We start from the raw sequence: 141,594 nt of genomic DNA on the forward strand, positions 1-141,594 counted from the left end.
CCCCTTCCTCCCCCCCCCCCCCCACACACACACACACACATAGATGGGCGCCAGATGCAGGCTCAAGGCTAATGAGGCTGCTGGGGTGGCGCAAGCTTCTTTCTATAGGGACTGACTGTGGCAGGTGTAGTGGGGCCAGAATGAGCAGGAGCTGCAGGTAGGAGTGGCAGGCAGCGTTGGACTGTCAGTTTTGCCCCAATCTCTGCAGGCCACGCTGAGAGACCCCACCCGTGCATGAATTCATGCACTGGGCCTCTAGTACGAAATAAAATTGAAAGAAAAGAATACTCAGAAATAAAAACAAACTTCTAGCTTGTTTCTTTTGAGCATAGTTGGGACAGGTAGAGTGCTTTAAAATAGCAGAAATTTTAACAACATACAAATACACACAGAGAGCAGCTGGAATTTCTGTCCTTCTGGGTCTTTGTCGGACAGAAGTTGGTTTCAGTCTTTGTTTTAGTGAGGTTCTCTGTCTTAGGAGACTCTGCAAGGAAGGGGTAGAGGAAAGTAGACACATATCAAAGACAAAGGCCCAGACGGTCTCTATGTGAAGTGCTCACAGTCTCTGGAGTGTTAAGCACAGCTGGCTCCTGGGAGGCATGACTTAGCACCACAAAGGAGGTGGGGATGTAATCTACAGGACCCTCAGGGGTGGGAGCTCTGTGTCAGAGTGGTCCCTCAGAAAATAGGCCATAGTCTTCCAGGAGCCTCTTAGAACCCTTCTCACATGCAGCAGTGTTTACTTCCATATCCTTTTGGGAGAAGAGTGAGGGTTTGAGGATAAAGGCAGTGGCTCTCCTCCCCACTCCCTCCCTCCAAAACATCTATCACTGGAATATAAAGGCTGCATTGGACCATGGACAGAGCTGGACTAGCAGAGACAGGAAAGAGGTGACAGGTGTGGTGAGTGGGAGATGATGGGGGCACCTCAATTACCACTGGCATTCAGTTCTAGTCTTAGGCATCAGCTTCCTGCCTGCTCCCTATTTCTTTATTGCCCCTACGTTGGCTCTTCAATTGAAGAAGCATTAAGTCTTGACAGTCCAACCCAAATGCTATGAATACATACTCCAGACACTCCCTCCACTATAGATTTTTGCCTTCTTTCTATGCCAAATACTGTGGTCAACTCCAAGCAGTTTTAGCTGATTATACCAGCTTGGATCATGTCACTTCTTACCTATCATTTCCTCCTCCCATCCCACCAGTATCCCTGTTCCAATTAGGAAGCTACTGCATTAGTCAGGAGAGAGAAAATGAAGTCTGAACTAGGAAGATGCAGGGAGAGGTAGAAATACATTTCCTAATGGTTCTTCCGCAAACCACATCCTTTATTTTTTAATTTTTATTTTTTATTTTTACAGAGAGGAAGAGAGAGGGATAGAGAGTTAGAAACATCGATGAGAGAGAGAGTCATCGATCAGCTGCCTCTTGCACACCCCCTACTGGGGATGTGCTTGCAACCAAGGTACATGCCCTTGACCGGAATCGAATCTGGGACCTTTCAGTCTGCAGGCCAACGCTCTATCCACTGAGCCAAACCAGTTTCGGCACAAACCACATCCTTGAAGGACCTTAGGTGGTGACTATTTTCCCATCTCTGGATCATACTCATCCAGATTATCTTTCTGATAACCCTCTTATGATAGAAGTGTAGACTACAAGATAGATGCCAGTGTTGAGTACTCCTGTCCATGAGACCCATTTAAGCACTTTGGGGAAAAGCAAAGAAATAGAAAAGTCCTCTGATCTTATATGGACATTTTGACTTCAGAAACATAGAACAGGCTGGATAAAACATTCACTGCAAAGCAGGTTCCTATGTTTTGGATGTTTGGTAAGAAAGAAGGCTCCATATACACCCCTTTTCTGAGATCCTTATTCTAGGAGAAATATATATATATATATATATATATATATATATATATATATATATATATATAATATTATAATTATATAAATATATTTATATAATTTTATTTATACTTTTGATTAATCCTCATCTGAGGATATTTTTCCATTGAACTTTAGAGAGAGTGGAAGGGAGGGAGAGAGACAGAGAGAGAGAGAGAAACATTGATATGAGAGAGACACATTAATTGGTTGCCTCCCACACACACCCCAACCAGGGCCAAGGATCGAGCTTGCAATAGAGGCATGTGCCCTTGACTAGAAACTAATCCAGGACCCTTCAGTCCGTGGGTCAACACTCTATCTACTGAGCCAAACCAGCTAAGGCTGGTAGGGGTATATTTTTAATGAGCTTCAACAGAAGTAAGGGTCATGTGCTTTTGGATATCCTGTGTTTGGGGGAAGAAATTGATAGAACAGATAACTTTTTGTTTGTGTGAGGAAGGATGGATTGGTCACAGGGAGGTTACTCATGTTTAGTATGTAAAGAGAACAAGTTAGGGAGATGTAGAGACCAGAAGTAAAATAAAATATGTTCAGTTTTGTTGGGAAAAAAAAAAGCATATTTCTGAGAGTGAATGTGAAACAGTCATTTATAGACTATCTGCTATGTACCCGGCACTGAAGATATAACTGAAAAAAAAAAAAAGTTTCTGCTGCATTTCCTGCAAAGCCAAAGTGCTTTGTTCCTGGCAAAGATGTTCAAGACAGGGAAAAATACTTTTAACTGAGATTTGATTCTGATGCATGTCACCAAGGTTGGTTGGGTTTCTTAGAATGTATCTCCTGGTTGAATGTTAAATGGGAAGATAGCCTATTATTGGATCAGCTAGGGATATCTGAGCATAGTGAGAGGACACTTTCAAGTCTGGTTGTTCATTCTTCATTTGGTGAAATATTCAACAAAGGTGTATACTAGAAGCTGCATTTATAGAAGTGAATAAGGCAGACCCTTTATTTTACAATAGGCTGATGTTTGTGGAAGGATAGCAATTGGAGCTCAAAGACAGAGATCTGCACACATTTTAAAACTCTTGTTTCTGTAGTAAATGGGACATGTTGGTGTCTTGAATAAGTGTTGCTGTGATTGAAGTGGAGTAGGCAATTTTGAGATTTTTTGTGGAGGCTGACCCAATTGGACCTGCTGATGGATTGAATATGGTGCAGGAAGTAAGGGATAGATAATAATTCTGGGTTGAACAACTAGTAGGAGAGGATTTTATGTACTGACATATGGAATGCACATAAAGGGATGAAGTTAAGATGCCTGTCTCAAGCATGATAGGCTGAGATAGCTGTGAAACTTATGTGGGAATAGTAAATTGAAAGTTGGATATACTAGCTTGTGGCTAAGAGGGAAGATATGATATGGAAACATATTTTCATAATGTTGGGAGCTGATAACAAAATTCATGGTAAAGAAGTAGAACACTAGAAAGAGGATGATTTAAGAACATTTCTGAAGCAATATTCTTCTTTCTCTTGTATATTTTGTTTTCACTTGTTACTGGGTAAATTTTCTTCAGTTTAATAACATGTCTTTTTCTCTTCCTTTTTAAAAACAATTGAACACACACACACACACACACACACACACACACACACATCTTCACTTCCCTTTGCAGCTGCCCCTTTACTGTTTGCCTTTGCAGAAACCTGAGCCAAGTTAACAAATTTCAATTTCTCATTTTTCTCACTGAATTCCATCAAATCTGGCTTTGCTGTCCTCTACTTTAGCAAAAATTTTCTTACCAAGGTATCCAACCCATTGCACTTCTATATACAAACCCATTTTTTGTTTTATTTTGGAATTATTTGATTTATTGGTAGCATTTAGCACGGTAATAATTTCCTCCTCTTTATTCCATTACCTTCAATAACTTATCAGGACAACACATTATCTTGGAAACTTTTCTGATGTTTCCCACTCTCAGTCTCTTTTGCTGACTCTTCTTCCATCCAGCTCCACTCTCATTTAAAAAAATATTATTATTTTAAATATTTTTATTGATTTCAGAGAGGAATGAAGAGGGAGAGTTAGAAACATCAAGGATGAGAGAGAATTATTGATTAACTGCCTCCTTCATGCCCCACACAGGGAACTGGGCCAAAACCAGGTATATGCCCTGATTGGGAATCAAACCATGACCTCCTGGTTCATAGGTTGATGCTCAACCACTGAGCCATGCTGGCCGAGCCACTTTTGATTTTTTAATATAACTTGATATTGCTTTCCACAGTGGCTATCTCAATCTGTATTAAATACATAATCTTATATAATGCTCATAAAAACCACAATAACTGAATTCTATAAGAGAAAAATGGCTGTGTAAAAACTGGGCAACTCCAATGTTTAAGGATTTGACAGGAGAAAAATCAACAAGAGAAGAGGGAAAGATGAAAGATTAACAAAGGGCACTAGTATGGAAGTCAGAGATCAGCTTTGCTAAACATGAGTTCAGTGATGAAAATAAGGGAGCTAGAAGACTGGAGGGAGAGCCACATGAATAGGGAGCTTAACATGAATTTAGATGGAAGAGAACCAGAAGAAGAGGATCCTTATTTTCTTAGGAAGTTGGAGGTAGGGCTGTATTTACAGAAATTTGTGGATGGGGAAAGGACCTGGAAGACATATCTGAGAATCGCTCTCTCTAGTAAAACTTCCTACAATGATGAAAATGTTCTGTATGTGAAAAATCCAGTATGGTCCCACTAGTCACGTGACTTTGGGCACTTATAAAATGTTAGGCATAACTGAGGTATTGAATTTATATAAATTGCTGCATGTGGCTAGTAGCAGTCCTATCCAATAGTGTAGTACTAGAGAAAATATACAAACTGTGCAATTAATAGGGACATTAGAAATTGCAGGCTTTATTCAACTTATACAAGCACCCAAACCTGAGATTTCAGGACAAGAAATTGGCTTTTGTGGTTGTGAGCTTAGCTTGATTATCATGTATTTTGGTACCAATGTATGTTCTAAAGAAATGCATTTGTTTAAACATATTTCTACTTCTTTTAACAGGGCATTCCTGACATCATCCCAAACACAGAAAACACTACCTTCTCTCCATTCCTTTATGAGAGCTGTTTTGTGATATCAGTTCTAATCATTTTTAACATTCTATCTACTCAATGAAAGTTAAAGTTCCTTGAGGTAATGGAACATGGGTTATGCTTTTCCATTTCTATGAGGCCTAATAACTGATTATGTTTAAGGTCTAGCAATGAAAACAAGAGCTAATTCTCCTAAGAAGGTATATATAGAAGGTGAAAGGGCCCATAAAAACTGACAAGGGGAATTTCCAGAAGTCATGTCAGCTTCCAATGTTACCTCAACCCATCCAGCTGTCTTCTTGTTGGTAGGAATTCCAGGTTTGGAGCACCTGCATGTGTGGATCTCTATTCCTTTCTGCTTTGCCTATATTCTGGCCCTGCTAGGAAACAGCACCCTCCTCTTCATTATCCAGGTTGATACAGCTCTCCATGAGCCTATGTACCTCTTTCTGGCCATGTTGGCAACCATTGATCTAGTCCTTTCTTCTACAACACTTCCTAAAATGCTGGCTATATTTTGGTTTAAAGATCGAGAGATCAACTTCTACGCCTGCCTGGTCCAGATGTTCTTTCTCCACTCCTTTTCCATCATGGAGTCAGCGGTGCTGCTGGCCATGGCCTTTGACCGTTATGTGGCCATCTGCAAGCCACTGCACTACACCACAGAGCTGACCAGGCCCCTTATCACCAAGATTGGTATGGCTGCTATGACTCGGGCTGTGACACTAATGACTCCACTCCCCTTTCTGCTCAGACGCTTCCACTACTGCCGAGGACCCATGATCGCCCATTGCTACTGTGAGCACATGGCTGTGGTAAGGCTGGCCTGTGGGGACACTCGCTTCAACAATATCTATGGCATTGCAGTGGCCATGTTTATAGTGGTGTTGGATCTGCTCTTTGTTATTTTGTCTTACATCTTCATCCTTCGGGCAGTTCTACAGCTTGCCTCCCAGGAAGCCCGCTACAAGGCCTTTGGGACATGCGTGTCTCACATAGGTGCCATCTTGTCTACCTACACACCTGTTGTAATCTCCTCAGTCATGCATCGTGTGGCTCGCCGAGCTGCCCCTCATGTACACATACTCTTGGCTATCTTCTATCTGCTCTTCCCACCCATGGTCAACCCCATCATCTATGGGGTCAAGACCAAACAGATTCGTGATCATGTGTTCAGTCTATTCCGGAGAAAGGCTAAGTAGATGCGTTCTTTTTTCCTTACTCACCAATCTGAGTGGGTGGTGGATTAAAGCATAGAGGAAATATTTCAAGTAGGAAAATTGCAGAGTCTCCATGTTTGTTAATTCTCAATAATGACAAAGAAAATAAAGTGCTAATCTCACAGATCTACCAGTAAAAACAAAACAGGTGTGTCCTATAGTCTGATAGCAGAGGTTTGACCTTCCTATTTTCATAGACACATCACATGGTTAAAGAAAACAAAGAGCCTTCCAAAGTGCTATTGTCATATCAGTGAAAGATAGAAGGAATATTGGCTGAGACTGGGTGAACTCTTTATCCAGACTGTGAGTGAGGAATTGAACCCAAATTTTGTTACCAAAAGGCTAAAACCACTCATAGTACTGGAAATAATTCCTTATCTCTTTTGATAAGTGGTTTTCAGCCTCTGAAAATCTTTAGCTACTACTGTTGTAGTGGCTTTACAGTTGGACAGCTCCTTTTTAAAGGATACTTATTCCTTCCATTAAGTCAGTTCTTTTCTGACCCATAGTAATGGTCAATTCCTTATTGCACAATTAACAAAGGAGTCTTGGGATATCACTTTATAAAAATTTATATTATGGTAACTTACTTTTTACATGCATATGCCTTTTGTCTCCAAAATTTTTACTAATATTTATTATATGAATGCATAGAAGAGCTGAATAGACTGTGGCAATATACTCCCCTCTTCAAGATGAGACTACTGAAGCTCAAGAAGAAAATAGTTACAATATGTAGTTGTGATAGGTTATTCTTGTTCACAGATATTTACTATCCTGTTCCTTTCTCCCTGAAGGGGAATTTCCTTACTCTAGAGATGTTAATTCTTCCTATGGCTTCCTTTGGTCAATGGAATTTGAATGGCTTTGAAATGTGTCACAATAATCAGAAACTTTAAAATGTGTTTGTGGGTATATCCCCAGTAGGGGGTGTGCAAGAGGCAGCTGATCAATGACTCTCTCTCATTGATGTTTCTAATTCTCTATCTCTCTCCCTTCCTCTCTATATATAAAATCAATAAAATATATATTTAAAAAAATAAAATAAAAAATAAAATGTGTTTGTGTAGTTTGACTCAGTGTCTCTTGCTTTTCACCTCTGCTACAAAAATCAGTATGTTTCCCACGAGTTTTTCCCCCCTCCAACCTAGACTCATGATGAAGAGAAGATACACAGAGCACTTATGAGTCTAAATCACTGCCTGGAACACAGCCACAACTGGCCCAGTGTTCATGTAACAGGAGCAAAGAAGGTTTTTTTTTTGTTTTTTTTTTCTCTTTTCTGTAAACTACTGAGATTTTGGAATCGTTTTCTGGGATGGTGAGTTCTTTCTTGCACTCCAATGTCAGCTCATGCATGACAGTTCAAGATTCCAAGTACTTAAAAAAAAAAAAAAAAAAGAAAAAAAGAAAAGAAAATCCACTATTTCTTCATCTAGCATATCCTAAAAAAGAATTTCACTTATCTGTCTGCTTTTGTCTCCTTATAAAAACTCTCACAATTGAACATTAAAGAGTAAGAGTGATCATTCTGGTCAGTTAGCATAGGGTCCTATAGCTGGAATGAAGGTATGAGCATTAGAAAGATTCAGAGTGGACACTGCCACAGACTTGTGGGGATGTGACAGCAATCTCATTCAATCAACAGTATCTGAGAATCTAGTAGAAGGAGGTCATTTCCCACAGGTAACAATGTGAAGAAGCACCAAATTACAGCACAAGATGTGTCTGGGGTCAGAGCCCAGATAAGATACAAGGTAGCAGGGACAGTCCTTTCCCATGTGACTGCCATGATGGTAATTTATAAAAACCCATTCATCCCCAACTGCAGTTTTAAATTTAACATAAGGAAGAGGGTGACAGGAAAACTCCTGGGGGAATTTTTGAACCTGTGTCAGACTAAATTATATATTGAAATGGATGATGAAATAATTAAAGTGGACTGGATTTGGTCAGAAGTGCTATCTTCTATAACACTTTGATTTTATTTTTACTCTAAATCCTATTGTGAAAACAAAAACATAACCCTGAATCAATGACATATTTTCACAACTAAATCTGTACTATAAATTTTCTGTTTGCTATACAAGGAACTGTTTAGAGGTACTTAGCCTTTTACTGTCACAAGACTAGTTATGTGAGTATCACTAATTGGGAAGCCAGAGGTATACATGAGTGGGTGCTGGGTAGCCAAGGAGAACAGAAGAAAGCGGGCTCTGTTATGGCTTTCTACAGAGAAGCCAAGAACAGAGTTTTCCAGAGTGGAAGCTGGTGTATTTCTAACTGAGGCACAAGTACAGACATTATCTGTTTTTTCCAAAAATTAGTTCCAGCTACTCTTCTGTCTTATCATTCTTCTTTGGGCCTTTTATTGCACAATAAAATACTATTATTTTTAAGAGGCAAGTTGTTTTTTCTTTATGCCAGGCACTGGCATTTTAGATTCACTATCTTATTACATCACTAGAGGCCCACTGCACAAATTTGTGCACGGATGGGGTCCAGCCAGCCAGCCCCAATCAAGGTGAATTCGGGCTGGGCCTGGTGGGAGGAGGAGATGGGTTCCTATTAGGACCAATCAGGGCTGAGAAGGCTGGAGGGAGGAGCCATGAGCAATCAGCCAGCAGGCCCTGCCCCTGATTGGGGTTGTGGATCAGGGCAGGCCGTAGGGAGGGGCTGTGGGAAGTGGGCTAGCTGGCCCCACCAAGGAAAAGTGTGGGGATGCCAATCAGGGCCAGTGGCCTGGGGGAGGGGCCATGGATGGTTGGCTGGCCAGTCCTGCCCCTGTTTGGGGTGGGGGAGGACAATCAGGGGTAGGGCCAGCTGGGGGGAGGGGCTGGCTCCACCTCTTGATCAAACCGGTTTGCTGGCCACAGTGGAAGTAGTAATGATGAGCCACTGGCTTTTTATATACGTAGATTATAACAAACCCATAAGGAGTTAGTATCATTTTCAAGGAGAGGAAACTGAGGCTTAGATTGTGCAACACATCCAAAGTCTGACAGTTATTGATTCAGATCCATCTCTGTCATTTACTGTAATTCCAGAGCCCAAGTCCTTAACCACTGTGCCATATGACCCTTTACAAATAATTATAAAAATGACTCCTCCCTCAACTGCTCCCCAATTTCACTTTTCTATGAAGTCTTGCAGACTCAAAAAAGACTGATGAGAGTGTCCTTTACTCCCACTCTGGGGCGGGTGATAAAAAGGGAACAGAGATATTTGTGTGAAGAAGTAAGATGTTGGCTTTGAATAAGAGAGCGATTCAATTATTGGACTTCTGTCAGCTCCCTATACTGCATTCACCATATGTATTCCCTCCCATCTTGTTCTGAGATAACCCCTTCACCGTGAAAGAGCCCAGCAGTGAGTATAGTTGACAATGGAATTAAATGCTCTACTATAACCAAGTTCACACCTTGAGTCTTATAGGAATGGATGTTGTCACAGGTGCTTATCCCTGTATCCAGGACCATACAGACAGATGGCATTTTCTCTTCTTTACCCCAATCATTCAATGGCATCCATATAAAGAAGTTAGAGTTGATTGATATTTGGTCTTGATCTAAGGTAGACCCAGCAGATTTCCAAAGAGAAACATTTTACTGTGAGGTTTCTGAGAGGATTTGGTCAGAAATTTAATTACATTTAGAAGGATTAATACTAAGTCCAGATTAAAAGCTCCAGATCTCCATATATATTCTCTATATGTAAAAGTGAACTTTAAGCATTATGTCAAAGAGCCATTCCATGATAAAATTTTCTTGTCATTTCCCTCAGCATCAGTTCTAGTGATACTCCCCCCCCCCCCCCAAAGCCTAGGATCATGATCAGGAGATATTTTGTAAAATAAGCTTCTATCTCTGAGATTTTTATAGTAACTCTTTATCGATTCCTACTAAAAACATTTGGCACTAAAATTATGTTCATAGAACACAGCCTTTTGTAAGTGGGCTTGGTTTTGGCACTGGACTTCCAGGGTCCTTGATAAGGAGATGGAGGAAGGATCAACCCTCATTCCAAAACAATGGAAAAAAAAATATATGAACCAACTAACCTTAGGTTTAGGAATAGGATTATAAGGAAATAGAAATTTGAAATTAGCTAAATTTTAGAAAAGAGTTTGAGTTATCCTAAGGTCCAAATTTTTCCTTTTTTGGGGTGTGTGTGTGTGTGTGGGGAATGATAGGCAAAACAAGGAGGTAAGATGTGCATTTTAAAGTCTAGAACTGAAATAGACATGTAATTCTGAATAACTACAATTAATAGTGATTGCTTCATTTCATTTTTTTATGCATTAACATCATTTCTTAGATTTCTAGCCTGGAATAGTAATTTAATTATGAAATTTCTATGATCAAGAAAAAGAAAAGGGTTAAAATCATATAAAAATAAATAAGTATGAAGCAAGAATTCACCAAAGCTGAAACTGGTTTGGCTCAGTGGATAGAGCGTCGGTCTGCAGAGTGAAAGGTCCCAGGTTCGATTCCAGTCAAGGGCATGTACCTTGGTTGTGAGCACATCCCTGGTAGGGGGTGTGTAGGAGGCAGCTGGTCGATGTTTCTCTTTCATTGATATTTCTAGCTCTCTATCCCTCTCCCTTCCTCTCTATAAAAAAAAAAAAATGTCTGAAGTTATTTCAAGGTTTATATCTACCAATGTGTCTCTATTCTCATCACCTTTACTCTATTCTCTACCTAACCTCTTTTAAGTCAATCCCACTGTGACCTTCTCTTGTCCTTTTATTATTTCAGTATAGTTGCTGTCCTTCATGTATGCTGTTTCAAGGGCTCCAAAACAAAATCCCAAATTGTCCTTTTGTCTCCTCCCACCTGCTTCCAATGAACTCTATCATTAGTAGAAGATGTGGGATATTACATTTCCATATATCTATTAAATGGGGGAAATTATCTGGCTTGAGGACTTTAACTCCTATGAGCAGTAAGGTCCTATTAGGTTAAGATTTCTAACATTCATATTGCCTCCATTCTCAACAAAAGGTCTTTTCTGGGGCAAGCCAAAAGGATTGGGAGAGCTTGCCAACACAGTTGGAATTTTCCCAGGCCTTTGTTGACCGAATTTGTACATAGTCTTCAAGAATGTATTAGGGTAGCCTGGCCAGTGTTACCTAGGAGTTGTGTGTTGATTGACTTTTGAACCAAGAGTTCACTGGTTTGATCCCGGTCAGGGCACATACCCAGGTCGCAGGCTAGATCCCAAACAGGAGGTGTGCAGGAGGTGTGCATTCCAGTCAATGATATTTCTCTCTCATCAATGTTTCTCTCTTTCTATTTCTCTCCCTTCCTCTAAAAACCAATAAAAACATATTTAAAAAGGTGTTGGATAATTTTACCTTCTAGAAATTGTTCAAAACATTCTCCAAAGAGAAACTAGAAATCCTTTAACCAAAAAACATCAAAAATAAAAATGATCCTAGTTCTGTGGTTGTGCATAATTTGATGAAGTCAAATAGGAAAAGGGATATTGTAGTATAAAAACTTATTTCTTGATTTCTCTCCACTGTCATATGTTTTGGATGTTACCCTCTTCAGAAAATCCATGGTCAAACAGAATATATTCTAGCATTCGTCATAGACCTTTATCTCCACAACTCCAGTAAGACCCAGTTGCATGGGTCTTATTGCATTGGCTGCCTCAGTCAGAGCCTTTTCCTTCCATCACAAAATATCTACATGCCTTATAGGTGCAGAATCGTCACTTGGGATGAGCCCCTGCTTTGAGAATGTAGAGAAGTCTCTCTCGAATCTGTCTGGTACGGACAGCATAGACAACTGGATTGAGGACGGGTGGGATTAGGAGGTAAAAGTTGGCCAAAAGGATATGGATATGGGGAGGCACATGATGTCCAAAGCGGTGAGTGAGAGAGGAAACAGCAATGGGGATGTAGAAGACAAGGATGGCACAAATGTGAGAACTGCATGTCCCTAGGGTTTTAAGCTTAGCCTCAGGGGTGGCCAGTCCCATTACAGCTCTGAAAATCATCACATAGGAGGCAGTGATGGCTAATGAATCCAGGATCAATACTAGGAACCCGATACCCATCCCATAAAAGTCGTTGACTGTTGTGTCACCACATGCAACAGTGACCACGGCCATGTGCTCACAGTAGGAGTGGGCAATGACTTGGGTCCGGTAAAGGGACAGCCTCAGGCGAATCATCAGGGGCAGGGGTCCAATGTAGAGTACTCCACGGAGGAGGGCAGCCAGACCCAAGCGACTCACCACTGTGTGGGTGAGCACCAAAGTATGGTGTAGTGGGTCACAGATGGCCACATAGCGATCAAAAGCCATGGCAAGGAAGATGCCTGACTCAACTGTGGCAAAGCAGTGGATGAAGAACATTTGTGCCAAGCAAGCATCTAAGTCAATGCGGTGGGCACCAAACCAGAAGATGGCTAGCAGTTTGGGCATAGTAGAAGTTGACAGGACCAAATCAATGACAGCCAGCATGCACAGGAAGAAGAACATGGGCTGGTGCAGGCTTCGCTCCACCTTTACCACAGCCAGGATGATGGCATTCCCCACCACGGCCACCAAGTACATGGAGCTGAAGGGGATGGAGAGCCAGATGTGCATAGACTCCAGCCCGGGGATGCCAGTGAGCCAGAAAGAAGTAGGCACCAAGCAGGCATTGTTAGACACAAACATATTTGAGGGTGTGAAGTAGCCAGAGGACAAGAGCTCTTATTTTTAGATTTTTACTTCTATGAGAAATATTGACTCTGGAAACCATAGGCTACTAGTTCTTTTTTTCCATCCTGGGGAACTGATGGAACCTATAATAAAGCAGAATTTTAAGTGCGTTTTTGAAAATTGGCATATGACATATTTATAAGAGACTATGCATAAAAACACCCACTACTGGTAAATGTAGAAACAGGCATGCTCATGATTTCTACTGCTAAATTACCCTACCCCACTGTAGAAGTCCCCAAAATGTTCATCCCCTTCAATGAATTTTGCTTTTGGAAACATTTTTTTTTTTAAAGGAAATGGAAAAATACAGAAAAGTTCTATGAGCCATGATTAAATGTAAGTCTATGTAATGTGTTTAGCTCAGTGTCTGCATATACTTCTCTTATCACTGTATATACAGTATAGTAACATGGTAACATTAACAGCAAACAATGATTAGCTATTTGTAATTATTGATTTTATAATAATAAAAAGTTGGGAGAAATATATATTCAAAAATAAAGCACTGTTTAAATTCTAGTACATGCATTCAATGAGCTAGAATTATGTTTATAACCTTTTTAGAGCTATAATTTACATAGTAAGATGTTAACATATTTCAGTAAGGGAGGGCATGGCAGGAGGTATATGCTGATATAATTATTTAAAAAGATATGTGTGGCATTTAAAAACACATTTTAATGTAAAAATACACCCTTTTTTGACTTTTCCTTTTGTATGTATATTGTGGTGTGTGTTTTTTTTTAATGGTCAAGAGCTTTAAAAATAATCTTAAAAATTATTAGAACTCAATAAAAAAAAGTTTTCCTTAGTAAATTGTGCCCTTATATTAGTCAAGTGCAATTCCCTTTTCTCTAAAGGTTTAACACTGATTTGGTTATATTTTCAAATCAAATTGATTTCTTCAATGATACTTGACATGAAACCTAATATCTCAAAGAAAAAGGTCTCTCATTTATGGCTGCCTAGATTTCTTGTTTAAAAAGATGATGAACAGATATAGTTCCTTAAGAAATGTTTAGTGTAAGGACAGACCCTATTAAACTTTCTGGGCATTGTATATAATTTGAGGCAGATAAAAAGAAGAGGTGTATCTTTTTATGAGCAAATCTCACTGGACGTTTAGACCCATTATCTGATGATAGTGATAAAGAAGAATAGACTGACAGAGATCAAGAAGTGTGTGATCAATGAAAAGGATCCTGTTGACTGTTTTCTATTCTTTGAAGAGACAAAGAGGTCGGCATGAAAGCACTGGCCACCACCTGTCCAACTCCTTGCTCTTCTGCCCTTCAGGTACCTCTTGCTAAGCATCTAGCAATGGCTCCTATTGCTTCACATCCTTGGGGTGCAGAATCGGAGTTTCTAATTTGCATCCTACTCTGCCTTGAGCTTGACATCCTCATGTTTTCCACCAGATATTCAGAGGAGTCAAGTCTCAGACTTCCCAGGATTACACTCACCTTGGTGCCTTCAAATAGCCATGTTTTTGCTGACAGGTTTCGCCACCTTCTTGACTTTTATCCAGGCAAATTTCCTCCATTATTCAAGGCCTGTCACAGATCACCTCTCCTCTACAAAGCCTTCTTTGTAGCTCTAGCCTATACCAGCATAAGTGGCCAATAGTCAATGCATTCTCCCCAATTGTCTCAAATAAGCCATGCACATTTCAAATATTCTTGTCTAAAACATAAATAGCAATTATATTTTCATAGCAAAGAAGCATAAGAAATGCCCCCATGTAACCTCATGAATTCTTAATTCACGTACCAACACAATTTTAAGTTTTTTTTGTTTTGTTTGTTTTTTACATGTTTTCTTACTTCTGGTTCAGGCTTTGGGTGCTAAAAAAAAAAATGAAAGTTTTGTAAATTTTAAAATGGTTCATAAATGTTCTCTTAATTAACTACGACTTTACAATTCTGTGAATTGGGTACTTAATATGCTAATGAGGGAATACATGTATGAAATAATTTCCTTGGGATCAAATAGATGTTTCTGTGAATCTGCTGAGACCGGTTTGGCTCAGTGGATAGAGCGTCAGCCTGCGGACTGAAGGGTCCTGGGTTTGATTCTGGTCAAGGGCATGTGCCTTGGTTGCGGGCACATCCCCAGTATGGGGTGTGCAAGAGGCAGCTGATCGATGATTCTCTCTCATCGATGTTTCTAACTCTCTATCCCTCTCTCTTCCTCTCTGTAAAAAAATCAATAAAATATATTTTTTTTAAAAAAGAAGTTTCTGTGAATCTACAGGATAAGATAGGAAAGGGAAAGAGGTCTTGGGAGGCAGCAACAGGTCAGGGCACCAGCTTCACCATCTTCTAAACAAGTGTTCCCAGGCCAGAGCTTCATCTTACTCAGTATTTGGGAAGTGTCTAGCCTCTTAAGGCCAAGTCATTTTATTATGAAAAATGAGAATACCAACTGTAAAGAATAAGTATAAAGAAAAAACAACATAGGTGTGAAACTCTTGGTACATAGCAACAGGTTCTTTTCCCTGGATTCTACTGTTCATGGAGGGGAGTAGGGCAGAAATGTACATTCTGCAAGTTGGAATAGTTTCCTGTGTTTCTCTGTTTCATGGAACGTGCTAAAGGATGCCTTAAAAGTCCAAGAATTGTATAGATGGAACAGAGATTTAAGCAGAACAATAGCTAATAAACAATTTTGTCTTATAACAGGGAGGATATATGAAGTGGTCTCTGAAAATATTGTGATGAACCACCACCCTAAAGCAGAAAGGGGCCTAGTTACTCAACGTAGTGGCTACTCATCACAAAACAATCAATGTTCATAGGATTGAGTTAAACCCTGTCTTATAACTTAGATTTGTGGTAGACCCAGTTTAATCAGTGAAACTGTCTTAGGCTGGGACAAAGAGAATGTGAACATATGTATAAAAATAAAACCCACCAAGTTTATAATTGGCACCTTGATTGGTGGTTTGATCTAGATTGTGGCACCTAAGTTGTGTTACTTCACCTAGAATATTTCAGAGAAATGTTTTCTGTGTCAGCCTACATAAGGGCACTAGTGACGTTCCTGGACACGAGTAATGTTCTTTCAAGTTCTGGTAGAAGCATTCTGATGGTGGGTCTGAGGTTCCTGAGAGATGTTTTGTTATGGTGAAATAAACATGGATTAGAAGTAATAGCCACTTATGTTCACATACTAACTTCACTGTTCCTGGCTGCATGACTTAGGGAATGCAATCTCTCTACCTTGACTTTCTATTCTATTTCCCTGCTTGAAATGAAGGGAGTGATAGCTATGTTAAAGATGCTTGAACTGTGTGTGTGTGTGTGTGTGTGTGTGTGTGTGGTCAGATGTTAAGTACACTCCCTTCCTAACCGATCCCTCCCCTCAGTTCTTTGTCCTCTTCTGCAGAAAACAGACACAGTGCCATCCTTCTTCCCCAGCTCTATGGATAGACCTTTAGACACGGATATAATCAATTGAAGAGACTTGTTTATCGTGTAAGGATCAGCTCGGGAGATCTTGCCTGACTTGAGCAGAAGGTGAGAGGTCACATCGGGCTGGAATAGTCCAGTCTTTCCCCTTGTGCTATGGCGAGCCCTAGGCAACAAAGCATTGAGAAAACCTTGGGATATTTCCTCTTCCTTGATTCATAATCCAGGTCAAAATTTGCCAAGTTATTTCCTCAACTTTTGACTAGAACTGTGAAGAAGGTAAGCCCTGGATGGACCAAAAGACATATGTGGTTTCTGAAAATTGGAGTGTTTCCAATGACTTTGGTTCCATCTCTGGGATATACTTACCCATTGGGGTGCCGTCCACAGAGCTGTAGGCTTTGTTTCTTACAGTGGTCACCTTGTCAGGATGCTTGGACGCATTTAGTTCACAGGCAAGGGGTAAGGCATGGCTCCCATCTCTTTACTATTTTCTCTCTGCTGTCCCTCCCTCTTTATCCAGATGCTGAAAATAGACAGTTATTTCTCAAGGGCTGCAGAGAGAAACCTGTGCCCTTCCCTCGGGACCTTCAGTTATTCTCCTTGGGAGCAATTTTCATTCCTTATCCCATTCCACCTCCCAGGACTAGATGATAAATCTACATTTCTATTCTCCTGATAGGGTTCTTGGCTGGCCCCAGGCCACTCTTCTCTCCCTAGGCCTGAGGTTTTTAAAGACTTCAAGAGGGAAGTCTTGAAGTTGGAAGAGCTCATAAGAGAAGGGGGAGGGGTTTGGGTAGGGGCATCAGATACTAGTATAACTAATAGGAAAACTTAATTTTTTTTGTCAGTCATTGTTTTTACCATTTTAAAACTGTTAATATCAACCATAAGCTACGTAAATAAAGAAGAAATTTACTCAAATACAAACTTCATCAACATTGTAATTTTTCATTCTGCTTCTAGTTTTAATTTGTGTTTACTTAAACTATTTATAATCACATTACAATAGTTTGTGTGTCCATATCTGTGGTTACTTTAACTTACACTTCCCAGAATTAGTACGAGTATAGTTTCAGTTGTCCCACTATAGCAAGTGGCTCAGACATATTGGTCAATAGCCTTTTTCTGCTCAACCTTAGGTTAGAATCCAGGGAAAATTAACTCCCATTGTGCAGGCCTCATGAATTCTACTGTCAAATTGCTTTCCAAAAGTATTTGCCCATCTGTGTTTAATTCAGCATTCAGTGAGTCATTTGCTAAATTGCCCTGCAGTAATTTTATTTATTTATTTTTATTTATTTTTAAAAATATATTTTATTGATTTTTTACAGAGAGGAAAGGAGAGGAATAGAGAGCTAGAAACATCAATGAGAGAGAAATATCAGCTGCTTCCTGCACAATCCCCACCAGGGATGTGCCCACAACCAACGTACATGCCCTTGACCTGAATCGAACCCGGGACCCCTCAGTCTCCAGACTGATGCTCGATCCACTGAACCAAACAGTTAGAGCTCAATAAAATATTTTAATGACATGAAGCTTGAGATTTTCCTCACTTTTGGGCTAGGACGCCCTCTCCTGGACAGTGTTAGAATGAGCCCGGACCATGTTTCTGGTTCATCTTTCAAGGGTGAATATGCACTGATTTCTTTATTATAGATTTAAGATATTATTTTATGGGGAAAACTAATTTAATGGTCTTCTGCATATTTCATATGCATAACTCTATAAGTTTTAAAAGGTTATCCTTTTTTTTCTGGGATACTGATTTATTTTTGTTTTTGTTTTATTTTCAACCACAATTTACATTCAATACCATTCCACACCAGTTCCAGATGTACAATAAAGGGGTTAGAACACCATGCAGACTAAAGAGTGGCCCCCCTGCTGACACAAGCACCCACCTGGGCCAGACCCAGTTGTTTTATTCCAGCTTCTTTCTTCCTCTTCCTTCTCATCTTCCTCCTATTCTTCCTCCTCTTCTTCTTCCTCCTCCTCCTTCTTCAAAATAAGTATTTATTGTTGAAAGTATTACATATGTCTCCTTCCCCCCCTCAATAACCCCCTCCAGACTGCCTCCACCCCCACCCCGGGCCTTCAGCACCCTATTATCTGTGCCCATGGGTTATGCATATATGCATACAAGGTCTTTGGTTGATTACCTTCCACCCACCCTGCCCTGCCTTCTCTCCGGGATTTCACACACTGTTCCATGCTTCCGTGTCTCTGGATTCACTCTGTTCATCAGTTTACTTTGTTGCTTAGATTCCATATATAAGTGATATCATGTGATATTTGTCTTTCTCTGACTGACTTATTTCACTTAGCATTTCAAAGGGTAAGAGATTCTTTCTTTTTTACTGCTGCATAGTATTCCATGGTATAAATGTACCAAGCTTTTTTTATCCACTCATCTCCTGGAGGGCACTTGGGCTGTTTCCAGATCTTAGCTATTGTAAATTGTGCTGCTAAGAACATAGGGGTGCTTATATTCTTTCTGATTGGGGTTTTAGGTTTCTTAATACATATTCCTAGAAGGGGATCACTCAGACCCAGTTATCTTGACATTATTGGCTATATTCCCTACACTGCAGACCACATCTCTGTGGCTCTTCTGCAACTACCAAATTGTACTGCCTAATCCCTTCACCTTTTTCACCCAGTACCCCAAGCCCCATACCCTCTGGGAACCATCAGTTTTTTCCTTTGTATCTATGAGTCCATTTCTATTTTGTTTATTTTGTTCATTAGTTTTCACATATAAGAGAAATCATATGATATTTGTTTTTCTCTGACTGGCTTGTTTCATGGTTGTCTTGAGAGTTGGCACATAAAGTCAAATTATTAAAGGAAGAAGCCTTACTACATGAACCTTTAACAATATAATTCAAGTCTAATTGATTTGATTTATTGAATACTTATCATTTTTAATATTATACAAGACATCCAGGTACTAAACATCCTAGCTTACCTACAATTACATTTTCAATTTGAAGGCAGAGTTCAGTTGGTGGTGATTACTGAACCATGTTTCAAAAGCTAGATATGAATCTGTATGGAATGGCATTCCTATGTTACTTGACTGAGGGTATAACATGTGCACAGGCATAAAAAGAATAAACAACCATGTATATTGCAGCAACTGAAAGCAGTTTTACATAGGATGTAAAATTTAAGGTTGGGGAGCAGGTAGAAAGCTTCTAGAAATTCCTAGCTTTTCCTGAGGTTCCAGAGAAGTCAGATCCTCTGAAAGGGATATAGGAATTTAAAATTAGATCCTTTCTGTACTGATTCTATTGAATTAGCCCCTGCCCTGACCATATGAGCTCCTTATCTGAAAAAAGACAATTAGGATGTCTCTTCTAGGCTTATGAGAGCTAATGTCTCTCAAAGACACAAAAACAACAGCAGTCATGTTGACAACAAGGATGCTGTTTATTAAGCACCTAATACGTTTGTCTTCTTTCTAGCTTCTTTCCATCCAGTATCTCAATGAATAAAAACTTAATTATAAGAACTACTCAGAGACTGGCATTATTCTCACTTTATCCTTAAAGCAATGGAGCTCAAAGTTACATAGTGGGTACGCGTGTAGAGAAGGCCTTTGGTAGTAGCTGTGTTGGCTTGCAAACTTAAACCTTTGGTGCGTCAAAGGCCATGTCTTGACATGCGTCCTAAAGCGTAATGCCCCAGCAAACCATGAGGATCCTATTAAGATACAAGAGAAACTGCTCTCTCCATTTGGCTTCTCTTCTTTCTATCGAATGGAATGTTAGGTTGGGAAGGTTAGGTTAAGATGTAAGGGAGATGTGCTGCTCAACCCACAAGACCACAAGGTCCTTCTCTCACAATGTAAACCAAACTGGGGATAAGTCTGCTGTATCTAGGTTTTAGGGAATAGCCATGGATTTGTCTTAACGTTAGTTCAAGACTCTACCATCATCTTCAAATGCTGTAAGGATATCAAACTTCGTTAGAGATTTGCTTCCAGGCTGAGATCTAGTCTCAAGGATATTCTTCATCCCTCCTTTAGAAAGGCCTTTCTGATTTCTACTTGGTGTCCTTAGAATAGCTTCAGACTCCAGGGAGGCCAGCAACGAACAAGAGCAGGAGATGGACCCAAGGGATCAGATTCAATTAGGTCTGTCTCCTTAGACTTCTTTGGACCAACTCTGACATAGCAGGGATAGCTGTGCCTAAATTTAGGTTCTGTGTCCATCCTTCTGGGACAAAGCCTGCTATTTCCTTCTCCACTGAGGGAAGTGAGAAGGTTATGAGTCCAGGTGGAATTCTCTGAAGCCCTGAATAGAATGCTTATAATGTGCCAGGCCTCAGAGGTATTTGCAGAGCCACAGGCTCTTGTTCTCTGACACTACCCAGCCCAGGTAAGAGCATCTTATAAAGGGGATTTTAGGAAAGAAACAGGGGTCATCAGGAAGAGTTCCCAGTCTATAAGGATGAACAGTTGGGACACTTAGCTTGTGCTCTTGTATAAGTCTCCAAGATAAGATTCAGAAGGAAGGAATTCTCTCAGAGTGGGACTTAAAAGGGGTGGAGTCCACAGAGTCAAACGCAAGGAGGCTGAAAAGGCCTCTAATCCACTAACACCAATTCAAGTCCTTCCGAAAACATCTCTGGGTGCTTTAAGTAGGTACAATATTTTATTCTCACTCAACATAGGTAGACATTGTGTTAGCAAAGGGATTACACTAGAGAAAAAGAGAAGGCATGCTTTCTGTTCTTATGGAACACATTCTGTTTGGGGAAACATGCATATAATCAGGCAATTCAGAGCATTATGTGTGCAGTACAAAGACAGGTACCAAGCAGAGAGTAAGTGTTGGAGCAGACTATTTAAAGGTGACATCTAAGTTGTGGCAAGGTGCATATGTAAGGATTAGCCAGGTGGAGGAGATGAGAATATTTCAACATCAGGAAAGGGCATAGGTAATTCTCAGAGGCAGAAGACCATGATGCCGTTAGGAAATGGACAAAATTCAGCCTTGTTGGAGGGTAGGAGGCAGGATGAGGAATGGTAAAAGCTGTGGTTGATGTTGGCAAATGTATCTGGGTAGAATTCAGGTGGGAGGATATTCTTCCGTGATTCCTTACACCCTCACAGGAACCTTGAAAAGGAGGTACAGTAGCCTCCTTCTGCTGTGTTTAAGGTGTGAGGGCTGCTCTGACTAGGGGAACATAGATAAGGAGTATTGGGATCATAGGGAAGAATGGGTGGTCACCAATGCTCAGCCTACCCCCATCTTAGCAGCTGAAGGACATCTCTCTAGTTGTGAGATGAGGCCTGATTGCTTTCAGGAGAACTCATATGCCCCTAATTCGTTATGCGTACAAATTTAGCCTCATATTTAATTTGGGCTGTGAGATGACATGACTTTTAGGTCCAAATCTAGAAGGGAATAACTGCCCCAGGGTGTGATTCAGTAGTGATGCGACACAAATGGCATCAAAAGGGAAGACAAACTGCTAACACAGTTTCCTCACTAACAGGAGAGTAATTTCTGCAAGCATCGGAACAGTAGGCATAGTCACGTGGCAAGTCCTGCCTATTTTTCCACTTCAAGGACTCTTGTTTTCCTGGAGTAAAACAACATTCTCCACATTATTACACCTTTGCTTAGTATAACATAAAGTTATAAAAGTCAGTTAATAACTGGTAAAAGTAAAATAGACAAGTCCCCTTTTATTGTTCTTAACTTTTTCTGTCTGAGTTATTTCGCTTAGCATGATATTCACAAATGGCAGTATTTCATCTTTTCTAATGGCTGAGTAGTATTCCACTTTACTGCTACTGCCATCACTGTCTCTATTTCCATTTGTAGTGATCTATGAGAACCTTGAGATGGAGAAAACACAGTTTATGGAGAGGAATTCTGTGGGATAAAGACACCACAACAGATTTACATAGGTTACTATCCTCCCAGAATCATGGCTCCCTTCAGCGACAGGCATTCCAGAGTTCTTTGGAGTTGATTGAATGTATTTTGGGTTTTGCACATTATTCTGAAAAGATATAATGCTTGGTGTTATAGTGTCAGATTAAATGAGAAAGCATTTAATGACTTCTCTAGGTCACAATGGCTTAAGTCTGTTGTGGAATGAAGTTAGTTGTATTTATCTAATGAGTTAAAGTAACTTGTCTAAACTCCTATTACCAGGATCTGACACCATATCTGGGAAATTCTAAAGCCCAGACTACTTACTGACTACTCTGCTCATTCAACCCAACTGGTTCAAAATATAGAAGACAAAGCTTCTTCCCTTCCTTGACATTCCTGTAATATAGTACATAGGAACACATTCTGGTATCTCTTAGACCCTGAAAAAAAAATACACTGTAAGAATGACATGACATGCCGGGACCGGTTTGGCTCAATGGATAGAGCGTCGGCTTGGGGACTGAAGGGCCCCGGGTTCGATTCTGGTCAAGGGCATGTACCTTGGTTGTGGGCACATCCCCAGTGGGGGGTGTGCAAGAGGCAGCTGGTCGATGACTCTCTCTCATTGATGTTTCGAACTCTCTATCTCTCTCCCTTCCACTCTGTACAAAAATCAATAAAATATATTTTTTTTTTTAAAAAAAGAATGACATGACATAAAAAGTGCTGAATAAAATTAATTGCTATTTGTATTTCTCAACATTAATGTGTCTCTTCTTTCAAGGAATCCTCACTTTGAAATCAAATATGATCCTGGGAGATACTACACAGTTCTGAAGAGTTAAATGACTAATTAGATACTTGTCTGCCTTAGGTCATTTCATTCATTGATGCAAGAACATTACTCCTTGAGAACCATATTACAAAAAGATGCTCAGACATTTCATCAAATATGTATTTTGGCCTGTGCTTGGTAAATTTGTAAGTACTATAATAACAATAATATGACACCTAAACTGTGACATTTTATAATTTCATCTGAGAAAGAAGTTTATGGCATCTTATCAATGATCTTATTCTTTATTATAGGACTTAAGAATAAAATCCTCTTGTCTTTTATTTCTAGAAAAAAAGTTCTACTGCATTTTGGGGTCTAAGTGAGAAGGTTCATTTATGAGTAGCTATGCTCACTTTTCATAATGTCTGCTCGGTACCCAGCTCCTTCCAGCTCACTGGCATCCCAGGGCTGGAGTCCCTGCACATCTGGCTCTCCATCCCCTTTGGCTCCATGTACCTGGTGGCTGTGGTGGGGAATATCACCATTCTGGCTGTGGTAAGAGTAGAGCGCAGCCTGCACCAGCCCATGTACTTCTTCCTGTGCATGCTGGCTGTCATTGACCTGGTTCTCTCCACTTCCACCATGCCCAAACTGCTGGGAATCTTCTGGTTTGGTGCTGGTGACATTGGCCTGGATGCCTGCTTGACCCAAATGTTTCTTATTCACTGCTTTGCCACGGTCGAGTCAGGCATTTTTGTTGCTATGGCTTTTGACCGCTACGTAGCCATCTGTGACCCACTGCATCATACCACAGTGCTCACTCATATTATGGTGGGACGTTTGGGACTGGCTGCCCTCCTCCGGGGTATACTCTACATTGGACCTCTGCCTATGATGATTCGCTTGCAGCTGCCCCTGTACAAAGCCCGCGTCATCGTGCACTCCTACTGTGAGCACATGGCTGTGGTCACCTTGCCGTGTGGTGACAGCAGGATCAATAATGTCTATGGGCTGAGCATTGGCTTTCTGGTGCTGATCCTGGACTCAGTGGCCATTGCTACCTCCTATGTGATGATTTTCAGAGCTGTGATGGGGCTGGCCACACCTGAGGCCAGGCTTAAAACCCTGGGGACATGTGGTTTCCACATCTGTGCAATTCTGATCTTTTATGTTCCCATTGCCGTTTCCTCCCTCATTCATCGATTTGGTCACCAGGTGCCTCCTCCAGTCCACACTCTGTTGGCCAACTTCTACCTCCTCATTCCTCCAATCCTCAATCCCATTGTCTATGCTGTCCGCCCTAAGCAGATCCGAGAGCGGCTTCTTCAAATCCTGAAGATACAAACTATGATCAGATGACTACTCCTTCTCCCTCTCTCAAATAAGTGCATGTGTTTAAATATGGCAGCCTTCCAAATGGGAACTTCAAGAAGTCTGAGATGCTAGGCCCAGTGGTCTCCAGCTTTAATAATTTTAAAAGAATGTGAAGAAAGAATGTACAGCTCTGAATTCTAAGAGGAAAAGATATTTGTTTAATAACTATAGGATATTTGAGATGTGAAAGGTAAAACAAGGACAGTATCAGTAATAGAAATATCAACTAATGTTTACTCAGCAATTACATGTCGTGTAATTCTTACAAATGTCCTGACATCTTATGAGGTAAGTAGTATTCACATTTGACACATGAGGAAATAGGACAGGATACTCTTACTTTATAAACTGCACATAAAGTTTAAGCTGCATGGACCAAATGGTTTGATTGGAGATTATCTGGTCTAGTAATAATTAATGTCGTTTTTAACATTCGTTTAAAATCTTGCTTGGCGTTGACTTGTATTGACATAACCTTCAAACACGTGGTATCTACAGAACGTGTGAAGTGCAATTAACAAGTTTTGCTTGAAAAAGTTTGTGTTTGGTTTGTTTTTTGTTGCAAAACTAGGGCTAAGAAGATGGCGGATGAAGAGCATACTTTACGAGTTCCAATTAGGAAGAAAAGCAAGTGAGGCTGCAAAAAACATCTGTAGTGCTCTTGGTCAAGATGCAGTTAGCGCCAGAAAATGCCAGCGTTGGTTTGAGAAATTTCGTGAAGGAAATTTTTCGTTAGATGACAAGAGTAGTCGAGGCCGTGTGTCCAATTTTGATCAAGAAGCTCTTCAAGCTCTTTTGGTGCAAAATCCTCAAATTACCCAACAAGAGCTTGTGACAACTTTAAATTGTTCACAAAAAACAATTTCCAATCAATTGTGTGCACTTGGCAAAGTCCAAAAGTTTGGAAAATGGGTTCCTCATGAGTTGACCGACAACAACCGTAATCAAAGAGTCACAATTTGCAGTTCGCTCCTCTCTCGTCAAAACCGTTTGCCGTTTTTAGAGCAAATTGTTACCGGAGATGAAGAATGGGTGCTGTATGTTAATTTGAAAAGGCGGCCTCAATGGTTGGACAAAAATGAGGCTCCGCAGCCCACGCCAAAACCTGACTTGCATGTGAAAAAAGTGATGTTGTGTGTTTGGTGGAATTTTAAAGGAATTCTTCATTATGAACTTTTACCATCTAACCAAACCATTACAAGTGCAGTGTATAGTGCCCAATTGGAAAGGTTAGCCCAAGCTTTAAGAGAAAAAGAACCCGCGCTGATTAATCGGAAGGGCGTAATTCTTCACCACGATAACGCACGACCGCATACTGCAAGAATCACTGCTGAAAAACTGCGCCAGTTGGAATGGGAAGTTCTCCCTCAACCTGCATATTCTCCTGATATTGCCCCTTCCGATTACCATTTGTTTCGTTCTTTGCAAAACTTTCTTCTTGGAAAAAAATTTAATAATGAAGAATGCCTCAAAAATGCATTGACCGAATTTTTTGCATCAAAATCACAAGAATTTTACAACCGAGGGATTAAAATGCTTCCTGAGCGTTGGGCACAAGTAGTAGAAAACAACGGCAACTATATTGTTGATTAAATTTTGTTGTATTGTTTAAATAAATTTGATTTAAAAAAAAGTATTAGAAAACGACATTAATTATTACTAGACCTAATATAATATATTGTGGTGTTATATAATACTCTCTACTCTGTTGTCTGTGTATATTTTAATATAAGTCCTAAAAATTTGAGGTCAGCCTAGCCAGTGTGGCTCAGTGGTTGAAGATTGACCTATTAGCCAGGAGGTCACTGTTAGATTCCCAGTCAGGGCATATGCCTGGGTTGCAGGCTCGATCTCAGTGGGGAGTGTGCAGGAGGCAGTTGATCAATGATTCTCTCTCATCATTGATGTTTCCTTTTCTTTCTCCCTCCTTTTTCCTCTGAAATAAATAAAAAATCTATTTTTAAAAGTAAATAAATATAAATCTGAGGTCATTTTATTAAAATGGTCTGAGCTACAAGATGTAAGCTTTTCATAATCAAGAATCTGCTAAAGATGCATGTACTAATAAAGCATTAAGTATTCTAGAAAAAAACAACACTAATCTATATGCCTGACTGGTATGGGGAATTCCACTCATGCAAGAATGTGGCCTGGAAAAAAATATCAGCTCAATGAAGGAAATGAGGCAAAATGACCATGTCTCAACATTGCTCTCAATTTTCTCTGCAGGCCTGATCCCATCAAGTGGCCTGAATCTTGTGAGGGCTCCATGGAAAGAAACACCTTCTCCTTCTCACAGAAACACTCCTTAATCCCTGGGTCTGTCCACCTGTAGGATTCTGGATCATAATGTGTTTTGTGAATGGGTCACACAGTAAGATAAAGTTATGAGTTCTAGCATTTATAGGAACATACTTCCAGGTAGAAAACGGATAATATATATAAAACACTAAGCTATTTAAATTCTATGAATTTAAAATTACTAATGTGATTCTTATAGCTACACTGAAAGGGCAGAAATTACTCTCCCCAAATTTCAGATGAAACTGACATTCCCAAAAGTGGTAAAACAATTAATTGTCCAACGTAAACTCAGTTTATAAGAGGTAATAATTAAGCCTTAAAACAACAACAACAAAAAAAAAAAACAACCCTCTAGAGCTTCTACTTTTTCTTTGATCCTCATTTTCCTTATCTGTGAAAGAACTGAAAGGCCTTTTCCTCAAGGTCTGAATGGTTGTGCATTTAACATTTCCAACACAGCAGACATTAACTGTACCCTATTCCCCAAACTGGGAGTGCACAGATCAACAAAGCAGTCTCCTCTCAGTGTTCCCTTCCCAGAGGGATGACAAAGGGTAGAGCTGGATTCATTACAAGTATGATTACAAACTCCATAACATATTAAACAAAATAGGCAAGAAGACGTTGCAATTATTGGGCTTTGGGTATGCAAAACACTATCATTGGGCATGACACAAAAGGAGGTAATCAAGTGCAAAGGAAAGACCACTACATAACAACCACAAAAGTGACTTCTGATTTTTCTTTGGGTATTCCAGTTACTTGCCTCACGACTGGGATATCCAAAATGTATGATCACTTAGGGTTCCAATTATATTCACACTAGCGGCCTGGTGCACAAAATTTGTGCACAGGGGTGGGGAGTTCAGTGTGTGTGTGTGTGTGTGTGTGTGTGTGTGTGTGTATGTGTGTGTGTGTATGTCCCTCAGCCTGGGGATGTTTTCCAATCTGGAACTTCTCTTATAATCCAGGACTACTAGCTCCCAACCTCTCGCCTGCCTGCCTTCCTGATTGCTCCTAACCACTTCTGCCTGCCAGCCTGATAACCCCCTAACCACTCCCCTGCAGCCTGATCGAAGCCTAACTGCTCCCCTGCTGGCCTGATAGCCCCTAACTGCTCTCCCCAACTGGCCTGGTCACCCATAACTGCTCTCCCCTGCCAGCCTGGTTGCCCCTAACTGTCCTCCCTTGCAGGTCTTGTCCCTCCCAACTATCCTCCCCTGCAGGCCTGGTTGCTCCTAATTGCCCTCCCCTATAAGCCTGGTAGCCCCCACCTGCCCTCCCCTGCTGGCCTGATTGCCTACAACTGCCCTCCCCTGCTAGTCATCTTGTGTCCACATGGGGGTGGCCATCTTGTGTGTTGGAGTGATGGTCAATTTGCATATTACCTCTTAATTATATTGGGTTTTTTCTAATACCTCTAATTTTCATTTCATCATTTCATCATGATATTTAGCTTTCCTGAACCTGATGTCTGAAATCAATAAAAAAAAGAAAAAGAGTCAAGACCGGTTTGGCTCAATGGATAGAGCATTGGCTTGGGGACTGAAGGGACCCGGGTTTGATTCCGGTCAGGGGCATGTACCTTGGTTGCGGGCATATCCCCAGTGGGGGGTGTGCAAGAGGCAGTTGATCGATGACTCTCTCTCATCGATGTTTCTGACTCTCTGTCTCTCTCCCTTCTTCTCTGTACAAAATCAATAAAATATATTAAAAAAAAAAAAAAAAAAGAAAAAGAAAGGAACCATGAGACAGATGTAACAAAAGTCATAATTTTAAAATATAATCAACATTAAGACTAAAATATAAGTAAAATTTAATGAGATGCAATGTGAACAGATATTATAACAAAAAAAACATTCACTTTTTCATTTTTTTAGTACTGCTTTTCATTCAAATATTAAATAAATATGAGAAACAGATACATTTGGAAAGACAAATTAAATGCTCACTTAAGTGTTGTTTGTATTTATTGATTAGCTTTCTAGCAATGGATACCTTAAGGAAGGATGCATGTAGGGAGTTGGAAGTAAAGAGTCTCATGACAGAAAGCCAAAGATCATAAGAAATTGATGTGACCCTATCTAAATCCCGACCTCAAGAGACTTGTTACACTGAACCAACTGTAAGGAGAATTATTCTGCTGAATGAAAAACTTGGCTGTATTTTATAATAAAGAGACACTTTTTCTGAAGAAGCAACTGAAATCTTATAGACTGTTTTCATTGGGTGGCATTGTGGCTGGATTCTCTGGCACAAAGTGAAATTCTTCCCTTCGGTCCTAATGAAAAGCAGCTCAAGTGAAAAGGGCTGTGTGATTGAAAGTGGTTGTGTGTCAACACTTACTTGCATTTACGCTTATATAGAAATGCAAACACACCTACATACAAGCCTGACACTGGCCCTTATGCCTAGGTGTCATGTTCAAATAAAACTTTGGCCTACTGAGTTGTAGATTTAATCTTTCTTATTATATTCCAAAGGGTGGGAAATCAAAGATGTTGAAAGCTCTTGCTTCTATTATTATATATATGGAATACCTTTTCTCTGTATCATTATTCTGTTGAGTTGTCATCCTTTGGGAATGCTTCTTCTTCTTTTTGAAACCCTTCTGCCATGATACTGGGTGTGGTGAGTTTAAGGCCACACCCTGTTTATGAGGATCCACTCCTGCCATTGATATCTTAATAGGAAGCAGGTTGAATCTCAGAAGGAAGTGGTCCATCTGTCCCATTGGCCCTGTCACAGGTTAGCCTCATATCATGCTGGGGCTATTTGGGTGGCACCTCCTTTGTATTCTTCATCTGATTGCTCACCTTTCCTATCAATATCCCACATTGTTGTTATTTATGCTTATGCTCTGGCCTGTTCTCTGACTTATCCTATAGGCAACAGAAACTCATAGGCTAAAGAATTTAAACATTTAAGTACAGCAGTTTTGGGACTAGTTCTTGCACAGGTTTGAAGACTGGACCTTCTAACAGATGATAAGGCTAATAAATTGGACTTCAATCACCCACCTCTATTTTTAGGATTGTGATGAGTCAGGTTGAGGAAGGTATGAAGCACTCTCCTGCCCCCCCAAAGGAAACAAAGGCCTCTCACCAATCACTATCACTAGTAACTGTATCTCCACTGAGGACCTGGGGCACTGGGAGCAGGTAGCATCAACTCCAGATTTTTCATATTTCCATATGGCTCTATTTCCTTTGCCATTAAAAAATTAATCTTATATCTTGTGCTTGTTGGCTTCTTTCCCTTCACTTTATTATATTTCTGCTCTGTGATGATGCCCAGGTAGAAGTCATAACTTTTAAGATATGAACCATGCACCTCATTTATTTTCTGGCCTCATTTATTTTCATTCTTTTTCAAGTACTTACCCTACACTTTACCTTCTCTGGTTTATTCTCTGTTTGGAGAATATTTTGTCTTTTCATATCTTTGCCCTTCCTTTAGTTTGAAAAGCTTATCTTCTTTGATTCCCTTACACTCTATTTTTATTTTCTCAAATAGGACTTTATAATAGAGACACATGAGAAATATTGAAACAGCGAAGCCCACCTCAAGCCCCCAGGCAGAACTGAGGAACTGAACAATGGAGTGGTCTTTGAGAGATTATGTATATTATCAGTGTGAAGAGTTCTGTACCAATGAAATGAATTATGATTGCTAGAATGTGAATCCTGACTCTGGCTTGCTAGCTTTGTGACCTCTGTTCCTCAATTTCATCTACAAAATGAAGATGTAATAATGGCAGCTACTTTAGAAGGTTATGGCAATTGAATGAGATCATCTTTGGGAAAAGCCTTCAGCAAGGTGCTTGGCACATATCAGGCTTTCACAAATCTAATTTAGGTGTTTTCTTTTCAGAATGCACTCTACATTCTTCTCACTCTTAGGTACCCTCTGAGGACTTGAACAAAGATTCTTGATCCACTAAGCATCTGCTTCCTCCTGCAATCTGGAAAACCTCAGGGGACAGAGCACAGAGAAAATCCAGTCTCTGGAGGAGTTACAGTGTTTGGCTAATAGGCAAAGGCCAAGGGAAGCTGGGATGTCCAGAAAAAAAGCAGGATGATAGAGAACCTAAAGAGGAAAGAAGACCCGCAGTGGGACATCTTTGAAAGTGGCAATGACTCTCTGTTGTTCATATTTGATCGTAAGCTGCTCTTGAAGGATCCTGTATAAGTCTCCATTCTTTAGAGTAAAAGACATGAGGACACATCAGAGGATGTTGAATAGAGAAAACTCCAGGAATGTAGGTAACTGACCTGGGACTGGGTGTTGGGCTGATAAGTCTGAAAGCCAGGGTCATTCTAGAAAGGAGAGATAAGCCTTCCATTGCATTTAAAGGTCTGGGCAAGTCAGGTGGGTACTTCTGATGTCAAGATCACCTTCTGGAAATGATGAGAGGATGGAGAGAGGGAGAGAGCAGGGGGCACATGACTACTTTGGTAGAAAAAGGGGTAAGTTCCACCATGGTACAATGGAGAGAAGTTTTCGGAGACCACAGGAGTTATAAGAGAGCAGTAGGCCTGATTGAAAGCATCTTTATTTGGAGAGGGGAGGCATAGGGTTATTATAAACACAAAGGCTCCATAATATACATTACTGCCTTTACTTTTAAATAATTTTAATTTGGATTGTGTATTTCCCATCCTTTAAATAAGAATGAAAAATCCTCACATCTCTTACGGTCCATTTCTTGGAGTTAAGTAACTTATCTAAACTTTTCTTCAGCGATTGGCCCTCCAGGTTTTTATGTGAATGTCATAGCAGGACTGAAGGCAGAGGCTGGTTCTGTGTTGGAAGTGTCTTAAGAGAGCTCTTGATCAGAGTTTTCTGAAGACCATCTTAACAACCAGGGAGCAACTGTGTCGGTATCTTGCTCTAAGTAGTGGTCATGTGGTGTGCTTGTATGTTCTCTTTATAAAACATTATAAAGCTGCATACCTGAGATTTGTGCATTTTACAGTATGTAAAATAAAAAAAAGGAGTAGGCAGTAATAGGAAATGTTTTGGATAGGTCAGGTAAAATTTAAAGAATGAGAAGAAATCATTAAATTGGGCATTATGGAGATCATTGTTGATCTTAGGAGAAACTTTTCAGTAATAGATTGAAGAGAGAAAAAAAAATATGATCAACAATCCAAATGTCCTGTCATTTAAAAGGAATAAAATATATGAACCTCTTAGCAGAATTAATTCAGAAGGAAAAAATAAGAAAAATAAAAGCCTCAAAGAAATGAAAAATATGACCAGCTAGAAGTTGCCAGAGTGCAGAGAGGAGGGATGAGCAGTGCACAGAAAAAAGGTAGATTTGTACAGGATATGTAAAACAAAGCTTTCCATTGTCTTCTCATGATCTGTCACTGAAGATGTCTCATTCAGTGACTATAAACATCAAGATGTCTGCAGGCCGATGCTCTATCCACTGAGCCAAACCGGTTTCGGCTCAAGGTTCTTTTAATATGACCAGGAAGCAGAGCTTATTACTTTATTCAGTCTATTCCATTACAAGGCATTTCTTACAATTAGGCTTTGTTGTTGTTAGTGGCAGTTTATCTGGTTCAATAAAGACCATGGTTTGCAATCATATCCTCAAAATTCTAAATAATAAAGTTTTATTGTACTTTGCAATGTCTTTACAGCTTATCAGAGTTATTTATATAGAAGAATCATAAAAACCTATTGAGGGTCATCTATAAAGGAGTCTAAAGTTTTATTTGCAGCTGTTTAATATATTAAATGAACCTAGCTCAACGAGGAAATCCAGGTTGAAGTAAAGAAAAGGTAAGGATTATAAATATTTCCAGTTTATTATCTCCTATGAAAAATTATGTATTTCTTTAATGACTTTATTTTCATGAATTCACCAATTCATTTTGTTAATCAGAAGGATGCTGCATTCATCTTTTGCCTAGCACTATACTGGGGATACAAAATATGATATGTATAGATGTTCATTATCAGGAAGTTCATTGTTCCATTAAAAATATTAAATATTAGGAACTGAACATATAAAGATAAAAGAAAAACTCTTTCTTCTGATTTCTCATTCATTCATCTGTTTGCTATAATGAGCACACATATCTTCTTTTAATGGACTTGCACACCACAGCATGTGTCACAAACTTGGTATAAGTCCAAGACCAAGATACATATGATTGAATGTAATAAAGTCAAGGGTAGAGCATTGGAATTGTTAATTTAGGTCCCTCAGAGGTCAGTATGTGAGATTCATTGAAAACTCAGAAGGTATATAATTTAGCTTTGACATGGAATGGTGGATGAAGTACAGAAGAGACTTCCAAAGGAGGTAACCCATAAGCCGATCTTTGAATAATGAATAATGAGGCAAAGAATAATGAGGTGGATGGGAGGTGTGGCAGGATAACTTTGTCAGATGTAAGTCTTCTAGTTCTGAACTGACAATACCACCAGGCTTTCCTAACACCACAGCTAGGAATAAATCTCACAGGATTGCATTCTTTTCTTACATCATTTTATGCAATTAACAGGAAAACAGACTCATCTGTGATGATGGGGTCACCTTACAACCACACAATGGAAACCCCTGCCACCTTCTTCCTTGTGGGTATCCCAGGTTTGCAGTCTTCACATCTTTGGCTGGCTATCTCAATGAGTGCCATGTATATCATAACCCTGTTAGGAAACACCCTCATCTTGACCATAATCTTGATGGATTCCACTCTACATGAGCCCATGTTCTGCTTCCTCTGTGTTCTGGCTGCTGTGGACATTGTTATGGCATCCTCTGTAGTGCCCAAGATGGTGAGCATCTTCTCCTCAGGAGGCAGCTCCATCAGCTTTAATGCTTGTTTCACTCAGATGTATTTTGTCCATGCAACTACAGCTATGGAGACAGGGCTGCTACTGGTCATGGCTTTTGACCGCTATGTGGCCATTTGTAAGCCTCTACACTACAAGAGCATTCTCACGCCTCAAGTGATGCTGGGAATGAGTATGACCATCACCATCAGAGCTGTCATATTCATGACTCCATTAAGTTATATGGTGAGTCACCTACTTTTCTGTGGCTCCAATATTGTTCTCCATTCCTACTGTGAGCACATGGCTGTGGCCAAGTTAGCATGTACAGACCCCATGTCCAGTAGTCTTTATAGTCTAATTGGTTCTTCCATTATTGTGGGCTCTGATGTGGCTTTCATTGCTGCTTCTTATACCCTGATTCTCCAGGCAGTCTTCAATCTCTCCTCAAAGAATGCTCAGTTGAAAGCATTAAGCACCTGTGGCTCCCACGTGCTGGTTATGGCTCTGTACTACCTACCTGGGATGGCATCCATCTATGTGGCCTGGCTAGGGCAGGACATAGTGCCTTTGCACACCCAAGTGCTGCTAGCTGACTTATATGTGGTCATTCCACCTGCTTTAAACCCCATTATCTATGGCCTGAGGACCAAACAAATACGGAAGCAAATATGGAGTTTGCTGATGCACTGACTCTTTGACCACTTCAACCTGGGTTCATGAACACAGTCTATTCAGGTCTTGAGCATTCAAGCCTACTTCAAATAATATGTCTTAGAGATACGAGGAGATGGTTTGTTAAAAAGGAGTTCTAAGATGAAACTGTGAAGAATATCCTTGTGTAACTTTTCAATTTCTAGCAAGAATGTGAATGGTTAATTTTTTGACATGTTCAATGGTTTCAATCAACTAGTATCTGAATTAGGGACAAATTTGGGCAGAAAAATAGATTTGGGGTTTTTCTTTCTTCAGCTTCTGACCTACATTTCCAACTTAATATCCCTCTGCAAAAGAAACCAACTGTTTGGCCTCCTCACACTTGGCTGATTTGATCAGAATTGTCCATTTCCTCGTGTGATTATATGGAAGCAGCTATTAATAATATGACTCTGTCTTCTGGCCCATTGATGAATCCATTCAACTTGGGGCATGTGCTCACCTCTGGTCTAGAGTCCTTCTCCAATAAAAACAGATTTCAGTTTATCTCAGGAGATGTAAACTTGGGATCACTGATGGTGGCCATTTTTCTAAAACATGAACTTGGAAAGAGAAATCTATTCCATAGCAGAAGCACATTTATAAGACGGGATGAAGAAACCGAGTCTCTGGTTCTCTGGTTTCAATTCATTTTGGATACTTGAATATACCTTTATTATTATGTCCTATAAGATCCTGCTATATCATTTTACTATATCCCCATTGTTAAGCTAGTTGGAGTCGCTGTGTTAATCACAAGCTTTTTATTTTTAAGCAACAGAGGCCAAGGCAATGTGAGTTCAGTTTTGGACATCTTTCACTTTTCTTCCTAGTCCTGCTTGTGTAACTTAACTGTAGACACAGAGGAGAGAAATCAAATATAAAAGGTCTTTCTTCTTTTGAACACCTCTCAGGAGGTGTGCTCAGGGATGAAAAGGTTAATAGAAAACAATAGCAATATCAATAATGAAGCTGAAATGTCACTACTCTTCTCCAGCTCACCAGATACTTGTTTTTATATTTTACCTTTTCAAAAAGTCTTAAAGAGAATAATCAGTATAAGCTTTTTTTTAAAAAAAGGTTTCATATGTAGGAGTACATATATTTAACTCTGATAGAATTGAAAATCTTAATAAAAGAATTTCCTAATAGAGCTGATAACAATTATATCTGAATATTAATATCTCCTTTCTATTGATGGAAGAACCAATGATAATTTATAGAGGGTATTAAAATAAAGGATAGCACTTAAGATTAACATGTTGTACATACTTAAAATATATGCCCAATATATCTCTTTTAAAAAATTATTTGAATTTAGAGACAGAGGGAGGGAGGAATATTGTTTTGTTGTTCCATTTGTTTATGCATTCCTTGTTTTTTTCTTGTATCTTTTATCTTTTATGTATCCTAACTAGGGATGGAACCTACAATCTTGGTGTATTGGATGATGCTCTTACAGTGGCCGGCAAACTGCGGCTTGCGAGCCACATGGGGCTCTTTGGGCTCTTTGACCCCTTGAATGTGGCTCTTCCACAAAATATCATAGGTGGGCACACACATATGGTGCAATTGAATCTTCGTGGCTCATGGGCAGAAGTCGGTTTTTGGCTCTCAAAAGAAATTTCAACCACTGTACTGTTGATATTTGGCTCTGTTGACTAATGAGTTTGCTGACCACTGCTCTAACCAACTGACCCAGTGGCCAGGCCTACACAATAGATTTATAATTCAATAATTTGAGGTACTATTAAAACTGCAGTCTTCTAATTATCATTCATGTAATAATTCTTCCAAACAGACATGCTATATTCATACCTTTTGCTAACATCAGACTCGTCTGTCTACTAGGATATATTCTGTTTCTGAATACCAGTGGAGCAGAAATCAGCCGCTAGAAATCTGATAATGCATTGAGCTCCCAGAGTAGTAAAAAGAAATCTTCCTCCTCTTGCAAACCCATTTGTAAAAACAAATCAAGATGAGGTGGTTCAGTATATTTGATTTCTATTTTGAAAAGTCACACTATTCTTTCTTCATAAGCAAACCAAATAATTGACTAGTATCTGATGAAAAGCAACAAAGGCACAGTCTAGCTTGCCCCAAAACCAGAAATGTCTTCACAGCATTTCCATTAGAAACCTACCCTGCAGCTGTTTCATTCACATTAGTATTCCCTAAAATTGGGATCCACTATTGGGCCTCAAATCTTTACTGAACTGAATCCTTTACAAAGTGGACTGGTTCCCTCCCTTGGCTATTCCCCAAACAGAAAATCCTGTGCTTTCCCCAATACGTTCAGATACAACTCCTACCCTATCACATGAAGCAGCATGTGCTCATTTAACTAGTGCCTATAATTCACAGCACTCTCAATGTTTGCTTTTAAGACATTACAACCAATCCTGCTTGAAAAAAGGTAGACTATATTTCCTGTGGGGTTGTAAACCCACCTATTTGCCCTCTGTCTCTTCCTTTTGCAGAACTCAAGCACTTCACCCTTTTAGTAGCCTCTCCCTGAAGGCTCAGGCACTGTACCTCTTGGTTTCTGTCAGTAAAACAATAGGCAAATCTCATGCCTGAACCCTGCCTTGTGGTGAATTATCACATCAAATTGGAGGTGCCAGGGTAATCATTTTCAGGGAATATGCAGGCACTTTACCCTTCTCATAGCTATTTGCCTCTTCCCCTTCCAGAACACTTTTATAATTATTCATCAAATTAGTTTTTGAATAAGATTAGAACTAAATGTTATCTAGTCTTTCATGCCCCTTTGAGGCAAGGGGAGCTTATTTTTTGCTTTGATTCTATGAATAAGATTGAAAGTTCCCTCATTTGTTTATTCACACACACACACACACACACACACACACACACACACACTGCTAGACTGAGGGTACAATGGTGAACCAGACAAATAAGGTCTTGTCCTTTCTTCATGGGGTTCTTAGAAGAGAAGTGCACATAAATACCCTAAAGAAAAGGGTTTTTCATATGCTTAAAAACTCCAATCTTCTTGCCTGGTCTTAACAATCAGAAAATATGAAATAACGTGACATCACTTAAACTGTAATTCTTCTAACAAACAATCAAATGATCTAATAAGTAAAAAACAAACAAACAAACCAAACACACACACACACACACACAAAACCAAAACCCAAACCCCAAAGAGTACTTAACAAATTAAGCCATCCCACCCACTCCTTAGTTTTAGGTTTGAATAAATTTATCAACTTTTCTCTGAACCTTCCAAGGATGGTACTAATAAAACAATAGTAAAAGAACAATACTGACTTTTCCCTAGCCTCTTTTGCTAAGTGTCTATGGACATCTAATGGGAAGCACTTCCTACAGATCTATTTCTCAAGTCCATAAACAATTCCCAGGTACTCTACCCTCCACATGGCTACTTGCCTACCTGCCTCTTCCCCCTCTGGGCCACTCCGAGTCCTCCCCACAAAAAGACACACAGCCCCTCTACTTTAGGTCAGCTCAGCGCTTTGCCAAGACCAGGTCTGTGACTCACGCACCAGTCCATTCCCCTTCTGATAATGCTTAAGAAGTGACTTGGAAGCCTGGTGGGCAGAATGAGTTTATTTCTCCATTTTGGCCTTTTTTACCTCTTTCATTTACTAACAAAGTAGAAAGGCAGTTTTTGCTATTATTTATTACAGGAATTACTTTACCTCTGTCCATACATCATCTACTATCTTCTTTGCTGTTCATTCCTTCCCCAGCATTATTACCTTCACATCTAAAGTACATCAGAAGTTGTGTCTTTAGTCGTGGTGATGATTAGTGATGTATATGTTGTAGCCTCTCACAATAGGCATAGCCATGAACTCTTCATGCTAGTCTTGCAGTTCATTTCTAGACACAACCATCCCACATCACACTCCTAAGGCCTTCAGTGAGTCATTTTTGCCACACACAGCAATCACTCATAGGCCAATAGCACAGATGCAGGCTTAAGTTCCCCTTCACTATAGATACAGCTCCCAAACTGGCTTCTGTGCCTAGTCCTACTCTTTCCCTCACATTTCTCCTTCTGCCACAGATTTAGAGAAGACAAAGGCAGGGAGAATGTTACATAGTTACCAGAACGATTCAGACTCCCTTTGTGACACAAAAAGATCTAAACTTTAGCTCAACTAGCTTATGGACGAGTCTTTTTCCTGGGCATTTTGTTTTTCATTTTAAATTATCTCATCTCTAACCTGTGGTCACAATCCCAATTCTAATCCAAACAAGAGACAAACATACAACAGATACACAGAATATTACAGTAGCCCAGAGTTTGCCCTGGGAGGGCCACCTTCTGTCTAAAGAGCTCTAGACTGTGAGGAGAGGCCCCGAGACAGAGGCCCTGCTGTAAGATGCTGGCTGAGAATGTGAGATAGGAAGGTAAGATGGGCAATATTCTCAACTTGCCTTCCTCTGTCCCTGAGAAAGGAACACAAGTATGGGATGGATCCGAGATCCTCACAACAACCCTGTGAGGTAGGAGAGTATACAGACACTCCACCCATTTTTCCAGAGGCTGAAAAACCTTTCAATTGGGTGGGAAGTCTCAGACCCAAAGGTAATGAATGACACGCAGACATGAGACCTGAGAAGTGAGTCTTGCCGATCTTGTTTCGTTCGAATGTGAGAAATAAGTTATAATCTCTACAATCTTCTTTCAATAGCTCTGCGAGAAATAACTTGCTCTATTAAGGCCGTTTCAGTTTTCTCATCCATAGAGTGAAACTAAAAACAAGGCTCACAGGTTCTCTGATTCTTCCAGCAAGGAGGAGACACAGGCCTCCTTAGAGCTTGAGACAGTGGTGTGCCCAGCTCGTGCTGAGGGGGATGGCCACTGGAGTGGTCTGGACAATCTGCAACGAATGCCTCTAGTTTGCAGGTCAGAGAGCAGGACTCAAACATTTGCTCATCGGCAGGAAACCTCAGGTGAGGCCTCCTTCAACTGGCCTCTACGGAACAGCCAGCTCTGGATGTGAGCTGGATTTTTTTGCCAACAGGTTTCCAGAAGATTGGATCTACTACATTGTCCTTCGTGACTTAGTTATGGCACCAACAAGGATTGAAAAAGAGGGGCCTGAGCTACAGAAAGGACAAGTCCTCCTTGTGAGTCACTGGGACCTTCACCATCAGCCCTGTCATGCTTCCCTCACAGGGACAATGCCCATGTGACTAAGCCTCACCTCCTTCACACGAGTTTAGTGAGAGATGTGGAGCAGCAGACCCCTGGACCAGGCAGAGGAATCCCAAATTCTACGCTCAACTCAGTTTAAGGGAACCCTTGTCAGGGGCGGGGCCCTGTGAGACCCCCGGGGCCCAGGTGGAATTCCAAGGCTTCTGGCTGGATGGTGGGTCTCAGTCCTCTCTGTCCAGGGAGCAGATGGCCAGAGGGGCGGTGTTGTTGGCACCGATGCTGTAGCAAGGACTAAAGTAGGGCAGGAGGCGCCCGGGAAAAGGGTGGTGGGGGAAAGTGAAAATGTGGGAGCCGTTGTCCGTCACGTTGTAGAAGGAGATGTCCTGGGCCTCATAATCCAGGAAGACACCCACCCGCCGGGGAGGGACTGGTAAGGGCAGGAGCGGGTATTCATCAGTGCCTGCCCGGTACTCATTGCCCTTCCTCAGCCTTATCACCCAGAAGCCATAGTTGGGGGATAAATAGACCACCTCCTTCCGGTCGACATCTTCCTTACACACTCCCAGGCCCCATTCGGACCTGTCTCCCACCTCCACCTCCCAGTAGTGCCGGCCCGAGGAGAGGCACTGGCTGCCCAGGACGATGTTATAGCGGTAGAATCTCTCGGGGTTGTCGGGCAGTTTCTGGTTGGTGTCTCCATAGCGCACGCACTTTCTGTCTTCAGACACGATGAGGCGGGAATAAGCAGTGTCGGGATCCAGGCGCACATCAGCTAGGGACAGAGACCCCGGTTGGCAATGCTGGTACAGAGCGAGGGGCCCTAGGAGAGATCTCCCTGATAAACACAGCCCCGGATTTCTCAGTGACACGGAGCGGGGCCGGTTGGGGTATTCAGAAGACACTGAGCGGTCTTATTTTTCTGGGCGGGGCCCCTCCCACTGCCCATCACAACCTCTCCCAGCACTCATTACCTGCATACGTCTTCAGGATCTCCCTCAGGCCCGGCACCCGGCAATCTGTCTTCAGTTCCAGGGAGACTGGTTCTGGCCGCTGGAAGCTCCAAGACTTGCTCCTAATAGAGGAGGGGTAAGCCCTGGGTCAAGGAGTCTTAGCTCAGCCACATGGACCCTCCCTTAGTACAGGGAAGAGGGGCTTGGCAGGGAGGTGCCATTCCCCAGCATCACCAGGCAAGGCTGTGATGCGTATTCGACTGAGAGGAAGGTTTGTGGCACAGACAGAACATTCGCCTGACCCGGGGAGAGGAACAGGTGTGCCCCACTCAGAGCTTAGAGACTAATGGACACGTCTGTAGTGTTTTTCCCTCCCTGAGAGATCTATTTGAAACCACATATTTTTTAACTTTTCTGAGATTCTTATTGGTAACACTTGAAACGAATCTGATCAAATACAAAGAAGAAAGGTGACTAAAGCTTCTTTGGCCAATGAGAGGAAAGAGGGAGAAGATTATGGAGCAGCCCCCCGGTTCTCTGCCACATGGGTCTCTGTTCCTTTCCCACTTCTGGCCAGGCCCCTCCCGGGGCTCCAGGGATGGGAACGTACCTGTTTAAGACCTCCCGAATGCCCTGAAAGGAGAAAAAAAGAAATGCAACACATGAGTATCTGCTGTTCCTTGGAGGGACCAGACAGACATTAAGCGCTGGGAGGGGGTTTCTCTAAGGCAGTGTTTCCCAAAGTGTGGTACACGTACCCCCAGGGGTACGCGTTGCACTGGAGTTTGGTGGGGATATGCACTGTGCTCAGCTGCACCTAATATGTCCATTTTTTTTTTTTTTTTTTGACAAGGGATACTCAGCGTTATGAAAATTATAGAAGGGGTACACATATGTCAAAAGTTTGGGAAACACTGCTCTAAGGCAGGGGTCCTCAAACTTTTTAAAGTGGGGGCCAGATCACGGTCCCTCAGAGAGCTGGAGGGCCGGACTATATGAACTACTAATTCCTACTTTAACACCTCGGCTGCGCTCACTGCCCAAAAAACCTGGCGGGCCGGATCAGACTCCTCTGCGGGCCGCATGTGGCCCGCGGGCCGTAGTTTGAAGACCCCTGCTCTAAGGGAAAGGAGGCACAGAGCACGGCTGGAGAGAAGGTGTGCAGAGGTGGATGGGAGAAGCCTATGGGAGGGGAGGATAGGCTGAGCCGGACTGGCTGACTCTCAACAATCTGGCCAAAGGAGCAGGAGTGCAGAGCTGCCTGAACACCGCCCCACCTACCTGCCTACAATGGGCCAGGGCATCCAACCAACCGGGGGCAGGAGAAGTGCAGGGATGGAGGTGGCTACGGGTGCACTCACCTGCAGCATCCAGCGGACAGGCCTCTGAGACCTCTCTTCCAGCTCTGCGATCAGCCGGCACAGGACCCGGCTCTGCTGGATGAGCGCGTCGTGACTCAGCTCCAGTTTCTGCCTTGTGTCCCTCTCCTCCCGCTCCAGGCTGGCGAGAGCCGAGGCTGCCTCTGCCTCCAGCTGCTCACCTGGCGGCTTGTGCTTTAGTAACTGCCGATACTTCTCAAACTCCCACACGATACTCTGCTTTCGGGTTTCCACCTGTATCTGCACAGCCAGGATCGGAGAAAAGCACTGATATTGTTCGTGCAAGGGCCACCAGGGACTATGCATGCATATGCATACACATACACAAACACACACACACACACACACACACACACACACACACACACACACTCTGGAATGTTTTGGTACCAACTGAATGCCTGGCACTGTAGAGGCCAAGTTAAAGGCTACTATTTTTCTTATCTTCTGTTCTCACATGCTTCTGGGGCCCTATTACTGATCCTTATCCACTCCAGTAGGGCCCAGGCACTATGTGCTCTAGACTATTTCCTATTTTCAGAATAGTATATGCTATTTTCAAAATAATGACCAGAGCATTGCACTTGAGCCTCTAAGGCAGGTAACAACTACACTGGTAGATGCTTTTGCTTCCTACTGGTATTATCCCAGTTCAATATGCTGTTTTTGACTGGTTCAGTGTTACCTTCTGTTGACCTAAAGTTCTGATAGTTTGGTAGTTACGGCCTCAAATTTATTTCAGAGGAGACCTTCCAGTGTACGTGAGGTGTGTATGAGGACATATGAGGGCACTGAGCCAGAGGTTATCCCTACATCACAATGTAGAAACTGGAGTGAGAAGAACTTGGCCTGCCTAGGGCTGCACAACCTGTGGAGGAAGCTGGCATGAGGATCCCTGGCTCTGAGTTCAATCCCCACATTCTGCTTCTAGAGATGAGGAAGTCACCATGGCCAGCTCCAGGACAACACCGGAACCACCCAAACTCCTTCCCCAGGCGGCAACCTGCCTTCCAGGTGGCAGTTCGTTTCCTCTCACCAACTTCCAGCTTCCAGGCCTCTTCTTGCTCTTTCCTCAGGTGTTCCAAAGCCTCGTGGAGTTTCCACTGAAAGAGAGAAAAACCTCAGCCGGGTTGATAATGAGGCTTGCTAAGTAATGGGGGGGAAAGCGTCCCTCGGGTGATGAGCCAGAATGAATGCTGGGAGCAAAGGGATGCCAAAGAGGGAATGGAATCCTGCCCACATGACATCCAAGGTAGCTCTCGTTCTGAGAATCATTTCAATTCCCACAGTCTCTAAGTTTCCGCGGAGTGAAAGAAAACGTCTGTTTCCAAGCTCCTTGGACTTCCTATCCAGCATCTTTATACTTGTCTTCTACATTACCCTATGGCCTCCTAAAATCTTCCTATGCAAAGTGTGGACTAAGAGGGTCGACAGCATCAGCACCACCTGGAAGCTTGTTAGAAATGCAGAGTCTCGGGCCCACCCCAGACCTCCTGAATTAGAATTAGAATTTTAGCAAGAATTTGGGGTGGTTCAAATGCTCATTAAAGGTAAGAAGCACTATCCTAGAACACTCATGCAAAAGATTACTACTGGAAAGCATAAAGTACTCTGATGATGATATTAACCAGTTTGTTAAAAAGTTACCAATGCTACACATACGCTTAAGTACTAAATGAACATTTAGTACTCAACCTTGAGACTGGTATTATCCCCATTGTACAGATAATAAAACTGATGCTGAGAGAAAGAGAGAGAGAGAGAGAGAGAGAGATGCTCAAAGCTATTCAGCTAGTAACTGGTTGAGCTGGCACTTAACATGCTTATGTGATACCGCCTCTCTATTCTAATACTCAAAACAAAATGAGCAAGTAAATACTTTTAATTTTGTAGAAATTCTTCTCACATAGAAAAACAGCTAATTCTGGGGATTTGTGTTACACTCTTACATTCTAATCTCAACTTCCAGAAAGGAAATTAAGACCAGTATTGCATCAGAGTTATTGGCATAATGATTCTGTAAAGGTATGTCAACATGGACAACTGAGGAAAGTATAAGAAGCTGGAAGTCGATGAGGGTAGATTAAAAAAGAAAAAGAAAAGGAATAGCAGGTGTGTCAGAGATGATTCTCCCTACAGGCCCTCCACAGCGCCCCCCCCCTCCCCCCCCAAAAAAAGGCCTGAAAGAGGAGAAAGAATACTGGCCCAAAAGCAAGACCTGAATCATTTGATCTTCCTTTAACTAACTTAACGAAAAGTAAAACCTAAATGTTTCAGCCATAGTCTCTTCCAGCTCTAAAACCAATTACCATGATCTCAAATTTCTAAGCCTCAGTTTTGTGTATAAAATGAGGGGGTTAGAGTGACAATGCCAAATGACTATGTGTGGCATTGCTAGGGGTTTGCAGTTCCTGATAGCAGTAGCCTTGACTACCCCATACCAGACTCATTCAAGGCACCAAGAGCTCCAGCTAAACCAGACTGCTTCTCCTTCAAATTCTCGGTAAGGAAGCATCTACGGGTTAGGCATTAAGCCATTTTGGGGTTGGGGATGGGGCACGGAAGTGGGAGGGAAGGAAGTCAAAGGAGGTCATAGATGCAAGGAGAGACGTGGCTCCCTATATCAGGTCCCAAGGCTCTGTGGACATGAGGAGCAAAGGAATCAGTTCTCATTTGATCTCTGGGGCTGCTGGTCAAGTTCCTAATTTAGACATAGCCGCGTGAGAGGCGGGGGAGAGATCGGGGTAGCTAGCCTCGGCCTCCCACCTTGTACTCCCAGGCGACATCCTCCATGGGCACCACGCTGTGGGCCTCGTGCTCGGGGGACCGGCTGCAGGTCTCACATGTGACCAGGCCATCCTCTTTGCAGAACATCTTCAGCTGTTCTCCATGGAGCTCACACACATCGCCCTTCAGCCCCATTCCTGGGTGCAGGCCCAGCAGGCAGACTTTTTCTACCACGTTGGCCAGCTGCCAATTAGGCCTCAGGTTCCCTGGCTGGACGGGAGTCCGGCAGAGGGGACACGTGTAACCCCAGTTCTGGGATTCCCCCGGGACCTCCCAGAGCCCGGCGAGACAGCTGTGGCAGAAGCTGTGGCCACAGTCGATGCTCACGGGCTCCCTCAGGTAGGCCATGCAGATGGGACAGGCCAGCTCCTCCACGACGGCTTCCACCAGCGCTGCCGGGTCCATGGCTCCTGGTCACACCCTCCTCAAAACATGAACAAAACCGGGCGGAGGTACTGAAGGCTGAAGAGAAGAAAAGAAAAACAGGTAAGAGGAAAACGTAACAGAGGGCAAAGGGATCCCTAAGTAAGTGGGATAATTCATGTGTGGGGGGAAAAAACCAAGTTCCTCCTTTCAACCCTTCCTCCGTCCTTTACTGACCCTCTTTAATAAACCCTGGCCTTCCCAACAGAAGTTCTGACCGGGCCCTATTCCTCACACCACAGAGGGCCATCGGGGGATGCTGGAGCAAGTGAATGCTGGGAATTCTCACTGTTCATTCATTCAGTCATCTCTGACCCTCCTCTGGGGTCATGAGACCTACCTCAATCATGCTCTTCAAATCAGCATTATTCCTCTGGAACTTGGATAAGGCCACAAAGATGGGATGATTCAGTACCTAAACTCAGGCCAGAAATACCCCTAGTCTCACTCTCTGGTAGGTTTATCTGTATACTTATGTACTTCAAGGGGTAAAAAGAGGCTGTGCCAGAAACCCACTGCCTACATGCTCAATTGGCAGATAAAAAACAAAGGTCATCTGATGTTAATCAAACCCATATGATGAAGGCACGACCCAGCAAGACAGAGGGGCAGGGCACTAAGAGCTATCACAATACAGGTTGAGATCTATGATTGAAAGCTACAAAGATCAACAGGAGAACTAAAAATTAAAAAAAAAAAAATAGAATGGAAAACCTGGTGGGAGGTAAAGAAAGAGCACAATGATAAATCAAGAAATGCGGTGTAAATAAGTATATTATTTAGATTTAGTAGGGTCCTAAAAAGATTTCAGCATGAAAAAAGTTAAAAGCATGGTCTCTGTAAAAAGGATTTAGAAGTGGGTAGCTACTACTCTTAGGATATAAAATCTGCTTCATTGTTTCCTTTGTTCTGCATAAATTACTTGGACAAAACTTTATTAAACATTTAATTGCTTCGAAATTGCCTTTGGCAGGGCGGGGAGTCAGTCTAGGAAAGACCTTTTATTTTAATTTTATTTTTTTTAAAATATTTTTTATTGCTTTTTTTACAGAGAGGAAGGGAGAGAAATAGAGAGCTAGAAACATCGATGAGAGAGAAACATCATCGATGAGAGAAAATCATCGATCAGCTGCCTCCTGCACACCCCCCACTGGGGATGTGCCCGCAACCAAGGTTCATGCCCTTGACCAGAATCGAACCTGGGACCCTTCAGTCCGCAGGCCGACGCTCCATCCACTGAGCCAAACCGGTTTCGGCTAGGAAAGACCTTTTAAAGGGAGGGGGCAGAGTTTGGAAAAGCCTTGCATGGGGGGTGGGGGGGTCTGAGTGGGGTGAGGGGTGAGTGGAGGCGGCGATCTTCCGGGTTCGAGCAGAGGTGGGGGCGGGGGTGGTAAACCCTAGGCCCCGGGCCGGGGGCAGGGCCTCGGGCGCGCGGGCCGGGCCCCAGAACAGCGGCAGAGTGAGGAGACTTGGCAGGACCTCTGACTTCAGAAGCGGCACGGCTGTCTACCCACCTCCCCGCTCAGACCGCACTAGCGCCCATGGCGACCGCGGGAAGTGGAGATGCCACGTTCCCACGGCCGAGCGTCCGCCACGTCCGAGGCGGCCGGACCGCAGCACTTACCGCCCACGGACACAGGTCCCCGCCGCCGCCGCCGCCGGCCCCGCGGCCTCTCGCCGGCTCCTCGGCCCTACGCCCGCCCTCAGGCCCCGCCCACAGGGCCGGAGCCAATGAGCGGCGGGCGAGGGCCCGGCGCCGGAATTCGTCCAGCGGCATCTTTGTGGAAGCAGCCAATCACAGACAGGGATCAGGACAACCCTAGCCAATGAGAGGAGGGGACGGGGCCTCGGCGCACCTGTCTGGGCATGCCTGTTTTTTAATCTGTTATCTGGATGTTTGTGTCCCGTTCCACCAGCCCGGAGCCCCTTAAAACCGTAAACGGGTCCGGGAGGCTGTCCCAGGACGAACCAAACCGAAGGGTGGGGCTCTGGGATGCGGGCGCTCAGGCTCTGTATTAGCGGAGGCCCAGTTGGTTCCCGGGCCCAGGAGCCATGGACGTCCCGCGCTTCAGCTCCAGCTGACCAGCGGCTGTCCTGAGCGGAGCTGTTCCTTCCGGGTGACGACACCTAATGCTGTTCCTTTGCCAGTTTCCTGTGTTAAACTCACCAACATGTGAGATCAGCTATGCCTGGCTCAATGACTCAAGGTAGCGCAGGTCTGAGCACACAACTGAGCTCTGCAGTTTTCCAGCAAGAGAAGCGACCTCTCCTGGCTCCAGGCGGCGGATCCTGGGTTCTTATAAAACCCCCTTCCTGAGTAGTTTAGCAGGCAAGGTTCATCACTAGTGCTGCAACACACCTTAAAGTTAGAAGCAGATACTGGGAGCTGCTGGAGTGAAAGTGAAATGGATCCTTGGTCACAAGTTGTCATTAAAAAATTTTTTTTTTTAAATTTTGTTAAACAACTGATACCTCTCCCTCACCCAAACAGACAGTCAGGCTTCTATACAGACATATAGCTTCTAAAGGGAATGAATTGGATTTTTTTTTGGACTCCCCGCACCTTGTCCTTTTCCTGATATTTAGATGTGTACTGAATAAGCAGATAAAGGCACATGTAATCTACATGGGAAATAACAAGGAAATCCTCCAATTGAAGCTCATTTCCATTAAAAAAAATTTTTTAATTGAAACTCTGGATCCTCAGGCCAATGTCAGGACCCAGGAGACGGTTGAAATTCTGAAGGGTGAGGCTCAGAAAATTCCTGAGACAAATGGGGGAGCAAAAAAAGAAGAAAAGAGATAACTGAGGTATGAGCTGGACCTTCTGCTTCACCTGAATCTGGAGAAATGGCTGCCTGGACAGAATAGGGAGTGGATTCATTGAAACAGCCACTTTAAACATTTATTGACCATCAGCTTTTTGCAACATTTTGTGCTGGATGCTGGGATTGCAACTGAGTCACACAGTCTCTGCTCTTAAAGAGCAGAGGATCAAGTTGGTTGTGTTACAGGGCAGTAAGGAGCTCAGAAAATTCCAGGGCAAGTGGAATTGGGAAACAGACAGGAAAGTTAATGTCAAACAATGTGGGAAATTTGTAGCCAGTTTATAAATAACAAGCCATTATCTTCCCCAGACAGGAGCAAATGGTTAACCTCTCTAAGGAGAGAATGCAGAAAAGGAAGGGGGAAGGTGAAAGGAAAAAAAGGCCAGTTTTATTCCCGAAGCAGAAAATCCAGCAGTTTTAAGGCTTGACAGGATAAAATGGCCAGGTGCTTCTCATGAATTCTGGGAAGGCCACATTAAAGTAAAAAGGGTCCTTGATAATTAATCTGTACCAAAATATTCAACAGAGGAATTCCGAAACCTGTAGATAGAAGGATTTTGATGGTTTTTGATATTACATTTAATTAATCCATTTTGAGTTTATTTTTGTATATGACAGAAGAAAGTGGTTCAATTTCATTTTTTCTATGTATCTGCCTAGTAATCACTTACTGTAGAGACTGTCTTTACTCCATAGTACAGTATAGTCTTGCCTCTTTTTTCATAGATTAATTGATCATATACTAGTAAGTGAGCATTTATTTTTGGGCTATTTTGTGCCATTGGTCTATATACATTGTATCTGTTTTTATGCTAATACCATACCGTGTTTTTTTTAAAATATATTTTTTTATCGATTTCTTACAGAGAGGAAAGGAGAGAGTTAGGAACATGGATGAGAGAGAAACATCGATCAGCTGCCTCCTGCACAACCCCCCTACTGGGGATGTGCCCCAAAACAAGGTAAATGCCCTTGACTGGAATCAAACCTGGGACCTTTCAGTCTGCAGGATGACTCTCTATCCACTGAGCCAAACCAGTTTCAGCCATACTGTTTTTTTGTTTATTTTTAAATTTTTTTTTGTGACAGTGGTTAATAAAATTATATAGTTTTCGTCATTTGTATATTGATTGTTTTGTGTGTTCACCCCACTCCAAGTCAAGTCTCCTTCTAGTACCATGTTTTGATTATTGTTGTTTTGAAGTATAATTCGACATCAGGGACTTGTTTTTTTCTTCAGATTTCTTTGGGCTCTTTGGGGTCTTTTGTGATTCCATATAAATTATTGTATTAGTTGTTTTAATATTGAGAATACCATTGGTATTTTAATAGGGGTTGCATCAAATCTATGTATTGTTTTAGGTAATAAGGATTTTTTTTTTTTTTTTTAAATAAATTTTTATTGTTCATATTATTACAAGTGTTCCTTCCCCCCCCTTCCCACCCCACCCTCTGCCCTTTCCCCAACCCCCATTGTCCTCATCCATAGGTGCACAGTTTATGTTCAGTCTCTTCCCACATTCCCCTGTCCCCTTTTCCCCAAGAATCATCAGTTCACTCCCCTTCCATACCTCTGATTCTATTATATTCAACAATTAATATTGTTCATCAGATTTTTTTTTTTTAATTTCCTTGGTTTTTAGATTCACTTGTTGATAGTTACGTATTTGTTGTTCATAATTTTTATCTTTATTTACTTTCTCTTCTGAAAGAACCCCCTTCAGCAATTCATATAATTCTGGTTTGGTGATGATGAACTCCTTTAGCTTTTTTTTATTAGTGAAGCTCTTTATCTGACCTTCGATTCTGAGTGATAGCTTTGCTGGGTAGAGTATTTTTGGCTGTAGGTTCTTGCTATTCATCACCTTGAATATTTCTTGCCATTCCCGTCTGGCCTGCATGGTTTCTGTTGAGAAATCAGCTGACAATCGTATAGGAGCTCCTTTATAGGTAACCACCTGCTTAGCTCTTGCTGCTTTTAATATTCTCTCTTTGTCCTTTGCTCTTGGAATCTTAATTATGATTTGTCTTGGTGTGGTCCTCTTTGGATTCCTCTTATTTGGAGTTCTGTGTGCTTCCTGGACTTGTAAGTCCAATTCTTTCCCCAGGTGGGGGAAGTTTTCTGTCACTATTTCTTTCAGTATGTTTTCGATATCTTGCTCTCTCTCATCTTCTGGGACCCCCATGATTCTGATGTTGGATCGTTTGAAGTTGTCCCAGAGGTTTCTTACATTATCTTCAATTTTCTGGATTCTCTTGCCTTCTAGCTTCTGCAGAGGAATGTCTTCTGGCTCTTTATGTTCCAAATCTTTGACTTGATTCTTGCGATCTTCTATTCTGTTTTTAGGACTCTGTATAATATTTTTTATTTCAGACAATGTATTCTTTATTTCTTGTTGATCCCTTTTCATATCCTCATAGGTCTCATTTATTTTATCGGCCTTTTCTAGGATACTCTTAAAAAACCTTATAAGTGTGGTTTTGAACTCTATATCCAGTCGCTTTTTGTCCTCCATTTCTTTCGTTTGTGATCTATTTGGTTTAGGCATCTTCGCAGGCAGCTTTCCTGATGGGGCGGAGTTTCAGGGTGGAGCCTACAACCTCGGCTTCCGTCAGCCCCACCCTATGCGACTCCTGAGACTCAGGGTCCTTCAGTACTTGTTGCAAGCACCTCTGAGAGAAAGGTGCCCTCGATTTTCGCCTGCTACCAAACAGTGTAAGCTCTCCCGCAATGGGCCCGAAACTGGGGTTCAGTTCAGTTGGAAGTGGAGTTGGAGATGGAGTTCAGAGCAGTCTGGAGCCCCTGTCTCCTTCCCGCCAGGGCAGTCCTACGGCACAGCCGGCCGTCCCTTCTCTGCGCGCACGCAGTGTGCTTGCCGCCGGGACCTCCTTTCGCCACTTCCCCAGGTACCGCCTTACAGCCCAGCTCCCTGTGGATGAGCCTGGGTCCCCAGGGTCTGGCCTAGAACGGGGGTTCAGAGCAGTTGGGGGCCCAGCACAGTCGGAGTGTTTATCTCCTTCCCGCTAGGGAACGCCCGCCAGGCACTCGGCCTCCCTCCTCTCCGGCTCCGTCCTCTCCTCTCCGGCTCCGTCCTCTCCGCGCGCGCCGCGTGTCTCCGTACCTTGGGCTTTTACAGCTCCTCCGCGCTTCCTTCTGGTTTTCTCCTTGCTTCTCCTTGTAGAATTTCAAGTCAGTCGACTTTCCTGTAGTTCTGGGTAATGTCCATTTTATATTTTAGTTGTATTTTATTGAAATTGTTGCGTGCGGCTGCGGCTAGGTGCCTACCCGAGCAGCCATCTTGGATTCTCCTCTCGGATATTTTAATAATAGGTATATTCTTCCATTTATTTGTATATCCTTTAATTTCTTTCTTCAATATCTTACAGTTTTCAGATACAAGTAAAAATATGTGAAAGCTGAAGGGTGAGAGAAGGCTTGGCACATTGTAGCCGTGGGGTAATTTTGGTACATCTGGGACTAGGTATGCAAAGGGAGGTAGACTTGCTGGTGATGGGTTTTAGACGTACACAGAGGTGACTCATGGAGGCCTTATGAGCTGGGGTAAGAAGTATGATGCCTCATGTTGTTACCAAACCTTTTCATTCTATTATATGTCACTGGGAAGATACTACAGACTGACTTGTGCTTTGAAGGTCACACTGGCCACAGTGGAGAGTAATAATTGGTAAATGGAAAAATATTCAGGGAGGCTGTCCAGTGAACGAGTTATTCTAATGATCTAGGCAAGGGCTTATTTTGGCTTGAACTGGAGTTAAGACAAAGGAGATGGAGAAAAATAATCTAATTCATGAGCTATCCAGGAGGAAAACAAAGAAAACTTGATGGTTTTTTAAAATTATTTTTCAATTGCAGTATAATCAAAATACCATTTTGTATTGGTTTCAGGTGTGGCTAGACAATTATATACTTTACAAAGTGTTCCCTTGGATTATTCCAGTACCCACTTGACACCATACATATTTACTACAGTATTATTGACTCTTTTCCATATGTTGTACTTTACATCCCTGTGACTATTTTATAATTGCCAATTTGTACTTCTTAATCCCTTCACCTTTTTCACCCAGTCCCTCAATGGCTCCTACCCTCTGGTAGGGGGAGTTCACTGTTGGGGGATTGGGTCCAGTCTCTGTGTCTATGAGTCTGTTTCAATTTTGTTTGCTCATTTATTTTATTCTTTAGATTACACATATAAGTGAAATCATATAGTATTTGTTTTTCTCTAATTGACTTATTTCACTGGGTATAATACCTTTTAGGGCCATCATGCTGTTGCAAATATCATTTTTTAAAATGTCTGAGTAATATTCCATTATATATGTACCACAGCTTTTTTATCTATTCATCTATTGATGGGCACTTGGGTTCCTTCCACATCTTGGCTATTAAAAATAACACTTCAATAAATATAGGAATGTGTCCCTTCCGCCCCCCCCCCCCCCCACACACACACACACAGAGAAGCGGGACGATTAGTGGTTCAAGGAAGAAAGAGCTGTCTTGAGAGAAAGGGAGAGCTAAGGTGCATATATTCTTTCAAATTAGTGATTCTTTTGATAAATCCTTATAGTGGAATTGTTGGGTCATAAGGCAATCCATTTTTAATTTTTTGAGGAACCCTCATACTGTTCTCCATGGTGGTTGCATCAATCTGCATTTCCACCAATATTGCACAAGGTGGAAATGCAGATTGATGCATTTCCACCTTGTGCAATATTTTCTTTCTTTCTTTCTTTCTTTTTTTTTTTTTTTGCATCCTCGCCAATACTTGTTTGTTGATTTATTCAAGGTGGCCATTCTGACAGGTGTGAGGTGATGTCTCATTGTAGTGTTAATTTGCATTTTTCTAACAATTAGCCACATTGAGAATATTTTCATATGTCTATTGACCATCTGTATGAAAAGGACTTGGTGCTTGACTGGATGTGTTTGGAGAGGGAAGTGAGAGAGAGACAGGAAGAAGGTGGAGAAGATGGCTTCTAGATTTCTAGCTTGGGCAACAGAATCATTTCTGTGACAAGGAACAAAGCACACCCACTGGGGCGGAGACTGGGGACCAGAGATAATGAGCTTAGCTGGAGGTACTGAGTTTAAGGTGCCTTGGGGGCACCTAAATGGTGATGTCCTATAGACATTGCTGTGCCTTGAGTTCAGGATATTGGTCTGAATTGTTTGGGAGATAAAAACTATGGGAGCAGGTGGTATTATTCCCACTCTACTCATGGTTACAACCAGGGTCATAGCCTTGAAGAACTCCACTAGTAATGTGAGAAGTAAAGGACAGAGAGCCTCTCAACTAACTCCATCTTCTTGACATTTGTGGTCAATCTCTTCTAGTTCCAAAATACACATTTTAAAAACTCATTTGAGCTATCAGTTCTTCCCACTGTCTATTTCCCTGCTTCTCTTCAAGTACAAAATTATTTTAAAAAAGTTATTTACATCCAGTTCTCCATTTCTTCACAACACACTCCTCACTCTACATTCAAAATTCTGTTCCTACATCTTGCTTCACACTTATCCCAAAGTAACCAGTGGCCTCTATTTTCACTCTATAAACTGCTTGATCTCTCCGCAGCCTCTGCACTTCTGTGACACCCCCCCCACCAACACACCAAACACACACACACACACACACACACACACACACACACACACACACACACACACACACACACACGGGCGCTGCAAACCGAAGCAGGACGATTAGTGGTTCAAGGAAGAAAGAGCTGTCATGAGAGAAAGGGAGAGCTAAGGGGCAGCATAGTACTGTGGAATGAGTTGATTCCTCAGGACCTTAAGGGGCTGCAACTTCCCGAGATTGCCACAAGAGGACAGTATTAAGAAGTGAGAAGCTGCCTGAGCACAGCTCTGGACACCCTTGGATAGTGCATTCTAAGCTCAGGTAACAATATCCTTGTCTGTGTGTGCCCACACTGCCATTCCAGTAGCTCCTTTCCCCCCCCAGTGTGGTTCATTCCTTTTCTTCTGTCCAACCTACAGCACTTGCCTTCCCTCTAGTCTCCTGAGCTGGCCTTAAAATAGTAACAGAGTACAGCCCCTTTGGGTAGAATTCAGGGCTCAGCTTTCCCAGGTCACCTGAGCAGAGCGTGGCTCCCAGAGAGCCTGGAGTAAGTCACTCTTCATTATTCCTCACACTCCCCAAGGTCCCAAAAAGCTATATATGGGCGGTGGCTTTGGACAGAGATACTGTAGGTGAGTGCGTTAGGCTCAGCTCAGGTAGGATAGGTGAAGCTTGACACAGAGACCTGTAGGACAAGAGGCATTTCTGAGGAAGCCTGGCCTTTGTGAGACAGACTGGTTGCTGGAGAGTCTGCCTGCTCCTACACCTCCCAGATGACAGAGGCCTGAATTCCAGACCTTATTCAGAGACCTACCCAAAGAGGAATTTCTTCAAACCACTATGAGACCTATTCTGAACTTTCAACTCCCCAGTTCCAGCCTCCCACCCTTCGCTGAAGAAACAAGGCAAGCGAAATTAATTTACCCAGGAAAATTATGTGTGGTGATGGTGGTGGTGGTGATTGGTAATGAAGAAGGAAACCGATGGCTGGAAGGATAAGCTGGAGTCACACTGCGAATGGCCTTTAATTCAGACCAGGTGATTTCAGCTCTATCTTGATGGCTTTGGGAGTCACCTCAAGTTGCTAACTAGAAGCCTGACACGGCAAGTTTGCTGTGTAGGTGATGATAGTGATGTGAAAGGTGGATTAACACAGACTGGGTTTAAAGTCAGGAAGGTGAGATAGGAAGCACTTTTCATAATCAAAGCAGAGTGGAGGATGTAACGAGGTTGGGAGAGAGGGAGAGTATTTTAAATAAGGGGAAATGCCATAATAGATTACTTGGAAAACAAAATCACACCTGAAGATGAAAGAGCGGAGAAATCCAGGTGGGACTAGATGGGACTGGATGTCTTGAGTGAGTGTTTCCATTCAGAAAATGTCTCTCTTTGGGGCAAGATGTGTATGAGGTTAGGCTATCAAGTAGAAGTATGAAGAGGCAGCAGGTTATCCTGCTGGATCTCAGGACAGAGGCTTAGAATAGAGTGGTCTGTGTAGAGAAAGAAATTGAGCCTGGGATGCTATGGGTTCATGAGGGAGAGGAGTGGGGGGAGAAAGGTGTGCATGTGGACACCAGATAGCACCACCAGCCACATGAACTGATGTTCTTTCCATGTCTTAGGTGCATCTGGTTTACATGTTACATCCCAGACAAACAGAATCTAGGTCTGACTGTTATGTGGGCCTTGAGAAATCCTGATGAAAGAGTCTGTTCTTTTTTTTTTGAGTCTGTTCTTTCTTGGGGCTAAAATAACAGTTTTTCTTTACCCTCTCTCCCCAGAACTTCAGATGAGCTTTCCCCAAACTTCTCAGATTAAAAACAAACCAGCTTGGGAAAAGGGTATTATAGCCTTTTTTTTTTTTTTTTTTTTTTTTAAACTGGATTTCTGGATCCCTCTCCTGGAAATTCTGGAGTAGGACCTGGGGGTAAGTTCTCAGTAACTGTTTCAGATGAAACTATCAGGGAAGTCTGAGAAGTGCTGCTCAGGACTAAATAAAAATTTGTCTCTTCAAAGCCAGTCCCAGACTCAACCCCTGATTCCTGCCCTAAATCAGATCAAAGTGATCTTAAAGGCAACTACAGACTGAAGCTCAAACTCGATCCAAACCAACCCTAACCCCACATGCATTAGAAGAGCTGGGGTTAGTGTAGATGGGAGATTCTGTGCAAGGCAGTCTACTCTGTTGGGGAAGTGGCCAAGAGCAGTGCCCCTGGTCAGCTCTGGAAGTGAAGAGCTGTTGAATATGCTTTCTGAGTGTGTCATCACACACTGAGATTAATGGACCTCCAGGGAGGGATGCACAAGGAGGATTAGAGTAGAGGGAAGATGGAGTTCAGAATTAGTGTACTCAGTCTTTCTCTTTGTTACTTCGGTACTTCAGTGGTCTGCCCTTATGTCCTTTCTCTCTGCTGAGCCACTAACTGAAGGATGTTTCTCTTTTTCATTTCATAGTCGTTGGACTCGGATGCAAAAGCCTCAGCTCTTAGGTCCTGTCATGGCTACTCCAAATGGAACTGTGGTCCACCCAGCATACTTCCTGCTGGTGGGCATCCCTGGCCTGGGACCTAACACTCACTTTTGGTTGGCTTTCCCACTGTGTCTTATGTATGCTTTGGCCACGCTGGGCAACCTGGCCATTGTCTTCATCATCCGCATAGAAAGGCGCCTGCATGAGCCCATGTACCTCTTCCTGGCCATGCTTTCCACCATTGACCTAGTCCTCTCCTCTGTCACCATGCCCAAGATGGCCAGTCTCTTCCTGACAGGCATCCAGGAGATTGAATTCAATGTTTGTCTGGCGCAGATGTTCCTTATCCATGCTCTGTCAGCCATGGAGTCAGCTGTTCTGCTGGCTATGGCTTTTGATCGCTTTGTAGCCATCTGCCACCCACTGCGCCATGCTTCTGTGCTCACAGGGCCTACTGTCGCCAAGATTGGACTAGCTGCCCTGACCAGGGGATTTACATTCTTCTTCCCATTGCCCTTCATCCTGAAGCGGTTGTCATACTGCCAAACACATACTGTCACACACTCCTTCTGTTTGCACCAAGATATTATGAAGCTGTCCTGTACTGACACCACGGTCAATGTAGTGTATGGACTCTTCATCATCCTCTCAGTCATGGGTGTGGATTCCCTCTTCATTGGCTTCTCCTACATCCTCATCCTGAGGGCTGTGTTGGAGCTGTCTTCTCGGGGGGCAGCACTCAAGGCTTTCAACACCTGCATCTCCCATCTCTGTGCCGTGTTGGTCTTCTATGTACCCCTCATTGGGCTCTCAGTGGTGCATAGGCTGGGTGGCCCTACCTCCCTGCTCCATGTGATGATGGCTAATATCTACCTTCTACTACCACCTGTGGTCAACCCCATTGTCTATGGAGCCAAGACCAAGGAGATCCGTTCACGGGTCCTCCACATGTTCTCACAGGGTGGCAGGTGAGCAGGTTACTCTTCCCAGTATCTTCAATTCCTACCAAATATGGGAGGACAAGGATCCTGTTCACCATCGTGGTGATTGGATCATCCATCCCATTGGGCTGTCATTTAGTTATCTAAATGGATCTTGAATTCTGTTTCTAGGAATGTGTCAATATATAAGAACTCATGACTCAGTCTGAACCAGCCATACTGGAGAATGGTTACCCTAGTGTCTCTGCTCTGGTGGCCTTGCCTTATTTCCCTCCTCCAACTAGAAAACATAGTTTTTACACAATAAGGCTATAAACGCCATAGCTCAGGATAATTCCAGTTTTGATATATGATTTTAATTATTATTGCTCCCATGAACTCAAGTCATTAAAATTGTTTTGGTCATAAAGCTTCTTTTTTGAGTCCCAAGTGGTTATGCAGGTTTTTTTTTTTTTTTTTTTTTTGAAGCGGGGGGGGGGGGGGGGGGGGGAGGGGGGACGGAAAGGTGATAGTAATTGAAGAGAAGGGAGGGAGATGGTACAGGAGATGAGGTAGCTCACATAAAGTGTTTACATTTCTGTATGCATGGGTTGTATTTACGTGGAAACTGCCAATGCTCATCAATGTGGCCCTACTGGAGATTGCTTTTCCATAAGAGTACTCTGTATTCTGAGTGTGATAATGAGTGTGTAGGTATATTTATGTGGGTGTATGTGATTTTTAGTGTGTGTGTGGCATGCGTGAGTGTGTCTGTATACATAAGAAATGGGCCAGTTGTACAGTTGGTGAGTGTGATAGCTATGACTTGGCATATACATATTTCATGAATAACAGATCTGATTGCACATTTATTGTGTTTATATGATCTCTGTTAGTTGTTATGTGATATGCACCTATTTGAGAATGTTGAACAATATCTTTATGAGTATCAGATAAACATTTTGTCTCTATCTTTTCTTCATATTTGTAGTATGGAAAATGTAGAGTGTAATATGTAGAATGTAAAATATTATATATTTGTAACAATGTAGAATATGTAATATGCATGAGTATATGGAATGTATGGTATTAGGATGGCAATTTGATGTTTATCTTTGGGCATATGCCTGTTGTGCATAGTATTTGTGATATGAAATCATTTTGTGTGATACATGTGTCTTTAGTCACATGTAGGTAGAATGTAATGTCTGAAAGATACGTGTGTGTGTGTGTGTATGCAGTGTTTGTGAATACTGTATTTTAGGGCATATGTCTGGTGCATATACTTCAGGATACATTTCTTTTATTTCTTATTTTTTGAACTCTTATTATGCTTCTAATAAAAATGAATCTGTTATTCCTGAAATGCTTGTATCTTCCTCTCCTTCTACATATTCTCTTCTTCTACACTGAGATCCAAAAGGAAATTGAAAAATTCTAGCCATGCTGTTGATGCAGGTGATACTTACAGGTCATGGGTCTTGCCATTTTTCTCTTAGTTGAATAGGTACTTCTTTATTGATTACCACCTGATGTTCTCACTAATCTCATTCTCTCTCTTCCTATCCCTCATCAAACCCTGTTCTCATAGCTCCTTTCGATACCACTTGCAGTGAAGCCTGATAAAACTATAAATGTTGGACTGCTCAAAAATAAATGCATTTCTTTTAAAAAAAATCTTTATTGTTGAAAGTATTATACATGCGCCTTTCCTCCACCCCATCAACCCTCTCCAGCACACCTCTGCCCCCCTCCCCAGGCCCTCACCGCCCACTGTCCGCAGGACACATTTCCTTTGTATGGTAGGTGAGGATTCTATGGCACAAGAATGAGTATACTAACTGTGTTTCTGGGCGGTGATTATTGAATGATGTCTCTATGTATTGGGGATGGCAATAGGAAGTTAAGATCCTGATTATGGAAGTAATTTCCAAATCTGAGAGCAATGTCAAAGGCCCAGTTTCTTGGCCTGGGCTCAGCATGGGTATGGCTCAGCCTCTGGAAGTGATGGGAGAGGAGAGTGCTACCTTTTTACATCTTCTCAAAGGCCAGACCACACCTTCTTTTTCCTGACCACATGATTTGAGGTGCTTCTGTTACCTCTTCCCATCTTTCCTCCCACACTTCCTGCTCTTCCAGAGGCATTGAACTCTCTAAATCCCTGGCATCCTACCTAATATCAGGTCCCAGTATTTTCTCCTTTCCCTTCCCTTTCTTGCTGATCTACCAAACATGTTTAAATGGCACTGGTTCTAGGGAGGTTCTCTAAACCTCACTGGGGAAACAGTAAATAAGAATGAGGGGGTGGGGGGCACTGATATGAGACATTGTACAGGCTCTGGCATCTCCTAGAGATAAGAAATGTTCACATTGATGAAAAAGTAAAAAATTAAAAAATGTTCCCCATGAAGAGAACAATGTAGGTTCATTTGAAGCAGAGGAAAAAATACTAAGATAGTACTTATGAGGTTAAAATCCTGAAAATATCATAAAGTGGTATACCATATAACCACCCTGCATCTCATTTCCTCTTCTATGTAATGAGATACTATAATAACAATGATCTTATAAAGCTCAAATACTATAAATGTCCTTTATAAGTTGCCAAGTATTGTAAATGTGCAATAAACTATTATATTCATGTTTGTTTTATTGCTTTAGGAAACATCCACCTTCTGGTCTTTGTGAATGGTGCCTCAGAAATGTGCATCACCAGTTTGGCCTGACTTATTGTTTTAATAAATAAATTAAAACAACTTTTTATTTATTTATTCATAAATTGTTTTCATGAAGCTTCAGAGAAGTTGAAATTCATTTCCCTGTGAAATTCAAATTTACCAGTGAAATTCAATGAAAGCACAACCTTGCCAAGAAATTCTTTTAAGTGTGGTTGATATCTATATCAAGAAAAGAGATATTGTGGGCTTACAATGAGGTGCCATCTAGGTTAGAATCACTAGCTTTGATATTTAGGCATGTTACTTAGCTTACTGAACCTCAGTAATTTGGAGGACAGTAAGCACTGTAAAACAGAAACATACTGTAGCTCCTGTGGGTGGTTGTGGGATTAAATAGAATAATAGATGTGAAAACTCATGGACAATAGAAAGTGATCAATAAATGTTGGTGCCAATTCAGTCATTCCTCACGTTAAGTAGGTCTTGTGATTTTAAGTGAAATGCTTGAAACGAAACCAATTTGACCACAGGCTAATTGATACAAGCAAGACTTAAGTTCCTGCAGCCTCTCATCAATGTTATAACAAAATGACGTTATTCGAGGACCTGCCGTAGTTTTAAATAATAAAGCAAATAAAATAAGATATGCTTATTTTATTTTGACAACCAATAGGTCTTTGTATTAGGAAAATATTTAAAAGTATAGTCATCTTCACCCTTCATAACCACATTCTGTGCCACGGCCAGAGCCAGTCCCTGATCCATATTGCAATGTCCCTGGTTTTAGATGAACTCATGGCCTTCTTTTTTGGAGATCTGGGACATCTCTGAGTCCCCTAGAATCTCTATATCTAAATAACTGGTGGTAAGTGCAGTAACTGTTGCTTGAAAACCTGGCTAATAGCTCAATAGATTTAAGACTTCCTCTAGGCTCCCATAGGCTCTGTGCTTCCCTCTATCATACAGTTAGGGCTTTACATTCAACTGGATGTTTACCGCTCTGTCACAGAGCTTAAATAGTTATGTGACCGTGTGTTCATCCTCTGTTATAGAACTTAAATATCTGTATGATAGTTGTTATGTCTCCCTTGAGGACAAGGGCTAGGTTTTCTTGTCTTCAGCACCGGGCATATAAGGTGCTCAATGGCTGTGGGGTTGGGGCCTTTCCAAAAGAGGGAAAGGCTGAGCAGTTTTTTCACTTTACATAAACAAATTTACTCTTATTCCACCACCTACTCTCATCTCTTCTTCCTTTCTCAATAAATTATAGTCCTTAAATTTTATAAAGTCCACGAAGTACTTTCTGCAGCTATTAATGATCAATTATGATCCAAACATAACATTATATTGTAGGCAGAGTTTGGTTAAACATTCTCACTTCTGAGGCAAGATCCTTCTGTATTCTCCACTCATTATGTCATGAATCTTCAAGTTTTCTTGTCTGGCTGAAGTCACTATGGTTGACCCTAACTGAGCACTGGATATGCAAAATCTAAGCTTTTCTGGTGGAACTTTCCCGGTTTGCTCCCATGCATGTGCTGATCAGTGTTCAGATGAATTTTTGAGGACCCTCTACATATCCCTGGAGTTCTCTCTCTGTGTAGAACTCTCATCTCTAATCCTCTGCATTCAAATTCTAGCTAGCTTGGTCTTCCTGAAGTCTCAGCTCCATATCCTCATATGAAGGTGTCCTCTGTCTGGGGCCTCCGCCCCTGTGCCACAGCATGAAAACTCTCTAAGGCTGTGAACTGAGGAACCACAGGTTCACCTCATATGTTTCCCATGTTTCAGGGCTCATTGTCATTTGTTGCCTGATATCCAGTATCTCCCAAACCAATGTTTTATATATATATTGGCCATTTTAGGTTTCTCTGGGTGAGTGCTACTTTCTGTTACTCCACCTTGGCCAGAAATGGAAGTTTCGGGGGTATTTTTAAAGTCTTCACACAGTCTTAGTCTAAATGGGAAGTTGTGGGAGGTGGCTCAAGGGAGATGACAAGGGTCAGGCTGCAGGTGTGAAGTTACCTCGAGCCCTTGTAAGCTCAAGTTTTGATGTGGTCTGAGATGAAATGACCTGATTCGACATTGTCTGTTTGTGCACAGCTTAAAGTCAGCATACCCTGTGTTGTGAATTTAAAACTTATTATACAATTGCAAAATTAGTAAAAGTAAGAAGAAATCAACTAGAATTCACTTTGCTTTATTTGTAGACATTTAAAAAAAATTTATTTAAATATGTAAGGTATTTACTTTCACATTCAAATTGTTTTCCAACTCCCTAAAATGTTCTCTCGCTATTTTTGTCCTTAAGAGAGAAAGCAGATGTCCTTGGTCTTATATGGCAGGCGTTGGTGTTAGGGGAGGATTAAAGAAATCACATTCTCCTTCCTCGGCCAGACATTCAGAAAGCCAGGACTAAAGAAGAAGGCAGAGGCATGGTCCCTGGGGACCACTGGTATGAATTAGCTAGATACAGGACCCAAAGGCTGGAGCCAAAGAAGATGAGCTTTGGGGGAAGGCAGATGGGTCCATTAAGCTTGTTAAGGACCCAACCAGGTGCCACCAATGGAAAGAAGGTGGACAGTGACAGCTTCAGGAAGGTGATGAGCTGACACTTAGTCATGGGGTCTTCCTAAAAGCGTATGTAGCCTTTCCTCTGGCTGAGTTTGATGAACCTTGGAAGAATCTTGGAGAAAAGCCCCTCACATAGACCATGGACACACAAATGAGTGTTGTTGTTGTTGTGTTTTTTTTGTTTTGTTTTTTTGCCTTCCCTTGCTCATTTCCCATGTCTAACTTCACATTTGGAACTGGCGCAGGGCCCATCTGAGGAGGACTCTAGGGATCTCAGCTCTTTCTGCTCCTCCTTCCCCATCCCCCAGGCATACCTTCCCTGGACACAGAAGCCAAGAAGGACATAGGACCACAGTTGGCTACTGAAGGGTACCTGCTGATAGACCCTCTGGGCAGCACTCCTCCCCGCTGCAGGGAGAAGCAGAAGGAGGAGGAGGAGATAAGACAGGGAATAAATAAATAACCCTGATCAGGGAAGTCCAAAGGAGGGGGCAGAGACAGAGACGGCTGCACTGCAGTGTAGCTGCCAGACCTCTTCTGGAAAAGTACTGGAGAAAAGGGCACAGGTTCCTGCAGTGCAGCTGAGGTGAGTGCAGGGAAGCAGGGGTACATCCAGGCATGAGGGCTGCTTGCAGATAGGGTCTCCCAGTAGACCTGCTGAGTGAATGAGAAATCAGACTGAAGAACCAGAAGCATAGGGGTGGGGCTGGGGATATGAAGGTGGCCCCTGACTCACATGACAGACAGCCTCAGCAATTTCTATGTTTGTGCGGTAAAGGGAAGCACGAATGGTAGTTTTCAAGCAATTTTCCAGTGATCAGTGTACTGGGTGCCCAGCCAGAGCCTGGCATGAGATGGCCTAAATGAAGATGAAGAGGGGCAGAGAACAGATGGGGTAGAAATAGACTGTGGTTTGGTGTGTGAACAGGGCCAGTTCCGGGTTGGTAGTGTGGTCCAAGCTTAGTTTGTCATTAGGGGGTCACACTATAGCTCTGTTGGGGTGTGAGCTCTGAATGGGGTTCAGGCTAATTGGATGCTCTGCAAAGGAGTCAGGCTGTGGCTGAGACTGAGATGTAGCTGAGTCTCAGTGCCTAGAATCAGGGTTTAGTCTTCAGCCCATTTAGAAAGTGAATTCGTGTCTACATTGCAGTGTCCCCTGGCTTGTACTCAATCACTTCCAGCTTCCTAAACAGGTATGTTCTCTTTCTCTCTGGTTCTTTGCATTTGTGAGAGGGCACTTTTAAAAACAAATTGGGTCAGGTCTATTGCTTAATTTCCTCCAAAACTCTCAGAAATAAATCAAAACTCCTTGCCTGTAGGCCACTACATGATCTGGTTCCTTCCCTCACTCTGCCCTCATCTAAAACTCTCCTGTGATCTTGATGCTCCAGCCACAATGACCTTTTTTCTGTTTTGTGAAACTTCAAACTCATTCTTGCCTCAAAACCTTTTTCTCTGTTATCTCCTCTGTCTGTAACAATCTGCCCTTAGATCTTGGAATGGCTGGCATATTTCATCACACAGCTCTCAGTTTATGTGCCGCCTCCACTGATTTCCATCTCAAATATGGGTACTTTGTCCCTGCCTTTTGCGTCCTATTGCTCTGTCTTGTCTTCAGTGCTCTTATTTTTGTCTGAAGTTTTCTCGTTTATTCATTTGTTAATTTTTTATTTTTTATTTTTGTTATTAGTGCATGAGCTCCCTGAGAACAGTGATCTTTTCTGTGGTACCCATAATTTTCTCTCCAGTTTGGGGCAAATAATAGGCACTCTACATGTTTTTGTTGCCTAACTGAACATTGCTGTTTCCATGCCCCCGAGCTTGCCCTATTAACTGCTACTAGCCCCTCCCCCTCCCAAGTCTTGGCTCAGATGTCACCTCCTTAAGGAAGCCCCCTAAGCATGACAACTTGGTGAGCTATTGTCTATTTGCTCCTGCGGCCCTTATAGTTTCCCTGGTCCTGGCATTTATCACAACATGCTGTGATGGCCACATCATTGTCTCTGTTTCTCCTCACTGTGGGAGGGATGAACTATGACTTACTTACTCTGTATCTTAATATCTCCAGCCTCTCCACTGTAGACAGCCAATCAATAATTGTTGAAGAAATCAGTGTTTCAATCAAAGTCCCAGATCTGGCTCTCCACTGCACCATACTTCCCTGTGTGCAGGCAGGAGCCAGAATAGCTGTGATGGGCACTGACAACTAGGTCAAGCTTTCCAGCTCTCTGGGACTCTGATTGGCTCTGGTCCTCCTTGGGAAGGAGAGGGGCAGGGACCAGAACCCCAGCTCTGCATAGGAGTGATTTTGTAGGGCCAGGATGACTTGTGCTGAGTAGAGTGGGGTTGGGAGTCTCACTTTCTCTTGAGTTAGAAATTGCACTCTCTTATCTTTTAATTCTCATCTTGGCCAGTCTAAAAAGAATGGACAAGAACCTTGCAAGAGTTCATCTGCTTTATCAAATACAGAGAATATGATAATTTGGAGTGGATGTGATTCTGGGGCTGCCACCCTGATGGAGTACTAGAAAAAGGGCTTTTCCACAAATTGGGTGAAGAACTCCAACCTCCTTGCTAATCACAGCATTGTCCCTGAGGCTGGCCTTCCCTCTCTGGGCAGAAGCTAGACTCTCCCAGGTATCTCTGGACTTCCCTCTAGAAACATTCTCTGACAGATGCTCCCACAGGGGCTGGCAGTGGTACCTAGGACCTCCACCCACTGTTCCAGGCTTTCCAACAGGTCAGGCACTACACATGTGCACAAAATTAAAAGCAGCTAAAATCAGGGGAAATGTATAGGCCTTGGAGTTAGACAATCTAGGTTAAATTTTTGCTTTACCAGTCAACTGTTAAACCCTGGCAGCATTGTTTTTCCCCTTGGGACATCAGTTTTCTCACATATAACATAGAGAAGATACACAGAATTGCCATCATGCAACCTTGTTCTTGGGCTAGGGATACATGATGTAGAGCCTGGAATTTTGCAGGCGATCAATGATTTCTGCTATTATCATAAAAACAATCAAATCAGTGTTGGCAGTGACCTCTGTTCTGTTGTTCTGTTCGGTCAGAAGAGGTGGAGCTGAGAGCCCGGCCTGTCTCCCTGACTGCTTTTCCGTGGGTCTCTGAGAAGGCAGGAGCTGAGAGAGTTCTGGGGAAGAGTGTGAGGAGGGACTGATCATGAGGGCTGAGCTGGCCCTGGGGGAGTCTTGGGGGCCATGGGGGAAGGAATGAAGAGGATTTAAGGCCTCAAAGTGGACTGTCACTCTTTGTAGCTGGGGGCTCCTGCTCACTCATCCTCAAGAAAAGGCCAAGATGTCCTTCACAGTCTCTAAGAAACATTCCTGGGACTTGCAAAAATAGTGTGACTTTTTCAGAGAACTATCTTAAGCACAGGATTATTCCTTAGTAGTGAGAGCAGTGTGGGTGGGCTCTCTAAGAGAAAAGGAAAGAAAAGAAAAAATTGTTTATTTTTCTTTGATTATGCCTTATTTTCAAACTAGAGTGATTTAGTTCCAATTTCCTCCAGATCTCTCAAGTCCTACCTCTGAGTATGTGCCAGTGGATCTATTCGATAATTACCAATAGCTGCTCAGGCTGGAAGTCATCGGGTCCTTCTGCCTGCCTCCTGGGAGGACTGTGGGAGACAGGGATGCTTCAGAGATGGGCAGTGTGAAGGGTGACACCTGGGTCCTCTGGCTGGCTTCCTTACCCATTCCTTTATTTCTCTCCTGCTGCAGTCTTCTGAGGTGTAGCCGCATATTTTACCTCCAGCGATAGCTGCCTGTTTCCTGCTGCCAAGCCACCTCCCTTCCAGCATGTGTGTGTGTGTTGTATGAGAGTGTGCTTATGGTGGAGTGCAATGAAGGAGACGAATAGGAGGGAAATAAAATGTTTTTAGAAACTTCATACCTCTTTAGAGATCTTCTTTCCCATTTTTATGGAAATGCTCAGAAACAGTGTTTTGCATGCTGAGATACAATTTTTGCAATGTCTTTTGACATGCCTTATATGATTTTGCAGCAGCACTCTGATTTCTTATTATTGCCCTCTGCATTTATTTATTGCTGAGGCTTGCATTCCTAGCCCCAGGACTCTGCTCATCACATCATTTTACCCTCAGAATATGGCAATCCACGATTCCTTCCCAACACATTGCCCAAGGCAGCACATTTTAATTCTAGTCATTCATTTTACTGCACTACCATGTCTGTTCATGGGAAATTTCTGGATGACATGAGTATCTGGCTCTCTGGAAAACCAGAGCTTTCTTGCTAATGTCTCCAGGTGAGGCCTCCTAGGTCCCCTCCTCTCTTGGGCATAAATGTCCTCTTTACATTTATATAGAGCCAAGACTTTGCACCTGCTTTGTTCTCTATGCAGCTTCTCATGCCCTCTGGATCCCTGGGTAAGAAAGACTTTTCTATTTGACCTAAAAATTCTTGTTCTGAAGTGAATATCACCCCATCCGAACCTTCCAAACATTCTTTTATTCTTCTCAAGAGTCTCTAAAATTTAGAAAATTAGAAATCCTTCCTACACTCTTAACCTTGTTGTTCTCATTAGATGCCTATTGAAGGATTCTTCTTTTTAGAAAACTCATTTTACTTTTTAAACAAACACTAACTAAACACTGATAAATATGGTAGGGTTTCTACCATTAAAAAATTCATAATTCAGGGGAAAACTATAAATATGCAATAATTATAGTTCAGGAGGATAAATTCATAAAATGAGATCTAAACGAAGTTCTTTGGAAGCATAGAGCAGGAAACATTTCATTATACCCAAGGGAAAGAGAATTAGGAAAATAGCATAGGAGAGGGACAGTAAACCAGGATGTGAATGGTGAGTAAGATTTTGTTCTGTGGAAAGACAGGAGAGGGTAAGAGACACTCAGAGAAACACTGATGTGAGAGAGACATATTGATTGGTTGCCTCCTGCACGCATCCCTGATTAAGGTATGTGCCCTTGATCAGAATTGAACCCGGGACCCTTCTGAGGGCTGACCTATTCACTGAGCCAAACTGACTAGGGCTCAAAGGAATTTAAAAAACCACACAACACAAAACAATGTCTAGTGGCCTGATTTCTTTTGGTTAGAAGTCTATTGGGATTGTGCCAATGAAAAAGATTACACGAGAGTCATGGCAGTCAGAAATGGAATATCTAGCATGTGTGACTATTTCAGCCACCCTAACAGAAAAGAGGAAAAACTAGAGAAAAAAAACAGTTAACAACACAGACAAGATTTTTTGCACATTAACTAGATATGTGCCCAGCATTGTGTTAAATGTTTCATCATCTCATTTGTTCCTCACATTGACATTTTTTAGTCAGCGACTGTTATCCTCTTTTTAAAGAGGCTTAGAAAGGTTAAATGGTTTGCCCCAGATTGCACACTTAAGGAAGGCTTTGACTAGGATTTGAATTCAGGATTGATTTCATACCTCCTATTCTTTTTTTTTAAAAAAAATATATATATATATTATTGATTTTTTTACAGAGAGGAAGGGAGAGTGATAGAGAGCTACACACATCAATGAGAGAGAAACATCAATCAGCTGCCTCCTGCACACTCCCCAATGGGGATGTGTCCGCAACCAAGGTACATGCCCTGGGACCTTTGAGTCCTCAGGCAGATGCTCTATCCACTGAGCCAAACCAGTCAGGGCCATACCTCATATTCTTAAGAGCTATACAACCATGCATCTGTAAGAGTTTGTTTTTGAACAGGGAGAGTTTGATGTTCTTGAGTGACAGACAGGTAGATCCTTTAGTAAGACAAAAGATAATTCAGAGCTTGCTATATAGATTTTGGAGTCAATAGTTTATATGTGACAAATGGAAAGGAATGAGATGGCTCCAGAAGGGGGATATAGAACAAGAACACTGAGGATAAAATTCTCAGAGCATTATCATTTAAGAGCATGCTTAATGATCAAGCAGAGAAGACTGAAGATCCAGAAAGGAGACCAAGAACTAGTGATCAGAGAGAGATGAGGAGCAGAGGGAGGAGGGAGAAGTTATAAGTAGGAGGGATTTGCTTCCAGTGTCATGCTACAGAGAGGTCAGGACAGAAGACTTAATGACTTTGCCTCTTTGCCTAAAAATCTAGGTTAAATATGGCTCCTTATACCTTTTCCCCCCAGCAGTTTGAATTAAGCTCTGTTATTTTCTGTTCTAAAACTTGTGCTCCTAGTGTTCCCCTGAGTGACAGTTTAATGGTAGAACAAAGATTATTGACACATCCTGAACCCAGTGTTAGATGCAAGTCCCTCCTGCTGAGCTCTTCTGCACACTCAACTCCTCTCTGGTTACCCATGCAGAGAGGTCCTACCCTGTTGTCAAGAGCCAGATCTTGTAAATCTATCCTGGATATTTTCTTCCCAAGATAAAACTATCTGAAATATACCCTAACAATAAATGTCACTATTTCCATAGCTAGCTTCCAAATTATAGCTGAATGTGTGTGTGTGTGTGTGTGTGTGTGTGTGTTGTAAATTCATACAATTTACATAATCTCATAAAAAGTAGGAGCATGTGAATATTTATGGATGGTAGAAAAGAAAGGAGGAAGTTAGTTAACTCTAATTGTTTTAATTAAGAGAGATGATCTGAGCAAACTCATGTCTGACATTTTCACGTCAGCAATCTCTACTTACATCCCTCACTTTTGTAGCCAAGGGTGGGGTTGGTAATCATGGCTGGGTGAGTTATCTGAACCTTGGCTTTTGAAGGACGGTAAGGTTGAGTTTAGAATAGGCTCAGAGGGTGGATAGACAATGACATTAGCATTAGGGTCAGAGAACGGGGCATCAGCATGGAGGGAAGAGGTGTGGTGTTGTGATTCAGGAGGATCTGACAATTGTTTATCTTTTCTTTCCAGCCTCCCCAGGTCTGGCATTGATTGCATCTCAGCTTCTTCACTATGGTGGGCCCTAATGGCAATGAATCCAGTGCCACATATTTCGTTCTAATAGGCCTCCCTGGCTTGGAAGAAGCTCAGTTTTGGTTGGCTTTCCCTTTATGCTCCCTTTACCTTATTGCTGTGCTAGGTAACTTGACAATCATCTACATTGTGTGGACTGAGGACAGCCTACATGAACCCATGTATATTTTTCTTTGCATGCTTTCTGGCCTTGACATCCTTATCTCTACTTCATCCATGCCCAAAATGATGGCCATCTTCTGGTTCAATTCTACTACCATCCAGTTTGATGCTTGTCTGCTACAGATGTTTGCCATCCATTCCTTATCTGGCATGGAGTCCACGGTACTGCTGGCAATGGCCTTTGACCGCTATGTGGCAATATGCCACCCACTACGCCATGCCACTGTGTTAACATTGCCTCGTGTTACCAAGATTGGAATGGCTGCTGTAATACGAGGTGCTGCACTTATGGCCCCTCTGCCTGTCTTCATCAAACAGCTGCCTTTCTGCCGCTCCAATATCCTTTCCCACTCTTACTGCCTACATCAAGATGTCATGAAGCTGGCCTGTGCTGACATCCATGTCAATGTCATCTATGGCCTCATCGTTATCATCTTTGCCATTGGCCTGGACTCAGTTCTCATCTCCTTATCATATATGCTTATCCTCAAGACTGTGTTGGGCTTGACACGTGAAGCCCAGACAAAGGCATTTGGCACTTGTGTCTCTCATGTGTGTGCTGTTTTCATATTCTACGTACCGTTCATTGGATTATCTATGGTGCACCGCTTTGGCAAGCCTCAGGACTCCCTCCTGCCCATCATCATGGCCAACACCTACCTCCTTGTCCCTCCTGTGCTCAACCCCATTGTCTATGGAGTGAAGACAAAGGAAATCCGGCAGCGCATCCTTCGTCTTTTCCATGTGACAACCCTCCCTTCAGATCCTTAGGTGTCAATGATAAAACTTATTTTTCATTCAAAGTTCTTTAATTCAGATTTTAATATCAATATTTTGGGAGACAGTATTAGGAGAAACACATTTTCCTTAATAAAAACACAACTGGTCCTTCAAAGATGAAACTGGTGGCAACATCTCCTGTGGATAGGGGCAGCAGAACAGTATACTCCCAAATTCCCATTTTTTTTTTTAAAATCAATCTTTATTGTTCATATTGTTACAAAGGTTCCTCATTTCTTCCCCCCTCCACCAGGTTCCCACCCCACCCTCCGCCCCCTCCCCATCCCCCATTGTCCTCATCCATAGGTGCAGTTTATGTTCAGTCTCTTCCTCCCTCCCTTTCCCCGATAATAAATCCCTTTTCAGATAGTAAATCAGTTACTTAGCATTTTCTCATATCAATAATACCACCACATGCCCAATGATACATTTCACACAAAAGACATTTCCAAATAGGTCAACCAGCCTCATCCAGGCCCCACCCAAGGCACTCACAGATCAACACCCCAGCGCTGTATTAACTCAACACATCCAGATCTAAGCCTTCATCACTTGATTCAGCAGACCCTCAAGTTCCCACAAAAGTTTCCAGCCATGTCTGAGAGGCAGCCCCAAATTCCCATTTTTTAATATTATTTTTCTCTCTAGTTATTTTCTATATATAATTATTAAATTCCTGAGGTGGTTGTAGTTGTAGGATTATTATTTCCCATTTAACCATCCAAGTCCAGTTCTCTAAACTGCTTGTACTAGTCCACAGCATTCTGAGATAAGGTTGCTACATCTGAAGCATATTTACCAAAGGCTTAAGCATGCCAAAGGTGAGATAAACTTAAGAATACAATACAATCAGATACTTTGGCTTAAAACTATGATTTTTTTTTTCTCCCCAGAAACCATATTGGATCTCAGAAAAGAAGCTATACCTGGATTTTCTTCTTCAAAATGATCTCCAGAAGAAATAGATAATCTGCTTTCTTTTGGGGCACCAGCCCTTAGGAGGGAGGTTGGAAGTAAAACCTTACAAAAATGACTGTTATCTGCATTAATGAAAGATGGCACACTGTTCTGAGAGTTTTTACAGCCCATGGAGACTTCCTTTCAATCTGAATAGAAATATAATTAGTACCTCCGTTGTACTAAGGGGGAAGTTGATGTTCAATGGGACACAAGGTCACACAAAAAAGTTGTCTTTTGATGCCTAATCCTATATTGTGAGCAGGAATTGTTAGACCATTGGGATAGTAAATTAGATATTTCCATAGTCTTACATTTTCTAGGGGAGGTATTTAATTTTCTTTTTCACTCATCCAGTATTGTATGTAGACATTTTCCATTAATATTGTTGGTGGCTTTAATCCCAATAGCTTCTGGTCCATTTACCAATGAACCTGTGAAGTAGAAGCAGGTGTGTATTTGGGTAATTCCTAACCAGTGGCTAATTTGGGAAATAGCATGATTGGCAGTGGAAGCACTCAGTGGGTATCTGGAGAGGCACTTTATAAAGAGATGTTTCAGGAAACACCTTGAAGCTCATGGGAGAAATGGCAGGTCTACCACAGACCAGGCAATCATGAGCATGACACATTATGAGACTGAGGAAGCGCATGAGGCTAGCCGTGAAGCAAGGCTAAGGCAAGCATAGGTCCACAGAAACAGAGTAGAGCATATAGGTGGACAACTGCATCCCCAGGGCTCTGAGCTGCCTTACAGGGGAAGCCCACAACATCAATGTTTGGAGAACAAATCTACAGGAGAGACCAATAAAGCCTGCTTTCCTGCCAGCTATAATAACAGCACAAATGTGGTCCCAGTGATCCCAGGACCCCCACAAACTAGGTAGCATAGCACTTCCCGAAGGAAGCTGAATGGGAAAGAGGGGTTATGGGCTCCACAGAGTGCAATAGGAATAAACAGGGCAGAAGCAAGAACACTACCCACAGGGGGAGTGCTAGTCAGACCCAAGGAGAGGTAGCTAAATGTGAGAAGCAGGTAGTATAGTGGAGAACATGGCACAGGGCCAGCCAGACTTTTCTGGCCATAGCGCAAGATTACTTAGTAGAGAGGATATGGAGTGAGCATATCTGATTTCTTGGACTGGAATCCAGGAGGCGAGAGTTGTGAATAGTATGGAATTTAATTTACCCAGATGAATGGTGGCCAGCATCACTAAGAGCATAAACCTGAGTCATTGCAGGCTTCATTTGGAGGGAATGAAGGATTAGCCCATTGCCCATGGAGACTTCCTTTCAATCTGAATAGAAATATAATTAGTCCAGACACTGGAACTGAGAGAAAGAGACAGAATGAAAGACAGAGATCGGCATATCATTTTTTTCTTATTAGGAAATCAACACATGATTACTATAAATATAAATTTTAGACATCGTGAAAATATTAAAAAAGTAACAATATAATAAAAACGCCAATGAATTTGTCACCTTAAAAGAAAATAATTATTAGCATATTGGTGTTTATTTTTTCAGATTTTTATTAAGTGCTTGTATTCATGCTTCTGTAGGGGCATATGCTAAATGTGTATGTCTGTTTTATATTTGAAGTGCTATTGGAGACATAGATAGATGAATAATAAAAAGATAAATATAGAGCCGAAACCGGTTTGGCTCAGTGGTAGAGCGTCGGTCTGCGGACTGAAAGGTCCCAGGTTCGATTCCGGTCAAGGGCATGTACATTGGTTGCGGACACATCCCCCGGTTGGGGGTGTGCAGGAGGCAGCTGGTCAATGTTTCTCTTTCATCGACGTTTCTAGCTCTCTATCCCTCTCTCCTCCTCTCTGTAAAAAATCAATAAAATATATTTTAAAAAAAGATAAATATATAGATGTCAATTTCATTATTTCAGATTTTAGAAGTGATTCCAAGTCTATGGTACTTAATATACTCTGGATAACATTTCATAGATTTTATCCTATATGACTTAAACATTTTGTGAGTGTAAAAACACACACACTCACTCACAGACACACACACACACACACACACACACACACACTACCATCTCAGCCACTTGGACCTTTTTGAATCCTGAAGAAGTCTGAATGTTAAATCTGTCTATATGTCACTTAAAAAAAAAAGGTTTTATTTGTTTATAAAACAGTTTATGAACTGTTTTACAAACATGTCTTGTATTCTCTATTCACCAAACCTAATTTCTCTCCATTCTAGACACACAGCTAAGCATTTCTCAGCCTCTTTTGAGATGGGTATGGTTAAATGCTAACCATTTCTTTCAATGTGAGTGGAAGTGACATGTGCCACTTCTCTGCCAGGCTCAAAAATATTTGCATGTCCAGTCTTCCACATTTATATCAAATGTGACTTGGGAAGCCATTAGTTGCACATGGTAATCCATAAGCAGCCCGGGTTCCTAAAAATTATATAGAGACAGATCCTTCATACCTGCCACCCTCCATCAACCATATTTATACCAGGCAGTTGAATAAATAAAAAATAAAGTACTAATGTGTCAAGACTTTGTACGTGTTTTTGTTGTCCTTTAGTAGGGTAGTCTTGTAACAATACTAAATAAATAATTATTGAATTAAGTGAAAGAAATAAAACCTGGAAAGTAAGGAGCTGAGGTAAAACTGCTTTTTATCCTTTTAGAGAAAATACTGAATGTATAATATTTATCAAAGAGACAGATATTTATTTACATTAATATAATTATCAAAAGTCTTAATCAAGCTGGGTCTCATATAGATTATTTATTTATTTTAAAAATATATTTTATTGATTTTTTTTTACAGAGAGAAAGGAAGAGGGATAGAGAGCTAGAAACATCCATCAGCTGCCTCTTGCACACCTTCTACTGGGGATGTGCCCGCAACCAAGGTACATGCCCTTGACTGGAATCTAACCTGGGACCTTTCAGTCCGCAGGCTGATGCTCTATCCACTGAGCCAAACCACTTAGGGCTCATATAGATTTATTTATTTATTTATTTATTTATTTTATATATTTTATTGATTTTTTTTTTGCCCCCCTCCCTCCCTCCCATACATACCCTCCCCCCCAGAGTTTTATGTCCATTGGTTGTACTTATATGCATCTACACAAGTCCTTTGGTTGATCTATTATCTCCCCCAGATCTTCCTCCCCTCCCCACTGTAATTTGACAGTCTGCCTGTTGCTTTACTGTCTCTATATCTGTCTCTTGGTTCATCAATTTATAATGTTCTTTATCATCCACAAATGAGTGAGGTCATGTGGTGTTTCTCTTTCATTGATTGGCTTATTTCACTCAGCATGATGTTCTCCAATTCCATCCAGGTTGCTGCAAATGATGAGAATTCCTTCTTTTTTATGGCAGCATAGTATTCCATTGTGTAGACGTACCATAGTTTTTGGATCCAATCATCTGCTGACGGGCACCTAGGCTGTTTCCAAATTCTGGCTATTGTAGATTGTGCTGCTATGAACATAGGGGTGCATATATCCTTTCTAATTGATGTTTCTAGTTTCTTGGGATATATTCCTAGAAGTGGGATTACTGGGTCAAATGGGAGTTCCATTTTCAGTTTTTTGAGGCTCATATAGATTTAAAAAAAAATTTACTCTGCGTCAATACCTTCTCATCTTCTCAGGAAACTTATGTTATTGTTCCTTCTCCTTATTAGATATTCAACCTCACTATTTCAGTCATTGTTAGCATTTATTATGTTCCAGTCTCTTCCATATTGAAAATAACAATGTGAAGTATAATCCTGCCAAGATACTATATTCTTCTTTTATCTCTTCCCTGTCATAAAATCTCTTAGAGAAGTTAACTGTAACTAATTTTTATTTATGCATCCCTCATCTAGCTCTTCAGTGCTCCAATATAACCATAGCCTTGGTGAAATTGCCAAAAGAACTTCTACTATCATCATCAAGGTTTTTAGTTCTTATCCTATCTGACTTCTCAACAACATTCAACACACTTGGCCATTTCCTCTTTCTTGATACAGTTTCCCCTTTAGCTTCCATTGCTTCACACTCTTGGCTTTCCTTTTACCTCTCTTGATACTTCTCTGTTTCCTTTGCACCTACAGTATAGTCTTCTTCCCCTGATGAGACAACATGTTATAAGAGAGACTACAATCAGACTTTCAGTTGTTATGCAATCACATTTGTGTTGATGGTGTCTATAGTAGGTGCTGTAGCAAACACTGACTACTCTCCATGACTTAAATTTATCTCTAGACTAGACCATGCAGCTAGTCTAGTGCCCCTTTCCCTATTCAAATTTATTTGCACATTCAAAAGAATTATTGCACTGCTATTATTTCATGAACACCACTAGACACTGAGTATATGTTGGCACCTTTGGAGTTATGTAACAGTAGGGTGGCAGAATATTTCACATGTGCAGGAGACAAATAAATGAGGAAGGTAGCTAGAAATGTGATGTAGAGTGGGGTGATAAGAATGTTGCACGCAGAGTAAATGGTAGACCTGAGACCAGATAAAACTGATTGTGTTTTAGGTTGTAATTTGCAATTCACACTCCTAAGCTATTTTATAGTAAAAATATTTAATAAATAATTTGTATGTATTAGATACAAACCAAATTACTTGGTATAGTATGTGCATTCCTTTATAATCTACCTTTTTGACTTCATCCAATCTTTAAACTCTATGCTGCAGGCAAATTGGTTAAGATATAAAAAGTGGCAGAGATGTAAAAAAGTGCAGAAATGCTCATCTTTCCACAAACACATGTACTGTTTCAAAATATTGAGCCTGTTTTTTTATATTGCTCATTTCCCCCTTAGGTTTTTCTCTTTTAAATTCCATTCCTATGTTGCCTAGGAAAAAAACACACACCATCCTACATTTTTTTTTTCAAGATGAAATGAAAACATCCTCTTCTTTGTAGAGGTTTGTCCAATCTTTCTAGGCAAGATGTAGCAACTACTAATTTGCAGTCTTTAATAATTTCTTGCAAAAAATTTTATTATGATACTTATAAGTCTGTATTCTAGTTGTGTAAGTATATGTCTTTAACCTGGTACAAAATTGTGAGTTTCTGGAGAAGACCATGTTTTATATATTTTCAGTCTTTAATTCTTAGCACAGCTTCCAGTACAAAGCAAATGGTGACCATAAATTTGTAACAGGAAGAAGCCTGATGGCCCTAACCGATTTGGCTCCAAAGATAGCAAGGTTGTGCCAAAACCGGTTTGGCTCAATGGATAGAGCATCGGCTTGGGGACTGAAGGGTCCCAGGTTCGATTCCGGTCAAGGGCATGTACCTTGGTTGCGGGCACATCCCCAGCAGGGGGTGTGCAAGAGGCAGCTGATTGATGACTCTCTCTCATTGATGTTTCTAACTCTCTATCTCTCTCCCTTTCTCTCTATATAAAATCAATAAAAGATATTAAAAAAAAAAAAAAAGATAGCAAGGTTGTGTGAGACATAGGTGTTGAGGGCCCGGATGTGCTTTCTCAGGGAGGCCAGCCCCAGGACTGTGCACAGGATGAGAGTGTAGGACAGGATGATGAACAGGGAGTCTATGCTCCCAGTGGACACAACCACATAAAGCCCATAGCAAATGTTTATGGTGATATCAGCACAGGCTCTTCTCATTACATCTGGATGGAAACAGAATGAGTGGGACAAGAGGTCAGAAGTTAGGTCAGAAGTTCAAACGTTTAAGCAGGAATGGCACTGGGAAGGGAGATAACACAGCACGGGCCCCAACGGCCAGTCCAATTCTGAAGATGACATTATTTGTGAACACAGGTGTCCTTTCTATCCCTTATTTAGGGCCATAGACCTACTTATCCAATAAGTAGACCTCCTTATTTTTCTTCCTCATTCCATCTGCTCATTCCCCATTCCATTGGCTCCTACACCTGGCAGCAGCTAACATAGAAGGAATGTCAGACTCACTAACCCGGTCCCCCATTCTTCTAAATAATATAGATGGGATTGTGCCTAGGCCTCACGTTACTCACCCTGCTTGTTGTGACAGCCCTCTCTGCCTGTCCACATTCTGAAGGGGCCCAAGACAACTCTGCAACTAAGCTGTTACCTTTATGCCACTGACTGGATGCCTTAGTGAGTTGCTGCTCCCCAGATCACAAAGGAGGCTCTGTGTTTATGTTTTTCTGAGCAATGGGAGTGTGTGGGCTACCAGTATTGTCAAGGAGAGTTATAAGGAAATGCAGAGAGATAATTTTTAAAAATCTACATTTTTTTTCATTATTGGTGACACTGATAATTTTAGCTTCCATTCTTTTTTTTTTTTTTCCCCTACTCTTACAACTTCCAAAATGTTTTCCTTGCATTCTTTTTCTCTTCCACTTTCACCTTTTCAATACAGTTAAACTGGTGCAACATTTTACAATTTAATAGCATTTCCATGCCTGATTTTTATACATATTTTTAATCTTTACACAAGAATATTTTTCCATTGATGTTTAGAGAGTGTGGATGAGAGAGGGAAAGATAGAGAGAAACACAATGATTGGTTGCTCCTGCATGTGTCCTGACCAGGGCCGGGGCAGGGCAGGTGCCTGCAACTGAGTTAGGTGCCCTGGATTGGAACTGAACATGGGTCCCTTAGGTTCATAGGCTGATGGTTTATCCATTGAGCAAAACCCACTAGGGCTCCATGCCTGACTTTTAAACAAAGGACAAAGGACAAATGCTTTAATCAGATCTGAAAGACCCAGCAAATCTCACCATCATCCTTAGATCATCTTCTGTCTTTCCCCCAAGACTCACACAACTTCTGAGCCACATATGCCTACTCACTTTTATGCAAGCAAACCAAATAATTCCACACCTCAGTTTTCCCCCCTTTACTAGGTGTGTCTTCCCCTTGCCCACCTTTTCTGCCTGACTACCTCCTCCTCACCTTTCAGCCTCTTTCTTCCTGTTTCCTTTTTGATTTCCTCTCAACAAGGCAGTAAACCCTCTTTGAGGTTCCTCTAGCACTTGGTGTGTATCTATCGTAGCCTCATTACACTTGGTTTTGGTTGTGTATTTATAAGCCTCTGTCCTCAAAAGAAGGGGAGAGATCGTGCACAGTTCATTTTAATATATTTAATAATGAGCACAGGCTCTTACACAAGTAAACACTGAACAAAATAGCTGAAATTAATGAGTGCAGAAAAGAATCAAGACTGTTCTTCACCTGTCAATCTAAGCGTTTCATTTGCTTACTGGACTCTTGATTATATGTCTGGGTCAAGGTTCTAAACAAGGGCTTTCTGGACATCAGATTTGACTTTTGGCCATGTTTTCCTCAGACTCTGTGGTTTATAGTTGGTTGCATCAGCTTTGCCACTTCTCCCTCAGCACCCTGAGCATGGCCTCCCTGATGGGCTTGGATTTCACACTGTAGATGATGGGATTAAGTACAGGGGGCACTACCAGGTACACATAGGCAATAAGAGCATGTACAATGTGAGGCAGGTGCCTTCCAAAACGGTGGATCATGGATACACCTATCACTGGTATGTAGAAAACCAGAACAGCTAAGATATGAGAAACACAAGTATTGAGGGCCCGAATGCGCTCCTTGGGAGAAGCCAGACCAATCACTGTATGAAGAATAAGGGTATAAGATAGTACAATAAGCAAGGAGTCTACACCTACTGTGGACAGAACTACATACAACCCATATAGGATGTTGACAGTAATATCAGCACAGGCATTTTTCATGACATCTGCATGGAAACAGAATGAATGAGACAGGAGCAGCTTGCTAGGGCAAAAGTTCAGTCTCTTCAGTAAGAAGGGTACTGGGAAGAGTGACACAGTGGCTCTTGCCACAATGGTCAGTCCAATTCTGATGATGACATTGTTTGTGAGGACAGCTGCATAGCGCAAGGGGTTGGAGATGGCCACAAAGCGGTCAAATGACATGGACAGGAGCACCGAGGACTCCACCACAGAGAAGGAGTGAAGGAAAAACAGCTGCACCAGGCAGGCATTGAAGGCAATGAGACGATAGTCAAACCAGAGCACAGCCAGGGTGGTGGGCATTGTGGACAAGGTGAGACCCACATCAGTGAGGGCCAGCATGGACAGGAAGTAGTACATGGGCTGGTGCAGGCTGGGAGTCCTCCTCACAGCCAGGAGGATGAGGCAGTTTCCAGTGAGGGCCACAGTGTACATGCAGGAGAAGGGAATGGAGATCCAGCCATGAATGGCCTCCAGCCCTGGGATGCCAATCATCAGGAAGGAAGCTGGTTGGAAGAAGGAGATGTTGACATAAGACTGGGAATGGAGCATCTTTGGAGGACAGATTAGGTCTCTAGAAAGTTGTGATCTGAAATTGGGCAGAAAAATAAGGAGACATGACAAAATTACTGGAAAAAAACACCAACTCTAATATTAGGTGACTGGGTCCATACACAATACCAAATATAAAGTGGATAGATTTAAAAATATATTCCAATCATGATTCTTGTCTCATATGTGGGATATAAAACATGAAGCAAGAAATGGACAAACAAACAAACAAGCAAATTCATAGTGTCAGATAATAGAATGATGGTTACCAGAGGGGCAGGAGGAGCGGGGAGGTTGAAGAGGGTAAAATGGGTCAAATATAGGATGATGGAAGGACTTCAGATGGTGAGCACAGAATGAAATATACTGACACTGTATTATAAAGTTGTACATCTGGAATTTATCTAATGTTATTAATCAGTGTTACCCAATGCATTTTATATAACAAAATACTGCATCTAAAAGCAAGCTAGTTAATAACTATATTTTAATTTATTGATTATAAAAGTTTCATTTCATAGTGTGAAAGACTGATCTCTTCACATATCCTATATAATAAAGAGGTAATATGCAAATTAACCCTCACACCCTCACAAAATGGCTGTCTACAACCAGGCTGGCATAGGGGTTAGTGAGGGACAACCTAATGACTGAACAGCAGGCTGTGTAGGGTGATCAGAACAGTGGGGAGGAGTGGGGGTGCTGTGAGGGGTGACAGGGTGGGGCAGTAAGAGGCAAACAGGCTAGTAAGGGAGCAGTTAGTGGCTACCAGACTGGTGGGAGGCAGTTGGGGGTGATTAGGTTGGCGGGGGGTGGGGGGGGCAGTGAGGGGTGACTAGGCCGGCGGGGATCAGTAGAGGGTGACCAGGCCAGTAGAGGGGGTAGTTGGGGATGACCAGGCTGGCAGTGGGGGGGAAGTTAAGGGCAACTAGGCAGGCAGACAGGTGAATGATTAGGAACCAGCTGTCTAGGATTGTGAGAGGGATCCCAGTTTGGCGAGGGTCCGGGCTGGTCTGAGGGGACCCAAATGCTCAAATTTTGTGTACCCGGCTTCTAGTAGGTTAATAAAAAAACATAAGAGAAACCACCACCAAATATCTTTTAGCAGAGATTTCTTTAACAACCACCAAAAATAGATCTGTGAGCAAAGAGAGTTTTAGTCTGAACACTAGGGTGTACAGTTATGCCATATTTAGCCAATATCATGGGCTTGCTCTGAAGGGAAAAATGACCTTTTTCTTTCTCATTTAAGTGTGTGTGGGTTGCTTCTACAGCAGAGGATTATGCATATTCTGGTAGAAGACTTTAAAAGGAAATAAGTTGCCCATAGTATCAGTTTTGCATCCTCCATTCCTTCTCTTTCAGTTACTGTTTTGAGCAAATATGAAGCTCTGGTGGAAGTCACCCCATTCAAAAATGAGCAACAGAGAAGGCCAACAGAATTTGAGCAGATGTATTTTGTAAAAAATCAAAGGGATAAAAGAAGATACAGATATTTGAAAATACTCTTGGAGATAATTACTATTCAGAAAAGAGAAAAAAAGTTTTTGCACAAAACTTTCTTAAATAAAGAAATGATTAACCAAATTTAAAGTTTTTGATATTAGAGTATAAAAATAATCTGGATTCTAATGAACAAAGTAGAAACAGAGGCCTGGATACAAGGAACAGACTGATAGCTGTCAGATGGGAGGGGGAAGGGGGAACTGCATGAAAGAAGGTGAAAGGTATTAGCCAAAGAACATATATGCATAACTCATAGTCACAGACAACAGCGAGGTGCTGGCCAGAGGGAAGAGGGATATGGGGACTGGGTAGAGGTGGGCAAAGGGGGTGGAAATAGGAACATCTGTAATATTGTAGTGTCAACAGCAGCAACAACAAAACTAACTGATGAGAATGCCAGATGAGAAGAGGACTTGACACATCGTCTCATCCACTCCTGCTCTTGAGAGACTTTAGGGGTCATCTCTCCCCAGAAATGTGGTCTGGGAATCCAGTTCATCTCTGACCTGTAACTTTCTGAACCTCAGCCAGGCAGCGTCCTCAGGCCGTCCTTTTCAAGCAAAGGATGAGACCACTGTCTCTTGTGTTGTCCAAGACTCATTTTTCTTCTTCTCTGCATTACTTCCAGACCTGCCCACTGATATCTCCATCTGAGGCTAAGGTGCTGGCAGTCACCCATCTAGGAAGTGGAGAGGCAGGTGTGTTGGGGCCCTGATTACTCACCCTGGCTGTTTCCCAAGCTGCTCTGCCACTCCACATGCTGTAGAAGTCTAAGATGTCTTTGTGGCAGAGGACTTGTTTTATCCCAGTGCACAGAGACGCCTTAGCAGCAGTGCCCAATCTCCAGGGAAGGCGAGGTTTGGGCCACAGAGGAAACACTCCACTCAGGTTCCTGGGGAATAAGAAAGTTGGAGAATCTTTGGAATCAGGGGAAATTGTTTAGAGGAAATAAACACTAAGTGCGAAAGAGAGGCAGAATTATAGACTCTACAATATCCCATCCAAGTTTAAATGATGATAATCGTTGATTATCAGCTTCAAAGGCCCATATGCGTTGGAAATCTTTCCAGGACAACATTCCTGGTGAGGCTTCAGGATGAGCCCTACCAGAGTTCCCAGTCTTTGCAGTGGGTAGGGCTGTAGAGTGATGTGTTGGGAGCCTAGAAGTGTTGGCCCAACCCAGGCTGAGGGAATCAGGGAAGGCTTCCTAGAGGAGGAAGAGAGGGAGCAGACTTTTGAAAGGCATACAGACACTGTTCTAAAAACTCAGCTCTCATTCTGGCACAGACACCAGGACTCTGGGCTTATAGCTGCCAAAGATTGTGCCCACACTTTCTAGCCTAGTACTGACCTGATGAATCAGGCAGGTGCAAGAGGGGGGAGGGTGTGTGTGTGGACAGTGAAAAGAACATGAACTGTTACAGAATTTCCCAGGCAACCGAAAAAAATACACAGGAGTACTCTGAGATTCAGGATAAACCCATTTATTTCCAGATGTACTAGTACCATGACTCAGGGGAGCCTGTTTCCAAATCCTGAGCAAGCCAATATGGAGGAAGCTTTCTCTTTATACCCTTTGGTTTCTTTGCCCCCCCAAATATGGATAAGACTTGCAGACCTTTCACATGCTTTGCAAAAAGTCCCATGTATTAAGATGGGGGCCGGAGACCACACCTAAAGGCCTGGCCTGGCAGCAGCACTGATAATGCCCTCCAGGGGTTGTGTATGGTTCATGGTTTATGACCTCTGTAAAATGGGAATATTTAGGTACCGTAAACAGGTCTTGCAAGACCAGATAATTAAGGAAGGGGCAGTGACATGCATATAGGCTCACAAGAATGTGCATTAGGAATACTGATTAATTAGGTACAGAGTCAGGCTGCTGGGCCATCCCTCTTCCCCCCAAATAAAGTCTTATTTTCCTCATCAGAACTACAGTCAGTCAGACATGGGTTCTAATTCTTGCTCTATTTCTCACCACATACAAGGCCTGTCCTTGTTCTTTCTTCACCCCTAAAATAGCTGTGGCCTCAGATGTTTCATAAATCAATTTGCACTGAGGTCATTGACCTGGAGCTGTTTTCTAGGGACCCATTTGACTTTGACTTTGGTCGCACTCTCCCAGCTGAACTGGGTCCAGCCTGTTACTTTTTTCCTCTTAAGGAAAGTTTTGTATATATATTCTCCCACTCTGTAAGTTGTCTTTTCAACCTCTTAATTGAAGCTCAATATAGCAACAGGTTTTAATTGAAATAAAGCCCAATTTATGAAAATTTTCTTAAATAAATTATGCGTTTGGTGTCAATACTAAGAAAGCTTTGCCTTGGATCCTGAAGATTTCCCCCCATGTTTTTCTAAAAGTTTTAGATTTATACTCACATTAAAAATTTTGTACATTTAGGTCAATGATCAATTTGAGTTAATTTATGCATGTATTGAGGTATAAGTGTAATATACTTAAAGTGTACAATGTGATGATTTTATATACATATACATTGTGAAAGGATTCCCACCACTGAGTTAATAATATATTCATCACTTCACATATTTACCTTTATTTTCTGAGACTATTTAAGTTCTACTCGCAGCAAATTTCAATTATACAATATTGAATTATTAACTCTTAAAACCATATTAAACATTAGAATTGTTTTTTTTAAATCTTATAACTGATTGTTTTGTTCTGATTAAAGAAAGTGCACTCCAACCTGGCTGGGTCCTGGAGGCTCACTTAGAAACTCGGCCATCCTCCACATCCAGGAGCTGCCTATTATGATGCAAAGATGAACAACATTTGGAATGCCAGCCCTTTGAAACTCCCAGCCCTTTGTATACCTGCAGGCCTTTGCAAACCCCTGTAAACTACCCATTTTGCATATCCATTCTTATTCCTTTTGCTTCCTTCCCCAAGTAATCTTCCTCCTTCTACCCAATATAAGCAAGCAGCTGGCTTATGGTGGGGGGAGGTCACCAGTGGTGACCATGCTGGTGGCATTATTGGAATAAGCGCTCATATACGGTTCAACCCTGTCTCTGCTCAATTGGCTCAAGTAGGGACAGGCAGCCCTGACCCATTGATTGTCCAGTTACACTTAGACCGCGTGCGGAGGAGATCCCACTCCTGCAGGAGGAGTGGAAGCCTGTTGGACTCACCTGAGGCAGAGACATCCCACATGTAAGTGATGCCATGCAGTATTGGTCTTTTTCTGTTTGGTTTATTTCACGTATCACAATGTTTCAGATTCATTCATCTGGTCGCAAATAGCAGGATTTCCTTTTTTGTTTTTAAGGCTGAATATATGTGTTGACATGTATACCACATTTGCTTTACTCATTTGTTTATCGACACACACTTGGGTGGTTTCCAATATATCTGGGCTGTTGTGAATAATGCTGCACTGAATAAGGGAGTATAGGTATCTCTTGGAGATAATTTCAGTTCCTTTGGATATACACCCACACAAAGCTGGGATTGCTGGATCATACGGTATTTTTAACTTTCTGAGGACCCTCCATATTTTCTACAGTGGTTGGCGCCAATGACGTTCTCCCCAATAGTACACAGGATTCCCTTTTCTCCATGCCCTTGCTAATACTATCTCTTATCTTTTGGATTCTATTTGACACCCACTACAATATCCTCTATTCTTTATTTTTGGATTCTCTTGACCTTTTACAGGGCCTGGGACACTGAAATGATTTTTGAATATTTAACACTGAATGACATCAAAGAAATGACCACTGGGCACAACTTTTGGCACCAGCTAAAGAATTGGTGGTGATCATTGTGGGAAAGAATTGCAAATATGTGATGCTGGTAATCTGGTCATAAACATGTGCTGAGAGTAAATGTTGCCTTTAATTATAAAAAAGGCTGGGGAACTCTCTTACTAGAAACAAACAAAGAAAATTATGTCCTTATTTTTTGTTAATTCAGTTTGGGATAAATGATGTGCTACTCAGAGAGGGGAGCCTCAATGAAATTACTGGGGGATGAACTGTTCTACTTATGGAACAACCTCACTCAGACTCTGGCTCTCAAGGGGACGTGGCTACCTAAACTAGTGCCCTTCACCTACCAGGCCAACATAAACATGGCTGGGAACGGGGCAGTGTTTTTATGGTCTTAAGTCCCTGGAGACACTTTTTCCACTGGGAAAGATGTACTCACTGTGATGAGCAATTGCCTGAGACCCAGAGTTCTCTCATAGCAGCGCAGCGACTGCCTGCCTGGGACCACCTCTGTTAGTTAACTCAGCTCTCAAACACCCAGAGGGTATCCTCCTGGAAGCTCTTCCTGATCAATGGGAACCAGAAGGCAAACACTCTCTCAGAACCCTGTGAACAGGGAATAAACAATGGCCATATCCCGCTTTAGTTTGGCATCCTCTAGAATACAGTAACGTTTTTCTGGAACAGCTTTGAAAACTATGACCTTTCTGTCAGTCTTCATCCTCTAGTGCAGTGGTCTTTGGCCCCTTGAGTGTGGCTCTGCATTAGAACCACCTCTTCAAAATAGACTCGCCCAGGCCAAAAACCGACTTCTGTGAATGGGCCACGAAGTTTCAATCGCCCTGTACTGTGCGCCCACAGGTGGTATTTTGTGGAAGAGCCGCCCAAAGAGCCGCATGTGGCTCGAGAGCCGCGGCAGTTTGCCAACCACTGCTCTAGTGCATAAGATCAGTCATTTCAATCTCATTTAAATCTTACCTCTTTCATCTACCATACTATACTCCCTTTTACCTATCCCCAACCTCAGACCTGGTACTGGTGTGTGTAAGATGGTGTGTGTGTGTAGGGGGGTGGGGTGGGAGAGGAGGTAGGGAGCGGGGGGAGAGATGGGAAACCCAGTTTTTAAGCTCCAAACTCCCAGGCTAATGTGACTCAATGAATGTTCTATGTGGCTTGCTTGTCACATCAGAACACACATTTTTATTCTTCCAATATCCTGTCAGGCAGGGATTATTATTTGCTCCTCCCTGGAAGTAATGATAATGAATACTTATTGACTACATACTTAGTACTAAATACTATCCCAAGTATTTTATGTGGATGATTGTACACAATTCTCATAAAACACTGATGGTACTGTTATCACCTCTAACAAACAGAAGAGATAACAAGCCTCACAGAGGATGGATTGACTTCATAAGGCACAGAACTGTCTGCTCTTTCTGTTGCACTGGGCTTCCTTTTAGAGAGCTTGTGAATACCTCTTGGGTGGACAATCCCCAATCTTTGAGAGCAGGATTGGTTTTTGGAAAGAGCCTTAAGTGGTAGATTCAGGGAGAAGGAGATTGGGTTGGTACCATGTTTGAGAAAACAGCGGGTGTGGCCTCAGGGAAGGGGTCCCTGAAGGTTTTCAGCCTCACAGGCTCATGGCTTCTTAATGCTCAGAGATTACATCAACTAGATAAGGTCACTCACAGAAACAATAGCTCAGAGTTCCCAAATCCCTTTCCAGGGCTACCTGAAGGTTTTCAGCCTCACAGGCTCATGGCTTCTTAATGCTCAGAGATTACATCAACTAGATAAGGTCACTCACAGAAACAATAGCTCAGAGTTCCCAAATCCCTTTCCAGGGCTACGTCTCCCTGGAATGCATTAAATATCATCCTCTCTAGGCCGTGTATTAAAGAACTTTAAATAATATATTTTCTTTATCCAAAATACAGTCATTTCAACATGTTCTTGACCTAACATTGATAAGGAAATAGTTTATATTCTTTGGTAAGTATTGTAGTAAAACATATAAAATTTATCATTTAAAGTTTTTAAAGTATACAACCCAGTTGGGTTAAGTATATTCACATCGTTGTGCAATCATCACCACCATCCATTTCTACAACTTTTTCATCATCCCAAGCTAAAATTCTGTACCCATTAAATAGTAACTCCTCATCCTCCCCTCCCTTCAGCCCCTGATAACCTCTATTCAGCTTTCTGTCTCTATGAATTTGCCGATTTTCTATACCTTACATAAATGGAGTCATACAATATTTGTCTTTTCGTGTCTTGCTTATTTCACTTAGCATAATGTTCTCAGAGTTCATCCATTTTGTAGCATTCATCAGAATTTTGTTCCTTTTTTATGGATGAACAATATTCCATTATATGTCTATACCACATTTTGTTTTTCTGTTGAGTTGTTGATGAACACTTGAGTTATTTACACCTTTTGACTATTGTAAATAGTGCTTCAATGAATATTGGCATAGAACTCTTCAATAGGCTTTAAAATATATATATATATATATATATATATATATATATATATATATATATATATATATAATTGATTTTTTTTTTTTTACAAAGAGAAAGAGAGAGGATAGAGAGAAACATCGACGAGAGAGAATCATCAATCAGCTGCCTCCTGCACACCCCCCACTGGGGATGTGCCCGCAATCAAGGTACATGCCCTTGACTGGAATCGAACCTGGGACCTTTCAGTCCGCAGGACGACGCTCTATCCACTGAGCCAAACCGGTCTCGGCTTCACTAGACTTTTTAAAAATAAAAATCGTAGGGCAGTGGGAAGGGTAGGAAAAACAGAAATAGAATATGAATATATGTTGGACTGTGGTGGGACACAGTGAGGAATTTGGGAGCAAGAGATACCCATTTTATTAAGTTATCTATTTGACCATGCTCTTAGGCATATGGAAGTAGGCAGGAGGGTTTAACTGAGATATAGTAATGCTCAGGAAGACAGAAGCAGATGGAGGTGGTGGGGACCTCATTGTTTGGAGTGAGGCCAAAAATCTGACTCTCCATTTCCACCAAGCATGGACATCTTTTTGTTTCTTTAGGGAAGTTACAGCTATCTTCCATTCTCTCTCTTTCCCTCAGTCCTGAACTAGCTGCATTGATTGGCTGCATGACTTGACTGCTCTGAGTAGGGAATCAGTTGAATGCTCTGACGTTCCCTCTTCTTAAGCAAGAGCCCACAGGTTGGACTCTCCACATGGTTTGTCCACCCATCTCCCCCACCCAAGGTTTGTTCAGTGAAGCAACTGAAGGAACATATAGGCCCAAGGATTGCAGTCAGATTTCAGCTTCTCATCAGATCCTGAGAAAAGATACATTAGCATCTTTACAAATGGTACCCATCAGGATTCCTGCACTGGTGGGAAAGAAGACTAGAAAACCTCCTGTATCTTCAAATCTGAGTTTATAAGATTCTGTAATTATAAAATCAATAGGCATAACAGTTAGCAAAATTTAAAATAAAATTTTATTTTATCTTATTATAGAAGACCAGAGAAACCCAAGCTACACTGAAAGAAATGAAGTTATACAGCTTTATTACGAGGGTGATCTCAGAGGAGTTGCATGCAGAGTCTGAGCAAACCAATACGGTGGAAGCCCTTCCTTTATACCCCTTTGGTTTCTTTTGTTTCCCCATGTGTGGGATAGGACTTCTGGATCTTTAGTGGGCTTTGCAAAAAGCTCCGTGGGTTGGGATGGGGTCTTGAGATCATATCTAAGGGCCTGGCCTGGCGCCAGCGCTGATAACCCCCTCTGGGGGTTCATGGTTTATGGCATCTGTAAAATGTGAGCATTTAGGTACCAGGTCTTGCAAGACCAGATTGTGGAGAAAAGGGGCAGTGAGTTAATAATAAGCTATCAAGAATGTACATTAGGTTACGGGTACAGATTTAGATTACTAGCCCCCCCAAACATCAGGGTTACATTGGAATTTGTCTTTTAGCCTTCTCATGGTAGTTAAGTTAAAACTTAGACACTTGAACTGTTTGACAGATACAAAATGCACTAAAAAAAAAAAAGAAAAAAAAAAGGAGACATGATTGAGAAGGTATAAGAGGTAAATAGACAAAAAATGTTATTCTCCCTTAATCTGGAAAGAAGCAGAATGTAGAATATGAAAGGTGGTTGTCAAACATGAAAAGTAATCTGAATTTGTTGCCCACTACAAGGGCAGGGTTAACTCTCAACACACATAGTCATTCATCTCATTAAGCACACAGCAGAGAGAAAACAGAGAATTTGCACAGGCTGAGGAAATCAATGGCAGATGTTAAACAGGAAGCAATATAACATGGAAATTAAGTAACTATATTTGATCATCAAATGTAATTTCAAATCTTGGGATAGCATACACAAATTGTATGAGTTGTCTTGTTAATGTAAGCCTCATTTCTCTCACTTATAATAGGGCACAAATATATACTTACCTCATAAAGTTGTTGTGAAGATCAGATAAAATCCATAAAACACTCATTACAATGCCTGGAACATTGTAAGCACTCAAGATGTGTTCATTGACATTATTATTTAAGGCTTAGATAAATTCCCAGGTAATGTGCTAAGCCCTGGTTTATATAAGTTATCTGTTTTATTTCCCCATTAAAAAGTTACACATGCCAGCTAAACATGACCTCCATAATAAATAAATTTAGAAATTAGGAACAAAAATAAGTCACTAATGATTTGAGCACATTTCCTTCAAGGCATGGTTTATTTTTCAAGTTAGTTTCAATCATGTGTCTATTGTTTTTCTTAAATTATAGCATTTTTTTATAGCAGAGTCTTTAAAGGCCATATAATATTTTTTAATATGAGTTATTCCACATAATATTCCATTAAGTAAATGGACCATACTTGAGTTTGCTCTTCCTTAATTTTACACATTATGGGAGATTTCTAGTATATGATTACTGTAAATAGTGGTGTAATTAATATCTGTTTTGAAAAACCCATTTTCTGCACTTAGAGATATTTTGTTAAGATGCATTTTCAAAAGTGTGATTTCAGCATTAAAGCATACAACTTTTAAAAAGTTCTTATTTCATACTGCCAATTATATCATCAACTGTGATATTCAAGAATATACAGTGTGTCTCCAAAATGTATACACACTTTGAATGATTATAAAGCTAATGTTTATTAACATACAGTTCATTTTCAAAATTTAAAAGAATCTACAGAAATGAATAATTTTTTTTTGTCAATGCCTGTTTTCAAACTGATGATCATTCTGGTCCAGGAACTGCTAATAACACGAAGCAAAGGAATCACAAATGTCAAGAATCATTTTCTTCGGTCTTTGTGTGCCCTCAATTCATCGACTGTTGCTGGTTTTGTAACATAGACTGTATATTTTGTCTAGTGGTACTTTAGGATAAAGTTTCTTTGTTCAAAGCCTTGTCTGGCTTCATTCATTATTTCAAATCCGTTAAAAATGAAAAGGAGTGAAAATTAAGTGAGTTATCAGCTGTTAAAGTGTGTATACATTTTTTGGGACACATATGCTTTAATATAATCTCCTTTTTTATTGTAAATTCTCACTATTAAAAATTGCCAATTTGATAGACAAAAATGCTACCTTGGATTACTATTAGATAGAATAATTTTTCCCTTGTTTCAAAGCCAACTGTATTTTTGTCACTCTTCTTTATGTTTTCTTTTTAATACCAGTAGTTATCGAAGCACTGGTGGATTTTCTACTTACATTTTTTATATAGTAAAGATATAAATAACTTTTTGACCTATGGAAGGGAATTATGGTATCTCCCCAGATTTCACTCTGAACTGAGACAGAATTTGGAAATCAAATTGGAGAAAAGCATTGGTATGCTTATTGGCTAGCATCAGTCAGTCATTATCAAGCCCTTAAGGATAAGGGAAAATGGAGTCATAAAGGTCACCTGCTTCACACCGCCAGAGGGTCCTTGTCACAGCTGATCTTGAACATAGCTAGAACTCGAGTTCTGATCTGTTTGGTTTTGGCAGCATAGATAATAGGATTGATCACAGGAGGCAGGAGTAGGTAGACATCACCCATGAGAACATGCACAATGGGAGGAAGGGTTTTTCCAAAGCGATGTACCACTGAGAGGCCAATGAGAGGCACATAGAAGGCCAATACCACACTGATGTGTGACACACAGTTTCCAAAGGCCTTGGCCCGCTCTGACTTGGAAGGCAGTTGCAGAACTGTTCGTATAATCAGAAAATAGGACAAGGAGATGAACAGGACGTCCACGCCCATAATCAGCAGAATGGCAGTCAGACCATAGACCATATTGGGTAATATGTCTGTTTGGGCCAACTTCATCACATCCTGGTGTACACAATAGGAGTGCGAGAGCACATTGGATTCGCAGAAGGCCAGCCGTTTGATGAGCAGAGGCAGTGGGATAAAGAAGAGGGATCCACGGACCACGGCCACCACACAAATTTGGGCTGTTACTGTGTTGTTGAGCACCGCAGCATGGCGCAATGGATGGCAGATGGCTACATAACGGTCAAAGGCCATGGCCAGCAGGATGGTGGACTCAATGGCTGAGAGAGCATGAATGAAGAACATCTGGGCGATGCAGGCATCAAAGGTAATCTCCCTGGAATCAAACCAGAAGAGGGCGAGGATTTTGGGCATGGTGGATGTGGACAAGGCCAGGTCAATGGCTGCCAGCATGCAGAGGAAGAGGTACATGGGAGCATGCAGGCTGCGTTCCGTCTTTACGATGAAGACCACGATGCAGTTTCCAAACACAGCCACAGCATACATTGAAAGCAGAGGGAAGCCCATCCAGAAATGGACTTCTTCTAGTCCGGGGAAACCAATAAGCACGAAGGTGGTGTGTGTGAAGTTGCAGGAACTCATAGCTGGCACAGAGAAGAGGGCACCGGAGAGGGTCAGGTCACATTGGCAGCCTGGTAGGAGATGGAACACAGTCAGAGAGGTCAGCCCTGGAAACCTGGGGACTGATGCTCCTCAGCCCTCCTGCCTTTATTCTCCTCCCCCTTCTAAGCCCTTTAGGCTCTTTCATAAGATATGAAGCCTTCTCCAAAGAGAAAAGTGACAGCTCAAATTCATGTACTGTCACTATTCTCAAGGTCCATTTATACTTTTAAAAGGAAACTTGGAAAGAACATGCTTATCCCAAAATAGATCTTCCTCAAGTTCCCCTAGACTCCTTTTCCTGGCCCATATCTGACACTGGGTGGTCCTTTTCTCAGATAGGTATTAAGAGTACCCTTTTGGGAACTTCCAGATACTGTGTCCTCTGTCCCCTCCCCTCACCTTCCCTTCCCTCCCTTCCCCTCTCTTCCCCTCCCCTCTTCCTTTTCCTCTCCTGTCTCCCTCTTTTCTTCAATTTTTCATTCATTCTATAAACATTGACTTACATGACATACTATATATAAGGTTATTTGTTAGATGCTTTTGATACAGAGGTGAAAGATAGATACCTTTTGTCTTTCAGATGCCCTGCTTAGAGTGAAAAGGGGACAAGTAATCAAATTATTAGAGTTTGGGGATGTGCTAGCATAAGGTGTGCATTTAATGCATGGGAAGAGGAGAAACATAATCATACTCTGAAAAAAGATCCTTCTGTTCATTTTTGAAACATAAGTAGAAATCAAACAGAGAAGGGAATAAAATAAAGGGTATATTGAGGATAGGGAGGGTTTTTTTGTTTTGTTTTATTTTGCTTTGCAGTTTTTCAGGATTCCAGGTCCCCAGGTCTAAGGTCAGGGTGGGGAGAAAGAAACACAATAGTATTTTTAAAAAAATTAAAAGGAAAAAAGAATATGAAGCAAAAAGGCCAAAAGTCAATCTATTAAGAAAAAGAAGGAAAATCTGAGGGTCATTAAATGAAAGGCAGGAGCTCCCTCCAGTGACTTCTCCGGAGATAAAAGTGCTGGCAGTGGGGGCCTCCAGCAGACCTTAGTGTCTGGCATGTTCCCTGTGAAGGCTCTTCTCCCTCTCCTTGCTGATGGGTTCCTACACATGTGAAAGCTGCCTACAAGGCCACTCTTATTGCCCCAAGAACTTATTCCTAGAGCTTTGTCTTACCTGGAACATTGGCCAACAAGGCATTGATAGGGCAGACATTTCCTTTTTATTTTTATTTTTTAAATATATTTTATTGATTTTTTTACAGAGAGGAAGGGAGAGGGACAGAGAGCCAGAAACATCGATGAGAGAGAAACATTGACCAGCTGACTCCCTCATACCCCCCACTGGGGATGTACCTGCAACCAAGGTACATGCCTTTGACTGGAATCGAACCTGGGACCCCTCAGTCCAGGCTGACGCTCTATCCACTGACCCAAACCAGCCTTGGCAGACATTTCCTTTTTAGAAGCCGTGTGTTGTTCTGCCCACAACCTCCTCACCCTAAACACATGTGCTGTGACTTCGTTAAATGTTTCCCTTCTAGGCTCCCTAGTGTCCTGGCTTTTAGAGCTAATTGTCTCTCAGGAGCTAAGGACATGGCTTCAACAAGAACCTCTGAATCTTGGGAATAAACTCTGCAGGAGTCTTCCTCGATTGTGTTCGGTTAACTGTTCATCTTGCCAAGATTCTTCTTCACTCCTAACTTCAGTCCTCAACTGCAAGTGGGAGATGCTCTTCTATTTGGCCTTAGTGGAGAGAGTTTGGAAACCAGCAGTCTTTCATAAATATGATAAGATGAGAATTAAAGGTTTTGACTTGGATTATCCCCATTGGAGAAAAACTAGTAGTAACAAATCCAGGGATTAAAGATGATAAAATCCATATCTCTGACTGCTATTTGCTCTTCTCTATCCTCAGAACATGTACAATGACACAACAGCTACCCTCCTTGACAAGCAAAAATGGCCCCAAAATGCGCAGTCCCATCATTCAAAATAAAGGCATTCACTTCTTCAGCTTTTCTTTTCCCATCTTTTCCTTCAGTTGATGAAACAGACCTTGATGTATGGAAATCACTTTGGATCTTAGCTGCTGTCAGAGCATAAAAAGCCCCTTTCAGAGGCAGATAATTGCATCCCTCAGTGAGATCAAAGAAAGCTTATATCTTGCATCTGTCCACCATGTATGTTTCTGACATAGGTAACTTGGGGAAAGGAGATTCAGAAATCCAAACAAATCAGGCTGATAAGTATGTGATAATGTTAAGTAACTTTCTTGGAGGGAGGCCACATCACTGGACCTCTGTGTGCAAGAGAAATGGGGCCCAGGTGCAGAAAAGGGTAGGCATGGAAGTAAGCGAGAGGAGCATAGCAACATATTTCTTCCTTTTCAAAACCTCCTACCCGTCCCACTGCATGTAGCACTTATAAGGGTCTCTAATGGCCACAGTCAGCCACTGTCCTGACCCATCATTCCACAGGACATTTCTGCTTTGCTGGCAGCAGTCTAAGACTGGGCCATCATATTGTTTCCCTAGTTAGCTATCCCAGAAGACCTCATGTCTCCCTCCCAGGTTGTCTTGCCTTTTGCCTAAGGTGACCCCTGGCTAGACCCAATTTCTGATTATCTTTGGGCCCAAATGTGGCTGTTGCATTTATACTCACTTGCTAGTGCTCTGAGACATTCCTTCTTGGCCCATGGAAGTGTAGGTGGCATGCAAGGGCTTTCCCTGCCCTGCTAAGAGGCCGTGTGTGGGGTCTTCAAGGTCCCTTAGGATGCAGGATTTGGGCTGCCTAACCCCAGATGGGGTTGCACTCACTTGAAAAACGGTGCAGAGAAAACAGCTGGAGCTGGCTTGCCCTTTCAGGCACAGGCCTATTTATAATGTTGCCCAGGAGGCCCATGGGAACAGGCTGTGGGAGCATGAGCTGGGGCCCCAGGGGCCTGGCAGACAGGGAAAATATCTCCCTGTCCTTTTGTGTGCCACTCCCACAGGTTTCCCACTTGTTTCTGTCTGGAGGGAGGGAAAATCACAAGGGCCCCTGCCTCTGCCATCACTCCCACACTTACAGATACAGGGCTCTCGCCAATCTGTTTCCACTCTTCCAGGTAACTCAGACTCCCTCAGTCAGCCACAGTCACTGCTCTTCCTCATTAGCCACTTTGCCAAACACAGCAGCCAGTGTGCATTTACTAATTCTGTCCTTGGGCTCTAGGAGTTCATAGTCTCTTTAAATACCAAGGTAGGCCCAAAAAATGTGCAGTCCCATCCTTCAAAATAAGGGCATTCACTTCTTCAGTTTTTCTTTTCCCATCTTTTCTTTCAGTTGATGAAACAGACCTTGATGTAGGGAAATCACTCTTTATTGCACCTGTGTCATAGATAAAGATGAGATGAGATAAAAGCTCTTTGCATTATGTCACATAGTTCATTAGTAATAATATCAGTTGGATAACCAGATTATCTGACTCTTTATTCATTCATAGTCAATAAATATTTATCAAGGGCTTACAATGTAAAAAGAAAAATAGACAGCCCTCCAGAAACACCCTTTCCTCCCCTCCCCCCACTCGAATCCTCATGTAGAGGGACATACAATACATGGAGCTAATAGGAAAAACCAAAGAGCATGTTAAATAGTTTAAGGAGGAAAATAAAGGGAATGTGGGAACAGATAAATATCAGGGGGCAGTTGACATTTTCAGTGAAGCTGCCAGGGAAGGGCTCACATCATAGAAATATTTGAGGAGAAGCCTGAGGGGAGTGAGGAATCTGTTTGTGGAGATATTTGAGAAAGGCCATTTCAGGAAGAAGACTGAGAAACTACAAATAAAATTCCTGAGAAAGGGGTGTATCTGATATTTGGGACAACAAGGGAGTCAGTGTGCCTGTGTAGGTAGACAAGGGGCAGAATAGTAGGGAGTTGAAAGCACAGAGGTGATGGGGAGTTGAGTCACATAGGCCCTTTAGGACATTTAAGGGTTTTCACTTGGGCTCTGAGTTCGGTAGCTACAACAGTGGTCATGTGTCTTTTATTTTTCTCCTTAAACAACTGGTTCCAATTCAATGTGAGCATGTCCACCGTAGTCATTACACAACATTTGCTTTGCATACCACCCATTTCTCATGTGTCCCTATAATCCACACCCTAGGGATGAAAGCTTTTAAGTTTCCAAAATTGTTAGGCAGTGGGGCTGTTCACACGTTAGTGTGTGGGGGTGAGGTTGGGGAGATATCTGAGAAGTAGTGTGAGCATCTTGAGACTGAAGTTCCTTCTCTTCCCTATTTGTAAGACTCTGAGTAGCCCCACCTTTTTCTCTAGTCTATGTCACTCTTTTTCTTTCTCCTCTTCCTCTCTCATACTCCATCTTATGTGGTGTGTTGAAACAAACCAACACCCACTTTGTTTGTTTCCACATCATTTGAACTTTTTCACCAGTTTCCAACAGTGAGTAAAACATTGCTCTTGGTCTTGAGAAGTGGGCACAGAAGTGGGCTGGTTGCAGTAGATTCTGAAGAGGGAAGTTGTGGACGAGAAAAAAGCACAGGTACTGTAGGAGCACCTGGAAAGGACACCAGCCAGACTTGAGCAGTCAGGAAGAAGCCTCTGAGGGATAGTCACTTTTAAGTCAGGAGAAGGGAGGGAGAGTGAAGGTGACACAGGTGAAGGTAAGGACTTGTCAAAGGAATGAAGTGAGATAGAGCAATCAGGGTTAAGGAAATGCAAGTTGTTTGTTGTGCCTGGAGTACCACATACCGGGGAAGTAATAAAGCTTGAGAGGAAAATAAAGCTAGGTCATCAGAGATTTTATTATTTTTACTATGTGGTAGGCCTTGTTTCAGGGTCTGGAAGACACCATAAATGAAGCAAAGGCCTTATACTCAGTGATCTTACCTTGTAATGGGGAACAAGAGAAGAAATAAACAGATATGTAGTATGTTGAGGAATGAAAGTGCTAGAAACTAAAAACAAGATGGGTAGAGATGAGAGTAAATGCAGACGGGAATTGGGGGAGAGGTGGTATTGTTATTTTTATGTTAAGAGCCCTGTAATAAGATGACACTTAAGCAGAAACCTGCATGAAGTGAGACAGTAAATCATGTGGATACCGGGGTAAGAATATTTCAGGTAAAAAGAACAGCAAGTGTAAAGTCTCATGTTGAAGCATGTTTGGTGAGTTTAAGGAAATATTGGAGGCTAGTGTGGATGTAGGAGAGTGTATAAAGCGTGGAGTTGCTGGAGCAGTTGAGATGATGGAGAGGAGTCAGATATAACATATAATCACTGAATATTCCCTGGGTAAGAGAGGAGACTACTGGAGTTAAACAGAGGAAGTGACATGATTTGTCTTGTGTATTTGTCTTGTCTAGACTGTAAAGCAAAAGTGGATAAAGAGAGATACATCAGGAGGCTATTATATTTCAGGTCCAAGATGATGATGGATTGGCTCAGTGGATAGAGCATCTACCTGAGGACTGAAGGGTCCCAGGTTCGATTCCGGTCAAGAGCTTGTACCTTGGTTGTGGGTACATCCCCATTAGGGGGTGTGCAGGAGGCAGCTGATCAATGTTTCTCTCTCATAGATGTTTCTAACTTTCTATCCCTTTCCCTTCCTCTCTGTAAAAACTCAATAAAAAATATTTTAAAAAACCTTTAAAAATGTGTTAATATATGTAAAAAACACACCTAGAGCTATGACTGGTCAAAGGAAATAAATGTTAGTTAAAATTATTATTACAGTTAGGAAGTACTCCCTAATTTTCATAAAGGAGTGAATTTTTTCATAATGTGTTGTTCTAACTGCTATGAAGTAGATTAAGTAAAAAGGATTTTTGGCAGGATTAACAATAGTTTAGAATGAAAGGCGATGGGGAGAAGAAATTCTAGACTTAGGGCTTTAGGCTGTTTGTTCCTTTTATTCTATTTAAACAATTTTTAAAAAATATACTTTTATTGATTTTAGAGAGGAAAGGAAAAGGAGATAGAGATATAAACATCAGTGATGAGAGGGAATCATTGATTGGCTGCCTCCTGCATGCCCCATACTGGGTAACAAGCCCAACCCAGGCATGTGCCCTGACAGGGAATCATAATTTTATAAGTTCAATGATCAACCATTGAGCTATGCCAGCAGGTGTCTCTCACATTCTTATGTCTGTGTATTCACATTTGTAAAATAAAGGAATCAAGCTAGCTGATATTCTACATATTACCCAATCTGTAAATTTTTGCTCAGTTTTATTGAGCACTAATTCTATTTTTTAATAACATGACTTGATGTAGAGTGGCTAGAATTCTGAGTCTATATGTCTTTGGAATGGAGAATTTTTATCACAGCTCTACGTATCTGTTTGGTCTTCACACTGTAGATGATGGGGTTCATCACAGGTGGGATCAGCAGGTAGGTGTTAGCAATCATAGTATGTACATATGGTGGAGCCTGTTTTCCAAATCTGTGAACAAAGGATAGACTGATCAATGGAATATAGAAAATAGCAACAGCTCCAATATGGGAGATGCATGTGCTGAAAGCTTTCTTCCTCTCTTCTGGGGATGCAATGCTGAGGACAGTCTTAATGATCAAAACATAAGAAAGGAGGATGAGGATTGAGTCTACCCCAACAGTAGAGATCATGGCTGTCAACCCCACCACATTGTTGATCTTGGTGTCTGTGCAGGAGAGCTTCATTACATCAGGGTGGAAGCAATAGGAGTGGTGGAGCACGAGGCTGCGGCAGTAGGACAGTCTTTTCAGAAGGGCTACCATTGGTGTCAGCGTCAGTGTACCCCTGATGACAATTGCTACTCCAATTTGAGCTATTCTGGAGTCAGTTAAAATGGTTGCATACTTGAGAGGATGAGAGATGGCTACAAAGCGATCAAAGGCCATGGCCAACAGCACCGAGGATTCCATGACAGTGAAGAGTTTAATAAAGAACATCTGTGACAGGCAGGCGTTAAAGCTGATCTTCCGGGCATTGAACCAGAATATACCCAACATGGTGACTAGGGTGGATATGGACAAGCCGAGGTCAGTGGTGGACAGCATGGAGAGGAAATAATACATGGGTTCATGGAGGCTGGGCTGAGTGACAATGGCAAAGAGAATCAGGCTGTTTCCCGAGAGGGCTGTTAGATAGAGAAAGCAGAAGGGGATGGAGATCCAGATGTGGAAGGCTTCCAGCCCAGGAACACCAGTTAGCAGGAAAATGATGGAAGAGGATGTGGTATTCTGCAAGTTGGACATGCTGAATTATAAGTACAGAATTCCAAGGTGAAATTCTAGAACAATGAAAAGACTACATTTAAAAAATTAATCTAGACAATTAATTTAAACTACAATTTAAAAATAAAACCTATAATTTTATTGAATCCCAAACAAACCCAAGATGAATATCTGTATACTACATAAATATGAATAGCTCATTTAAATTGATAAAAGAATTGTAAGTTTCCAGCTGCTGTAGTAAGTACCCTTTAAAATTTTTGTATTTCTTATTTTTTGTATTTCTCTCAGTCCACAATTTTTCTTCCCCAGGGGCCCTTTGCTTGTAGCTATGTTTATACTATGTGACCTTTTCATTCATTCCTCTTGTCAGAGATGTCTGGACTAAATAAAGACATTTTATCCAAGACTGGAAAATCATATTTCATTCTTTTTGCAATGTTTAAATTGTGATAAAGAGGTAGCAGGTTGGGTTTCCTGTATAGTTGACATAAGAGAAACATAGATTGGGGCTTTAGAGCAGCAGTATTATATCAGCCATAAGTATAGAATGCAGAGACTCTTAGGATGATTTGGGAAGCCAGAAAATAGGAGCGATATTTATAATACCTGGAACACATATGAAATGATAATAAATGGCTTAGGCACCAGCGCAGTGTGTCTACAGTATCTAATCTTTGCAGTGACCCTTAGAATGCAGCACCTGGCATCACATTTGAATGGGATGGAGAGTTAGAGCACAGACCTACCACCTCAGGGACATTTTGTGTTGCCATGTTCAGCTATATTTGTTTCTTCAATTTGCCTGAAGACTAGTTGTTCTCCACAACAGATATTCTCCATTTTGTTAAGAGATTCTTTTCAAGAGATACCTAGTACACTGTTTTGCTTTGGAGGAAAAGATAAAACTTTATGGAAAACATCTTGTTTCTTTTTTCATTGAGTAGAAAGTTCAAATTAGGCATATGGGTTTGTATGAGTTGGAAGAGGGGGGTCTGGAGAAAGCAGAATTTAGGGTTGTGACTGAAGAGGGCTCGATCAGTGAGAAGTAATTGTTCCTTGTGGGAACCTAAGAGTTTCCAAGACACACAAGTTTACCCAAATAAAGTGCTACCTCCAGGATTACCTAAAGAAATATTAGATTGAAAATTGGGAAATTTTGGCCCTGGTTGGTGTGATTATGTTAATATGCAATGACAGAGTTATAATTTTACTCACTGAGTTCTAGGAAATTTTATGAGATCAGTTTTATTTTAAAATTATCAATTGCTATCTGAAATTTCTCATTCATCCTAGCTTCTTTATAGCTCCCCTTCATTAACTCAAACAATTTCTTCATTGCTCATTTGCATTCTTCTTATCAATGTCTTCCCTTTCTTTTCTGGCTTGGATATCAGAGGAAAAACAGAGTTTAGGTTGAAATGATCTGTGCTGAGTCTGGCAGAAGGGAGCTCCTCCAAATCCTTTCCCCCCTCCTTCTACATCTTCCTGCACTTGCTCCTTATTCATGCTGGGCTCCAACGCAGGGGATTTCTTATTCCTTTTCATAGCCAGTAATTCCACTCAAGCTCTTGATCATTCCTCATAAACACTAGTTCGTTTCAGTATCAAACTGAGAGCACACCCTATATTGTGTCAGCATTAAGCAATGAAGCTAGTAAAATAACAGTGGTTTGGTGTCTGAGAAAACCAGAAAGTTTGCCAGGACCTCATCTTTTGGCTCATAAGTTGATGTTTAACCAATGAGCCACATAAGATGAGCAGAATCTCATCTTTTTAAAGCTGAAAATCTTATTTTTAATAAGAGACCAGTAATTCTTTTGAAAATAAGAAATGAAAAAGTTCCAATATTGAATATCTACTAAATGCTAGGCACTGTATTATTTACATATCAGAGAATATGTAACTCTACTGCTACCTGTAGAGTGCACAAAGATAAGATACTTCTGAGCAACTAGAGGCCAGGTGCACAAAATTCATGCACGGGGGCTTCCCTTAGCCAGTCTGCACCCTCTCCAATCCGGGACCCCTCTGGGGATGTCTGACTGCTGGTTTGGGCTCGATCTCAGACATCCCTCTCACATTCCTGGATTGCTGGCTCCTATTCGATCACCTGCTTGCCTGCCTGCCTGGTCACTCCTAACTGCTTCCCCTGCCGGCCTGGTTGCCCTGAACTGCCCCCTCTGCCAGCCTAGTTGCCTCTCACTGACTCTCCTGCCAACCTGGTTGCCCCCAACTTCTCCCCCTGCCTGCCTGGATGCCCCTTATGGCCTCCCCACTGGCCTGGTCACCCTACACAGCCTGCTGTTCAGTTGTTTGGTCTTCCCTCACTAACCCCCCTGCCGGTTTGGTCATACACAGCCATCTTGTGAGGGCATGAAGGTTAATTTGCACATTACCTCTTTATTTATGATAAGACAGAAATAGTGTGGGGTGACAGATAGTGTGTGTATGTAAGAATGTGTGTGTGTCAAGAATTATTAGTTCCAAGAAATCTTAACAGAGTAGATAAAATATAACTGTGTAAAGTTCTGATGAGCAGAAGTGAGTTCACAAGGATGAAAGACAGGGAAACAGTGTTTTTGACATAAAGACATAAGCAGGGGCTGAGTGAAATAACAAAATACAAAAAAATCACTATGCTGGAGCCTCACATGCAAAGCTAAAGGAATTGGTGGGGGCAAGGACATGGAACTCTTGCATTCCAAGGGAGGCATAAGGAACTTAGATTTTTAGTTGCAGAGCATTAAGAGCCAGGCATTTCTAAATATTTTATGAATAAGTAAACAAATCATTCTCATCTCTTCTGATTTAACTCCAACGAAATTCCTTTCCAGTTAAGTATCTTATTTTGCAACATTGGCTCTCATTTGGCGTTCTACAATATTTTCTATAGATATTTTCAACACACACTCAATTTACCCAAGATATATTGACCATACCTCATAATTGACCATTGTGCTTAGCTAGTGAGGGCAGTAAGACAAATCCTGTTTCTCCCCCCCATTCTCTGCCATATATTTTATGACAAAAAATGTCCTTTGGACAATCTACTTCAACTTCAGTAACAATCTGAAAATTTTCTGCAACCACTCACAGAAAGTTCTCCAACTAATGCCATCAATGACTTTCTAAACAGCAAATCCAAAAATTTATTACCAGATTTGTTTCCCTCCCCCTCTTCTCAAATTTCTTCCATGTTGCCCCCTCCTCTTTGAAACTTTCTCCTTAATTACCTTCCAGATAGTTATTCTGTGGACTCCCCACTACTCCGATTTACCAAACAATCTTTTAATTGTGGTATTCCTTAAAAGTCTGTTTTTTTTTAAAAAAATGTTTTTATTTATTTCAGGGAGATAGAAACCTCAATGGTGAGAGAGAATCATTCATTGGCTGCTTCTTGCAGTCTCCTTACTGGGGACTGAGCCTGTAACCCAGGCATGAACTCTGACTGGGAATCAAACCTCAACCTCATGGTTCATGGGTTGATGCTCACATGACCTACTGACCTACACTATCTAGGCTTTATTTGTGTGTGCTTCTTTTTGCGAAGTCTCTCTCTCTTTTTGTTTTTTTCTTGCTATCCCAGATATTATACTCTCCTTGGGATATCTTAGTTATTCCCAGGGTATTAAATAGTATTTATATCCAAATGACTTGCAAATTTGAAGTCTAATTGTGGCCTTTCCTGAGTTCTATATTTAAAAAATTGATAGAATTTTTAAAGCTGTGGCAAAGTTTTAAACTTGAAGGCAGTAACAAATTTTGGAACTAGAGTGAGATCACATCAACAATTTAGGAAAATGACTGGAACCAATTTGGAGGACAAATCAGAGCTCTCTTCTTAGTGCCAGTGAATAAAACTTTATCTCGTCCTGAGGGACAGCTTCAATCGTAATCCCTCAGATAACTCAACCTCAATATGAGCCATACCCAGGGTATTCCTTCCCCCATTCCAACTTCTCTTTCTCTTCTATGCTTTATTTGTTACAAAATGACATTAAATTCTAGCAAATCATCTACTTAGCATTGCTTTCCTTCCACACACAAACATATACACATGTTCTCTTCCCTTTCATCCCCTACATGCAAATTAAATTATTATTGATTTTACTTTTGAAATGTCAAAAATGAGAGCATCAGGTAGTCTAGATATGAAGACTAAGGACTAGCAATATGGTTGCTAGTGGGTACTTGAAGCTGTATTTCATTGCATTTTCTTACATCGAAAGGATGTAACTGTTTCATATCAAAGAATACAGGAGAACTAATGGATACTATTAGGGAGAGGCACTAAAGTTTCCCCAAGCTACTCTTTAAAAAACATTATTGATTTCAGAGAGAAAGGGAGGAGAGAGAGATAGAAACATCAGTGATGAGAGAGAGAGTCATTGATTGATTGTCTCCTGCACACCCTCTACTGGGGACTGAGCCAGCAACCCAGGCATGTGCACTGGCCAGAATTGTACCTGGGACCCTTTAGTCCACAGGCCAATGCTCTATCCACTGAGCAAACCAGCTAGGGCTCCCAACTTACTCTTTTGCACTGCAATCACCCTCAGATCTGTTCAATCCATCCTCTCCAATCCATGCACAATCTTTATTTTTTTTTTTTGTGTGTGTGTGTGTATGTGTGAGAAATGAGCTACAGTCTCTCAACTAATTTTTCTGTCCACTGAGATCACAATGATTCTCTTTTTTTGTTGTTGCACTGTTGTGAGCTGCAACTCATGTTTATGTCTTTAACTGTTGAATTAGAATTAGACCATATGACATTATCACTATTATCCTAGCCATGGTCAATGTGTGCGACTGATGTGGGTTCAGATCCTTTCTCAAACACTAAGTAGTTTTGAGACCTTATACAGCAATACTAATTAAAAACATTAATCATAATAATAGTTACCATTGATTGGAGCTTGTTACTTGAATGTTATGTCATTGTACTGAGCACTTTATAATATTACTTTTTAATTCCTATGAGGCAAGTATTATTAAATTCACTTTAAATTATCTTTTCTGATAAAGAATCTGAGAGGTTATGAAACATATTAAGGGTCCCTCACAACCAATGAATGTCAGAGCTGGGATTCCAAAATCAGTTCTTTCAAATTCCAAGGCTCATGTTCTTAACAACCATTGTCACCTGCAAGTAATATAGACTTTTTTTTTTGATCCAGTTTCCTCATCTATAAAGAAGAATATGCCTAATGCACTGCCTGGCATAAAGTAGGTGTTCAAATTGGCATTTTTTTTTCATTTTTTATTAAGAAACATTGAGCTTAGAAATAACTTTTTTTAAATCCCCACCTGAGGATACTTTTCCTTTGATTTTTTGAAAGAGTGGAAGGGAGAAAGGAGAGAGAGAGAGAGAGAGAGAGAGAGAGAGAGAGAGAGAGAGAGAGAGATGAGAGAGATGCTTCTGACTGGGGGTCAGGATTGAGTGAGCCCACAACAGATGTATGTACCCTTGACCAGGAATTGAACCCATGACACTAACCACTGAGCAAATCGGCCTGGGCTAGAAATAAGGTTTTAAGCCCCTGACAACCTTTTTGGTTTCTTAAGCACCAAACCAGTAACCACCCGATAAATATATTAGCACAATGATTAGGTCATATAACTAACAAACAACCAGCTAACCAAACTACACCAGGAAGAAAAAAACACATATTTCCTAATAATAAACAATTCTATAATTCTACCATCCACCTCAGTCTATCACCTCACTGTCTAATCTAACTTTAAACAATGTGAGGAAATTCTTCCCTATGGATAAGACATCTCAGCTAATCCAGAATTAAGCCTTTTCATTGAACAAAACATTTTTACTTACAGAGCCAGTTCTCTCAGGCTGACTTAGAAGGCTGAGGAGGCTTTAGATTCCAGGGGAGATCCGAGCTTATGAGACTTGTTCCAGCTTGGCTGCAGACAGTCGGAGAGCTGAGAGACCAATTCCTTGTGGTGGTGTAACTCACTGAGTCTCCAGTGTCTAGAGGTTCCCAGTAGACTTCTTTCCCCCCCTCAGATAGTCTTTTTATATCTGTTCCATTATGCAATTACTTATTGTGGCTATGTGCTTCATAGGCTGATATAATTTTTTTAATCCTTGTGTACTCTTTTATGGGAGGGCTAAAAACAGTTTTAGATATAATTTATATACCACTGAATTCATCCATTTATAAATACAATTCAGGAGGTCTGTACATTTACAGACTTGTGCAATAAAAGGCTCATTATCACAGTCCAATTATAAAAAACGTCATCATTCCTACAGGAAATCCCATACCCATGGACAGCCACTCTGAGGAGGCTTTTAAAAAATGAAATTCTATACCAGATTGTGAAATGTATCACTCCATAGCATCAATTGCTATTCATAGCAATTATGGTTCATTAACCTACCTGTGCTTCTTAGCATCATTTCTTTACACTATTTATTGCCTTGTAAGACTCTCAGCCCTGAATTCTGCTTTTCTGTTTCTTGCTTCAGCATGACCATCCATATTAGCTGCTACATGCATGAATTGTAAAGGCTGTATAACATCTTACAACGGACTATAAATCCTTCACTTATGTGTCACTGAGAATTTTTGTTACCTGTAGTTTTGACTACTGCTGTGAACAATGCTGCAATCAATGATCCTCTCTTAAAACATGGCCTGTGCCTCTGATATTTTGCTTTGGATAAATTGCTAGAAATGGAATATTATGGGCCTGTTGAGGCAATAATATACTGGAAAATTCACTTCCAGAAATCAGATATCATAAAACAGTGCTTAGTTCACAAAACACAGAAACATAACTCTGTGTACTGTAAGGACAGACAAAGGCCTCTCTCTTCCTTTGCTGTGGCCTTCCACCACTTATGAGAAGCACTTGGTAGCTAGATGCCAAGATTGTTGGCTCTCCTAATTCAAACTGCCCCTCTATTCAAACATGGGGAGGAAATAAGACTATACTCTCAAGGTTGCATTTTTGCATCCCCCTCCTCCCTGCTGTTTTAACAGCTCAGGGATAATTCACAACAGGGAGCCTCTAGTTGGTAGAAAGTTCCCTCCCGCCTCCCCTTCAGAAAAGTCTCTTTTGAACTCTTCATAACTTGTTCTAGTTATTTAACTAAAGCTTGTTTTAGTTATTTTTTTATTTATTGATTAAGGTATTACATATATGGCCTTGTTGCCCCATTGGCCCCCTCCGTCCCCCACTCATGCCTTCAACCCCCTGTTGTCTGTGTCCATTGGTAAGGCTTACGTCCATACATACAAGGTTTTTGGTTGATCTCTCCTCCTTACCCCCACCCTCCCCTACCTTCCCTCTGAGGTTTGGTGGTCTGATTAATGCTTCTCAGTCTCTGAATCTGTTTTTGTTCACCAGTTTATGTTGTTCATTATATTCCATAAATGAGTGAGATCATGTGATATTTATCTATCTCTGACTGGCTTATTTCGCTTAGCATAATGCTCTCCAGTTCCATCCATGCTGTTGCAAATAGTAAAAGTTTCTTCTTCTTCTTCTTCTTCTTCTTCTTCTTCTTCTTCTTCTTCTTCTTCTTCTTCTTCTTCTTCTTCTTCCTCCTCCTCCTCCTCCTCCTCCTCCTCCTCCTCCTCCTCCTCCTCCTTCTTCTTCTTCTTCTTCTTCTTCTTCTTCTTCTTCTTCTAGCAACATAGTATTCCATTGTGTAGCTGTACCACAGTTTTTTAATCCACTTATCTGCTGATGGGCACTTAGGCTGTTTCCAAATCTTAGCTATGGTAAATTGTACAGCTATGAATATAGGGGGGCATATATCCTTTCTGATTGGTGTTTCTAGTTTCTTGGGATATATTGCTAGAAGTGGGATCACTGAGTCAAACGGGAGTTCCAGTTTTAGTTTTTTGAGGAAACTCCATACTGTTACATTGGTTGGCTGCACTAGTCTTCATTCCCACCAGCAGTGCACGAGGGTTCCTTTTCCTCTGCATCCATGCCAGCACTTGTCGTGGGAAAAATACTGATGAGACACCTCCTTAAGACATCTATTGGACTGTCTCTTGGAATGCAAACAAACTGTAACTTTTTAAGACAACTCTCCTTTCCTCCTCATCAACTCAACTTTAACACAGTACCCCTTCCTTCCTTGGCTCTTAGTAACAGCAACCACTGGCTCTTTAAAAAGAAGCCACTCTTTCTTCCCTGCCCTGTATTGACTATAATACACAGGCTCTTTTTTCCCTTAGAAGGTAAAATAAATTTCCTCTCTGCATCTCTTCTCTTAGTTGTGAATTCTTTCAAGCCTACTTCACTGGCCAAAACCTAACATGTATTTCATTAAAAAATTTTTTTTTGATTTGATATAACTAATTTATCCATACAAATATCTAGTAAATATTTCCACAGGGTGTCCTATATTTCAAACATCATGCTAATGCTAAGTAATGGGAATTTTTTAAAAAAGAATACAACATAGTTTTTACTGCCCACGGTCTCCCAGTTTAGTGTAGAAAACAGACAAGTTAACCAATGATTATCAGTGTTGATATTTAATAAAAAAGTGATCTTTGAGGCATGAACAAGTGCTTTATGAATATACCCTGTTTCCCCCAAAATAAGACAGTGTCCCAAAGATGCGCTAGATCTTATTTTCAGGGGATGTCTTATTTTTCCATGTGCTAGGTCTTATTTTCGGAAGATGTCTTATTTTTGGGGAAACACGGTAGTAGGTAAAAATCTCAGTCTACAAGTTAGGTGTATAGAAGTAAAGTTTTATTTACTTTTTAATAATTCAAGCTATTTACTATTTTGAAATCCCACCCGACTAGGTAGAAAAAAACGAACCACAATAGTTTGAGGTATTTACCATCTGTGTTCACATTTTGAGCATCTTATATCACAGAATTTGGGTAGATGGATCTGGCCAGGAAGGTCATCTGATGTGAGATGCCTGTTTCCCTCTTTAGTCTTTAGTAAATAGTCCCTGTAGATCATGTAGACTTATGGCTCCTTTGGAACCTCAGATTTTCCCACCATTTTCGGTCCTCTCTTGAGCATGTAAGTACTGGAGTGACCTTGATTTCCACCTCCTGCACTCTGTATAAAAACCCAAATATCCTTCCAATATCTTTGAAAGCATAACCAGAATTTAATCATGCTTCATCACCTCCAAAAATGCTCCTCCTATCCAAATCACAAGTATCTCCCACTTGGATAATTTTAGCAGTTTCTTAACCATTCTCCTGGTTTCCATTCTTTCTTTCTTTCTTTCTTTTTTTTTTTTAATCTATTTTTATTGATTTTTTTTTAATTTTTTACTTTATTGATTTTTTACAGAGAGGAAGAGAGAGGGATAGAGAGTTAGAAACATCGATGAGAGGATGAGAGAGAATCATCGATCAGCTGCCTCCCGCACACTTCCCACTGGGGATGTGCCCGCAACCAAGGTACATGCCCTTGACCGGAATCGAATCTGGGACCCTTCCGTCCGCAGTCTGACGCTATATCCACTGAGTCAAACCGGTTTCGGCTCTTGGTTTCCATTCTTATCTCTTCCCACCACCCAATCTGATTTCCCATGGAAAATGTCTTGGCATGAAATTTTATTCTTTAAAATGCAACAAAAACAGTAACAATAAAACAGTATCTTATTATGCATTCTATGTCCAATCTATTATGTCAGATGTTTATGATAGGCCAAGTAACGACTCAAGAAGATGTTCACATCCTAATGCCTGGGACCTGTGAATATGTTACCATTACATGCAGAAGGAACTTTGCAGATATGATTCAAGTTGAAGACGTTGAGATGGGGAGATCATCCTGGATTATCTGGATGGGTCTAATCTAAGCAAATGAATCCTTAAAAGTAGAGAACTAGAAAGATGGCAGGATGAGAACAACTTGATTCACTGTTGTTGGCTTTGCAGATGACAGAAGGAGATCAGGAGCCAAGCACTGTGGGAAGCCTGTAAAAGGAGAAAACACAGGGTTTTTATTCTCTCCTGGGGTTTTTGTTCTATTCCTTTAGAAAGGAATGTAGCCCTGCAGATGCCTTAATTTTAGCTCAGTAAGACTTGTGAACGAAAGGTGCCACATGCTGACCTGACAAGCTCAGGGGAGGCCTGCGTGGCTCTCTTGCAAACTCAGAGACCTAAAATAACCACAAAAGATGGTTTGGAAATTAAATATTTAAACTACAAACAGGTTATAGTGGGTAGCCATGTCCTAGGCCGATATTTTCCCTGACAAAGATCAACTTAAATCTTCTTTATTGAGTCCATTTGCCTTTTTGCCTCTAAGATAACATATCTGTGAGATGTCTGGTTAACTTGTAACTTCCCTTCCTCTGGAGCCCCTGGGGCACAACCAAATGTGGTGGGCACCAGTACAGACACCTCAAACTCCTTCTTTATCATGTTAATTGTTCCTGTACCCACCTAAGTATGTGTACAACATTTTACTTTTTATCCAATCCCAAGGGTTTCCCACCCCTTTGCTTTATCCCACCTCCTTAATCCATCACCAATGAATTTCATGTAACACACCTATGTTCCTCCTTTGATTGTAATATGTATATAGAAATGTAACCCGCCATTCTTCGGAGCATTATCTCAATTTATTGAGGTTCTGCTTCCAGGCATATGTTGACAGTTTGGCTCAAATAAACTCACTAAAATTCTTTACAGGTTTCAATGTTTTCTTGTTTTTTTTTTTTTTTTTTTTTTTTTGTTAACAGACTCATTTCAGACTTTTTACCTACGCAACTGGAAGATAATAAGTTTGGTAGAAGAATCTATTATTACTTTGACTTATGCAGTTACCAAGGATAAAAGGGTTTATTTAGGTCTCTCAGTTAATTAAGTGTCACAACTAGTATTCAAATCTTGAGCTATTTGGAGACCTTTTCAGTTTTTAAAATTCAGTTCTTAGAGAATCTTCACATCCTCCTTATAATACTAATTCCTGTTCAAGCCATTCTAAACCCTATAATACACATGCTTGCTAACACATTGTCACTTGTGTAAGCTCATATTTGACAATGAAGTTTTGTTCTCTTATGTGAACTCATTGAGATTTTTGAAAACATTTTCTCTACCAGGTTGGGCAAATTCTAGGACAGTGACTGATTTCCCATTAGTTTAAGAAATGACTTGGGAATGATTACATTTATTTTTACTTTGGCTGAGAGAATGTGACTTTGTTTCTCAGAGCAATAGTTATTACATGATTATCACGTACTTTCTTTGCGTGTGCTTAGTGCAAGCTCTTGGAACTGGTGTGCAAACTGGTACAACACCGACACACACACTGGCACACTACTTCATAATATAGCTATTCTCACGGCCCTCCCACAGCCTCGCACAAGAGTCACTGGTAATTTGATTCAAGCTTTTAAAAGTCTGAGCAAATTGTCCCTCAATAAAATCACTTAGCAACAGGAATATGCAGTTGTCAATATCAATACCATTCACCCCAGGAGACATACCACAGTCTGTGACGTTATTTACCTTCGTATTAATGTTTCCCAAATTTGTTAATCCAAACAGGAAGGGCAGAAATAGAAACAAGAGAACTGTGCCATAGGGACTTGCAATAAATATTATCTACTGAGTGTCAACATTTTACTACAGTCAATAGTGAAATATTCTTGCCTATAAAATCAGTAAATATTTTTTTAAAACATAATACATGCTAGAGTTTGGCCAATGAATTCTTGAAGGAACTCACAACTAAGAGAAGAGATGCAGAAGGGAAATTTATTTTCCTTTCTAAGGGAAAAAAGGGCCTGTGTTTGGTAGTCAATACAGGGCAGGGAAGAAAGAGTGGCTTGCACTTTTGAAAGAGCCACAGTTGCTGTTGCTAGGAGACAAGGAAGGAAGGAAGGGAGATTGTGTTGAAGTTGAGCTAATGGGGACAAAAGGGAGAGTTGTCTTAAAAAGTTACAGTTTGTTTGCATTCCAAGAGATAGTCCAGCAGATGTCCTAAGGAGGTATCTTATGAGCATTTTTCCCAGGCCTGTGACACAAGCTTAGCACAAGTTATGAAGAGTTTAAAAAGGCTTGTCTGAAAGGGAGGGGGGAGGGAACTTTCTACTAACTAGAGCACATGTGTCAAACACAAGGCCCGTGGGCCAAATCCAGCCCGCCAGGCCTTGCAATGTGGCCCGCACCGCGCTGTCATCACTGCACTCTGCTGTCAGTTTATGACATTGTCAGTTTATGACTGTTCAGTAAACCATTTGGCCCTCGATTTAGGCTGGATTTAGATTTTGGCCCCTTCTCTGATTGAGTTCGACACCCCTAAACTAGAGGCTCCCTGTTGTGAATTATCTCTGAGTTGTTAAAACAGTGTGTGTGTGGGTTGGTGGTGGTGCATAAATTCAACCTTGAGAGTATAGTCTTCTTTCCTCCCCATGTTTGAATAGAGGGGCAGCTTGAATTAGGGGAACCAGCTTGAATTAGGGGAACCAAGTGCTTCTCATAACTGGTGGAAGGCCACAGCAAAGGATGAGAGAGGCCTTTGTCTGTTTTTATAATACACAGAGTTATGTTTCTGAGTTTGGTGAAGTAAACAATGTTTTATGATATTTGTATGAACTTCCTGGAAGTTAATTTTCAAGTATATTATTGCCTCAACTGGCCTATATAGTCTATTTCTAGCAATTCATCCAAAGCGAAATGTCAGAGACACAGAGAGGAACATTGATTGCAGCATTATTCACAATAGTAGTCAAAACTACAGGTAACAAAAATTCAGTGACACAGAAATAAAGGACTAGCATTCAGTTGTTAGATGTTACACTGTTGTAGTGTAGCCCCCATCTTAGAAAGAACGCCTCAAAAAAGTCGAATTATGGAGTCATTTATTAAAGGTTGGTGGCATACGAGGGGTTAAAGCTCCAAATCTCGCAGCACCAAATTGCTTGACATGCCTTGCTTATATTAGCAGAATATCACAAAAGTATCGATTATATCTTTGGAATGAGGAACCTGTTTCATGAAAAAGCATTTTTACAGAAACAGAATTTGAGCAATTTAGTTATCTACAAATCACTCAATCCACAGAAACACATTATCTGGGACGGACACCTGGACAATTTAGAATAATTGTACTGTCCAGATTCCGGGACCACTGAGTCAACAGGAATGCACTATCTGCAGTTACTAAGGCAATTTAGGATAATTGAACTATCATGGGTCCCGGGAATGTGCTTCGATGACCAGTGAGATCGCAATCAATGGGATATTCAAACCGCCATCAAGGGAGTATTCTATCATACATAAGTTCAGAAAATCAAAATAACTTTCTATTGTTTTAGCAAACATATGTCCAGAACCCAAACAGCAGTTTCTACCTGAGATGATTGCTACCATACTTCAATGCAACCTTTACAAATCAGCCCTGTACTAGCAGCTGATATGGATGGTCATGCTGAAGCAGGAAACAGAAAAGCAGAAGTCAGGGCTGAAAGTCTTATAAGGCAATAAATAGTGCAAGTTCTGAAAGAAACAGAGAGGATGAGATAGGAGTAAGGGGCCTGAGGCTTATGTATTGTATAAATCTAAAGCAAGCAAACAATAATAACCAAATAACAACAAATGGTTGCTACGTCAATGGTTATTCTGTTTATGCCACTATTTACAAAAAAACAAAACCCTGTGTTCTATAACTTTTACTGACCCTCCATGGTCTGGTAAAAGTCTCATTTTCCTCTTTTCCTAGCTCTTGCCATGCCAGATTACTAGCAGATTACTAGTTGTAGATTTGGCCAACACCAACCATTCAATTTTAGTGGATAAGGAAAAGAAGCTCATTCTTACCTCTCATTCAACTTCTGGCTATTCTGATTATTCCTTTGTACCCCATTCCTCTCTGCTTCTAACATGTCTTGTATATGCTTCCACCAACATTCTCCATTCATTATTATAAAAACATTGTAAAAAATCTACATATCTATTTTAAAACAAGACCTGACTGTGCAACAGTGACCACAATAGACATTGCCCCAGATATTACAAAGTCTAGTGGAGGACATGGTTAAGTACATGAGAAATTACAAAAACAGTTTTATAGTTACTCTAAAATGGGAATCAATAGAGGTCTTTACTACTGAAAGAACAATAGTTCACCTGAAAGCTCGTTAAAAATGCAAATAATTAGATGTCCTAAATGGTACTTTGCATTTTTACAAGATAGCTAAGGGACTCACGTGACAATCCTGTTTGAGAGTGCATGTAGATCACATAAGTGTTGGGATAACCTAGCCTCATGTGTCCGAGGGAGACTAATCAAATATGTTTGCTAAAAGGAGATCCGAGGAAACAAGAATAATAACTAATTAAACATACTTCTTGGCATAAAAAGCTGGGCCAAGAATTACATTGCCTTGCAAAGATCTACTACATGGAAAAGGATGTGAAGTAACTCTTTCCAGGGGAGCTAAGAAGGAAGGCAGGAGAGTAGAGGGTAGTGCGAGGAGACGATAAAAACTTTAGAGAATGTTTTAAGCGCAGTGGGCAGCTGTGGTGTTTCATCCCATAGGCAGACCGAGCACTACATTCAGAAACCACAAAGCAAGGCAACTGAACACAAACACAAACACAAAACCAAACCCAGTGAAATTAAAACACACACACACACACACACAATATCCAGCTTAATTAATTTATCTTCAATTTTGAAATAAGAAAACTTAGGGAAAAAACTAAAAATATTTTTACTGATTTCAGAGAGGAAGGGATAGGGAGAGAAAGATAGAAACATCAATGATGAGACAGAATCATTGACTGGCTGCCTCCTGCATGCCCCTTACTGGGGATTGAGCCCACAACCTGGGCATGTGCGCTTGATCACAGTCGAACCCGGGATCCTTCAACTCACTGGCCAAAGTTCTACCCAGAGCCAAAACAGGTAGGGCTGGAAAAAGCTATTTTAATTGTAACACAAATGTAAGTTTTATAACAAGAAGATATCTTTTGAGTTACATTTGAGGCAGAATTGAGGAATCAATAAACACCTATGTATTGCCATGGAGAACAGGATGAGATAAGGCTCTGAGGTGAGCAAAGCATGCCATGTTCAGATGTTTAGTGCTGTCAGTGTTTTGGATTTTGGCCACGTGTAGTAGTATTTCACTGTTTTTTAAATTTGCATCTCGCTAATGACATGTAATGTGGAGCATGTTTTTATATGCTTGTCATTTCCTATGCCTGTGCACAAGTTAGTAACAACTCCCAAGATATTCATAAATCACAGAAAAGATCTTGGGCTCTGAAACACATAGTATTGCACTAGTGTCAGTGAATATAGTTACTGAGCAACTCCTTGCTATACGGGCTGTCTTATGATTGCTGTGCCCTGGCAAATGAATGGGGACTGAACTCATGGGAGATTCATTAACAATACTTATCTCCTACTTTTGCACTATGCAAAGCTTTGATTTATAGCTATTCAGAGGTCAAATTGTTCTTGAGTGAGAACTGAAATCATAGTTCATCTCCAGGCCTCTCCTTTAGGGAAATACGAGTGAAGCTAGACTGAAAAGAAGTTGCCCTTTATAGTCTGTTGTTTGGGGCACAGAGAATTAGCAGGGCACAGCTGGATAGAGTTCCCTCCTAGGAATTTGTGTTTTTGCTGGGTAAAGGCTTATAAGACAGCTTCTGGGCTCTTTATAAAGGCTCCCTTTCTCAAATGTGATAGCTCTTCATTCCTGAGACTTCCCTGGGTTCTTCTGCAGAAGAGATATCTTTGGAGATGGGGCAGGATTGATGAGAGACTGTTTCCCAGCCTTAGCCCTTTCTATCTGGCTTTAAGAAGATTCTCTGTTACTGTTTGAGGTGACTCTTTCAGAGAGCAGGGGGTAGGATCAAGCAAACTCCCTTTCCAGACACAAGAATTCTTCTTTGCATAAGGTCAGTATTGTAATTTATCCAAGTCTTTTCCGAATACATCAGGGACTGTATAATTTTTGGATAGTTTATAAAACCAACAGTTTAGAGGAAATTGGTAACCTCAGTAGTATGTATTTAACATATTTACATATTATATGTATTCATATATTATGTAATTAAAAAAATAATTTCTATATTGTTCAAAATAGTCATTAAAATATAGACTGCAGTCTTGAACTTGTGAACATTTACTCATTCCTCAAGTTTTTTTTTTTTTTTTAAAGTTAAAATTCCTTTAAAATAAAAAGGGGCAAAACATGTGGTTTGAAGTCAGAGAGAAGAAAGTAACATGATTCCTCTGAGCCTTGGTTTTCTAATCAGTGCCTCAGTTTTCTCATCTGTAAAAAGTAGCCAACAATACCCAATACATGTTGCTGTGATAGTGATTTGATATGAAGCTTTGTAGTTGGGGCAATCCTATACATTCTTGGTGATCTGGCTTAAAGAATAAGTCATATCTCTGGAAGAATTCTCCTCAGGAAAGAACAAAGCATTAAAATGTATCTTTCCAAGAATAGTTATTTAATATTTGCTCATTAGGCTTAGTGAAAAAACACACTCAAGGGTGGTTTTAAAATCATAGAATTAAAAACAAACAAACAAACAAACAAAAACAACAACAAAAAACAAAAGTTATTCCTGCCCAGAAGCTTCACTAATAGAGTTCTATGCATTGGAATAGTCTTACTATGTTGCTTTGATTATGTAAGTTGGACTGAAAAAAGATTCCAGAAGAATCATGCAGAGGTATGGAAAGAAGGATTCTGAGAAAGAGATGTAATAAAGAAAATTCTTGGGTACTTAGGGAGTATTTAATACATTATTAGCATTGTTTTCAAAAAGAAGGCAAGCTATGCCCTAGCTGGTTTGGCTCATTAGGTAGTGCGTCGGCCTGTGGACTAGAGGATCCCGGGTTTGATTCTGGTCAAGGGCACAAGCCTGGGTTGCGGGCCAGTAGGGGGCCTGCAGAAGGGAAGGTAGTTGATCAATGATTCTCTCTTATCATTGATGCTTCTATATCTCTCTCCCTCTCCCTTCCTCTCTGGAAAAAAAAAAAAATAATTAAGGCTAGCTTGGACACTTAAATAATCCATTGGGGTCTCTTAATTTATTTGCTTTAATAAAAAGAGCTTTTACTTGAAAACTGCTTCCTCATCTTGAAAATAAAGAAGATATATTTTAAAGGTCCTTAATACTTTATCTAGAAAAAAACTGTTTTTATCATCATGTCTAAATTTGAGCAAAGTCCTAGCATCAAGGATACATACCAGATTAATAAGAATACTGTTAGTTTGTAATTTTTTCTTTTAATACTGTATGTGCCCATTTTGTTATATGACTTTTACATCTAATTTGATGGAATCATATATCAGGAATCACAATATGTCCCTGATTGTAAGTGTCTCAGGTCTGTAACTATGATTAGACACAATTCCTTTTTTTAATTCAACACACGCTCTTAGATGTTATTGCGCCAGGCATTTTTCCTGGCTCTGGGGGCACAGGTCTGGGAGAAACTAATGAGGTCCTTGTGTGTTCCTGGGGGTCATTCTCACCTTTGAGGCGATGCCTCTGAAATATTTTTTTTTTAGTTATTATTTTGATTTTTATTAATTTCAGAGAGGAAGAGAGAGGGAGAGAGATAGAAACATCAATGATGAGAGAGAATCATTGATGGGCTGCCTCCTGCACTCCTCTTACTGGGGATGAAACCCTCAATTTGGGCATATGCCCTTGACCGGAATCAAACTCTGGACCCTTCAGTCCGCAGACTGATGCTCTATCCTTTGATCCAAACAGGCTAGGGCATATGCCTCTGCAGTCTTACCAGTAGATACTTCTTTTGTCTTTTCCTTAAATATCGGTATTTCCCAGGGCTTTTTCCTCAGACCTCCTTTCCCTTAGATTTTATTACTCCAAGATATTTTGCCACTCCTGTGACTTCAATCCCGACACCAGTTTGACAACTCTCAAGACGTTATCAGGAAGCCATCACTGAGGTTCTTGCATGTATGTCCCAGGTGAAAAAGTGAGGCTTGTCTTACAACTGATGTCCAAATGCTCATTCCAAACCTATGAATTATATATATATTTTTCATTGTCTCAAGTCAAGCTTTCCAGCCATTAAATTTTTAGTGAGTTCTCAAGAGGCTTTCTGCATTGAACCTTTCTTCAGATACCCAGAGAAATACCTTGTTGGTTACATTTCCTGTAACCAGTTATTTTCACTCAAGTTGAAGCTACTGCCTGTTAACTGAAGGGGTAGGGGAGTGGGGTTTGAAATGAGACTCTCCAAGTTAACTTACACTCAGATATTTTCTTTTCAGTGTCATGTATGAACCTTCTTGGAGTACCATGTCAAATACTAGTTCTGTCCATTGTACACACTGCTATTTGGTAGGTATACCATGCATATTTGTTGAGAGAAAGCATGCATTAGTGACTGAAAGAGGAACATAGACTTTAAAAACCAAGCGTTCTTTCTGTAGATAAAAATAGGGTGTCTGAAAAGTTAGTACAAGAATCAATATAAGGAACTTCTTTGATCCTATTAATTTCTTGATCTGGCTGAATGCATGCTCATATCCTCCGGCAGTGTGGGCTTCTTAGGGAAGTCCCTGCCCCAATATATTTTCAATGCCCTTTGGCAAAATCAGAACAAAAAAGAAACTTTTGAGATATCTTCTCCAATTGATATTTGAGATTCTAATGAGTTTTATTGTTTTTGTTGAGCTTGCCTTTAGGCCATCTATCCCTTAGGGAGAATTTTCTTAAATAATAACAGGCTCACAGCTTAAATATTAAACATTTTAATGTCTTATCTATCACTCACTGTGGTTTGTTTGAATAATTTAAATTGGTTCTTTCCCAGTATTTAGTGTTTTTTTTTTCCCCCACTCTCTCTTTTTTTTCTTCTTTCTCCCCCCTCCCCCCAATAGTTGTTTTGTATTTGTTCAACCAGAAGTCTTTTTCTGATTGAATTTTCTGACAATTATTAACTATTATCTTTACTATCTTATTTTCATTGGGTACACAATGACTTATAAATCTTAATATCCTCTCAAGGGTTTTTTTCCTTGGAAACTGGTAAGTGAAGAAAAGCAGGATGAATTGCTTTTTGTGTTGTATGATTACCCAGAACTAGCCTATTTGCCCAAGAACATAGATTGTAAAACTGGAAAATGTTACCATTCTCTATCTAATCTCCTGTTTCATACATATCAATAGATAGAAATATGATATAACATGTGGGAGTCTTGCTAAAACCCATGTGTCTTCATACAGTTTACTGATCTGTCTCTTTCTCTAGTTCACCCAAGATTAACTCTACACCTAAGAAAATAATAACTGGGTTTGGACTTCTCTTCTACTGAAGAACAGGACAAGGTTCATAGTGATCCTACTTTATGCAATATATAGTAGAGAATGAAAACTATTTTCTTCCCTAGTTTTACAGGATATGCTTTTCTTTCCCTAGGGAAAGCTACTTCCTTCACTCATCATGCCATCCTTCAATCAGAGCATCTTCCACCCCGCAGTTTTCTTCCTCACGGGCATCCCTGGTTTTGAAACTCACCATGCCTGGATCTCCATCCCCTTCTGCTGTCTCTATGCCATTGCCATCTCTGGGAATGGAATGATCTTGTTTGTCATCATCACTGAGTCAAGTCTTCATGAACCCATGTACTATTTCCTCTCTATGCTCTCCTTCACGGACCTAGGATTGTGCCTTTCCACATTGGTCACCATACTGGGTATTTTCTGGTTTAACGCTAGAGAAATCAGCTTCAATGCCTGCATTGGCCAAATGTTCTTTATCCATGGTTTCACCTTCATGGAGTCCTCAGTACTCCTGGCGATGGCCTTTGACCGCTTCATTGCCATCTGTAACCCACTGAGATATGCCACCATCTTAACCAACTCAAGGATCATCAAAGTGGGCTTTGCAATCGTTATCAGGGGGACAATAGCTCTAGTGCCTTTACTTCTGCTCCTTAAGCGTCTGTCCTTTTGCCGTAGTCATGTTCTGCACCACTCATATTGTTTCCACCCTGATGTGATGAAGCTTTCGTGCACAGACACCAAGATCAACAGTGCATTTGGCCTGTCCATTGTTGTATCTACTGCTGGCTTAGACTCCATCTTGATCCTCCTCTCCTATGTTCTGATCATCCACTCTGTGCTCAGCATTGCCTCCCCAGAGGAAAGGAAAAAGGCCTTTGGAACCTGTGTCTCACACATAAGTGCTGTCGCCATTTTCTACATCCCCATGATCAGCTTGTCACTGGTGCATAGATTTGGGAAGCACGCCCCTCCCCTTGTGCACACTCTCATTGCCAATGTTTATCTACTTATCCCTCCTGTAATGAACCCCATAATCTACAGTGTGAAGACCAAGCAAATTCGTAAGGCTGTGCTCAAAATATTTCTTTCTAAGCTAATTTAGGAAGGTTTTAGATGACCATATCTTTACTAAGTCTTCTCTAACTCATATTTTATCATCTACCAATATGAGTTACAACTGTATCTTGAAAAAGCATGTTTCTATATGCTTCCGCTCCATTGTGAGGAACTGGTAATTTACTAATCCCTTCACCTTCTTTCATCCAGCCACTCAACCCATCACCCCTCTGACAGCTGTCAGTCTGTTCTATGTATCCATGCCTCTGTTTCTACTTTGTTCATCAGTTTATTTTGTTCCTTAAATTAGATTCCACATATTTTGTTCATTGGACTCCACAGATATTTAAATGGAGTTCTCCAATCAGTACGTGGAACGTCCCTGTTAATAGCTGCCACTTTCCTTTCAGTATTCTTCTGTATAAAATTCTGGCAGTAGTTTCATCTAACAATGTTATTTCATTATTTGTTCCATTTTTCATGAATTTTCCAAATTTATAGATAACTAATTCTACTAATATCCAGTTTTACTATTAATTTAATCTTTATTTCAACTCAAATCCTCCCCATTCTAGGGTGGAAGTAGTTTGGGCATGTGTGGTCTCTCCACTTGTCTAATAAACTTGAATTCATCTTTATTTTTATTGTAACAGTATTCTTATAGTGATAGAATTCACTCACAACACAATTCATCAATTGAATGTGCAAAACTTAATGGTTTTTATTATATTCACAGAGTTTGCAAATATTATCACAAAAAGTTTTAGAACATATTCATAATCATAAAAGAAAAACTGATCAACTCCTTTCCTACCTGGTTCTATGTCTTATGATTGCTGTGATCCTGGCAAACCACTGGTGAGCAAACACATGGGAAATTCATTAACACCATTTGTCTCTTACTTTTGCCCTATTAAAGCTTTGACTTGCAGCTATTTAGGGTCAAATTGCTATTAAATAAGAAATGGAATTGAAATTCATATCTAGGATTATCCTTTGGGGAAGTAGAGTGAGCTACACTGAAGAAAAATTGTCCTTCATATTCTGGCATTTGGGGCACAAAGGTTAGCAGGACATAGCTATTTAGAGTTTTCTCCTAGGAATTTGTGTTCCTGCTGGGTAAATGTCTCTCACCAGGCAGCTTCTGAACTCTTCATAAAGGTTTTCTTTCTTAAATCTGATTGCTCTGTCTTCCTGAGAACTCCTCATGAATTCTTAACAAAAGAGAACTCTTTGGAGTTGGTTTATGAGGAGATTAGGTAGGGACTGTTTCCTTTACCTTAGGACAGAAGGACTTTTTTTTTTTTTTCTCTTAAAGGTTTTTATTTTTTTTTTTAAAGTCTATCTTCTCAAGATTATCCGCTCAAGTATCTTCTGGCAAGGATTTGGTGGAAAGGAAATCTTATATATTGCTAGTGGGATTATAAATCGGTCCAACTACTATAGAAAACAATAAGGAAAAATTGTACATCTATACAATGGAATACTATGCTGCACTAAAAAAGAAGGAACTCCTACCATTTGCAACAACATGAATAGAACTGGAGAGCATTATGCTAAGTGGAATAAGCCAGTCAGAGAAAAATAAATATCACATGATCTCACTCATCTATGGGAAATAATGAACAACATAAACTGGTGAACAAAATCAGATCCAGAGACAGGGAAGCATTGATCAGACTGTTAAACCTCAGAGGGAAGATGGGGGAAAGTGGGAGAAAGGGGGAGAGATCAACCAAAGGACTTGTATGCATGCATATAAGCCTAACCAGTGGACACAGACAACAGGGGGGTGAGGGCATGAGTTGGGGGGGGGGGGGAGGTTGGGAAGGTAATGGGGAATGAGGACAAATAGGTAATATCTCAATTAAAAAAAGAAATTAAAATGAAAAAAATAAGGAAGTTCCTCAAAAAATTAAAAATAAATCCACTATATAATCCAGCAATTCTACCCAAAGGAAATGGAAACAGGATTTGAAAAAGATGTATATACTCCCACAGTTATTGCAGCATTATTCACAATAACCAAGATATGAAGATGACCCAAATACCCATCAATGGTTGAATGGGTAAAAAAATGTGGTACATATACACAATAGAATATTGTTCATCCATGAAAAAGGAATATATTCTCCCATTTGTGACATGAGTATATCTTGAAAACATTATGCTAAGTAAATCAGAGAGAGAAAGACGAGACTGTATGATATCAATTATCTGTAGAATCTAAAAAAGCTAAATCTTTAAAAAAGAGCGTAAATGGTGATTACCAGGGAATAGGGAGTGGATAAGATTGATGGTGTTTAAGGAAACAAACTTGTAATGAGTAGTAAAAAAGTCATAGAGATCTAATAACACACTATAATGAATACAGATAATAACATTATGCTATAATTATTAATGTAATAAATATTGGTACATTAGGAATCATATTACAATATATAAATGTAATAAAGTAATACACACTCATGTTAAATATACACAGTGTTATAATTAAATTTATTAAAAAACAAGTGAGTAAGTAAATAAATAATAAATAAAGACTGCTACTTCGTGGGATGACTTTTTAAAGAGCACAGGATAGGGTTGAATAACTTTTCCTTCTATACCCAAGAATTTTTCTTTGCCCAAGGTCAGTGTTTAGTGCATTGAAATATTTTCTGAATACATCAGGAACTTTATAATATTCAAATAGCTTATGCAACCAACAGCTCAGAAATTGATTAACTCAGTAGTATATATTCAAGAGATTCCTTTATTATGTTAACTTAAAAATAATTGCTGCAATGTTTAAAAGTTTTTACAAATACAGAAAGCAGTCATGAGCACATGTTCATTCATTCCACAATTTTTAAAAAACTAAATTCTTTTAAAGTAAGGACTGGTAGGAAACATGACATTTGGAGTCAGGAGAAAATTCAGTTCCTAACTCTGCTATTGACCCATTGGGGTGCATGTGAGAACATGATTCCTCTGAGCCTCAGTTGTCTAATCTTCGCCTTAGTTCTTTCACCTTAAAAAAGAACTGAGATCCAACGCATGTGGTGATAGCAATGGATATGAGACTTAGTCCTGGGAGCTGTCTATTTATATGTTCCTGGTGGTCTGGTTATAGAAAAGAATTCCCAAAGGGAGGAAAGAGGCATTTAAATAAATATATCTTTCCAAAAATAGTTATTTATATTGGCTCAGTAGTTTCAGTGCAAGGAACCCAGGGGTCGTTTAAGAGTCAGAATTTAAGAAAAGGAAACTTCTCCAGTGACCTGTGGACTTGGGGTGATAATGATGTATCCATATGGGTTCATCAGTTGTAACAAATGTACCGTGTAGTGGGGGGTGGTGCTAATGGGGAAAGCTACGTATGTGTGGGGGCAAAGTGTATTTGGGTATTCCTCGTATTTTCCTTTTAATTTTGCTGTGAACTTAAAACTGTTCTAAAAAATAAAGTCTTAACAACAATAAAAATTAAGTAGAGGGATATTTACACATTTTCTTCATGATTATTTCTATATCTAAAATTGACACTGCCTATTAATTTTAATGTACTTTAAAATTTTGCAATTTTTAAAAAATAATCATCTACATGAAGATCTTTTTGCCAATCAAAAAAACAAACAAACAACAAAACAAAAACAAAACACAAACAAACAAAACTTAAGCAGCATTCTCAGGCAATCTGCGAAGATGCACACACACACATACAAGCACACACATATGGCAAAAGAAAGAGACTGGGAGACTGTGAAAAGGAAAAGCAAAACATAAAAGGAAAGCTACCCTTGTTCCTAAGCTTTGCTAATAGAGATCCCCGCATTAGAATCGTTCTACTATTTCCCAGGAGTTTTCTGATTAAGACATTTCAGGCAGCCCGGGTCATGGTGCTTATATAGACCACACATCCCTGAAGAAAACAGCTCCCCCGCTCCGGAGGCCCTTCCTGGCGACCAGGGCAGGAAAGACCACGTCTTCATGCTTTGTAAGTAAAACTGCTGCATTCAGGGACAACAACAGACTTTCCACACACTGGTTTCCTTTAAGAATGGGAAAGATGTGTTAACTGCAATGAGCTCTCCTGAGTGCCTAGAGAAAACTGTAGAAAGCTTTTTCCTGAAATCTGTTCTTGGGGACATTATAGTCTAACTGATTGGGTTTCTTTGGTCTGTGTGCCATATGTCTTGATGTTTGGAAAGTCCCCAGCCTGCCCTTGCAATTGTGAGTTTTCTGGATAGTTGTGCCACATTTCAAAATCATCACCTAAGAGCAGCTGGCTTTACTGCCCCTGTCTACCGCCCACATCATTCTCATCCACACTTACCACTATTACATGCCTCCCATGTATTGGTTAGCAGGTTAAATGCTTTATGAATGCTATCTTATTTAATCCTTAAACATTAATGCTTTTGGTAAGCTTCCAATTCCACAGAACTAGTTATTATTTGGAGAACCACAGCTAAAATTGGTGGCAGAGCCAGCATTTGAATCTAGGTTTGCTGACCCTATAACCATAATAATGGCTTTCTATGTTCAGGGAAGAGAGACAACTCAAAGTATTCCTGCATGTTCCTACAGTGGGAATATTATCTTCATATAAGGAGAGGATAATGATAAAAAAACAAATGGAAGGAGGCACATAAAAGTTTACCTAAAGTATTAAGGCATATTTGGCTGTCAAAATCAACACAGCCAGGCTGTTGTGGCTTGGTGGTTGAGTATAGACTTATGAATTAGAAGATCATGGTTCGATACCTGGTCAGGGCACATGCCCAGGTTGCCAGCTTGATCCCCAGTAGGGGGTGTGCAGAAGGCAGCTAATTGAAGATGATTCTCTCAATGATGTTTCTACCTCTCTCCCCCTCTTCCTTCTTCTCTGAAATAAATTAAAAATATATTAAAAACCAAAGAAAAACCAAATCAACACACAGTACTCATTTTGTGAGAATGAAAGAGAGTTCAATGAGATTCTTCCAATAGTCACATGCATGATTTTAGGCTACATGACATGAATTAAATGATCAAAGCTGAAATGTGTTGAGATCCTGATATATTTCTAGAGTTCTTGGTCAGTTCAAATTAATGTTGACTTGATAAATGAACCAATGGAACAAATAATGAGTCTTGGATTTAAATTATATAAAAAAGTATCTATTATCTTCTCACACTGCAGAATACAGTGCAAAGATACTGGGAATAAATGATAAATAAGCAATTATCTACCTGCCAGTACCTTATGTTAGTGGAAGAGGCATATTTTTAAAAAAACCAAAAACTATGATCATACAATAGAACAACTACTATTCCAGATCTATACATAAAAAAGAATATAGCTACAGTGGAAGGAATATTTCCTTCTGACTTGACATAGAGAAGGTGATGCCACAAAAAGCTTCCAGAAGTAAATTAATGTTGAATTGATAAATGGATGAAAGGAGAAAATAATGAGTCTTTAGAATTTAGAATTTAGGCTCATTCAAAGGAGAGTGGGAAATATGTGAACAAAGCAAATGACAGCATTGTGAAAGAAGTTGCTACATTTGATAGTTTGCTGAAGTAGGAAAATCCCAGGTTGACTATATGGGTTTGGGAAGAGGTTAGGTAGCAGTAATAGTAGGTTTTGGTGAGATTGGAAAGATCTTTGGCTGCTGTAGTAAAGAGATAAAGAATTTTAACCTTTTGCTGAAGGCAGTGAAGAGCTCTGTATAAGGAGTGATGTGAAGATGTGCTTTTGAAATTATGCTCATGTCAATATGGAAAATTTGGAAACACTTGCAACTCAGGACAGGGAAATGACTTATGAGAATATTGTGGTAGTTTTTTAATGAGAATTTTATATAAAATGGAGGTGATGTAACTGGAGGATAAGGATGGTCAATCAAAAGCTATGCAAGATCTGAATATATAGTAGTTTGGAGATTGAATACTAGACAGTTGTGTAGGCAGAATTCTAAAAGGGCCCTCAAGGTTCCTGCCCCCTATGTCCTTGTCCAGTATAAAACCCACAACTTGAGTGTGAGTGAACCTATGAATGTGTTGAGGTATCACATCTGTGATTGTGTTATATTGTATAGCAAAGGGAGTTTACACTTGTAAATAAGGTCCCTGATTATTTGACTTTGAGTTAATAAAAAAGGATATTATGCTGGATTAGACTGACCTAATCATTTGAGCCTTTAAAAGAGATAAGAAACGGAAGAGAGATTCCTCTACTGGGTTAGAAGATGCAAATATCATGTGACAGATCTACTTGGTTGGGAGCTAAGAGCTACCCCCTGACCACAGCAGCAAAAAAACGGAGACCTCAGTCCTACACCACAAGGAGCTCAATGTGAGACTCTGAGCAGAGATCTTATTTATGCTGTACTCAGATGTCTGATTTACTGAAATGTGAGATAATGGATGTGTCTCATGCATTTGTGCTAATTTTTATGCAGCAACAGAGAACTAATGCGACAGAGTATTTTTCAGTCTAAAAAGAAGCCAGATTTCAACTATAGGTGTGAACCATTAAAGAGGGAAATGAGGATGAACAAATGTTCAATAAATTGTTGATTAAAAGAAGGAAATTCATGCTAAAGGGAAGCAGGGTTAATAAGAGAGGATTATTAGTTTTTTTCTTGTGTGTTTGTGTTTGTTTTTTGTTTTACATTGTGTTTAAGGTGAAAATAAAGTTGGCATGTTTACAAACTATGCTAATGTGAGATTGGAAAGGGAATATAAATCAAAGGAAAAAATAAATAAATGTTGGAGTTACTTCCCGGAGTAGAAAGAGATTTTATATTCATCCTTTTTTCAGTGTTTAAATAATTTCCACATTCCTAACTATCTTAAAGATAATTCCATATTGGATCCCTGTTACCTTCAAATATGACCTTTAATACGTTGTATCTCACACTATAATGGCATTCTAGAATACCAAAATCCACATACCTTGGACATGCTTAGAATATCTTCAAGGTGGTTTTTACCTATCATCTCCTGCATAAGTTATCTTCATGTCCCTAAGAAAGCCTTTCTTGACCTTTCCCTACACAAGTTTTTCATGTATATAAACTGCAGAATCTTAATCTGAGTATTCTGTATTTTAAACACAAGCCCTTTAGTGTGTATATCATACTGCATTTTACTTGTTTGTTTACACATTTGTTTTCTTCATTATCTTACCCTTTGACTAATATCCTTGAGGACAGGTGCCATGTCTAATTTGCTTCTATATCCCTTTTGTATGGATTATAACATGTACCCAATAATTTAATGTTAAACTAAACATATTCCAAAAGTGATTGAGAAGCCGGGTAGTAGTGTTGTCTTTGAGATGGAGCATAGAGTTCTTCTCATTAAGGAAGGGATTAAGAAAGGCTGAGAAGCCGAAGCCAGTTTGGCTCAGTGGTAGAGCATCGGTCTGTGGACTGAAAGGTCCCAGGTTCGATTCCGGTCAAGGGCATGTACATTGGTTGTGGGCACATCCCTGGTAGGGGGTGTGCAAGAGGCAGCTGGTCGATGTTTCTCTCTCATCGACGTTTCTAGCTCTCTATCTCTCTCCCTTCCTCCTCTCTGTGAAATATCAATAAAATATATTAAAAAAAAAAAGAAAGGCTGAGAAAATCATAGATGTGGAGAAATAAGGGAACACATAAAGAAAATATTAATCAGGTACACTAAGTCAGACAGATAATATATATTTTCTTTCTACTATCAGATGATAAGGTATATGGATAAATATAAGGGGCATGCAAAAAAAAAAGTGGAAAATGAAGTGAAAGAAATTATTGTATAGTGTTAACTTTAATTTTTAAAAGTGACAATACCTAATATTTGGTGATTTTTTTTTTTTACATTATAGTGAGATAGCCTAGTTTTTCACATATATTAACTAATTTAATCATCACAATAATTCTATGCAATATATATATTATCATTACTTTAGAGATAGAGAATTCCAGACACACACTGTTTAGTAACACACTCTGTAGGTTGTTTAGTTGATATATATATCAGTACATGCTTGAACCCATCAGTTTAGAATATGTAATCCTAAAAAATTAATTTGGGATGCCAGTTAAAAGTTCATAACATCAAAATATCCGTAATATTGACCTTTGAGACTCTATACTCAAATAGTCCTGATTGTCATTGTCTTGATTGTTTATACTTGTTATGTGGTATGAAAGTTAATTAGGTACAGTTCAAAGTTATGGGATTGTAAATAGGATGAATATTCACACAGGATATTATCACAACTACTAACAGATAGTAGGGGCTCAACAAATGTTATTATAGCTCTTCATTATGATTAGGTACAATCAACCTGATTGACAGAAAGTACTCAGGTGATAAAGATAAGACTACTTTTTGGGTCACTGGAAGTTAACTTACTTTATTGACTAAATTGAATCACTGCATATATTGTTTGCTGTTCATCTAAAATTTTGTACAACTCTATTGACATATTTCTACAAATATGTTGCCGACCAAGTGAAATCAGGAAGTGAATGGGTAAATCTCCCTGAATAGACATGTGAATCTAAATAAAGTAGGCCATGGTTTAATTTGTTAGTTACAAAGTCTGTATCCTCACATAATTGTTCATTTCCTATTTTATGCTCCTTGATTAGATGTAGTCTTAGTTTTCTTTTTTTTAACCAATCTTCATGAGCTTTTTATATAATAGAGAGATTGTCTTTTATAAATGTTTATCTGGTGAAATAATTTCAAGTTGACTGCATTTTAGAGAAATATGATATATCATTGCAGGATAACCAGATTAAGATTCTGCAGTTTGAGTTCAACATGTCAATGTTCCAGAATACCACATCCTCTTCCATCATTTTCCTGCTAACTGGTGTTCCTGGGCTGGAAGCCTTCCACATCTGGATCTCCATCCCCTTCTGCTTTCTCTATCTAACAGCCCTCTCGGGAAACAGCCTGATTCTCTTTGCCATTGTCACTCAGCCCAGCCTCCATGAACCCATGTATTATTTCCTCTCCATGCTGTCCACCACTGACCTCGGCTTGTCCATATCCACCCTAGTCACCATGTTAGGTATATTCTGGTTCAATGCCCGGAAGATCAGCTTTAACGCCTGCCTGTCACAGATGTTTTTCATTCAACTTTTCACTGTCATGGAATCTTCAGTGCTGTTAGCCATGGCTTTTGATCGTTTTGTGGCCATTTCTAAACCTCTTAGGTATGCCTCTATCTTAACTGATCTTAAAATAGCACAGATTGGGGTAGCAATCATTACCAGAGGGACCCTAATACAGACTCCTACGGTGTTGCTTCTGAAAAGACTTGCCTACTGTGGCAACCACGTGCTCCACCACTCCTATTGTTTCCACCCAGATGTGATGAAGCTCTCGTGCACAGACACCAGGATTAATAGTGCGGTTGGATTGACTGCCCTGATCACCACTGCTGGAGTAGACTCGGTCTTGATTATCATTTCTTATGTTTTGATCATTAAGACGGTCCTCAGCATTGCATCCTCAAGAGAAAGGAAGAAAGCCTTCAACACCTGTATCTCCCATATTGGGGCTGTTGCTGCATTCTATATCCCATTGATCAGTTTATCTTTTGTTCACAGATTTGGGAAACAGGCCCCGCCATATGTACATACTATGATTGCCAATGCCTATCTGCTGATCCCCCCTGTAATGAATCCCATTATCTACAGTGTGAAGACCAAACAGATACGCAGGGCTGTGCTGAAAATTCTCCATGCCAGTGCAGCAAAGAATTAGATGGATTTTTTAATTTTCTATTTCTGGTCATTAAGTAGATGAGTAAAATGCCATTTTACAGGAGTTAAAATGTTGAGTCTTATGCTTCCCCAAATTTATAGATTGCTGATAAATAAAAAAAATTTTTATTTATATTCTGGTGTTATTATTAATTTATCTTTTCCTCAAAGATATTTTTTCTTCATTGAAGTGTCTTGGCACCCATGTCAAAACTCAACAAGATCCCAGTCGTGTGACTGAGTGATTGAGCATCAACCAATGAACCAGGAAGTCACAGTTCAATTCCCATTCAGGGCACATGGCCTGGTTTGGGGGCTCGATCCTCTGTGGGGCCATGTAGGAGACAACCAATAAATGATTCTTTCTCATCATTGATGTTTCTATCTCTCTCTCACTCTCACTTCCTCTCTGAAATAATAAAAAAAAAATTTAAAAACTCAACAAAAAATATGAAAGTTTAAGTTCGTATTCTCAATTCTATTCCATTGATCTCTATATCTATCTTGTTCAGAACCACATTGTCTGGATGACTATAGCTTTGTAGTAAAATTTGAAATTGTTAAGTGTGAATTCTCCGAGTTTTTAGATTATTTAAAAATGACTGTCCTTTCAGTGATTTAACAGATTTTCTTAAATAAATGGTTTTTCACTTGTTATATGATCTTAGGGCGATTGCCAGAGAATTTAAATGTATATACTTGTATCTATATGATTTTTTGCTATTTATAGTACTTTCCCTGGGGAGCATGTTCACAGGTCCCCTCTTGCTGCCATTTTGAAAATTGATCTCTTCAATTCTTGACTTTATAATTCAAACAACACACAGTGCAATTGTTTCCTGATCATTCCAGGTTGAATTATACATTCTTATTATATATTCTTATTACTCCTGCTTATATTGTATATATTGTAATACATCACAAAAATACTTCAGATTTTGATTGGTTACTTTCTAATCTACATATTTTATTTCACTAATTATGACAATATCTTATTTGTCTCTTCCACACTAGCATATTGTGCAATGTTTGGCAAAACTAGACTCTCAGTAAATAAAAGAATGAATCAATGGTAATTAAATTACCCTATATAGTAAGAGTGTAGTATGCAACTTGGGAATTCATCAAAGAGTTTGACCAGGGGGGTGGGGCCAACTGGGGGAAGGGAGGGAGGCCCTGGCTGGTGGAGGTGGCAGGAGACTGGGAGGAGGGAGGGAGTACCTAGCAGGCAGCCAGCAGCTGTTAGGAACCTTACCAGTGCACGAATTTCATGTACTGGGCCTCTAGTATATATGAATCCTAGATAACAACATCTAATTTATTCTAAAATTAAACAAAACTTAATTCTTTATTATGTATACTTTAAGAACACAAATCGAGACAGAGAGATAACAGTTCTTGGAAGTATATATTTGGAAGCTTGGTCTAATGGGCAAAGTGTTCATTTTAGCCATTGCCATTCATATCTGTCCTAATAATACCTGGCTTATTGTAGATGCTCAATATTTGTTGAGTTGGAAGATGAATAAGAATATGATTTGGGAGTATGTGCTTGGTTTTATTAGTTCTACTTTAATGGCCACAAAACTCTGAGCTGGTGATGTCTTATGTGGTAAAGTGTTACACAGTCTTATCATTCTTTGTAAAGAAGTGAGTGTGTGAAGTATGACTACCAAAATCCAGAGCATTTGATGGGCAGTGAGCTAAATTGTGGTAGGGTATTTAGTGACAGTTGTTGTCTGTTGAGTTTGGGGAAGTAATTCTTAGAGATAGTATTCTACCATATGTCTATATCTGTATAAAGTAGCAGTTCAGAAGTAGCTTACCAAATAGATACAATAGATGTAAGAAGTGAACTAGCCAATGCAGTTGGGAACTACATGGGTCTAATACTGAGGAAGATATTGACTAGAAAATATGAATTAAGAGTGAGATATGTAGGAATTTTGAGAAATGAGCAAGTCTCTCTTGTTGGTTTTAATGTAGTTCTTGAAATAATATGCAAAGTATGCCTAAGGAATTTTGTTATTGTTTGAAATACAATTAATAAATTTTGCTTTAAATTTTATATTTCCCATACCTATGGATATAAATGCATAAAAAGGTGGGATAAAAATCAAACTTATGAAGTGACTTGCTATGGAAAAGTTAGAAAGATTGGACTTGAGAGAATATATCAAGGAGGACTTTGGTCTTTTCTATAAATTCTCTTATTAATGAGAGTATATTTATTATTTGTAATATAACTAAAATTTAATTTGAAAACCTTTTTTTTCTGATTGTTTTTATGAAAGAATAGAAGGAGGAAAAGGGACAAGATTGGAAAGAAGAAACCGATAAGAAAACTGTTGAAAGATTTTGTGGCCTAGACTAGGTGTAAGAATGGAGAGGAAGATATATTTTGTTGTTATAATAGAAAGAAAATACAAATTTATTGGATGCAGGAGCAAAGAGTGAGTAATCATTAGTTTTTATCTTTGGCATCTGAAAAAAAAATTAAAATTACACAATAGCTCTGAAAAACCTTTATTCATGAAAAAATGAGTTGAATTATTCTTAGACAAATTGGGCTTTATGCAAACAGGGATAAATAAATTCCTGAGATTGAGATCTCAGGCCCCAAAATTGGCCTTTGCCTATATGGTCAGAGCTGTGATCAATTGCTAGATAATATAGACAGAAAAGCTGAAATAGGTTGTAAGAAAAATTTCTTATGTTTCACATGCCAAACATTGAGTTGAATGACTTATCCCACTAAAATTATTCAGATGGCTGGCTATTTGATAGTCTTTTAGTTCAATTCAATTTAACAACTATCTTTGACTATCTGCTATGTGGAAGATATACTTTTAGGTATTGTAGCAGCATCAGAGAAAATACAGACATTTTTTAATTTAGGGAATTGACAGCTTTATGGAAATAATACCAGAACTACTACGAGTAGGTATAAACAACATATAGTCAAAAACACAGAAAAGGAAAAAAATAGATACAGAGAAATCACCGTAACAGGCAAATTATGAGAAGGAAAGATCAGATATAATTGAAGCAGTTATGAAAATTTAATGAAGAAGATATCTAAAGATGAGTCTTGGCACTTTTAGTATTTCAAGGTGAAGGAGTGGGTGTCAGGGTTGATGTCAAGAGGAAAGCCCACTATTAGGAAAGCTGCATGACGAAGCAGTTAGCAGACTGGTTTTCTTAGACTGCAGAGTATGTGAAAAAAGAAAGAGGGAGATAAACTTCAAAGGAATGTTGAGCCGAAACCGGTTTGGCTCAGTGGATAGAGCGTCGGCCTGCAAACTAAAAGATCCTGGGTTCGATTCCAGTCAAGGGCATATATAATACCTTGATTGCAGCCACATCGCCAGTAGGGGATGTGCAAGAGGCAGCTGATCGATGATTCTCTCTCATCGATGTTTCTAACTCTATCCCTCTCTCTTTCTCTCTGTAAAAAAATCAATAAAATATATTTTTTTTAAAAATGGTTGAAAAAAAATAAAATAAAGAAATGTTGAACCTAAATTATGGAGGACTTTATCACAGGCAAGAGTTAATGCTTTATTTAATTGTTGGATGAGAAATAAACATGGAAGAGATGCTTATTGGTTTGTTTTTAAATTTTATTTGAGCTGGATATTTGGAAAGTTAATTCAAAATGAATGACAGGTAGTTTTTGCGTAGAAACAGCATAGAGATGGGAGGTCGGTTAGTCATTTATGGGAATAGAGTAACTGAGAGGTAGTGAGAATCTGAGTTAGTATTTTGGTCCAGAAAATGATTACCTTTAAGTAGGATTAGCTACATTGTAGATATGTTTAATTTGGATAATTTCTAGTTCCATACAACTCTAAAGTTGCATAGGTTTGTAACTCTGATTTGTGATAAATTTTCATTGTCTTTGAGATGGGTTTTTAAGGGAGCAATGACTGTTAAATATGAGTTCTCTTGGAACAGAGAAGTTTGAGCATAGCTTTTTGAATCTGCTTTGTTTTCACACTGTAGATGATGGAATTCATCACAGGGGGAATGAGCAAGTATAAATTAGCAATGAGTGTGGGCACAAAGGATGGAGCATGTTTTCCAAACCTGTGAACAAACGATAGGCTGATCAAAGGGATGTAGAATATGGCCACAGCAGTGATATGAGAAATGCAGGTGCTGAAGGCCTTTTTCCTCTCCTCTGGGGATGCAATATTGAGAACTGAGTGAATGATCAAGACATAGGAAAGCAGGATAAAGATAGAATCCACTCCAGCAGTAGAGATAATTGCAAATAGTCCAAATGCACTATTGATCTTTGTATCTGAACACGAGAGCTTTATCACATCAGGGTGGAAGCAGTAGGAGTGATGGAGCACGTGGCTGTGGCAGAATGATAGACGCTTAAGAAGTAGGACTAGCGGTGTCAGAATGACCGTCCCCCTGGTAATGATTGCCATGCCAATCTGTGCAATCCTTGCATGAGTTAGAATGGTAGCGTATCTCAAGGGGTTAGAAATGGCCACAAAACGATCAAAGGCCATAGCCAGGAGCACTGAGGATTCCATGAAGGTGAAGAGGTGAATGAAGAACATTTGTGATAAGCAAGCATTAAAGCTGATTTCCCGTGCATTCACCCAGAATATTCCCAGTACTGTTACCAGTGTAGAGATGCATAAGCCAATGTCAGTGGTGGACAGCATGGAGAGGAAGAAGTACATAGGCTCATGGAGGCTTGGCTCAGTGAAGACTACAAACAGGATCAAGGCATTCCCAGAGAGGGCAGTTAAATAGAGGCAGCAGAAGGGGATGGAGATCCAGGCATGGGCCCATTCAAGTCCAGGAACTCCAGTCAAGAGGAAAGTAGGGAGAGTAGAGTTATGGTAGAATGACATTATGGTCTGAAGAGGCAGAATTCTCTTATAAGATCTTGACTTTCTAAATTTAGAATTTCAAAATTATTTTTAGTTGATATACATTTAGTTCACAGAACTTTAGAGTACAGCTCAATGAAGTTTGACATCTGTTTACACTTTTGGAATACCTTCCAAGATCAACTGGTAAAATATTACTACCAGTCTTAACCAGTTTGGCTCAGTGGATAGTGTTGGCCTGTGGACTGAAAGGTCCCTGGTTCCATTCCGGTTAAGGGGAAGTACCTTGGTTGTGGGCACATCCCCAGTGGGAAATATGCAGGAGGCACCTGATTGATTTTCCTCTCTCATATATGTTTCTAACTATCTATCTTGATATATATATATATTATTTGTATCTTGCTTCTTACACTTAATATTGTATCTGTGAGATTCATCACTGAAATAAGATTTAATTAAGTTCAATTTACTTAGCTACATTTGGTGCTTATCACTTAATATCTTGTATTCATCAATATTTTGTTTTACTTTTATACTTCAATTAGATGATAAGTTTGTTCTTATTAATATGGTCTCATGAGAAGAAGGGGTTATTTTTAGCTAATGACTTAGTAGAATTTTTTGCTTTTCATAGATATTGAATATGTTCTTGCTAATTGGCTTACATTTTATTTGCTTTTCCTGGAATATTCTATTTAACCAGGAGTACGACTTGATCTAAATAAATAATTCACTAATTTATTTTTTTGGAATTTTAGGACAATTAAACTTAGATTTGAAGTGAAAATTCATTTTAACTTAGCAGGGAACCATCTCTTCTCAGAGACTACATACATAAGAATTCATTCCCAATAGAATTACAATCATTTAGTACCTTTTTGGAAACGAATACAACCTGGGACAGAATTAAAAGTACAGGGAGAGGCCTACATAAACATTTAGTGGAATATAAAGGAAGCTTTATAAACCAGTAGTAATACAGTAAGTTATTGAATAAATGGAGTTGGGTAAATTCCATTTGGAAAAATATAATAAAGCATACAGCACAATATGTATTTAAATTATTTCCTGGTGGTTAAATATTTACTCATGTGGAGACCACATGTAACTTAAATTAAAATCAGGTAAACTGTGGCTGAGTAGCTCATTTGGTTGAAGCATTGTCCTATACCTAAAGGTTAGATTTCAGTCAGGGCACATATCTAGGTTTTGGATTTAATTCCTAGTTTGCGCGCATATGGGAGGCAAGCAATCGATGTTTCTCTCTCACATTTATGTTTGTTTCTCTCTCTCCCTTCCTCCCTCTTTAAAATCAGTGAAGACATATTCCTCAGGTGAAGTTTTTTAAAAATTGGGGAAATATTTATATAATCCTTGAGTGAGAAAGAATTTTCTAATGATAACATGAAAGATATAAACCATAGAGGTACAGACTGATATATTTGATTTGATAAAATACAAATAATTATTTTATTGTTTAAAAAAACCTTTAATTCCACAGAATTAAAAGAATAATTATGAACTGGGAGACAAAATTAAAGCACATAGAACACTCAGTTGAATAAAGTGCTTACTGTAAAACAGAAAAATAAAAATAAAAAATAAGTAAAATACATTAAAAATGGAATTCCCCAAAGAAGAACTGCTAGGAATACAAGAAGAATATTTGATTTTTACTATCAGCCAAAGGAATATTAATTAAAACAATTGTTTTTAATCAATTAAATAACAAAGATTAGTAATGATTGTTGATTTAAAAGAAAACTGCACTCTTACATGGTGGAGAGTGATTAGGTAAAAGGTTCATTTACCATTATTTATTCAAATACAAAAGACTTGTTTTCTTTCAAATTAACAATTTAATTTCTCAGAAATTACTAAAAGTGATAATAACAGCCACTACTGCTAGTGTGCATATAATATGTGTGTGTATATCTATAAATTCCTTCAATAATTTCTTATTTCAATAATTAGACAATAAGTGTAAATTTTATGTACATAACCCTCAAAATAACCTTTTATTTTCAAGGTAATAGATAACTATAGACAGATTATTATAGTACATATGAGATATTGTGCTAAATTCTTTAAATTTAAAATTGACCTTATTTCTTATTGTACTAAAAAAAAGCCTAGAGCAAATTGCTATATCCTATGGTTATTAGAGATAAATAACATTTATGTTTTCAATTTATTAGTTCCTTTGACAAGAACAGTTTTTGTTATAATTAGCTAAATAGATGAAAACAAAACATTTATATGGGATTTGGAATTTCTTTTTTAAATTTTAATTACAGTTTACATTCAATATTTTTGTATTAGTTTCTATTGTACAACATAGTGATTAGATCATCATATACTTTACAAAGTGGTCCTGCCAATATTTCAAGTACATACCTGATACCATACATAGTTATTATATTATTGACTATATTCCCTATGCTGTACTTTACATTTCCAGGGCTATTTTGTGACTGACAAATTGTAGATTTTTGGCATTTGGAATTTCTTAATATGTATCAGGCTCATGGAAGTGAACAAAACAGTGGCGAGTAAGTATAATCAGAAGCATGGAGGGTTTGAAGATCAGAGACCAGGGATAAGAGGGGAGGGAAGATCTTACCTTTCAAGATGTGGAGAATTAGAGGGATAAAAATATAGATGTTGAAAGAACAAAGCCAGACAACAAGGTGAATTATTGTCATTAACTTTACTCCCCCCAAAATTATTTCTCTTGTTTACCTAAGCTAAATTACTCATGGCGCAGCTTAAAGTCACCAAACACATCTTATTCTATACACAAACACGTGCCATTTCTGATCTGACAGCAGCTACTTGCCTTGGCCTTTAGACTTCTCTTGCCTTTATTTAGAGTGAGTTAAACAAACGTTACCCATTTACCACTATGAATGGAAAATTTTTATAAGGGACCATGATGATGTTGCCATTTACCTAATGAAATAAAAATACCCTTGGGATTTATGCACCATTCTGTTGTGCTTCACCTGTCTGCTCCTCCTGGGTGAGTTAGTTAGCACCAGGAAATGTGGGTGCTCAGATAAGAGGGAGAAAAACAAACAAAGAAAAAACCATAATGACACTGTGACTCCATGCTTACATGTTTTAATTAAAAATAAAACTGAATCATTATTTTAAACACGATACACAATGTTCAAGAAGAAGTCCCTGAATTTAGTTCTGAATTTTATTCTACTATGTCTCATGTAAATAATCTATAGAATAGGTGTGTGTGTGTGTGTGTGTGTGCGCGCGCGCGCACGCAACTATGTGGAATGGCAGATGCTTTGAAAGTATCTCTAGGTAGTCGCATAATTTTAGGTATCTAGTACATATGCATTAAATGTTTGTTAACATGAGAAAATGGATATTAACAATCAGAAACAAGCAGTAAAATAGAAATGAAAAGTCAAGGGGCTGCATGGGGGTTCCCTTTTTAATAGAAGAAGGAAAATCAAACAGATGGGAGGTCAAGTGGAAACAACTTCCAGGTTGGTTCTCAAGGATTACCTTAATTAACATCCGTATAGTGATTAATGTTTGCCAAGTAATTTCAGGTACATTATCTTATTTAGTCTTGGCTGTTGAGGCTAAAGCAAACATGTTTTATTTGCCTGCCATTTATTCATGAATGCAGTGCTTAACACAAAGTCAGTGGTTAATTGAGTTATTTATTTCTTACTCTTGAAGATCTGTTTCATGCTTTAGAAAAGAGAATCATATAGATAAGCAAAACGTAAGTAATTTTATTCAACTCTATTTGGTTGATGGTTAGGATATTAGTTAATAAAGTTAGTTACATATACAAGACATAAAAATAATTTTAACCTACACTGAACATTTTCTTCCAACCTAAAACTTATATATGTGATTTATTTGTAATCATTTGATGTAGAGTTAGGGCCTTTTAATGTAGTTCTGTAAACTTGAATTTCATATTATCTTCCTTTCATAAACCATATTTTAATAAACTGTATAAATTTCTATTACAATAATTATGATGATTGAGAAAAAAAACAAGTAGCCTACAGTTCACTTACTGGGGGCACTGAGGACACAGAGAATGAGCTATGAGTATTAAAGTAGCTACTAACACATCAGTCAGTATTACGGGGAAGGGGGTGGGGGTGGTGGTGGTAAATATTGCTGGTGAGTTTAGAAAGCTTATTTTGTAGAACTTGCGTAGAAATCTTACCTTAACTACTTTATTGTGGTTTGATTGACATATAAAAACAGTGTATATAGTGTACACAACTTGATGAGTTTGGGGATAAATGTACAACCATGTAACCATCAAGGCCATAAAAATATCCATCACTTCTCAGTTTCCTCCTACCCCTCTATTATTATGTTTATTATTATCATATATAATAATAAAAGCCTAATATGCTGAGTGTCCAGTTGGTTGTTCAACCAAAGTGTAATATGCTAATGATATGCTAAGGCTGTTCAACTGCTCGCTATGACATGCACTGACCCCCAGAGGGCAGATGCTCCAACCGATAGGTTAGCTTGCTGCTGGGGTCTGAACAATCGGGACTGAGCAAGATGGGCTGAACATGCCCTGGAGCCCTCCTGAGGTCCCTCCCTAGTTGGCCTGGCCTGCACCCTCTCACAGTCTGGGACCCCTCGGGGGATGTCGGAGAGCCAGTTTTGGCCCAATCCTGCAGGTCAGGCCTAAGGACCCCACTGGTGAATGAATTCATGCACTGAGCCTCTAGTATTATTATGTTGTGGTAAGAACTACCTTCTTATCAAATTTAATTATATACGATAGTATTGTTAACTATAGGCCAACAGATACATGTAAAGGTGCTCGCTATCAGAGAAATGGAGATCAAAATCACAATATTACCTCACACTTGTTAAAGTGCCTTCTATTAAAAACAGAAAAGGTGACAAATGTTGCTGAGCATATGGAGATTACAGAATTCTGGTATAATGTTGGTGAGAATTTAAATTGGTACAACCATTATAATAAACAGTATGAGGGTTTCTTGAAAATTAAAAATAGAATTACCATACCATGTGATCCAATATTTCACCTCTGGGAAATTGAAATCAGAATCTCTAAGAGATACCTGCATCCCTAGGTTTACTGCAAATATATTTATAATTTTGGTATACATTTTTACATAAGTGGAGAAAAGACTCAACAAAGATGGCAGCATATAGTTTAAGCATTTCCATCACTGAGAGGTACATAGTAGAGTTCTAAGAATCTTCCATTATACAACCAGAAAACCAGAAAACTGCTCTGCCAACTGTGTGGCTCAAAGAAAAGACACTACAGCTAAGGGCATAAGTTTCTTTATCTGAAAAATAGAATGATGAACAAGATCAGTGGTCGGCAAACTCATTAGTCAACAGAGCTAAATATCAACAGTACGATTGAAATTTCTTTTGAGAGCCAAATTTTTTAAACTTAAACTTCCTCTAACACCACTTCTTCAAAATGGACTCGCCCAGGCCATGCTATTTTGTGGAAGAGCCACATTCAATGGGCCAAAGAGCCACATGTGGCTTGAGAGCCACAGTTTGCCAACCATGGAACTAGATAATTTCTTAAAATGTAAGGGGCTGGTGTAGCTCAGAGGTTGAGCATCGATCTATGAACCAGGAGGCCATGGTTCGCTTACTGGTTGGTCAGGGCATATGCCTGGATTGCCTGCCAGCTCAGCCCCCAGTGTGAAGTATGCAGGAGTCAGGTGATCAAGGATTCTCTTTCATCTCTTTCTTTCTCTCTTTCCCCTTTCTCTTCCTCTCTGAAATCAATAAAAACATATTTTAAAAATGTTAAGGAAAATACATAAGATTAAGATTTAGTGTTTTCTTTTTTAAAAAAAATATATTTTATTGATTTTTTTACAGAGAGGAAGGGAGAGAGATAGAGAGCTAGAAACGTCGATGAGAGAGAAACATCGACCAGCTGCCTCTTGCACAACCCCTACCAGGAATGTGCCCGCAACCAATGTACCTGCCCTTGACCGGAATCGAACCTGGGACCTTTCAGTCTGCAGACTGACACTCTACCACTAAGCCAAACTGGTTTCGGCAAGATTTAGTGTTTTCTTGGCTGATGGAATTTGTTTATAATTTGGACAGCAGGAGGAGCTATTGAAGGTTATTTTAAGCAATGTTGTGATTACATTATAAGATTAACCTGACAATTGCATAGAAGATAAATTGCAATGAGGGGAGCCTGGAGTAGGGCCCCAGCAGATAGGATGTACTGATAGCAAAGAGAGATTCTAAAGGCACAGAATTGTGGATTTGGGAATGAGAAAGTTTAGTAAGTTGCAGCATCAAAGAAGTGATAAGTTTATATGGTAATAATTCTGATGTTAAAGATAGAGATAAAGGCCAAAGGTGACATCATTAAATTAGACTTGGTTGACTAAAAAGAGGGTGGCATTACAAAGGAAGATAAAAATTTTTTAGTTTGGATCACCTAGACATTTAAACAGAAAGACATGTTGCTGCGGGTCAGAGGAGCACTTGGTCTAGTTTTTTCAATGAAGGATATCTTTTAATTGCCTACATCTTTCATTGTCAGAAATAATTTCACTCATATACAGACAGATTCGATTGTTTATAAATGAAACAAAATAAATTTGGTTTTGGACTTGCTGACTTTGAGGTACTGATGAGCCATGTAGATTATTTTGATAGAAAAGACACAGTTAGAAATGCTTTGTGAGAGTACATGCCCTTTGAGAGCATGTTTTATTTATTTTTACAGAGCAGCTATTGGCAAATATTCATTGAATGAATAAATAATGAAAAATAAATGTATAATTTTATAAAATTAGTTTTGAATAATGGATTTCTTCTCTGACTAACGCAAAATGGGGCAATGAATATAGAAACATAGATTTAAGTTACCATAGATATGATGCAATTATTTTTGTATATTTTGTTTAATTCTCATAAGTTGCCTCAGATTGAGAATTATTAGTTCTTTAAACTTTTAATGATATATAGCACTGTTTGTACTTAGTAACAAAGTATCAGTATTAAATTAAATTTATAAAACAGTAATTGTCAGAATAAGTAATTATTTAATATAAAAAACAGGAACATTTTATGAAGAGCCTAAATTATACATGAGGGACAGTTTATCATTTCTATGCCTAACAAAGTAAGAATTTTAAATATTTGCTTCAAAATTATCTGAATTTATCTCTTTTTGCCTGCAGGAAAGATAGGACATGTTAATAATGTCTTTACACTTTGCAATTTCATATGACTGTTCTGTTATTCATCTAATCACTGATTTTGTAATTCTCGGTACTTTTGCCTTGAGCTGTTTTGCTAAAAGGGAAACTTAAAGTTGAAAATATTCTTCTGTTTAGTCATTTATTTAATCCCCAGGATCATGACTATTGAGTTGAAGACATTTGTCACTAATCACATGTTCTTAATGCACTCTGTTGGTGAATAAAGAGTGGGTATTAGAATGGTGTTGGATGGTTCTATGGCAAAATTATTTCCCCTTTTTTTCTTTAAAAGTATTTTTAAATTTTCCAATTACAGTCAACATTCAATATTACCTTAGTTTCAGATATGCAGTGTAGCAGTAAGACATAAGCCACAAGCTTAAAGGGGCGGCCCAAGGCAACACCCCTGCACACATGAACCTGATTGATCAACACTGGAGCCTTAGACACCAGATCCAAGCAGGGCCAATCAGAAGCTCTCTCATGAGAATTTTTAACACTATATTTCAAAATAGTTTCTGGGTTACAGAAAAGCTGCAAAAGGAACACTCATGTATTCTTCACCCTGCTATTTTATTTCCTGAGCATCAGAAACTTCAAGGGAGATGCATGAAGACTCGGAAAATGACATACTCTTTAACTTCTCCTGAGCAGCCTAGCTGCTCTGGCTTCTCTGTCTCAAGAATCAGTTGTTTTGCTTCTGTTTGTATTGCCCTAAATATTTTTCTTTTAATTTGAGATAAGGCGGTTATTAAAATGAGCCCTTCACACCTTAGATGAATGGAGAAAAACAATCTTAATGACTGAGCTCTTAAATCCATGATCAAGTTCAAAGATGGCCACATTTCCCATGAGCTTCTCCAGACAGCGATTGAGTGTGGCAGGGAAACTAAGGCAGGCCCATTCCCGGAGGGCACAGGACTTGTCTGACAGGTGACTTTGGCTTGAGGATACCCAGTGGCTTTTACTAA

General features: G+C 40.3%; 11 protein-coding genes across 11 annotated transcripts; 6 read left to right on the plus strand and 5 right to left on the minus strand.

Annotated features, from left to right (window-relative positions):
- Positions 1–5,228: 5,228 nt before the first annotated feature.
- LOC311627527 (olfactory receptor 52K1) lies at positions 5,229–6,173 on the plus strand (the record flags this gene model as incomplete). Its single annotated transcript, XM_084894036.1, has 1 exon — positions 5,229–6,173. The coding sequence occupies one exon, from the start codon at positions 5,229–5,231 to the stop codon at positions 6,171–6,173; it is 945 nt and encodes a 314-aa protein (XP_084750162.1).
- Positions 6,174–11,912: 5,739 nt separating this feature from the next.
- LOC311627729 (olfactory receptor 52M1-like) lies at positions 11,913–12,866 on the minus strand (the record flags this gene model as incomplete). The annotated part of the gene is made up of 1 exon (XM_084894289.1): positions 11,913–12,866. The coding sequence occupies one exon, from the start codon at positions 12,864–12,866 to the stop codon at positions 11,913–11,915; it is 954 nt and encodes a 317-aa protein (XP_084750415.1).
- A 10,541-nt stretch (positions 12,867–23,407) lies between these two features.
- LOC311627528 (uncharacterized protein) lies at positions 23,408–35,128 on the plus strand (the record flags this gene model as incomplete). Its single annotated transcript, XM_084894037.1, has 2 exons — positions 23,408–24,345; positions 33,118–35,128. 2 exons carry the CDS (start codon positions 23,408–23,410, stop codon positions 34,166–34,168), a joined length of 1,989 nt encoding a protein of 662 aa, XP_084750163.1. The 3' UTR covers positions 34,169–35,128.
- A 120-nt stretch (positions 35,129–35,248) lies between these two features.
- Positions 35,249–46,587, minus strand: TRIM68 (tripartite motif containing 68). The gene is made up of 7 exons (XM_084894229.1): positions 46,493–46,587; positions 44,425–44,907; positions 42,666–42,761; positions 41,641–41,898; positions 40,890–40,912; positions 40,301–40,401; positions 35,249–40,101 (listed from the first exon to the last, which is right to left on the minus strand). The coding sequence occupies exons 2-7, from the start codon at positions 44,848–44,850 to the stop codon at positions 39,551–39,553; spliced, it is 1,455 nt and encodes a 484-aa protein (XP_084750355.1). The 5' UTR covers positions 44,851–44,907; positions 46,493–46,587; the 3' UTR covers positions 35,249–39,550.
- A 9,159-nt stretch (positions 46,588–55,746) lies between these two features.
- Positions 55,747–56,744, plus strand: OR51D1 (olfactory receptor family 51 subfamily D member 1; the record flags this gene model as incomplete). The annotated part of the gene is made up of 1 exon (XM_084894414.1): positions 55,747–56,744. Exon 1 carries the CDS (start codon positions 55,770–55,772, stop codon positions 56,742–56,744), a length of 975 nt encoding a protein of 324 aa, XP_084750540.1. The 5' UTR covers positions 55,747–55,769.
- Positions 56,745–68,867: 12,123 nt separating this feature from the next.
- Positions 68,868–69,830, plus strand: LOC311627812 (olfactory receptor 51E1; the record flags this gene model as incomplete). The annotated part of the gene is made up of 1 exon (XM_084894420.1): positions 68,868–69,830. Exon 1 carries the CDS (start codon positions 68,877–68,879, stop codon positions 69,828–69,830), a length of 954 nt encoding a protein of 317 aa, XP_084750546.1. The 5' UTR covers positions 68,868–68,876.
- Positions 69,831–78,124: 8,294 nt separating this feature from the next.
- LOC311627529 (uncharacterized protein) lies at positions 78,125–98,489 on the minus strand (the record flags this gene model as incomplete). Its single annotated transcript, XM_084894038.1, has 3 exons — positions 78,125–79,124; positions 81,317–81,353; positions 97,547–98,489. The coding sequence occupies 3 exons, from the start codon at positions 98,487–98,489 to the stop codon at positions 78,125–78,127; spliced, it is 1,980 nt and encodes a 659-aa protein (XP_084750164.1).
- OR51E2 (olfactory receptor family 51 subfamily E member 2) lies at positions 81,419–104,392 on the minus strand. Its single transcript, XM_084894285.1, has 4 exons — positions 104,305–104,392; positions 94,311–94,612; positions 90,265–91,273; positions 81,419–81,485 (listed from the first exon to the last, which is right to left on the minus strand). The coding sequence occupies exon 3, from the start codon at positions 91,221–91,223 to the stop codon at positions 90,270–90,272; it is 954 nt and encodes a 317-aa protein (XP_084750411.1). The 5' UTR covers positions 91,224–91,273; positions 94,311–94,612; positions 104,305–104,392; the 3' UTR covers positions 81,419–81,485; positions 90,265–90,269.
- Positions 104,393–117,896: 13,504 nt separating this feature from the next.
- LOC311627773 (olfactory receptor OR51C1-like) lies at positions 117,897–118,836 on the plus strand (the record flags this gene model as incomplete). The annotated part of the gene is given in 2 exon segments (XM_084894333.1): positions 117,897–118,811; positions 118,813–118,836. Coding segments are annotated over 2 exon segments (939 nt in total).
- Positions 118,837–127,579: 8,743 nt separating this feature from the next.
- On the plus strand, positions 127,580–128,530 carry LOC311627732 (olfactory receptor OR51C1-like; the record flags this gene model as incomplete). The annotated part of the gene is made up of 1 exon (XM_084894292.1): positions 127,580–128,530. The coding sequence occupies one exon, from the start codon at positions 127,580–127,582 to the stop codon at positions 128,528–128,530; it is 951 nt and encodes a 316-aa protein (XP_084750418.1).
- A 3,931-nt stretch (positions 128,531–132,461) lies between these two features.
- On the minus strand, positions 132,462–133,406 carry LOC311627745 (olfactory receptor OR51C1-like; the record flags this gene model as incomplete). Its single annotated transcript, XM_084894305.1, has 1 exon — positions 132,462–133,406. The coding sequence occupies one exon, from the start codon at positions 133,404–133,406 to the stop codon at positions 132,462–132,464; it is 945 nt and encodes a 314-aa protein (XP_084750431.1).
- Between the last annotated feature and the right edge of the window lie 8,188 nt (positions 133,407–141,594).

Source organism: Pipistrellus hanaki (assembly GCF_964339955.1).
Source record: "Pipistrellus hanaki genome assembly, chromosome: 9".
Lineage (NCBI taxonomy): Eukaryota > Metazoa > Chordata > Mammalia > Chiroptera > Vespertilionidae > Pipistrellus > Pipistrellus hanaki.

Coding starts and splice junctions, on each gene's coding strand:
- TRIM68 (XM_084894229.1), bottom strand. CDS start 44,850: ATGGACCCGGCAGCGCTGGTGGAAGCCGTCGTGGAGGAGCTGGCCTGT. Junction 42,762..44,424: donor ATGTCGCCTGGGAGTACAAG/GTGGGAGGCCGA, acceptor TCTCTCTTTCAG/TGGAAACTCCACGAGGCTTT. Junction 40,402..40,889: donor ATTCGGGAGGTCTTAAACAG/GTACGTTCCCAT, acceptor CTCCTCTATTAG/GAGCAAGTCTTGGAGCTTCC.
- OR51E2 (XM_084894285.1), bottom strand. CDS start 91,223: ATGAGTTCCTGCAACTTCACACACACCACCTTCGTGCTTATTGGTTTC.